Source organism: Catharus ustulatus, chromosome 15 (genome assembly GCF_009819885.2).
Source record: "Catharus ustulatus isolate bCatUst1 chromosome 15, bCatUst1.pri.v2, whole genome shotgun sequence".
NCBI classification, from domain to species: Eukaryota; Metazoa; Chordata; class Aves; order Passeriformes; family Turdidae; genus Catharus; species Catharus ustulatus.
Window position 1 is genome coordinate 10,281,569 of NC_046235.1, and position 140,230 is coordinate 10,421,798.

General features: G+C 43.5%; 3 protein-coding genes across 5 annotated transcripts in view; 2 read left to right on the top strand and 1 right to left on the bottom strand.

The window, feature by feature from the left end:
- The window catches only part of TGFBI (transforming growth factor beta induced), a 22,433-nt gene extending 16,786 nt beyond the window's left edge, over positions 1 to 5,647 (top strand). The window contains exons 11-17 of the mRNA XM_033072808.1: positions 1 to 135; positions 621 to 751; positions 2,991 to 3,115; positions 3,999 to 4,101; positions 4,300 to 4,379; positions 4,742 to 4,766; positions 4,936 to 5,647. The exon at positions 1 to 135 is cut by the window's left edge and continues 2 nt beyond it. Of these exons, the coding sequence (XP_032928699.1) occupies positions 1 to 135; positions 621 to 751; positions 2,991 to 3,115; positions 3,999 to 4,101; positions 4,300 to 4,379; positions 4,742 to 4,766; positions 4,936 to 4,991 (655 nt within the window). The 3' untranslated portion in view covers positions 4,992 to 5,647. The remainder of the gene's footprint in view (positions 136 to 620; positions 752 to 2,990; positions 3,116 to 3,998; positions 4,102 to 4,299; positions 4,380 to 4,741; positions 4,767 to 4,935) is intronic.
- A 49,801-nt stretch (positions 5,648 to 55,448) lies between these two features.
- SMAD5 (SMAD family member 5) lies at positions 55,449 to 82,744 on the top strand. 3 transcript variants are annotated; one of them, XM_033073317.2, is made up of 7 exons: positions 55,449 to 55,558; positions 73,459 to 73,990; positions 75,209 to 75,460; positions 76,648 to 76,767; positions 77,401 to 77,622; positions 79,898 to 80,154; positions 81,087 to 82,744. In XM_033073317.2, exons 2-7 carry the CDS (start codon positions 73,588 to 73,590, stop codon positions 81,228 to 81,230), a joined length of 1,398 nt encoding a protein of 465 aa, XP_032929208.1. In that variant the 5' UTR covers positions 55,449 to 55,558; positions 73,459 to 73,587; the 3' UTR covers positions 81,231 to 82,744. The 3 variants fall into 3 exon arrangements, with proteins under 3 accessions (XP_032929208.1, XP_032929206.1, XP_032929207.1); XM_033073315.1 differs by lacking the exon at positions 55,449 to 55,558 and adding an exon at positions 63,698 to 63,801 and having other exon boundaries at positions 73,378 to 73,990; XM_033073316.2 differs by lacking the exon at positions 55,449 to 55,558 and adding an exon at positions 63,698 to 63,801.
- Positions 82,745 to 90,541: 7,797 nt separating this feature from the next.
- SMIM32 (small integral membrane protein 32) lies at positions 90,542 to 116,289 on the bottom strand. Its single transcript, XM_033073516.1, has 5 exons — positions 116,259 to 116,289; positions 100,663 to 100,728; positions 93,804 to 93,932; positions 93,046 to 93,146; positions 90,542 to 92,789 (listed from the first exon to the last, which is right to left on the bottom strand). The coding sequence occupies exons 1-5, from the start codon at positions 116,287 to 116,289 to the stop codon at positions 92,265 to 92,267; spliced, it is 852 nt and encodes a 283-aa protein (XP_032929407.1). The 3' UTR covers positions 90,542 to 92,264.
- Between the last annotated feature and the right edge of the window lie 23,941 nt (positions 116,290 to 140,230).

Consider the following 140,230-nt stretch of genomic DNA (forward strand, 5'->3'; position numbering starts at 1 on the left):
CCTTTGCATTGAAAATGCCTGCATTGCTGCCCATGACAAGAGGGGAAGGTTTGGGACACTCTTTAGTGTGGACAAAATGTTGACTCCACCGACTGGCTCAGTGATGGATGTTCTCAAGGCAGACCATCGCTTCAGGTGACCTTTCTGCTCTTCCCAACTGCAGTGAGAAGCTATTATGGGTCGTAGTCATGACAATGTATATGTTTTTTTTAGCATAGAAAGATTATTCAAAACCATGGTCTCTCTAAATTACAGGGAGTGAAACTTCAAATAACCCTCAATCAACTGTGAGCCAAGAGTAAGTGGTTCCCTTAATGCCATAAGAATCTGGCTCTAAAGTCATCTCTGCCCACCAGATCCACTGTAGCCAAACCTCTGTGACTCCCCATACCATCTGGTCCCCATGGAGTCAGCACTTCCAGGTTGCTTTACCATTTCTCAGATGTTCTGGTTGGACCTCACAGGCTCATTTCCTCCCTAATCACCATTTTGGTTATTTGATTTGCTGGATCTCAGCAGGATTTCACAATTATAACCTCCCAGTGCTCTCTTGAGCCCAGCACACAGTTGACCAAGGAGGTGGTTTGCAGTGAAGCATTTGATGTATGTTTCCTTTGCAGTACACTGGTGGCTGCAATCCAGTCTGCAGGTCTGACAGAGAACCTGAACAGGCCAGGAACCTTCACAGTGTTCGCTCCAACAAACGAAGCTTTCCGAGCCATGCCCCAGGGGGAGCTCAACAAACTGATGGGTGAGCATCTCCAGAACATTCAGGTGACGAGCTGCTGTGTGTGTGATACCAGGAGGAATGGCCAAGTTTCTCTGCTGTATCTCATTCTTTGGCTCTGTCTGTTGGAAGCATGAGCTTCCCACCCAACAGAGTTGTAGGAGCAGAAAGCTGAGGATGCACAGAGTGGCACTGAATCCACCAGTGGGGTTTATACTGCCTGTGTTCTTGGAGGACATGTTATAGTGTGTGTCACAAACTCACAGTGACTTTTAATTCAGCTGTGCTGGTGGTGTGAGATAACTCCCAGATATTTCTGAAAGAACCAAGGATGAAAGAAGTGAGAATGTGACTCTTGACAATACAGGATCAGGGTGTCTGCAGTAAGAGAAGACCTGATCCACATACAGCCTCAAGTTACCCTGTATGGAATTTAAGTAAGATAAGGCTGGGGCTGTTCCTCCTTCTCCATGTGCATGGACAAAGCAGGAGGTCCAGTCTAATCCTGGGAAGCCAACAATGTACCATTCTAGCTCAGAAGAAGACCAGTATCCTGAAAAGCCAAGGCATGCAGGCTGGATGTGGAAAAACACACGGGAATGTTTAATAACTCCCTTCTGGATAAGCAGCATGATCTTTTATTTTGTTCATGTTAAAAACTGGTTGTGGTTGGAAACAATGTCAGGTATTTGAATGTAATGTCTTCTTGTCATTAAAACCCGGCCAAACATTGACATTATAATTTGGGAAGCATTTGCCTATGGTAGCTGGTTATCCTTTTAAGTGCAGGGATGAAGAACCAGTAATAGGAGTCCAGTCTTACGCTTAATACATAAATATTTCAGAAGTGTTTTGCAACCATTGTAAATGGCTGCAGGAATGAAGATTCCCAGATGCAGACACTTCAGATGTTCTTTTCTCACACAAATATTTGGCTTATGTCTCTGATGAAGAAGTGGATTGTGCTGGTGAGGATGTGCAGAGTGAACTGTGGCCATGCTAGGAAAACCATAATGGAAAAAACTTGCATACAATCTTTGAAAGCATTGAAAGAAAAAGTCCCCTTTGCTGAGGGACCTGCTCTGTTGATGGAGGCCACCTTTGCACTAGCTGTCTGTGGGGCTTGTTAGTTGTCCTGTGTCCTCTGAAGGAGAAGATGGAGAAGATGCTACTGGCCTGTGCTGTCCACGTCACCACCTCTTCTGGAAAACAGTGTTGGGAAAGCACCTTATCTTCCTAAAATCTGTTTCAAACCACAACTGTATGAGTAGAGATTCAGTGAGGTGGTATCCGGGCATCAGTCCATGAGTATCACTTCTCCTGCACTTTTCCCCTTCCTACCCAGCTGTGAAAACTGTTGCCAAGTGACACTGGCCTTGGTGACATTTGAAAATGCCAGAATGCCCTATCTGCTTCCTTATTTCACATGGGTCTTTCCCCACCCCATCCCAGACTTCCTTGGGAAGTGAAAGCAGCAAGAGAAGCAGGTTCATTCCGAGAAGCAGGTTCTCACTTGGCACAGTGAGAGAATGAGGGATGAAAACCCAAGAAAGAGAGAATTCATATGTAGGACAGGCTTGGTAGGTACCAAGGTGGGACACTGGGAGAGCGTCCTTCAGGACTTGGGAACCTGACCTGCCCAGTCAGGAATGGCCTCAATGCCTTAACCAGGTCTTTCTGCCTGGTTTTCAGTTTTGGTTTGCTTTTTTTTATTTTACATTGTTTATTTGCACTTTCAGGAAATTACGGTGTTTTCCAAGTACAGTAATTTCACAACTATAAGGCGCACAGTATTATAAGGCGCACTTCTGGGTGTCGGCAAATTTCCGAACTTTTGCCGATATATAAGACGCACCGGACTGTAAGGCGCACTTTGTTTTTGCAGCGAGGATCCGCTGCCGGCTCTCCCCGCATGGTTGCTGGCTGAGGCTCCACTTCCACCTGGCAGCTGCGGGCCCGCCTGTACCTGGCAGCCACAGCACCATGGATCCCCGGGCCCCTGGGCCTGCCTGCACCCGGCAGCCGCGGCCCTGCCAGCTCCCCGCGCAGCTCGCGGCTCACACTTCTGGGTTGGCAAATTTCCGAACTTTGTCCATATATAAGGCGCACTGGACTATAAGGTGCACTTCCGGGTTCGGGCCAAAATTTTAGTCAAAAGAGTGCGCCTTATAGTCATGAAATTACTGTAATTCCATTCCAGCACGTGAAATACAGGAAGCAAGTGCTGACGCTGGTTTACAGATGTAAAGTTTTCTTCCCCCAGGTAATGCCAAGGAGCTTGCCAACATCCTCAAGTTCCACGTGGCTGACGAGATCCTGGTGAGCGGTGCGGTCAATGCCCTGGTGAGGCTGAAATCCATGCAGGGAGATAAACTGGAAGTCAGCATGGTGAGTCACCTCAGATGGGCTTCTGTGGTCAGTAGGGCTGTCCAGTGCTTGGCTGCCCATGCCATGGACCAAAGCATGTCTGTGCTCATTTGGATGGTGTGGAACATCTCCTGAATGTGTGCACCAATGTTTTCTGGGCTGTACTGGAGGGACTGTTGCCATGTGTTCAATTCAACAAGCTGGAAGAATTAAATGTGGCTTGCTTCAGCTTTCTCCCCAGAAGACCAGTTGTAAATGATTTTCAGGAGCTGCTATAAATGTAACTCTGAGTCATGGGGGGAAAAACATAAATAAATGAAATTAATAGCTTGTTCAGCTAGCATATTTTTTGTGTAATGCAAATGATCTCTGTATGGGCTCCCTTAGCACAGCAGAGTTTATTTAGAATATATAATTTCATTTCACAAACTCTACACTACATTAAGGGAATGTAGGATCCTCAGTTGAGGGGAAAAAAAATTCAGGAAATAAGCAATCATGGCCCACTCTATGCATAAGAAAACACAGGACAGAATGGAAGGGACAGTGTTTCCAGGTGCATTGAATTGGCCAACATGCATGCTGGACTCTTCCATGTCCAGTCCTGCTCTGCCCTCTCCTGATCCATCTCCACAGCCATACCCTTGGCAGGGATGTGCTCTGCTGCCATGGGATAGCACTCCCAGCCAGTTGCACCGAGGAAATCCCAGGCCTGCCAGCCATTCCAGAACAAACTGCTCAGGCTATAATTTGTCTTTATATTCTCCTTAATTTGCAAGAGGAATGAAAATGCCTTCAGCCATCCAGTAAATGAATGAATGCAAAGTGAGGGTCTTTTTAATAACATTGGAAGTGACAGAAGATTCTCATCTTCTACTCTTTCATTTTTTCTTTTACTGAACAGAAAAACAACGTAATACATATCAACAAGGAACCTGTTGCTGAAAGTGATATCATGGCCACAAATGGTGTCATTTATGCTGTGAATTCTGTCTTACAGCCACAGGGTAGGTCCATGGTGAGAAATGTCCAGAGCAAACTTATTACAGCACAACTGCTTTGGGAGGGATTGGGAACACAGGGCATTTGCTTCAGTATGGTGCGGGCTGATGAGTCAGTTGTGGGATTTTCAGCAGAAAATAGTGGAAGGAAGCAGCCTGCATGCTCTGATAAGTATTTCAATGCTCTCCATGTCCCATTCTTAGCTTCAAGACCACAAGAAAGAGGTGATGAGCCTGCAGATCCCGCATTAGAAATCTTCAAACAGGCATCTGCATTATCCAAGGTAAAAGGGAAAAATCTCCCACTGTAAAACTGCCAAAATCATATTTTGATAATGATGATTGGAAGATCATGTCACATTCATGGTTTGCAAGGAAAGTGAGTGTATGTGTTTGATGGAATGATCCAACCTCTCTTCTTGCATTATTTAATAATATAAGGAATAACAATACATTTTGCAACACAAAGCTTCACTTTGCAGCACACTGCCTGTAGCCTTGGCACGGTACAATTGTATATCAGCTTCCAATAACAGAGTCACTCATGCATAGTTTTTGGACACTAAGGAAAAACATATTGACACGTTCTTATGGCTGTTGGAGATTTGTTGCATTTATGCAAACCCTGTGTTTTCTTTCCATGCAGGTTTCTCAGAGGAATCCTCGACTAGGTAAAACAACTTCTCCAGCTCATTTCTAATTTCTATTGGGTCCCCCCGTCCCTTAAAGAGAGGGTTCTATTGTTTTCTTGCTCTAAGCAAGATGTAGCAGGACTGGGAGGAGAGGGGCAACGGGGATGGTTTGTGTCTGCCCCACCCAACTTGTTCTTCTCCTCGGCAGCACCCGTCTACTCGCGGATACTGGCGAGGATGAAGGAGAACTCGGGGGGATTCTGAGCCCATCGTGAGCAGCCACAAGTCAGTGCCTCCATCCCATCCACTCCAGCTGACAGCTGAAGAGAAGGACAGAACCGCTTTTAAAAACCAAATACCACCCTTAAATTTATTTTTGTTTGCAATGAAACTGATAGGAAAAATGAAAAGCCATATCTATGTATATATTTTAAGTTCATTTTTATCTGGTTTTGACTTTAAAATTCCCAGACCAAGGAAATGTTTTGAGGGTTTTTTTGTTTTGTTTAATTTTTTTTTGTTTCTTTTTAAAATAAAAGTTATTCACCAACTTCCAATTTTAAACATACCCTTGATAAGCACATCCAAGGGCCTTTTATTTTTTTAAACAAATATGTCCTTCCTTCTTCCCTTGGATTTTAAAAGTCTTCCATGAAATTCTGAATTGCAGGCTTTTAACAAAATTCTCTCTATTGACATAGAGAAAATTGCATAGTTATAAGCTATGGTTTGAAGTATTCTCTTTTTTTACCTGGGGTCTTTTTTTTTTTTTTTTTTATGCCTATGGGTTATAACTGTGCTGTATTTTGTTCATGAGATTTGAAAAGAGTTCTCCCTGGCTGAAGCCTTCCAGCAAATGTTTCATTTTAAATAATGGGGTTTTTTAATAAAAATTAAAAATAAAATGAAAAATATAAATAAGAAAAGTCATGACAGTGCTTGGTTGGGTTTGGGTTTGGTTTGAATTGCTTGGTGGCACCAGGTGGTCAAACCTGAGCACTGGGAAGGAGTGGAATCAGACTTTGCTGGATCAACATTAATAGGTCTAATAGTTACTGGAGTGGAATGACAAAGCATTTCTCCTCTCTGATCCTGGCCTGGCATAATTTTTTCCTGGTACTTTCATGAGCAGCCACTGTCACTCTCCAAGGCCATCCTGCTGGATGTTCAGCTGGCAGCTGGAGCTCAGTGCCACATTCCATGCTGCCAACAGCATTTACTCACCAGCATGGCTTTAGATTCACTCCATGGAGATTGTTACCTTGGTGAAACCCAGGATGAGGCAAGAAAGAGAAAGAGGATGTCAAGTGCAGATGACAAAAGACTCAGATTTGTTTTGGTTGCTGTGGCAGAGAAATACCCTGATAGTTCTCCTTCTATTACACTGAAATCCCACATGCTCAGGATCCTACAACCCGGGAAGCCATCACAGGTTCCTTTCCCACAGTCAGGATTTTGGTGTCTCCAGATTACAATTCATGGTGGAAACTCTTGAAAGTTCTTAATGCCCTCCCTTTCTCTGCTCCAAATTGATTCCTCACCCTCTGTGTTCAGGGAGGGATACACAGCTGGATTTGATCAGCAGCTGAGTTGTCTGAATTATCAGTAGGGACTGTATCCCTTGCTTTGATTCAGTGACACTGTGGGGATATTTTTCCCCATGGATTTGTCACTGTGCCTTATCCAGTAATGTGAGGGTGAGTGCTGCCAATTATTCCACCAAGGGGAGTGAGATGTTAATGCTTCAGCCTTCAAGGGGTGCCCAGGGATGAAACAAGAGGAGAGCAGCTGAAAGATGGGGAAACGAGGAGTGCTGAGACGATGGGAATAAAAACTTATCTGCCACTTTCTGAAGAATTATTTTTAATATTTTTTAAATATGATAAAAGGTGGAAGTGAAAGGAAGAAGGAAGTTGCTGGTGCTGAGGCAAAGCATAACTTCCCTGGGGAAGTGCTCCCATGGGCCCAGCTGGGTCTGGTAACCTGAGGGATGTCCCAGCCAAGGGCTGTGGTGTGATGGAGGAGTTGGAACCCCCCTGTGCACCTATCCCATGCCAGAGATGCAGGAGTCTTCAGAAAACAACACCCAGGGAAGGGAAGAAGCAAAGTCCAATCCAGAAACTGCTGAGAGAGGGTCAGGGCAGCCTTGGCACGAGCAGCATTTAGGATTAGCCTTCAGTGACAAACAGCACTGGGGTGTTCAGCACAGAGCCATATTGCACCAGGGGGTTTTGGTTTCTCAGAGTTGTCAGAGTGTTTCCACATGAAATGCAGTGTGTGGTTGAATGTCACCATTACGTTGAATCATGCCTGTGCTCCACAGGAACTCCCTTCAGAAATGAGGCAAAAAGAGTAAACTAAGACCAGATAAGAGTCTTTTGGAGGAGAATCTTGCTTCTCCCTCCTTAGGAGTCAAGAGTGTGTTGATATTGAAATTTTGTAGGGATGTGCAGCTGCCCTTGTTTATTTTTTAGAATAATGATTCCTTCATTTGCAGCAGTTCCAGTTAAGCAAAGTAATTAAATGCATGCAGAAATCCATTTAGGAAAAATACAGCTTTCAAGTGTGTACTCTATGTCCTGAAATGATGCCATCGTGGCTGGGCTGCTGCTAGTGGGTCGCTCTGTGCCAGCAGAGCCCCACAGTGCTCTCCAGGGTTGGAGCAGTGAACAGAAAGTGGTGCCTCTGAAGGGCTGGAAAAGCAAAGGCTGTGTTTTGGGAAGCTTCATGTTGTGGTTTTGCTCATTTACATCTTGAGATATGAACCAGAGATGCTTTTCTTCTAGAAAATTCTTTTACTCTCTGGTAGCCTTCTGCAAAGATGTTTAAGGTAAGAGGAAAATCAGCACTGAGCTTTGTCCCAGGGGAGATCTCACATGCAGGGCTGTAGTGGAAAACACATGTTCCTGCAGTGGGGATCTGGGAGCTCTGTGTGCTTGGCTAATGACGGAGGTTTGGAGCTGACCCACCCAAGGGCTGGGAGGGCTGTGGGGTGGGCGAAGGCAGCTCCCCGTGCCTCAGTGCAGGAGCAGTGCTAAGGCAAAAGCCTTTCCCTGTGTCAAAGGCCAGGCAGAGGTTGAGTGACGCCAAGGCAGCACAGCCAGATGTGCTGCAGGAGGATGACCCCTGGAAGGGGTCACTGGAAGACGGGGGAAGCCACCCACAGGCTGTCACTGGAAAACTGTACTCCTGCTTTTCTGCTGGAGGGAAATTCTTGCTGCTACATGTGATTTATTGGAAAGTTGTTGCGCTGTTAGCTGGTGTCCCAGGAGGAGCAAAGAGAAAAACCAGTGGTAATAGTGCTGGTGAAAGACAGGCTCAAAGGAGCAGTTGGGATCAGAGGCATCCTGCTGTAGCTCAGGCAACTCTTGCATTGTTTTGTTTTTCTTTGGAGTCCTTTTTGGAGACACATATGAGAGATTTTTCAGAAACCTGTAAATTCTCCAAAGAAAAATATTTAGAGGGACTTTCTTTCCAACAATGAATGATCCTTTACTTTTTTGCAAGATTTTTATGATCACTTTGCAAAAGCTCAGCACTTTTCCTAGGGGATGGAGCAGGAGCAGAGGGTAGCAGTGTCTGGTGAGCCATGCACTGTGCCTCGTGAAGGCATCTCCTACTAAGGGAGAATATTCTAAGGATTTGTTTTCACCTCCTGGAAAGAAAGGTGACAGAAAGAGTTGGTTTACTGGATGATGCCATTCATGATGATGAAAAGTTCTTCACAGAATTGCCATGGGTTGATCCATGTACATCTGTTCTGCTACACTTATCCTTTACTTTTCTGCAGATTTTCAGAGGTCTTAACTGCCTCTGGCTTTTGACCTGTCTGTTCTTTCTCTGTTCAGCATTTCCAAGGGGGCTTCATCTGACTTTGGAAGTCACACATTTCTTTCATATGCAGCTTGTGCATCAAGCTCTATTAGCTGGCAAATGCAAAACTCATTCTATTTTAATTGCTACTTCTGGGAGAAGAGTAAAGATTTCCTGTTTGGAAAATAGTTGAGCAGAAGCCGGAGGCCATCTCGGGGCATTTATTAAATTTTCAAGTGGCAGAAGGATAAATTCCTGGATTTCAAGATTTCTAGCAGAGCTGCTGTGTAGTCTTCTCGCTTTCTATCTTTGTTTTGAAATTTGCAATTGGGATAAATTACCTTTCTTAGGAACCTTTAGTGGAAATCCCAGATAATCCCCAAGTATTACAATACTATCTTTGCACATGTAGCACTTGGAGGTCACCAACCTCCGGGAGGGAAGAGCCAGAGGATTGCTCTGAAGGAAGACCAAGTATCATGATGACCATGACGGCACTCATGACTCTATAATTAAGGCTGGTTTTATAACAGTGACCTGAAGATACCTCAATTTGCTGTAAACTGTGGGCATCCTAATCTCATGCTCAGCACAGTGTATGTTCCACTACCAATGTGTTTGGGGCACCACACACACTCATGTGGTGATGTGGCTTCCAGCTTGGAGCTGGCATCTCAAAGTTCAGGATGTGTGACTGGACCAAGTCTGGCTACACCTGGTCCTACTCACAGCCAGGCAATGGATCTTCACCCCTCTTATCACCCAGAACACAAAGTTCTCAGACAGAAATATTGACAGACCTGTCCTCGGTCATGGTAGATCCATCGTGGGGGTGTCCTTGCCCATGGAAAGAGGTTTGGAACCACATGATCTTTAAAGGTTCTTTCCAACCCAAACCATTGTGTGATTCTGTGATTCCTGCCCTCGAGGCTGAAGGGACCAGATTTTGCAATCGTGGCTCACGAGAATGGCAGTGACACACCCCACAGTGCCCCGCAGACGTGCGCTGGCACCAGCGGGGGATTAAAGCAGCAAAAGTGGTTGGTTCCTTTCCATAGCTCATAACTAAAGAGCAGGAAAAAGTGGAATAAACAAAGCAAGCTGCAGAGTAGTCACGCAAGGCAAGGGGAACTGAGGAGCATCAGCAGAAAGGCCTCCAGGACAGCAGCAGCTGCAAGCACTCGAGGCTCAGGAAATGCTGCTCCTCCAGGAGTTCATGGTGCTGCTGCCTCGGACAGGAAACAGGCCAGGGTGAGGCTGTGCCACTCTGCCTTTTATTTGCTCAGCATATTTTGTCTCTTTTTACGCAAAACCGGCAAATGAGGAACTTAAAGTCACTTCTCCCATAAAACTTTTTTACTGCAGAATTATTTTATGAACTCTTTTCTTCTGGGCTGCCTCTACCTTACATTCCTGCTGGTGTTAACTCTGAAATAAACCAGGTAAACTGTAATAAAATGACCTGTCCTCTAAAGATTTCTGAAACTACAGAGGCTTTGACTTAAGGACCCAAAAGATGGGACACTGAGCAGGATCAACTGTGAGCCCCAGTTGGATGGTTTGGACCATTTTGTGTGCTGTAGAGCTCCTGGTGCAGATTTGGGACGTGCTCTCTACCAGGAGTGCAGACAAGGAAGGAATGATGCTCATTCACACCTGACTGCCTGGGCTTGCACATGGGAAACTCTGCTTGCTCTGAGGCTCCAGCTGCCCTTGGCCATATGACTGTGTCACTGGGGCACGGTGGAGAGGCCCTGGGGTGCCCTAGCTTTACACAATGTAGGTGTAGCATCAGGGAAGTAACAACCAGAGCAGAGGAGAAAGCAACTCATGGCCGTGTCCTCTCCAGCTGCCATTCCCCTGAGTAATCTCTCTCTTGCTCAGCACCTTTGCAGTAAAAAGGCAGCTGCTCTTTCAGGTTAGTGGTTTCTGAGGCAACACCACTGCCTGACTGTTTATTGGGTTTCCTGACTCCTCAGAGCAAGCTGGCTCACTGAGAAGCCACGTTCTCCTTCTCCTCTGCCCAGCACAGAGCACTGGGGCACCGAGGGTTGAAAGTGTGTCCATGCAGGATGATGTACATCAATTGCACAAAAATCTTTCTGAGTCCAAGGAGATGTTGAGATGTTTGAGGCTTTATTGTGTTAAGGACCAGATCAGTTCATATTGAAGGAGGTTTTAAAAAGATGAGAAGAAATTTGGCCTGGGAAGCCCTGAAGTGATGTGGTGGCTGCCTGAAGGGCAGTCACCTGCTTTTGGTTCTGCCAGAGGTGAATGCTTCAGAAAGCTGCGGACAGACCTGCCTGGGAAATCAAAGACTTGTTTTCACCTGGGCTCTTCCTTCTGCCCTTTATTTTGACTTGCTGATCTTTAGCTCATGTTAATGAAAATCGGGGTGAAGCTGAGTTTGGTGTACTCAGGGAGGGGATGACACGCTGGGATGTAAGGAGCTGGCAGGCTGGGAGGGTTGCTTTGCTTGGAGAAGTTTCTGCATTGCACAATCTGGGGATGCCTGGGGGCACCGGGGGGCGAGGGAAGCACAGTGAGCAATGCTCAGAGTAGGTGGTCCCAGGCCTGCTAACCAAATGTTCCTCCCGAGCTACTATATTTGGATACCACGGGCAAGTGATTGCACTTTCCTGTTTGAAAACAGACCCCCTGAAGCTGGGCTGCTGGCTGCTAACACTCTGCTTGCAGCACACACAGCTCGCCCAGCAGCAGCCCCTCTCCTCCCAGGGGTCACCTCCAGCCTGCCTGGGAGTGAGGGACTGCACAGCCCCATCACTCACTGCCTAATTGTAACCAGATTTCCCTAGAAATGTCTGCTGAAATATTTATAAATATTATAGCCAGCAGCTGCTGATGCCAAACAGGAAATTTTAAGCTGAACAGATTTTTCCATGTTTCTAAGTGGGGAAAGTAAACTGTAGCTAAGATCAGTATTAAAAAAAAAAAAAAAAAAAAAAAAAAAAAAAAAAAAGTCTAAATAGCAACAGGCTTCCACTGTTCCATATCCTGAGGGAAGTTCATGATTTCTTGAAGTCTTGGCTCTTTCAGCCAGGCCATTTTCTATCTGCATATAAGCAGTGTCTCTGCACAGTAAAATAAGAGGTGGCTTTAAAGAAGAAAACTAGGTTAGATCTCAACACAGACAGGGTTATTGTAATTTCAAGGGGAAAAAAAAGACTACATGACTTAAAAGAAAACCAATGGTCCAGGGATGAGACTGGTGGGGGCAGTGGCCACCTGAAGGAACAGAACCCTGTTTTATCTTGCACTTCTTGTTTTGGGCTTTTTTCTCTTTCCCCTGTCCCCCTCTCAAGTTCTTTTCTAGGATTTTCTTATTCCTGCTTATTCAGTACTTGGGATTGAAAAATATTTTTTAGCACTAAAACTCAGTGCGCATACAAAATCTGAAATCGTATTCTTTGAGCATCTTCAAAATGAGGTGCAGATCAAAAACCTTGAGTCTTTTGAAGAATAAATTATCAAAACAACTCAGTTGCTACCATCCCCACTATTACCTCCATATACAGATATTTTTCATTTCTTTTTTTCAATTAAATTCTGTTCACTATAGTACTTTAGTGGAAAGAGAAGTGGTCTCTGATGCTGAAAATTTGTTTGGTTTTAACTTCTGGCTGTTGGTAGCAAATCCTTATCCACTTTCTCTTTGTAAGTTAACTTCCTTTGAAGCAGGTCCGTGGTGCATGGTGAGCTGTAGAGTGCACAGACTGAATTGCACTGCACCCTCTGGGTGGGTTTTGATGAGCAGAATCCATCTTAAGAGGCAAAAATGTTGCTCAAGGAAATGCAGTTTTGAGAATTCTTGTAAATTTTAGAGACTAATAGTGGTAAGATTTCAGGAAGCCTTTATTACAGTTTAAAGTGTGTAGTTCACCAGCAAATTTATTCATAACTTTTCTACTTGAATGGATCTATTTTAATTCTGGGTGGGAAATTAAGCACTCTGGTAGTTGAGTAGTTGAGTTTATTGTGAAACTGTGATAAAGAGGGGCTCAGCCTGGGGTGGGATGAAGGTGAGCGTTGCTGACTGAGCAGCCAGAGACACTGAAGGTGCTCAGAGGTCCCTGCCAGCTTCCTTGAGAATGTGGTGTGCTACACTGCCAGCTCACTATCCAGAAATTCATGACATGGGAAAACGGCAGGAGTTTCATCTCTAAAATCCCACTTTCAGCTTTTAGTTTTGTTTTTTCTCACTTGGTACCAAGCACCCAGGGAGGATGCACATGGGGCCAAAGGAGAGGCTCAGTCTCCATCCTGCCAAGTGGTACTGCCAGGAATCCTGTCTGTTCCTTCCCCGTGCATGACAGAAAACATCCCATTGCCATTACATTTTTATGCTGTCACTCCAGATACTATGCAGAAAACAAAGTGGAATTTTTCATCAACTGGAAAAGTGGGGACCTTTGGATCTTGTCCCCATAAATGTTGTCAGTCACAAAGTTTTTTAACAGCATACCTTGCTGGTCCTTTGTCATCACAGAGTCAATCCTCAAGCTCCCTCCAATGCTGCTTCTCTCTCAGTGCACAGGTTTGCCCAGCTAGAGTCTGTCATGCCTGAGTGACTTTTCCCTCAGGAATTGTTCAGAAGAGTGTTTGTCCTGTTGTGGAATGTATCCATCTTAGACCTTAAATCACCTCCAGCAGGGGCTTGACTTCTGCTCTCAAATCCTGGCTGAGTACGCACACAATGTACAGATTCCTTAGCAGCCTCCTGGATCTGCAGCACCCTCCTGCCATACCCTTTAAAGGAGGGACCGGGCTCCCCAGGGCCAGGATAGGCATGACAGAGCATGAGTCATGAGTTCTCCATGTTTTGGCATTTGGAACAAGTTCCTGAGTCTAATTCAAACCAGACAGTGCAAAAGAAATGTGCCTTTGAGCCTCTGCAGATGTGTAGGCAGTCAGGAGGGGCATCTCTTAACAAAGGGAAATGTTTTGTCTCATTCCTAGTTAATATTTAACCAGGAGTTCAACAGGAGTTAACTGGGAGTTAAGCATTAGGAGCCCCCAAGAAACCAGGAGCCCCAAGTGTCACCAAGGGAAGCTGGAAAAAGCAGTAAAGCCCTTTCCCTGCCCTGAGCCCCTGGGCTCTTTGAGGCACTCCTACAGATCCAACAGTGTCAGTCTGGGCTACTCAGCTGGCTGCTCTTCCACATGTACCTTCCCTCCAGGTGTGGCTTTTCATAATCCTTCACAATGGCTTTACCCAAGGGTTGGTCAGAGCCTTGATGTGCATCTTGCATACCAAAATAAGGAGACACAGACCTGAGGTTGGCTCTGTGCCTTGTGCATCAGCATTGCTGGAACAGCCTCAGCTCTTCCCCATCTGCTGTCCTGTGATCCTGCTTAGATTCCCCATGGTCAATGTCTTCCTGTGACCACAGGGATTCAGCAGAGTCCCAAACATGCAGATGCAAGACAAAGCAACCAAACTGTGGTCAGATGCCATAGCTGTGACTAGGAGCTCTACTTACAATTCCAGTTTGGAAAGGTCAGCAATTAAATCCATTTTCTGCATAATTGATGAGAAAACTCTGGCTACCTACCACTAAGCTCTAAATAAGAACCTGTTTCAGAAAGAACTTTACTCTTCCCAGAACAGGGTGCTCTATGGCTTTGGGCTGTAGTTACTTCTCAGTCTGTGCCCATTAGCTTGGATGGGCATTACATGGGCATTACCTGATTCCTACCCTTTTTTTTGTAGTTCTATTTTAACATAAATAAGTATAAAGGTTCTATTCTGACATTCTTCTCCCAGACTCCATGGGATTCTTAGGGAATGGCAGGAACAGAGCAGTGCCAAGAGTCTCTTTTTTGGGGTTTCATGGAGAACACCACATGGGAGTAGAGTGCCATGTCCTGGAAGGCAAACTGACTCACTGCAGACCAAGGCAAACACTGAATCATGAGCATGTTGGTCTGCACCAGCCACAACCAAACACAGGATTACAGACAGCTCAGAGCAAGAGATCACCACAGCAGCTGGAACAGCAAGACAGGAAAAAGGAGCAAGTTACAAATCTAACTGCAGCCACCCACTGCAAATTGGGTTATTCAGGGTAAACTGGGAAGTCCCTGAAGAGCAAAAGGAAAACAGCTGGCCAAAGTACTGTGTGCCAGGTCACTGCTGAGGTGGCATCATTCCTCCTTGCCTTGGGCACTGGAGCTGCAGTACTTGAGGATCTGGTCTGGAATTTCTATTACATTTATGAGCAAATTAGATCTGGTTTAGGAATTTTTCGGGGAAATCTTCTTTGCTGGGAGTTGTTGATTCGCTGAATGTAAAACTTCAGCACGATGAAAGCTTTCTTGGTCTAACCTGGGTGGGACTTTCGGTAAGAGCACACAGAACCTGATGGGGATTTAGGAGGAAGTTCACATCTGTTCTTGGCTCCACAATGTAGAGAATTAACTTGTCAAGTTTAAGAAGGTTTTAACTCTTCCTGGCTGCAATAGTGGAATAGCTTGATTAAATCCATGCATTAAAATTTACCTTGCCTGTTTACAACTTGCTTCTGGTTCTTCATCACAAAAGAAATTACTATAACTTCAAAATTTCCATTAGACCCTTAAAACTGGATCTTCCAGAAGAACTGAGGCCCTGCTGTATTGGAAGCTGTGGTTGAACCTCCTTGCATGCAGCAGCACATAGCTCAGGCTGTAGCAAGATGGCAGCTCAGAGACAAGAGCACAGCGACCAGAAGCCTGGGCACCCATCTCTGAGCAATTCTGGGCTTGTTCACCCGTGCATTTCTCCATGGAATGGAGGCCACATGTCTTTCTGGGCTGACTTACCCCTTACAGTCCCACCCTCTGGTGACTTATATATGCCACTGATCCAAAAGCAAAGATTTGTGTTCTAAAAGAGCTTCACCCACCAGGGATCTATTCATAGATATACCCTTGAGTTATCTCCTTCAGCTCACACCTTACTGGAAACCTTCTGTTTCCCTCGCTATTTTCAACCCTGTTCAGAGTTGAAACGTGTGATGGTGCAGCACCAGCTCACAGCCCTTTCTGTGATGGCCCTGGACACCTGCCTGCCCTGTGTGGACGTGGGACAGCTCCTGGTTTGGCCCTTCTGGACTCCCATGGTGCTGGGAGGATCACAGAAGAGTTTGGATTGGGAGGGACCTTTGAAGATCACTAGTGCAAGGCCCATGCTGCTGCAGTTCAGCCCTAAAAGTGCTTTGGCTACTGCTGTCAGATCAGCAAATCACAGAACGGTTTGGGTTGGAAGTGATCTTAAAGATCACATGGTTGCAGCTCTCCTGGGCATCTTCCACTATAGCAGGCTGCTCACAGCCCTGTCCAACCTGCCCTTGAATGCCTCCAGGGATGGGGTGTCCACAGCTTCCCTGGGCAATGTGCTTCTCCACTCAAATACATTTTAATAGACATATAATCTATGTACTTCAGTGCACTTATAATGCAGTACAGTAATACCACTGCTACCTACAGCAGCTGCATCCTTGTGGAAAGTGTGTGTTCACTTTAGTGTGGCCTTTCAAAGCATGGCACAAGATCTATTTGGGAATGATTACCCATCCTTCTGTTACCATGTGCTGATGGGATGCAGACATCTATAAAGGCTTGTTCTCCAGTGGCTGCAATTGCTGCTAGCTCAATCTGGCAAAGACTCTGGAATTTGTTCTGTGTTTCATCCCTGGGATTTTAATGAGGCTTTTTTTCTCCATTACTCTATATTTTGCACAGACAGATGCTTTTCATTTTATGATCCTTATGTAGAAAACCTTCCACTAGTGTAAGGTTGTAGTGTAAAGATGTTTACAATAAACTCCATCCACATTCTTCTGGTTCTGGTAATTTGTTTCTGGAGAATAGATGTCCATGTCTCTGGCAGTCAGATATGTCCTAACTGTGTCACACCATTACTGTAGGAACAGAATTGCTGTCACTTGCAGCAAGCCTGTGTTTTTATTTGTTCATGGGTGACTATAATTGGAACCTCCTGCAGCCACTGAAGCCAGGAGCCTTTTGGCTTTAACACAGTTTGCTGAAAAGGCTAATGCAATTACTTACGTGAACTAATCTGTAAAGGATGTTTTTCTGTTGTCTATGCCTTAATTGTTTCCAGCTTATAGCATGAAAATGTTATTGGCCCTGGGAGGCCGAGGAGAAGGGAAAGAAGAAATGTCAGAAGCAAATGGAAGGTTTGGATGAATATAGGAGCCACTTGGAATTTTTCCTGCTACTCCTGAATTCATTAAATCATAGGAATAAAGGTAAAGCTAGTTAAGTAACACTTGTCAGAATAGGCTTTGGTTTGCCACAGGGTAGCTTACAACAGGTCATGCTGGCCTCCTGGTATCTCTTGCTGCTTAGGAGCAGGTCCTTAGCCTGCCTTCTGCTGCTGGTGTAAAGAATTGGCCCTAGTAAAGGTATTTGGGACTCCTCTCCCTCAAGACAGCCCACAAACAGGCTTGCCCAGGTGGCTCCTCTGGGATTCTGTGGATTCCCTCAAGTTGATCTGCTCTGCATCTCTGGGTGTTTTTCAGGAGAAGAAACCTATGGAGAAGATTTGTCCCTTTTCAGCACTTGTACTACTTGAGTAAGAAGGGTCTGCAAGTGGAGCCTGGAGCATCTGAGCTCCCTGTTTCTGAAGGGGATGTTGGAAACAGTGCCTGACTCTCCTGTCTCTGAAGACTTCAACCGTGCATGTCAGCGCTCAGATCTGAAGGCAGTGTGCTGAAGAAACGTTCCCAGATCAGAATGACTCATTAGCAGAGGCTGGGCTGAGGCCATAAGATTTTGAGTCAAGCTCCTCTGGTCTCTTCTCCAACAGCCAGGCTGTTCCAGAGGGTGTAAGGGCTGGACGACCTTTGCTCATCAACTATCACATGAACATCTCTTCCCAGCAGTAGCCTTCCACATGCTGAATTACTCACTTGACATCTAAATTATAATGGAAAATGTCTTTTTAATACTGAAAGCTATTCCCTTCTAGCATTCATGTCCAAACTGCAGCCTTTTGGACAATCTTCTGGCTGATTTCTCCAAAGAAACCACCTCCTTCAAAGGGTAAGCAGATACTGGAAAGAGAATGTTCTTTTGAAGCAAAAAATGAAAAAGAGGTCAGGAAGGTGCTGCACACAAAAGTAGAAATTTTAATGGCAGGTAAAGAAACTAGAATTTCTCATTGGAAATGCCTATTCCTTTGCACTGGCTGTTCTTTCCAGACATCGATGTTTCTCCTACGAAGCAGGGCAGGAGAGGTAGCTGTTGCAGAATGTTGCTTGTCAGGGGATTTTGCATATTTTTGTGTTGTTTTCCTGGGATGGTCTCTCATGCTACCTTTTCCTCTTTTCTGTTCCATTTTGAAAATGAAAACAACTTGCTGTGTCAATGCTCACAGCCCAATGCCATGAAAAATGGCAGTATTGCTAAAGAAAATATAAGCAAGTTATTTGCCTATTTACATAGGGTTCCTTCAAGCATGTCAAGTATTTCAGTTGTGGAAAGGGCACAGCAGTTTTAATATATTCACACTGTATACAGACAGCCTAGGGATTTCAGAAATAAATTCCTTTAATTTATTGCTGTTTCAAGCTTTCATTCTGTCTACAATATTTTGTGTCCAGGGTTTTCCTTTGCAGCCAACTCACCATCCACAAGGTTGTTTTAGAGATGCTACTATACTGTGATCCACTATAAGCAATTATTTGCCAGTGTTTCATAGTAAGTAGAAGTGCCTTTGCTTTGTCCTGTAGAATCAGGACTGATTTCATCGAGCCTCAACTCAAGAGCTGCCATTTCCTCCCTTCAGATGTGGCTGATTTTTAACTTTAAAAAATTAATTGATGGCACACTACTTGAATAGTAATTAATGGTCAAAACCAAAACCAGGATAGTGCCATTAGGTACCAAACCCATCAGGATTCCTGGCTATTGCTCTACCATGTGCCATTTTTTTTCTTGGTTGTAGTCAACATGCTAAATTCTAAGCATAACCCTAAGGTCTTGAAGAAAGCATTCAACTCTGATTTTATTCACAAAATATTTTGTTTCTATTGCAACCAAAAAGCTCAGTTCTTTGGCTAGGCCCTGTGGTTTTCTAAGACTGTGGCTCTCTGTGTGGTTGTTTTATTCCACTATGCAATCTGGAATGCTGATGCAGATGAAGAACCATGCACCCACCAGCTAGCTCCTGATTTAACATTTCTAGCAGTCACTGGTAGTGATTTAAGGCACACTGGAGCCTTAGTCTCTCTGGGACTGGACTGTTCTGGAGTTAGCATTGAGGGTCTCATCAAGAAATCCTTCAAAAATCAACTACAAATCTCAATTGTAGTTTCAATTTCTTTATCATCTGTTAAACATCAGCAAAAATATGTATCTGTTGCCATGTAATTAAGATTATTTCAATTTATTTAACAGTGTCAGGACTTGGTGGACTTTCTGTTACTTCACTGAAAAGTGGAACAACCTGGGTGTGGGCTAGCAAATGGAAAAAGTATTCTCTTAAATCCTTTAAATCCTTCCTCTGCCACCAGTTCACGTACATAAACTGTGGGGGGAAAATGGAGCTCCAGTGTGGACAGATGTAGGTCTCTGGACACCACCCTTTCTGCCTCTTCCTACAGAAAACAGCCCAAAGGTATGAGGCTCCTCAAGTTTTGGGGGTTTATTTTGGGCTTCTGTTTCTCCTCTGCACCCTTTCACATTTTTACAATGGGCTTTTAGCTAAAGGCTCTTTCTTGAGCTTTTCTGTCCTGCCTTTAGTGACCACAGACTGAAAGTGCCTCTGCTCTTGAAATGGTGAAAGACTTATTTCTGTGTTCTCCTCTATGTACTCAGTTTCTCCTATAACCTCTTGGGCTTTTTGCCCTGTAGATCCTCCAAATGACAATGTGTTTCAGGGTTAAAGAAAGAAGGACTCTTGATATTTGCTATTCCTTTACTGTACTCTTCAACATCGACTGAGGAACTGTCCCTTGGCACGAGCTGGACTTGTTGTCCCTAAAATTTCAAACAAGAGGCTGCAGCAGGAGAAAGTGAGGAGAGACAAATGAGGCTTCCTTAAAAATAAAAACAAAATTAACGGGATACTGAGAGGATGTAAAGATAAATGTCTAATCTCTCAGCACTCCTGGAATTCCTGGGACAGCACAAGGTGAATAGAGAATTAAAGATGAATTTAGACATTGGCCTCCAGGATGGATTTCTCTCTTGAAGGTTTTCTGGCCTCTTCCTTGGTTTAACAAACCTCCTTGCAAACCTGTTTCATACAGAAATAATCTCTCCAGCTAACAGTGATGCCAAAACCTTCTCTAAAAGCCAAAAGAGATGCAAAATAAGGTTATTTCTGCATACCTGTGCTGGTCCAAATTCTGCTGAAATTAAAAGTATTTTCAAATGTTTCAGTATTTTGTTTCTCTTTATTTCTATAGTTCTGTTCTCTACCTTGTGGGAGGAATTAGAACTGTTAAAATATCAAGGAACTGGGATCCTCCAGTCTTCTCCTCTAGTAAAATGATCCCACCTTTTATATGACATTTGAATTGTCCAGCCTTTTCCTATGATGTGAAAAACATGTTGACAATAATGAAATCTGCTTAGTTTCTGCAGGAATTATTGCTTTAGTGAGGTGCCACTGTAAATTCTGGCATGCTTTTACAAGAAAGATGTCTGGAGTTTCATTTATAGAAGAAAATTAACAAAAAGCATGTAAAACTGATAAGAAAAGCTCCACTTGCTTTTGAGCCAAGCAATTAAAAAATCAGAAGAATTGTAAATTAAAGGAAATCTCTCTAGGTATCTAGATTCCAATTTTGTTGCTACCAATTAATGTAATTTAATGGAATTTTTCAAAGCTGAAAATTACATTTAAGGTGGAAAAATGAACTGTCATTGAACTATTCTTTTAGAGGTAATATTACATTAATATTTATATTTTAATATGTTTTCCTTCCTCAGAGAAAATCTGAGCTCTCATTTTTCAAGGTGAAGACAATTTCACTTCTAACACCAAGAAATGAGGAGTGGAACAAAAGCACAGATCTGTGTAGGGAAGCTGATGCAGGAAGGTGACAGGAAGCAGCCATTACACACCCAGTTTCCATAGCTTGAAAAAATTTACTTTGACTATCTCTGACATTATTATTGAGCCCCTGGCTGTAGCCCATGGGGAGTTCAACACCCTCTAGGACTACACTTGGCCCATCATGCTGTTAAGTGGAATGGCAGAGTCACCATCCCTAGAAGTGTTCAAGAAACAAATGGACGTGGCACTTTGTGACATGGCTTAGCAGGCAGAGGGGAATTAGGTCAAAGATTGGACTTGATGATCTGGGAAGTCTTTTCCAACCTTAACAATTCCAGGATTCTAAGCCAAGTAGTGCAGGAATGCAATTTAGTCAGTGAAGATTGGGCAGGTCCAAATGGGCAGGGGATGTGTTTCAGGCACAGCAGGCAACACAAGCCAAGCAAACCTCTCCTGACTCCTGCAGGAAAAACACCCACTGGAGATGGAGCTTTTTCATTTCTTCTGTTTTCTGAATGTGATCCTGTCACACTGTCTAGAGGTGTCATTGGGCATTCCCTGACAACATCCCATTGTGCATTGGATCTTTGAGGTCATGGGTCCTCATGGAGAGAGAGATGTGGCTGGTAAAGCCTTGGCTTTGATGTGATGTGCTTGAGGTACAAGGCAGCAGTGCACAGGTTGGCAAACGAGATGGTTGTCTTTTCAGGGCACAGATTGTTTCCCCAGAAGTACCCCTCAAAGTGGGGTTGGCTGTGTCTTTTCAGAAAGCCCAGTTTCTGGCAGAAAATGTTGTTTTTAGAGGGTCTATTTGAGAATATGGAGTTGTGGCTCATCCTTGTCCTCAGGCTCGTCCTTTATTTGAATTGGATAATTCTTGGTCCTGGAAAGGTTTCCTTTGAGTAATTACAGCAGTCATTTCTTCCTCTGCCTCAAACACATGGTCTGAGGGAGCTCTTATCACTTCTCAAGGATTTCTCTCTCTCCTATATTACTTCTTCCTGCTAGTGTCATCAGCATTCCCCTCTCAAAACACATCAGGTGCTTTTAAATTCTTTCAAATTGACTTGAGTGGTAGTTTGGGGAAGCAGACAAAGATTTACCTTCTATGTTTGATTGTTTTTCTGGGTGTTCTTGGTCTCACTTTGCTTAAACCTTTTTAACAGATAAAGCTGTTTGTTTCTTTCAAACAGTTTGAAGCTCTCCAGCCACAGAATTTACTGGGTAATTTCTGGTGTCTGGATCTACAAAGCTGCAGGTGTAGCTCCTTCCCTGCTCCCTTGCTGCTCATCAGATTTCAGGTAACAGCTGAGTGCTGTTCTGACTTTGAAAGCCATTTCCCAGCATGATTTCCAGACATTTTTTTCCAGACCCCATGCTCTTATGCTGTTGGTTGTGACTTTCTCTTTGGTCCCTGGTGGTATTTACCAGGACCAGAGCGTGCTAATATCATTTAGCTATCTCTCAGAATGCTCACACTTAGCCAGCAGAGAAAGACCGGAGGCCTTACTTGACGAGTTCCACAAGAACCTTTATTTCATGCGAAGGGAGTCAGGCAGGATTCTCTCCGAACAAAGGGCAGGGGGGATTCAAACTACAGCCAATAAAAGTTTATACAAAGAACAGTATCCAATCTAAGTGAGAAGTTCTAAAGGCGAACTCAACAATTACACAGACTAATTTCTGACCAATTATCTTCCAAAGTGTTAGGAGAGTGACCAAATTCATAAGGAATTTGGCTCAACCCTGGTATCTAGGATACCTTATCTATTATACCAAGTTCCAGGGGCCAGGGGAAGATGGCTTTGGAGGAATTGTACCATCCACAGTTGGTTAGACAAAGTTATTAGTGAGGGAAGACGCAATAGCTAGCTGGGAACTACTGCAACTGGTACAACCACAGCACAGCTGGAGATGCCAGGGAGCCCCACTTCTCCTGAGTGTGCTTCCTGGGACCTGAGTCTGGGCCAGCACTTGTTTTGGTGCCATCTAACAAAACACCTTTACAAACCAGCATAGTCTTCTGAAACCCTCTTTCTTCTTCATGGCAACATGCTATCTCAAAATGGAGGGAACACATTTTTATTGTAGAAGGTGATAATCATAAGGAAATTACGACATCAGGGTGAACCCTATTGCTCTTTACAACTCACTGAAAGAAAGGTGTAGCCAGGTGGGAGTTGGTCTCTTCTTCCAGGTAACAAGTGACAGGATGAGAGGAAATTGTGTCAAGTTGTGCTAGGGCAGGATTAGATTGGATATGACGAAAAAAATTGGAACAGCCTGTCCAGGACAGTGGTGGAGTCACCATCCCTGCTGAGATTTAAAAGATATATGGCACTTGGGGACATGGTTCAGTGGTGAACTTGGCAGTCTTGCGTTGGACTTGATTAACTTAAATGTATTTTCCAACCAAAATAATTCTACAATTCTATGAAGGAAGAAATAAATTCATGTTCAAGCAGAAAGTTGGGAGGTGATGCTTCATGTTCTGCAGCCTGTGGTCACCACCCTGTGTGTGATGCCAAGTGTCTGATCATTAAAGCACTGAGGTGACAAGAAGGACAGACTCCTTACATAAACAGCAATGACAAGACAAAAGACCTAGTGGAGAAAGGAGCTAAATTTGGCTGTACATATAGATGACTCACACAGAAATACCATCCATTTATAGGCTGCCTCCTGGATAGTGACTGGCCCTGGAGCGAATTCATCCTGGAGTCAGTGGAAACACTTACAGGGAATTCAGTGGGAGTTCAACTTGGCCAAATGGAATATTTTCCCCTTTGTAGCTCTTTGGTTTTTGTTGAATTGTTTTTTTCAAACCTGTGGTGTTCTAATGGGCAGCTCTCAGTGTGATGAGGCAGACACATAATCCTTAGAGCATCGCTGCCTCAGCTACTGATGAGACATGACATTGTGCTGAAATCCCATCTGGGGCACTGAGGAAAGAGGGCTTGAAGCAGATGTTGGTGCAGTGCTGCCTGGAGATGGCTGCAGGGACACGTTGCTCAATCACCCATCAAAGCAGCATCTGCACATGTGGGCCATTGAGTGAAAGCTGTGGGACCTGGAGAGTGCCTAGGAGAAAAGGTAAAAGGCTGGAACAGGCAACAAGTGGTGGATCACAGAATCATGGAATGGTTGGGCTTGGAAGGGACCTAGTAAAAGTCATCTTGTCCAACTCCGAGCCTCAGGCAATCTTACTCTGAATGTTTCCAGGGATGGGACATCCACCACCTGTCTGGAGAACCCGTGCCAGTGTTTTACCACCCTCATTCTAAAAATATTTCTTACATCTAACCTAAATTGACCTTTTTTAGGACAAAATATAATGGCTTTAAACTATCAAAGGGCCAGGAAAAGATGGGATTTTTTAGGACACCAGGTGCTGTTGGTGATGAGACACTTCTTGCCCAAAAGGGAAACCTAAGACTAGACAGAACCTGAGCTTTTTAGTGGAACATTCAGGAGTTGTCATGGGGCTGCTGTTTTCACAGAGCAGCCATCAGAGATGTCCCTGTGTGGGCAGCAAACCAAAGGAGAGCTTGGGGGCTTTCCTCCTCTGCCAGGCAGCAGAGCGTGGCTGGAGCATCTCACTGCTGAGGTTTGGGAGATGACTCCCCTGACACCACACTGTGAAACTTGGGGAGCAGAGAGCTGGGAGCAGCCCCCCCACACCAAAAAAACCATCTCCATGGCCAGTACAGTGCAGCCCTGCCCAACTGCACAGGGATGGCTCCCTTCCAAGTTCAGCAGTTAAAGGAAATTATCATATCAGGAAAGGAAACCCCCTTAACATCAATACAAGAATTAATCTGTGCATAATGCAGAGCCCTGGTGATTATTGTTTGCAGTCATTATTTCTCACTCATAAAAAGGTTGCTTATTTTAGACCTTATCACTCAGGCAAGAAATCACAAGATGTTTGTGAAGGCTGGGGGCAATTTTGGGATTGGAGGTTTGCCATCTTACTATTAAACAGTACAAAGTTTATTATTAAACAGGTGGAGTTGTGCATATATGGGTGATCAGCACTTTTTTGAGGTACCATTTAGAACTACCATTCCTATCACCACTGAAAATTGTTCCACAACAAAATTATGCTTAAAAACCTAGATTTGATTTGTAATGCATTCAGAGCATGTTTGAACTGTGATGCCATCAGATAAGCAAAAAACTCCCAACAACTGGTAGATGTTTTAACAGCAGAAATAAAATTTGAAACTGCCAGCGATCTCTGGTGATGATGTGAGGCAGAAGGGGCTTTTAAAACCAAATTCTGTAAAATTTGGTTATATGGTTGGGACATGCAGCTTGGATGCAGACACCAGGTGGTGCTGGGAATGTGAGTCTGGAAGGAAACCTCTGTGCTTTGAGCATTTTTAGGGAAAGGTTTTAAAGTGGTATTCCAGATAGCACCACACATGCTGCAACAGAGGAATCCCAGAGCCATTCCAAGGAAGCCATCTGGAAACTGGGCCTAATCACAGACTTCTACTCATAAATGATTTGTGTGTGTTTATTCACCCCTGAACCTGTTCTGCAGATACTGTCAGCAATTAAACCCCATCCCTTCCTCCCTGCTCTGAGGCTGCCTTTGCTAACCCAGGCTCTGGGGAAAGGGGAGGCAGGGGTTACTGTGGGCACTGCTGGGTCACACATTTCCTGCTCCATGACCTGCTGGGTGCTGTTTGTGAGGCTGGTTGGGGTTTGCTGCAGGTGTGTGCTTGCACAAACTGCAGCTCCATATCCTCTGCTTGTTCTTGTGGCTCTCCTGGGGATCTGGGGAGGCAATCTAGCCTCTAATCCAATTGTTGTGGGAGCTTAGTTATACTCAGATTCATGCTAGAGAGAAAAGAAATCTCCCACCAGAGCAGCCAGGATCCAGGACTGCTTCCATGGGAGGCTCCTGCTGCCCCTGGGCACCCTGCCAGCTTGGAGTCCTGCTAGGAGAGGGAGGAGGAAATTGTGCAGCCTTAAACAGACACTCTGATAATGTCCCCTTGGACCATTCAGCCTCCAGACTACCCATGGAAGGGTTAATTGTATCTGGCTTCTTGGTTTGGGCATTAATGGGTGTTCCATCTCTCCTCCAAGGTGTGGATGGGAAGATCCCAAAAGAAAGTGGTTTTTAATGGGAGATGAGGAATCCATTAACTTAAACCCTTGTATGCAAATGTAGTGATTCAATTCCATTCTGCTTGGAAAATCTGAAAATTGTAATTAAATCCCTACACAAATGTTATGGTGGGGGATGAAATGTTCTCTCTCTTGTTGGATGTAAACTGCAAATACAAGGCTCTGGTCTAAATGAGGTAGAGAAGGAATGTGAGTCCCAGTGAATGGTTATTGGATCTTGGTCTGTCTCATGGGCATATGCACTTTCAATGCTCACCAAGGTTTGATATGCAGTGGCTGTACAAGAGTAGAAGTTGCTGACATGTTTATGTCTGTGTGCTCTTGCAGTGTGTACATGGTGGCTCCTCAACAGCTTTGCCAAACTGTGAGGCCAGAAGCACCTTGTCACTCCTGCACCTCCTTCCTCACACACACTGGTGGCAGCTGATGCTGGAACACGGAGCGCATGTCTTCTCTTTGAAAATGAGAACAGGACTGTGATGGTCTCGTGCTGAGGGGCTCGGCCAAGGGAGGACTGCCCTCTTGCCCTGTGCCCCTGCTGCAGGAGATGAGATGCTGCCTGCATGAGCCTCCCACCCTACCCAGAAAATCCTGGCCTGTCCTCTGGAAGAGCTAAATCCAGGCGTTGGCCCAGGGAGAAGCAGGACAACACAGAGCTGCCTCCAGGCACCCGGCGTGGGGCACTGGGCACGGGCAGGATGCTGCCCAGGGGGATGCTGCCCATGGGGATCCTGCCCAGGGGGATACTGCCCAGGGGGATACTGCCCAGGGGAATGCTGCCTGGGGGAATGCTGCCCAGGGGGATCCTGCCCAGGGGGATCCTACCCAGGGGAATGCTGCCCAGGGGGATGCTACCCAGGGGGATGCTGCCCAGGGGGATGCTACCCAGGGGGATGCTGCCCAGGGGGATCCTGCCCAGGGGAATCCTGCCCAGGGGAATACTGCCCAGGGGAATGCTGCCCAGGGGAATGCTACCCAGGGGAACGCTGCCCAGCAGGATGCTGCCCAGGGGGTTGCTGTCCAGCGGGAGCAGCACGGGATCAGCTCCCAGCTCTGAGCAAGAGGTCCCTCTGGTGGGGATCTCCGCTCCACAACCGGCCCGGAGCGGCACCGGCCCCTCTGCGGCCCTGGGCTCCCCCACGGGCAGGGCTGACACAGTGGGTGTGTGCCCCGGACCCCACGGCAAGCGAGGGGAACCTCTGCTCCGGGAAGGATTCCCGATAGCTCTTCCTTGCCGGGTCCTTGAGCCGCTTGGCCCCAGCTGGGTGGCACATCGCGGGTCTGCTTCCACGAACGCTCGGGGATGTGCCCAAGAGCCCTGCCAGGCTCTGTCCAAGGGCGCTGGGGGTGGCAGCATCCCCTCCCTAGGCAGCATCCCCTCCCTTGGCAGCATCCCCTCCCTTGCAGCATCCCCTCCCTTGCAGCATCCCCCTCCCTTGGCAGCACCCCCTCCCTTGCAGCATCCCCTCCCTTGCAGCACAGGAGCAGGGCAGGGGCACTCGGCAGGGTGAGGCCAGCGGGGCGCGCCCCGCACCTCTCCAAATGCAGTTTCCTTAGCGGGACCAAACCCAGGACACCTGGCTTGTTTGCCAGGAAGAAAGTCACCAGGGAGAGGTTTGCTTGCACTGGAAGAAGCAGCTGTTGGTAGCACAGAAACAAACCCATGTCAAAGGTCAGCAGGGAAGTTTGTCCCTGTTTGCAGAAATCACCTCTCCCCGCCTTTGGACACGCTGCCGGTCGAGCTTTGAGCGCTGCGGCTTGCCTCGCTTTGTTTATGATTTCTGTGATGTCCCCACCCTCCTCCAAGGGCTCGGCAGGCCCGGGAGGGCAGGGAGCGCAGGAGCGGGGTGGGAATGCTCGGGACAATGCAGCACGGGCTGCGCAGTGCCTGCGCCGGGCCAAGGTCACCCATTGTTCCAGCGAGTATAAATAGCTGGGCTGTAACAACGCAAAACCCAGCCGGGAAATCAAAACTTGATATCTTCTTCAGCTCCGTAGTGAGGAAAGTGGAACAAGTCACCAGGAGAGAAAGGAATGCCTCCAAGAATGCCCTGTCCACAAAGCAGATCTATAAAACAGTGTTATAAAGTTATGCCCGAATTTCCTGTTTGTATCAGTAATAAGATTTCCCCCCATTTGCAAACTATAAGAGGTAAATCTGCTCTCAGCAGAGATGCAAAATTAGTATGTTTTCCCCCGTTATAAATTAATGTGATATTTGTATATCACAAATACAAATGACAATGTTACTTCAGGTTCAGAAAAAAAAAATCAAGTTTCTATTTGACAAGTTTTTAGATACAAGAATAGTGATTTAATTTTTTTTTTTTTCAATACTATGGATACACCGCAGCAAAATCCTCACTGTATTCATCCCTCAAGTGAAGTTACTGGTTGTTACAGGTAATGAAAGAATTAGGCTGAATTAAGAACTATTAAAGAAACAATTTTTATTTTGTGACCGAAATACGGTCCACACTGTGTGGTTACATTGATTACATGTCGGAATCGGCGCCTGTTTTGCATCTTTCTTCTGCATTTTGTGAACGAGTGTCTCTGACTGCCCATACTTAGATCTCGCCTGGAGGTCATAACATAACACACTGTTTTCCCATCCAATTCACACATCGCATATCGAGGGCCGTTAAAGGCACAATACCCATTTTCCTCACCATTGGTGCAGTCAGATGGGGCAGGGTATGCTGGAGCGTTCGCTTTCCTTTGTTCCTTTGGGACGATTAGTAAGCATTCTCCGCACTCATCACCGAGGCTCTGTTTTCCAGGGCTTGGTGAATTCTTTGGGTGCCTACTAATTGTTGGGCACACGACTAGGCTCAGGCTCATTAGGATTCCCCATAGGTATACTCCTCTGCCTTTGCCTACACCCACTGGGCTGCCACCAGCGGCGAGGTAAGCCATCTTCTTGGCAGCAAGGGTATTCTTCTGACGACCCATACCCGAGTTGCAAACCGCTTCCTAAAAGCACACCCCCACCTTGATAATTTGACTGCATCTGCTCCACAGGATACTCTATTTGATCTTCGGCACTTAATTGCTAAAATTTCAGCCTTGGAAGCTAGTTTTCCCCTTACCTCGTTCTCATACGAGAGATACCACTCCGGAGAGTCTAATTCAACTAGATTTAAGTTAAAGGCGAGTACTAAGACTCATCTTCAAAACACCTTGTGCACAGACCCCTAGGTCTATATCCCCTTCTACAGTGCAGGACCCAAACTTCTTGATAATATTCGCATCTGAAATGGATAAATGGATAACATTCACACCCAGATATCATACACCTTGCATCTCCTGTTTAGCCAATTCATAAATCCCTTTACACTGGAAAAATTTCAGAAATTGTTCTGCCAGAGCCTGGGCACCCCAGTGATTTTGCTGGTGTAGTCGCCTTAGAATTTTTCTGGTATAGTCTTTAGATATTAGTTCCCTCCCATCTGGTAATTTCTACTTACCTTCTTCTAATCTTCCCCCCATCTTTTTATATCCTTAAATTTCCTTTTGGGAGGGATATGGGGGGTATCCCTGAGTCTCGCCCTCTCCGACTTCTGGGGTACTTACCTTTAATAATGCTGCATTCTTAGCTTCTTTGTCTGCCAAATTGTTTCGTCGTGTCTCTGAAACTGTATTCCTGCTTGGTGTCCTTTCACATGTATGATTGAAATTGCCTCTGGGTCTCTGACAGCCTCTAAGATTTGTTTTTATTATTTCCCCATGAACTAGTCCTCGTCCTCGAGTATTAATCAACCCTCTCTCTTCCCAAATTTTCCCAAAGGTATGGGCTACCCCAAATGTATATTTTTAATCTGTAAAGATTGTTCTTCTTTTTCCTTTCAGTCTCTTTAATGCTCACAATACCGCATACAATTCACACACCTGAGCTGGCCAACTCGCACTTAGGGGTCCTGATTCCACTGCTTCCCCTGTCTTGCCATCCACAATCGCATATCCCAATTTTCTTTCTCCTTCTATCACTCTCGCTGACCCATCCACAAACCATTTTTCTCCTCCCTCTAATTCCTCTTCCTCCAAGTCTGTTCTTATTTTTGTCTGTAATTCCTCCACCTCAGCACACTCATGAACAGCTTCCCCAAAGCTTCCCCAAACAGGAATTGAGCTGGATTTAGTGCAGTGGTTGTTCGTAACTCCAAATCATGTGAGCGTATTAGTATGGCCTCATACTTCAAAAGCCTTGCATCTATGAGCCATTTGTCTGCTTTTTGTTGAAACATACTCCTCACGTTATGAGGGGTATATACTACCAACGAGGCCCCAAACGTTATTTTCTTTGCTTCTTCTACCAATAATGCTATTGCCACAATTGCTTGTAGGCAAGTGGGCCATCGCCTGCTCATGGGGTCCAAAAGCTTTGATACATACCTCATGGTTTCTTAGTTCCGGCTCAATCCTGTGTTAATACTCCATGGGCAGTGTGACCACTGACATCCACGAATAACTAGAAAGGCCTGTTTACATCAGGAAGACTCAATACTGGAGTGGTCATGAGTGTTTCCTCTATCTCTTTGAATCCTTCCTCATCTTTTTCTGCCCATTTAAATTTATCAGTAGTGAGTTTTTCATATAGGAATTTTACCTTCTCACTATATCCTTCAATCCACTGTCTGCAATTTCCCAAAAGTCCCTTTAGCTGCCTTATTTTCCTTTTGGTTCATGGGGAGGGTAGAGCAACAATCCCTGATACTCTTTCAGGGTCTAATTTCTTTTTCCCCTGTATTAGCCAATGTCCCAAACATTTAACATCAGGTTCAGTAACCTGTAGTTTTGATTTGGAAACCTTTAATCCTTTTTCCCCTAAGAAATTTAGCAATTCTATGGAACTTGTTCTTGGGTCCTCTTCTTTTGGACCTGCTACCAGTAGATCCTCCACACATTGTAATAACTTGGTCCCTTCTACTGGCACGAACTGACTTAACAATTGTTCAAGTGCCTGGCTGAACAGGTTTGGTGAGTCTACAAACCCCTGCGGCAAGGAAGTCCACCTGTATTGTTGCTTTCTATTTGTATCTGGGTCTTCCCATTGAAAGGCAAAGTAGTCCCTACTGTCTTTGGCTAGGGGGCAGGTTCAGGGTGCATCTTTCAAATTTGTCACACTATACCAGGTATCTTCAGGAGAAATATTATTTAATAAAGTGTATGGGTTTGAAACAGTAGGAAATAATGTTCTAGTTCTCCTGTTCCCAGCTCTCAGGTCTTGTACTAACCTGTAGCTACCATCAAATCTCTCCCTAGCAAATTATAATCAGCTTCCTTGACTAATAGTAGATTCCATAAACAAAACCTAGTTTCTGATTCTACTTCTGCATCTTTAATTACAGGAACCTTGAAAGGTTTCCCTTTTGCCCCAATAACCACCATTGTATCTTTGCTTCTAGTACATCCTGGGGGCAACTGCTGAACAGTACTTCGCTCAGCTCCTGCATCCACTAAGAATATTAATTCCAATTTTTGGGGTCCTATTCTCAGTTTTACCAGGGACTCTCTGGATGTTCTAGACCCTAAATGAAAAAGCCCCTGACATCCCTAATCCTCCCGGAAAATCTTCTCATCTCTCATCCTCTTGTTGCACTCTCTCTTGAGATGGCCTTTCTTCTTACACTAGAAGCACTCTGGCGCCTCCCTTTGACTGTCCATCTGCTTCTTCTGAGAGGGGCTTCGTTTCTTTTGAGGTTGATGGTTTGGCGTGGGCTTCACATTATCTTGGACCCGCTCCTGCCTTTGTGCTTCCCTCACATCTGCTACCAACACCTTTGCCTGTGCTTTCTGTTGCTTTTCTCTCCTCATATAAACCCACTGTGCTTCTCTAAGCAAGTCCTGCAACCCTTTCTCCTGCCATCCTTCTATATGAAAGATGGGCCAAACTAGATGTTCCCTTATTTCCTTATCTTCCCATACCTCTATGCAACAGTGAATTATTTTCTCCATAGACCTCCTTCTCCTGTCGGGACTCTCCTCCCAATGTTCGAACATCCATCCCAACGGTCTGTTCCTCGGGATTTCGGGTAACTTGCCCCCTCATGCCTTTACAGGTTTCTCTGGGGCTTTTCCCTAAATTTTACTCTTCCTCTGTCCCATCCTTCTAAAAAAATTACATCACACTACTCTTGTATGTTTCCTTACTGTAATTTCACGCTGGGATCCTCCAAAAGATCTTTTCTAAGTCTGAGTGGTACCATACTTGTGTCTGATTTTTGTTTGAATTTACCAGTCTACTCACCTCACAGCAAACTGATCTGTGGGTTTCCGAAAGACAGTGAGCTCTCTTTTCCCTTTCCTGGACTTACCTAGTCCTTGATCCAAAAGGTTTACCAATTCCCAATTGCTGGGGAACGTACCCTCATTTTGATCCTCCCTGTAACCAACCCCCAAAATTTCCCAAGTTTTAGGCTCTACACATGAGAAGGAGTTCTACCACGTTATGTTTGCTTCCCCCTTGACCAACCACATCCCTCGCGGGATGGTGGAACTGCGATCTTGGGGTCCGCACTCGCTTCATGATCAGATCATGTCTCACACACACGCTCGATCAACCTCACTCAACCACACCATACTTATGGTTCCTTTTCCTGCATGGGTTCTTTGTGCACGTAGAGTTTTATGAGTGAAAAATTTGTGCCGCGGCTATCTGAGAGCTCTGGGCCCGTCTTATCCCCTCTTTGATTGTGGCTGTGGCTTTTAGCTTGAGATTCTGATGGGTTCCAAGAAATTTCCCAATTCTGTCAGGCCGCTGAAATCAGCAAGGCACCTCCTGAGTGGAGCGGGGGCCTTCCCAGACCCCCAAATCAGAATCACGTGGAGGTCACTAAGATTGTTATAGGTAATGAAAGAATTAAGCCAAATTAAGAATGATTAAAGAAACAATTTCTATTTTGCGACCGAAATACGGTCCTCGATAGCCACAGTCAAAAAGGACAATGCCGAGCCTGGGGTTGGCGCTGGGTGAACACACACACTGATCCAAACTCTATCATTTTGGATACCCCTGTGTTCACAAATGTCGTCTCTGTCCTGGTTTTATACAGTTTTTCTAGCCTAGGGCAGAGGTCCTCCTTTCTTTTCCTGGTTTTGCATATTCCTGTAGCTCCTTTCTCTGAGTTGGACAAATGGGAAGTGATGAATTTCCATGAATGCAGATTTTGGCTTAAGGGAACCAGGTATTGAGATGCAGTTTTCCCTGACAACTCTGGTTTTCTTGATTGGCGATACTTATCAAGTGTTCATCGCTTGGGTGTTTCCTGGACTGTCTCTGTAAAGAGTCATCTCTGCTGGAGCCAGTTCTATTAACTTGCTAATCTCAGCTTTGTCAATAGTTGGAGCATTGGAATTCTTGTGAGGCAATCTTTCCTTCTCACTGTGGCTAGTGTTTTAAAGTTTCTTTATTATTTTCTTTATTTGTAGGAACATGATTTATTTTACATAAATCACAAATCAACACGAATTATTTTATAACATATATTACACTGGTTTTACTATTTTGGAGAAGGACTGGCTCTGCAGGGCAGCTGTCTTCACCAGTGCAGGTTCAAAGACATTAAAAGTGAAAACATTCTTGTTCAGTGGCTTCTGGTGCCCACTTGCAGCCTGTTCAATGAGATCTGTGGTTTCAATCCCATCCCCAATGATTTTGTGTAACAGGGTTAATCCCTCTCTAAAATTGTATGTGATACTGTCTGGCTCTGGATAATCCATGCTGCCCAACATGAGGGGTTGGCTTTGGGACACTGGCAGAGTAGGATATACCTTTTGATTAGTAGGGTTCTCCTTTCAGAAAACAGACCTGAAATCAGTTTAATTTAAACAAAAAAAGTTGTAAATCTAGTCATCCCCTACCACAACCCTTATTTCTTCATTTGGATTACTTGAAAATGAGTATACCCATCCTGGGACACTTGAAAATGAGTAAAACTCATCCATGTTTTGTAAATCATGTATGCATTGAAGGAAACAGGCACCACAGATAATTTTTCAGATAGGTATAGGGTAGACTGGATGTGCAGATCCTAAACTGGCTGAGAAAAAGGTGGTTTTAGAGAAACTGTGTAAAATTAGTGTCTGTTTTTGTGACAGTGTGAAGTACTTTCACAGGTCTCAGAGTTCTTACCCTCTTTCATTGTGCATTTTTCTTTCTTCTATTAAAGCATTTATTGTTTCTAGAAACTGACTGAAAGGCTGGACTTGCATTCACTCTTCTTGTGAACCAGAAGTTGTCACAGTTATTTAACTGTTTGTGCCTCTCTAACTGGATTGTGAAGTGATGAGATGAGATGGTCTGTGCCATTTAGCATTGATGCTGCTGGGATCACATGTGTGGCCAAACAGAAAACTGTGCACTTCAGTTTCAAAATTCTGTTTGCAACAAAACTGCTCTGAATTGTGCTCTGGAAGGCTTTGATTGTATTAATGACAGCATTACTGCATCTTATAGCTCCAGTGCATGTGTTAGTTTATATCTTGTCCTTGCTGCCTTGCAAGCACAGAACAGATATAATTACAGCACATCTTTCCTTTTTAAGTTTCCTGCTGGGATATTTTCTGCTTGAAATCAATGCCTGCCACTGTGCCTGTGAAATTTCCTGAGGAAGTAGTTTAAATGGTGCTGTGTAAAAACCAGGGCTGATTTAGTAAGCAGGAGCAATCCAACATTGTTTCCAGAAACCCATTGCACAGAGGGAAATAGAGGGCAGAGGGGCTGGGGAATTCGTGCCCATCAGCTGCTGGCTGCACTACTCTACAAATACCTGCATGGGAAGGAAAATAAGGGAAGAAAAAGGAATGTGGATATGGAGCAAAGCAGATGCAGGACATCAGGAAGGACTGTGCTCTTCAGAGCCACACAGGAAGATCTAATGAAACAAGGGAAACAGCATCATTGCTTCAAACTGCTCTACTTGCAGAAGGCGCCCTCATCTCTCATTAGCAAAACCTAGAGTTTTGTTGTGGGAAATAGCAGAATAATTCCCTTTTTCCCTCCTCCAGCTGTCTCCTGTCTCATGTTAGGATGCACCCAGCCCAGTAGCAATTGTTTGCAATCCTGATCTTTGCTGCCACACACTTGGCACCACCAGCAAGTGGGAGAGTGAGCACTGACCAGCTGGGAGAGGTCCCCAGCACTGCTGTCCCTAGAAAGCACAAAGTCAGGCAATAAAGATCTGTCTCTTCCTCTCCTGTCATTCTTCCCGTGCTGTCATGTTCCCACGAATAGAGGATGCTCCTTTGGCAAAATCTAGGGGCGGTACTGCTCTCTGCACACTCACCAACAGCATCTCTGATGGGGCCAGCACATCTGGGAGTGCTACCAGGCCTGGGGAGGAGTAGGTAGACATCACCTCACTTTAAACTCTCACACAGGTGCCAGGCTACTGCCCTGGGGATGTTGGACTGGAGTTGGTGGTCTGGAGGGTCCCTTCCACAGGTAGCTGTGGTTGGTACTTCCATGACATCCCTCTCCTAAGCACTTGAGCCTCTGTGCTAAGAGGTGTTTGAATAGCTGGGTGTGAGCATTGGCACCCTGCTGCGAGGCTGCCAAAGGAGCTGGTGTTTGGGGTGGAAGATCAGAGCAAAGGGCGTTTCTAGGGTTATGGATATGTTTTACATCAATTCACCATCAGATGGAGCAGTTTTGGAAGCAAAGACCAGAATTGTTCCACTTTGCCTGAGGCCAGAGTAAGCAGTGCTATAGCATCCCACTCTCAGATCAGTGAATCTTCAATTATTTGAGTGGCTCACAAGCCACTCAGTAGTGGCAGGGTCAATAGTCACTGTCTTGGAAAGCGCAAGAGCAGCTTTCAGTTTCTTCTTGCAAAAAAAACAAAACAAAACAAAACAAAACAAAAAAAACCCCCGGAATTCATCCTGGAACACTGAGTGCTGCAAAAGTGTGGGGCTGGCAGTGACTGCACCCCGTGAGGAGCTGGGTCTGCAGGAAGGAAAATGGGAAAGGCTGTGCTGGGTAAGGGAACTGCAACAGCTTGAGGCGAGTACAGAAACTGCATAGTGGTGTTTCAGGATAGGTATTAAAGCAGTTCCCCAGGTGGGTGAGCAGGACAGTAAGGGTTTTCTGTGCCTCAAACACAGATCTGTCCTGTCTCACCTGTGACATCACCCTGACTTTGCTACTGTGGACATTGGTTCACTTGAGCCAGGCTGTGCTGCTTTGCTCCAAGAGCAATAATCAGCTGCTTAGGGCAGATATTCAAACTTTGTTCCAGAAAATCACTTAGTATTTACTTTGACACTGCAAGAGTAGTACATAAATAAGTACCTCTATATTTAGGCATTGGTCCATCAGGGGAAGTTTGCTGGAATGGGGTATCTGAACTGTGTGCAGTGCACAGTGAAGTGGAGATAAATTCTAGCTGAAGCAGTGGAGAGGAATAAAAAGCCTGGACCTTGGGAGACTGAAAAAATCTCTTTGCCTCTGGAGACCTCTGGGGAGAAGAGAAAAAGTATTTTCCCTTCCAACTGTGTAACTCCAGCTGTAGCAAGGCTCAGGCTGTTGACTGCATGCTGTCTCCATTAGCATCTCGAGTGCTTCACAGAAATACACCTGCTGACTCCTCTGAATAAGAGGAATTCAATGAGGTACATTAAAGCCATGTTTCCTTGCCATGAATTTCCAGGAGTTCAATAATGCTGTTTTGGCAAGTTAATCTGGCAGTCCTTGTAGTGATGTCTTTAAAGGGTAATTAAAACCACTTGTTTTTTTCTAAATAACAGACTGAACCAAAGATTTTTGTGAATAATGACCTGAGTAAAAAGACTTGGTAAACCTGCTGTTGCATCAGGTGGTACCTCATCATCATTATGATGCTGAAACAAACATCCTGCTGATGCCTCAGTGTAGGACAGCACCTGATTGTCTGAAACTTCCTCAGGCATTCGCTGCCCTCAGCAGCTCTGCTGCCCAAGGTGTGCCCCATAACCACAGGCATGTCAGATTTGATATCGCTTGGTTACAGACAGTTGTAGGTGTTAGGGGTTAAATCTTACCCAGCTCTGAGCACTCATCAAGCCCTTTTTGAAGTGAGTTGGATTCCTCTCCCTCCTCCTTGCAAAGGCTGCTACAGCTGGGATGCAGACAGGGAAACATGAACCAGCCCAGCCAACACAAGGAGATGACAACCTCCCTCGCATCACCCAGCCCTGCCCCCTCTAAATCCACTCCGTTGTTTTTGGCCAGAAAATGAAAGCCAAGCTGAGGCCTTGATCCAAAACTTGGTCCCAGGCTGTGTGGGAGAGTTTGTATACCAACCTACAAAGGACAGACTGTTTTGTTTGCGAGGTTTTTTTGATGGCTGATTGATTCCCCTCCTTCCCCCCAGTCAATTCATTTTAGGATTCACAAACAATATTAAGCCAATAATGTCTGTGCCAACAAATGGTGATTCTAATCCTGCTTCCTGATACTTGCAATCCTGACTGTTTGTCTGGGTGAACAATTTGTGTCAGTTGGCTTCTTCCCTGCCTCCCAAATAACTCTCCCACTGTTGGGAAGCCCTCTGCCCAGGCAGGCTGGGAACGGCTCTTCTGCTCCAGCTGCCAGTGCCAGTGGTGCTCCAGCTCCTCTGTGGGATTAGCAGTCACCCTGCAGGGACACCCACCTCTGCCCTGTCTGCTGGGGAGAGGGGCTAAGGACATATTGACATGGATACTGGGATGGGAGTTTGAGTTTAGCATGAGGAGAAATAATGGGAAGGGCACTGCACATCACAACTGGTTAATTTTCAAGTGGCCTGTAGCTATTTTAGTTACAGTCTCTTTTAAGGAGATCAACACTGAGGGCAAATTCCTTCCCAGATAAATCATGCTCATTCCACATGCACGAGAAAGTGGGGAATTTTGTTTTTCAAGTGGCTGCTTTGCATGTTTTCCTGGCTGGCAGCTTGTGTGCCAGTGCTGGGTTCACTGAGAGTGAGGGCTGTTGCTCTGGGTGCAGAGGGGAGTTTCAGCCTCGTGATGCTCACGGGGCAACACTCCCTAAGATAACACTCTGAAAATGTAGAGGATTCTTTTAAAAAGCCTGTTAGAGAAGGTGCCACCCCTGTGACACCTTTTAGAGAAGGTGTGCTCTGAATAATCTTTTGGCCTTGGAATAAGTTGGTTTTTTGTTTAGAAAGGAAGGGGAAGAACAGCTTTAGGGCAGAAGCTGTTTTTCCTTTGCCCTGACAGGCTTGTTCACATCCTAAACCTTGGGCAGCTGTGGCTCCTGCCCTCCCTGCATGCCCTTTGGATGCCCCAGGCAGGGCAGGCAGCCAACACCAACACCGGTGCTGTGGCCGCCTCCCTGCACGGGACCCAGCTGTTTCCCAAGCCACTTCTGGTCTGAGCCTTGCTGTTCACCTGACCCTGCTCACAGGCACAGCAGTGGCTCCACAAGATCCCACAGGAGCTCCACGGAGGCTGGGAGTGCTGTGGTGGTGAGGACTGAGGATGGAGATGCCTGCACCTCCTTGCTGGGACTCTGAGCATCACCTCTTTGTGCCTGGTAATGACAGATAAGGAAAAGCTTTAGCCTCCTTAACGCTCCAAGATTTCACTGCAAGTACCTTGGTGTGGGAAAAGAAAGGAGGACCTGACCTTTCCTATTCCTACAGGCAGCTAGCTGACTGTGGAGGTATTTTTCTCTCCCATCTGTAAGCTGTGTGTACAGAAAACATTGAATTCCTAACTGCACACACAGAGGAAGCTCCATGCCTTCCACCAGGACCATTCATGGAGATAATTCCTCTGGAGATACTCATCAACACCATGAACATAAACACCACCAATATTTGTCTATTTTTTCTAGTGAGATTTATCTGTCTTTTTTTCACGGTTGAGCCATATCTTAGCTCTAACTCAGTTGTAAACATGGTTTAAATTTTCTGTGTCTGTTACTCTGAATGCAGAAGAATGAAGATGTTTTTGCAAACTCCCTTTAATCCTAAAAGAATTAACATGTTTTAGTTGTCAGAAACTATGCTGGTAACTTCCTTGTGGTCTGCACAGTTTTGTACTGTACAAGGAGGCCAAGCTTGCCTTTGGATGCTTCTAAAACTCTTTGCCTCTTGTATTTGATTTTTAAAATTATGGCAGGCACTGTGAAGGTGACTTCAGTAAATCACTTAGTCTGTTATACTGGTCCAAGGCTAACCTGAGTCTCTAGCCAAAGCAATGGATTTGGCACATATTAAAATCTAGAGGTTTTCCTACATTTGCATAAACAGCTCCAGATTTGAAGGTTAAACTGAATTTGTCTTTGGAGGAGTCAAAAACATGTGACTTGGGGGGGATTTACCCCCTCCCCATGTGTCTCAAGGACCCTTGTACTTTGTGTGAGTTTTTAATTTTACATGAACAAGCACCAGCTGAAATGTTCTGCTCCATGCTGTGGATAACAGCATCTCTAAGAGGAAATGCTGCAGAATTGTTCCTACATTTTTCAGTTGCTTCTGACCTGATCCAAGGTCTTGTTTCTGCATCTGACTCCTTTCTTACCAAGAAGTTGAACATAGGGGCAAACTCAACCAGACCAAGTGAACTTATGGCTCCTTGTCTGAATTCTGCCTCTTGACTCTGCCATTTGGTTCATGGATGCTTGCTGGAAATGCACTTTCCATGAGCTCTTCTGACTCTCATGAAAGGGCTCTGATTGCCTGATGTGTGTTGTGCATGTTAAACTCTGCAAGCAGATCCCACTCTGGGCAGCATCTGCTTTTCCCAGTCCCAGCCCTGCTGCAGCCCTGGTATTGTTTTACATGAATCTGAAGGCCATGTGTGTTTGTCCCTTCCACAGATAATGTCATTTAAGAACCATCATGTGCTTTTTGTTTTGATCCTTTTTCCATGTGCTTGGGATGTACTTGGGGTCATCTTCACGGCAGGATGAAGATCACATACAGGGCAGTGAATATTTATTTGCTGGATTTACAAGAAAGGTGTTGACTACAGTTGCAATGAGTAGTTATTAGTTTATGCCACTGGATTTGATCACAATTTTCTTTGCTAGCTCTTATTGCTGTGAATTTCCTTTGTCCAGAGCAATAGGATGTCCCGAGATAAATAGAGGGCTTCTGTTTCACTTAGCAAGTCTGAAAATTTTATTTCCACATGTTCATAGACTGGCCTTTTATTTTCTTTTGAGTTGGATTTTTTTTTGGTTTTGGTAGTTTTGGGTTTTATCCTCTTTGAGTTTCAGTCTGAACACTTCCCTTTACTCATGTTTCAAATACCTGCATGGATTTGAGACCTTGCATGGAATTGCCAATAATGCTCTTTTCCCATAGATATTTGCTCAAAAATAAGGATTTGGTACATATTCTTTTCCAATGGGCATAGATGGGGAGGCACAGACTAAACCTACTGAGAATATTGGAGTGGGCTGGTTATGGGGAACCACTTGTAGGGTAATTATGTTTCCCACATCCCACCCACACACATGATGTCTGTCAGTAAGGCTGCTTGAAAAATATTCCCAGTGACAGGTCACACATGACCAGAGATGTAACTGGTGTCAGCTAAGCTCTCTCAAGAGAAGCCAGAAATGCTGTGGTCTATCAGAAGTACAGAGATACTCAATGAAAATCTTCTTTATCTGTGTTTCTTACTGGAATTTCTGTGGTGCCCTTCTCTGAACAAATTGCTGCATGGGCCTGTGGCAGGCAAACCCAGTGTGACACTTTCAATATATGTTCCTGAAAATCTCCTTGGACCCCATCTGTTGCTATCAGTGCTTTTAAAACCCTTAAAAAATCAAATTCTAAAAAACCATCTCTTACTGTGGTCTGAACTTTTCCATGCTCTTGAAAACCTTCCTGTGTATCATGGTGCCAAATGTTCTGTTGAAGTGCAAGCCTGTTCAGAATTTAGTTCAAAGGGGCTAGAAGGAATTCCTGGTATTGCAAACAGGCAGTGCTGGAGGCCAATCACTGCCCCTCCATTGCTGCATGGGCCTGGCTGAGCCCAGGGGTGGCAAATTGGTGACTCAAAGTGTTGGGTTAGTCACAGCCTGATGGGGAATCCAGAAAGATGTCCTGGAGGATTGCACTAGATAGGATATTCTCCAAACATGGCAAGAAAAGAACAGCTAAAACAACAGAGAATTCAATGCATGCCTTGATTTAACCATGCCTTAGCAACCCTAGCTCTGTATTTTCATGACAACTCCATACATATTTAGAGAACAATCACTCCCAGCCACTAAGCTATCAACTATGTACTCAGTGTAACAAAATAATTCATAAACTGATGGACTAAGTGCCAGGAAAAGATGTGATCAAGCAGTCTCATGATACTCCAGAGAAATACTGTCTTGCTCCAATGTGCATTTGAGTTTATTTTTTGTTAAAAATAGATGGAGATGAACGTAAACTGAACACAGTGAATGTCTGAGATAACTTACAATGAAATGCTGGAGGGGTTGAAACTGCAGCACCAAAGGAAAAGCATCGTAAGATCTTACACTTTGATACTAAGTACAGCTTATGGGCTCAGCATTATTGTAGGATTTACTGTCTGTATTTCAGTGACCTTGGCCAAATGAGACCTTGGAGTTGTCCCACTGCCCCCACAGGAGCACTCTGCAGGGGTTTGATCTCTCAGGTGCAGCACTCTCATGATGTTTCTTCCTTAGAGGAATGAAATGAAGCAGCAATGCCTGGGGCTCCTTATGGTAAGACCTGAAAGTGAGAGGATGATTTGTCACTGGCTTCTGTGCCCAGAAACCCTGGGACCACCCAGTGAAGGCACACAGGTCTCTGTCATCCTGTGTCTTGGGCGTTTTCATGGTTAACAAGGATGAACATCACTTGATTTCTGAGAGATTTCCTAAATATTTCCTTGGTAGTCTTTACCCCAACTTAATTCCTACATTTTTCCTTAAAACTTAACTGCATTAACTTCTCCTTGCTCGTAGTTCCCTGGGAGTTTGGCTATGCAGAATGAGCTCCCTGTGTGCTCTGCATCCCCAAACAAAAGAAGCCTGGTGCAAATGGGGGGCACACTGGGGCACCCCGATGTCCCAGCAGCCACCAACGCCTGTGCCACGGTGGCCAGCCCAGCCCCACCTCCGTGGCCAGGCATTCCTGCCTGTAATCCAGGGTGAGACTAAGCACCAGATGTCTGACCTCCTCACCCTCCTGGCAACACTAAATGTCCTTTCCTGTAAAGTTCTGCAGGGTTTTATTTTCCTTTCTTTTCCCAGTCTCCAACTGCTGGTTATTATCATTATTAAGCATAAATGGCCTCTTTCACACTCCACAAGGCGAGTGCTCCTATGAATGAAGCCTAATGAGCGTGAAAGGGTTTGCATGGTGATACTGCACAGGATTCAGAGCGCGCCTTGTAACTAAATTAATAAGAGAAAGGAACATTATGAACACATCCCCTTTCATAAGTAGGGGATTTTCCCATAGGCTTGGATCAAGAATGTATCCCATATTTTTGCAAATGAAAAAAAAGACCAAAGTGAAGCCATTTCCTTAGGATAAGGAAGCTATCTGAAGTGCAGTTGGAAGAAGGTTTCAAAAATTGAGCAGTTGGAAAGTATAAGATAACACTCCAGCTCCCAGCCCAAATGAAGAGTTGCTTTCCAGTGGTGAGTGCAATTGCCTAAAAAGAAATCTGGCAAAAAGCATCCATCTACAGAACCCGACAAGGACAAAAAAACCTCATCTCTTTGCCATGGAACAGATGAGTATTGTCCTTGCACTGTGTTTTGAATTTATTATCCATCACATCTATGCACTAAGGGCAATCTGAATGCAAATGTTGCTTTTATTTGCTTGAAGGGCTGAAAATAGCTGGATGCAGGTTACAGTTACAGGCATGTAGATATCAAACCTCCCTATCCGCATCCTGTTACAATTAATGGGCTGTGTTTGTGCCACCCCATGCTGCAATGCCCTCAAATATCACAAACTAAGCAGAGTCAAGCGGGATCATTACAAGGAAAGAAGAGCTCTGAAGAATCCTCCTGTGTTGGCAGCACAGGTCACTCTGAGCTGGCGCTGCCCTGATTCCAAGCACAGCCCTGTGACAGGCTGCTGCACAGAAAAAACAGAAAATACACAACATGAAACTGAAATTCAGCAGTCTAAGATATTATACAGAGAGATTTTTCTCTGTTCCCTTAATTATGACTTGGTGCACAGTTCCTGCATTATGGTATTTCCCTGGTAAGTCCAGGTCGATTCATTTCTACACCAAAATCCTGGGGTTCATCCCTGAAAGAGCTGGTTAGCTCCTCTCTAGAGGGAGCTCATTCTAGGCTTACACACAACCACAGCTTCCCCCTGAACAGGGGGGTGAACTATGACCCCCTCAAGATGGGAGGAAGGAACACACATTTTTCCAAGAGGAATTGAGACTATAAGTACTGTTTTGGAAAAGGCATCCCATGGAAATATCAAATACAGCATTCCATGATCAGAGGTAGGTTCAAACCAACCTCACAGATCTTTAATGCCTACAAAATTCAGATCCAGAAAGCTCCCAGCCTAAGCTGCTGCACCTTGCAGAGTGCAGGGATTTCCCTGGGGCTGCCAAAATTCCCAGTTTCTGGGTGTGCTTCATCCACTGTTTCATTCTGCAGGGGTATCAGGACATGTCTAATCCTTGAAATAAAAAGTGGACATCGGGGTCATTTAGCGAGATTCCCCCCCTTTCCCTTTCCTTTGTTAGAGTAGAATGAGGCTGCACGGACTGTTGTTTACAGTCCCTTACAGTGGGCTCTTTTACTGCCAATGCCACAAATGATGTCATTTGTTTAGCGGGAGACTGACTATTAGAAATGCCAAATGTAATTAGGATCTTCCCTTTCAGTTGGGTTCCACAAACACTGATAGTGAGAAATGGCTCCTACCTTTTGAACTTTCAGACTAGCAGTAGGATCCTTGCTCTGAGGGCTCTTGGCTCGGGTGAGAAAGATTTCACACGGTATTTGCAATTCTCCTCTGAATTTGGAAAGTTTATAAGCTTTCAGCTGGGAGTGATGTCACTGGAAATAACTCCTCTCCTGGGTGAAAAAAAAACCCTCATTAACCCCTGGAGATTGCAGAGCCGAGGCTCTGCCTGCTTCAGGTCCTCCAAGTCTGGGAGAAATGGGGCTGAGCCTGGCCAGATGCTGCCAGCTGGTTTGGAGCCAGCTCCTGGGATCCTACTCCACCCATGACACTTAGAGAGAAACAAAGGGTGTAAAGGGTGTGTTAGGGACAGGAAGAGGCGTGATGCTTGTGACTGTACTCCAGCTATTCTCTACTGTCAGAAGCCCCCTGAGGGAGGAGGCCGGAGAGGAAGGCCAGGAGCAGATGGCATTAATTTAGCACAGCCCAAGGCTGCTGCACAATATGCAGGAGCCTGGTCCTTGTTTAGAACCACCCTAAAAACCTGCAGCCCTGTCCTTGCAGGCTGTCTTTTTACCCATCATGACAGGAGAGGAAATTGGACATCCGAGCCAGTCCCGAAATTCACCCAGCGAAGCTGCAGCTGACATCAGTCATGGTGTTGTGAGCATGCAGGGAAGCTTCAGGGGCCCATCAGAGCTTGCTGGCATCAATGGAAACCTTTCAGTGGGCTTCAACAGACTGTGGAGCAGGCCCCTGGTTTGTAATTATGGGCACACATAGTTCCTCTCCTTGCTTCTTCTGACCAGAGATGGTAAAAGTGTGTACAAGACATCTCCAACAGCTCTGGCTGTCCAAGCACCTTTCTTCCCCTGAGGAGAGGAGTGTGTGACCAGAGTAACACAACACAGACACTTCTAGACTTAGGGCATGTGCTTCATTGTAATTCAGTCCCAGCACACTCAGCATGAAGAATGCCACTCGCTACGGCAGCTGGCACTGCTGAGCTCTGTGCTGTCCAGTCCTGCCCTCTCCTCTCCCCTTCTTCAACAAGAGTCTGCTTCTCAACCTGATGTTGTGAATTAACTAAAATTTAAACCCAAGAAAACCTTAAAGGTCCATTTTTGTTATTAAGTCCTATCTGTTCTTCCGGGAAGATAAGAGCAGGTCACAGAGCAGAGAGCCCAGCCTGTGACTGGGCAGCTTTGTATTGATGTGAAGAAGTTTGACCAAAAGTGTTTTTGTTCCCTGTGATCCTACAGTGCTTGCTTCATGCTCTCCTCAGACTGTTTCCTTCATCTTCCAGAGTCCTCCCACCACATCTTCCAGGGATTTTTCTGCAGGTTATTTGAGGATAGGGGTACTTGAATGAAAATATGGTGATGAAGCACCTGTGTTTTGACGGTACACTATCTTTTCCTGCTGGTTTTAATGTTCTGTACATTCCCATGTGATTACTTTTTCTGCATTCTCTCTCTTTTATTGAGCTTGCAAATGCAAATCAGTTCTGGGTTTTGATTAATTTTCCTCCAATTGATAACATGTCTGTGAGGCAGCAGCGAGCCTGAAGTCTGGTCTGTGTCCTTTGAGCACACACTGCATGCAGCCAGTAATTTTATCCTGCTTTCACAGTTACATCCATGGATCAGAAAAGAAAAACTGATATTATTTTTAAAAAATGGAAAAAAGGCTTTATCTCAAAATTCTCAGAAAACTGAAAAAAAAGAAAAGGGATTTGTTATCAATATTGTGGAACTGAAAAAATCCCCAAGTTACTCTTACCTTCATCTGCTATATTTATTGAATAGCTTCTGCAAACCCCAGACACTATGTGGACTTCTTAAAAGAGCAACCTAGTTACATGGTGAAGAACTTCCCAACATTTCTCCTTATTTTACGTAAATTTGCCATTATATTTTAGGGACCTTGTTATTGCTTCCTTTAGATTTTGAGGCTAAAGCTTCCTTTCAGCTCTTCCCATTATAGTAAATCAATGGCAATGCAGTTTGAGGACAGAGTCAAAATGTTTTACTGCTTTTCTAAAGCTTTCTGGTATCCTTTTGGTGCTACCCTTTAGTTTGCACATCTGTGCCACTGAATCCACACAGCCATATATTTTAATCAGTTCTGAATCTTTTTCTACTGCGTCAATGGGATAATATTGTGTTACCGTTTTTAGGTTATATTCCTAGTCAAGGGTGAAAAAGAATTTTCCCAATTCAGGTTATAAGGGGAATGTTGTTAATGAACTTTGTCTTTAGGACTTGTAAATCAGCACAGAAGTAGAGAGATTTAGGAAGAGGGTTCTCAGTCTCCTGTTTCTGGGCAGGGTGCCTAAGTCCAGTTCACTGCCATATTTTCCAAAGAGAAAATGGATTGATTTAAAAACTACTATGTTGTCCTCCCAATTCCCCCCTAGTTTTTTGCTTTAGGAGCAGAAGATGAGAATGGAAAGCTTGTCATTGTAAGTGTAAGTCAGTACCTTGGGGCCCACTGTCCCAGCCAGACTGCAGTGCATCAGCTGGGAAGCAGAGCTCTGGGTTCCGTGTGGGGTTGATATGAGACCACTGATCTCTGGAGGTCCATCACAATGTCCCTGTGACTTTGGGCAAGGCAGAGCCAGCACAGTTTTAATCTCTGCATGCCATGACCTTGCTTTTCATGGCTGCTGGCTTCTGGAATCCTGGGCCTGGGGATGCTGAGTGAAATGAAGGAACTCCCACAGAGTGCTCAAACCGGGCCAGGTCTGGATGGTCAGAGCTCCATGCTCTTGATGCTCCTGATACTAACACCAGGGGTAGCACCAAAGTGAGCAGTCTCAGCAGGGCAGCTCTATCACTCCCCTGCATGTCACAGTAACTGATGGGGCTGTGTGTGCACTGAACTCCTTTTCTTTGCCAGAGGTTAGTTTGACATGCTGCCGTAGGGCCATGCTTTGTTCAAGTCAGAAAGTTGGTGCAGGACCCACTTTCTGGACACAAGGAGGAAGAAAACCCTAGGGAAGGAAGATGAACATCACTCTGAGTCATGACTTAACTCTCTGCCTGCCTCTGGACAGCACGTGTCATGCTCACCATGAGGGGGTTTAGGGCAAAGTGACAACAGATGTTTCAGGCTAAAGTATTGTGAAGATACTGCTCTTAGGTTTTTGACTTAGCATTCAGTAATTTATATCTAGACTGGCTTTAAAGGTGAACATCTGGAGGAACATAAAATGTTGTGGCTTAATTATGCAATGTTAACAGTAAGCACAGGTCAGTGCTTAAGGCAAGATAAAAAAGGCTGATCACGTTTGTCCTGGTTTGATGCACCATCAGAGTTGATGGCTTTGGCCAATCCCTGAGAAAAAGGGAGCTGGGTAAGCTGGGTAAGCCAGAAGGAAGCTATTAGATAGAGAAGACTTTGCAAACTTTTGTGACTTGACTTCAACTTGTGCATACACAAAACCCTTCCACTGTTGAGGTACTTGTCTTACAGAGGGGAGGAAGGGTCAGAAATACTCAGTAACTTCAGGCTTGAACTGAACTGCACTGTGAAAAACTTTGAGGGGAGGAAAATGCCCCTTCCTGTACTCCCTGATGACCCATTCCTGACCATGTCACAATCCCTTCCAGGCAGGGCCACCCACTAAGGCTAAACGACCTTCACACATTTGATATCCTAAAAGGACGTTGGGTATTTCACTCATCAGAGGTGTCCATTAATAAAAGGCTTGGTGCAGCTGTTTAGCTGGATGTGGTAATGGGATGAATTCTTGCAACAGAGTAAAAATGTCAAAGTTGACATTTTCTTGTGCTGGAAACAGAATTTTGTGACAAAAATTTGAAGATTTTCAGTAAAAGGCCACCCAATGGGGTTTTGACACTGGTTTGCCCATTGCTCCCTCCATCTAAATTCTGACACATTCAGCCTTCAAAGAAATTACAAAAGAGATAAAATTGTCACAGTTTGAGAAGAAATCAACACCCAGGTGAAAACAATGAAAATTTTTGAAAACAAGGGTAGCAAAACCTTGAACAAAGGTAAAAATTCTTTGCTAATGTTTCGCTCTCCAGCCTCAGATCTCTGCAAAAAGTTTGATAACTTAACAGAGAGATGTTCTTATTTATTGTTTCTCTCCAGTCTTTCAGGGTCATTTGAAAGTTAAAACAGATCCTCCTCCTCTGGACAGTCTAGTACAGTGAAAGCAGCTTTTTACAAAACATGGCCAGGAATGTTTAAATAAAAATATGTAGAATAAAGGAAGGAACTATTCATGATGCATCACTCCTCTGACAGGCTGTGAAGTTATTTCACCCTTCAACACAAGTGCTAAAACATAATGGAATCCCTACTGAGTGTTTTCATGCTTACCAGAACATTAAAAAAAAAAGCATAACAAAATGCCCAGTGTGCCCCTAACTATTAGCTTGGATGAGTAAGGAGGCCAAGGGAAAACAGTGACACTGTGGGAAATATTTGTGGCAAGGCAAGGAAACAATAACTGAAAGTGATAAAAATGGATGATTCCCGCAGAACCACACACTGGCCAGGCAGCTATTTGTGCCCCATGCAAGGAGGACAATCTGTAAGCACAACATCAATGTAGATTATGGGGTTTTTCTCTCTGCTACCATAAAGAATTTTAAAAGCCAGATTCAGATTTAGAAAAGGCCTCCAGTCAGGAAAGGAGGCCATTTTTTGGTTACATAAAAAGCCATTCAGCTTATGAGCAAGACCATGTGTGAGATACTTGTAATGCACCATTTCAATCTATTCTTTTTGGCTTTTAACTTAGCTGAGAACATGAAATGGGCACAGATGCAGCATTGCAGTGTGCAAAAGTGGGGCACTAAATGGTGCATTAACATAGAGTTGAATTCTGCTGTTGTTAATCAGGCCCTATTCAGAAAGAAACAGTGAAGCTTTTGCCTGCATAAAAACACATATGACTTGGCCTTTAATATACAATAATTCATTTAAATTTACTGAATCCACTGAACTTTATGAACTCAGAGTGGTTGCTCAGGTACACATTAATGGTTTAGAAAAGGCCTACAGTCAGGAAAGGAGGCCATTTTTCGGTTACATAAAAAGCCATTCAGCTTATGAGCAAGACTATGTGTGAGATAATTGTAATGCACCATTTCAATCTATTCTTTTTGTAAATGATGATTTGCTCCAAAGAAATTATTAACTCCTGCTTTCTTTTCCTCTGATTCGCAACACAGATTGTGAGTGCTTCCGAAGCCTGGCATGTCATTTGATGTTTAAATGCAAAGAACCCATGAAGAATTGTCCTGAATTATTTTCATTTACAACAAGGAAGTGAAGTTTTATGGATGTTCCAAAGCCCTTCTGTACTCAGAAGATGGGATGGTTTAACTTTGTTCTTCCTTTGCATTGATGTAGCTTCAAAACCACCCAACGGGAAGTGATGGTTATAGTGTTGCAAAACTGGTGGAAATAACAGGATTACTTTTGACTAACCACAGGGTTTTCCCTGTCAGGAATTTGAAAAGCCTGAAATCATTCTGTCCTCAGACTTTTTTACCTTTTAGAAGAAAGGACTAAACAATATTGTTAGGGCTTATATGCAGATTTTGCAAAGCCTGTGAAAGCAAGTAGTAAGGTAAAAGGCAGGCCATGGGGAGCAGTCAGCCAGAGGGACCTCTTCAAAACAAATCCAGTATTTCTTCCACTTAGAAAAAGGTGTTTATCAGTCAGATGAAGGGCAGGACTTGGGGAAGCCATCCTACTTAGCATTACACTGCGTAAATTTTTGAGCTACTAGCAGCACCAATATGCTGTAATTTGAGAGAAAACCCCTAAGTGCTCATGCAAACTTCTCAAAGTATCACTTCATTCTTACACATATGAACTTGCTGTAGCAATACTGGCCTGGAGGAGGGAAAACCCAATCTCCTTCCACCTCTTTGGGCTGGACCATCTCCCTGGGGTACATGATGGATATGCTCAAGTGTGTGTGTGTCTTGGCTTGCAAAGCAGGATGTAACCAAAAGTATGTATTCTATCACCATCTGTTGAAACCAGGTAGGGCAGTGATCTTTATCTTTTCCACAACCCATCACCCCTCCATGGAGATATCTTCTGTTAATGGGCCACTGAGTCCCACTGTGTGACTGATAAAATTACATCATCCCAATGCTAGATGTTCCACCCAGGAGGAGAAGCCAAGCATTTCCTCTACCCAGATATAATCTGAGATTTGGAACATCAGAGCAGCCTTTTTCCACTGGATTCCAAAGGAAAACCAGACCCTTCTACATCATTACTGGACCTCTGGAAGAAAACTGCACCCTTCTACAGGAGCACTGCTTCAACTGAACCACATCTGTCACTGCAAGGGGACTGCAGCCACCATGGAATGGGACTGCTACCAACACCCTGACTGACAGGGTGTCTGGTTGTATTCTGACTCTGTCAGTGTTTTGTTGTTTTGTATTACTGCCTTTTTTTTTAAATTTTATTTTCAGTTTTCCTAGTAAAGAACTGTTATTCCTATTCCCACATCTTTGCCTGAGAATGCCTTAATTTCAAAAATATAATAATTTGGAGGGAGGGGTGTTACATTTTCCATTTCAAAAGAGGCTCCTGCCTTTCTTAGCAGACACCTGTCTTTCAAACCAAGACGGTGTAGCAGCTCAGGTGCTGGTTGTACCCACAGCCACTTGCCAGTTCTTGCAGAGGTGGGCTAGTCTAAACTGACTGAGTCACTCAAAACTCTTGGTTTTGAAGGTACCAAATTTCCTGTCTGATGTTCTTCCAATACCCAGTCAGTACTGTTGGTCTTCAGCCAGGAATACATTTTCCTGTATGTGAAAATAATCACAGTAATGTTCACAATATAAAAATGGAAGTGTGCTACATTTGTTCAAGGTATTTTTTGATACTGAGTCTTTGCTAATGTTATTCATAGAAGTAATTGTACGAAAACCATAAATTCTAATTTTCCCGGGCTTGCTTTTGGTCTGGTTCCATAAATACTAACAGTGTTAGAAAATACTGAAAGTCTTTTATTTCACATTAATTGAAGCATCTATGACACCATAACAAAATTTATTTCCTTTAACATTGAATGGTGGTAAAATTGGCATTGTTTTAGGGCAGTTTACAATATGCATCAGAAATAGCCTTGCTGGTTCTGTAAGCTGGTTTATGCTCAAAATTTTCAATTATTCTTTTTCTTCTTTTTAAAATGGTTACTTCTCTGGTGAACAGATCAAGTGTTAATGACATTTGAAAGGGCTTTTTTTGAACCACATAAGGCTTAATAAAACTGCAATATTTCATTTTATTGCTTCAGTGGGGAAAAACTGTTAATTAGGAGTGCCATGGTAAAGAAAACTGCTTTTTGGCTCTGCTTACCAACTAGTTTATTCTGCTTGTAAACAACTGGTCCCACTTAATGACTAGACCATACTGTATTTACTAGCTACTGTCAAGCATTCCCAGACCTCATAGTTTTATGTCTGTGAAACACTTGCATATTATGATCTCATCTCATGATACAGAATCTCCCTATTCAAGTTTATACATGACGTGGAAAGTCTCTGAGATGTACTCTGAGGTGTAAAATTAGTGTAATTCCCCAGGAATGAAAGAGACATGCCAATTTGTATCAAGTGGAGCTATGGCCCACAATGTCTCAAAGACATTTGCTTTTGTCTAGAAAACAAGCAAACAAACATTCTTCATTTCAATGGAAAACAACACCTATGTCTCTCCTTGCTCAAGCACAGAAGGAGATCAAAGATGGCACAAAGCCTCCTTGTGAGGCAGTGTTTCACTTCCAGACAATTAATATGATAGTATCAGGGAAATGAAAATCTATTCCTTGCCTAGGTGTTTCCCCTCATGGACTGGAAAACGACTTGGTTTATCATTTTCTGTCTTTAGGCAAGAAGGCAACTCTTATTTGCATGTTTGTCAGTTTGTGTTGGAGAGTACAAAATTTACTTAAAAACAAGCTCAGCCAGCTAAATGAAATGCCAATGGTCTTATTATCCTGAGAGAGCAAAGCACTTAAGTCCATTATGACAATGAAGGTAATTGAATTTAAACGTGTGCTTAAAGTAAAGCACAGCCAGAAATACTTCACTGAATATATGGGAGATTATTCTTATGCTTAAATGTAAGCACTAATCAGTATTTTCCTAAAACAAATGTTTACAGCCTTCTATCAGCAGTTCCAATTATCCCACTAATAATACCTGGCACTAAAACCAGAAGTTTTCCAAGAAATCTGTTCAACAGCATGAAAATCAAGACGTCACTCATACAATGAATTAGAAGAGTGGGTTTGAAACAAGAACACAAATATTAAAATCTGGGTGTGATGAGTTATGTATAAGAAAGGCAGGAAAGAGCTTATTTCAAGCTGAATTGTGGGGCTTTCTCAGAAACAGCTCTTTGGCAATCTAGAATGGAAAAACCTCCTTGCTCTACAAAACCCCAAAAGTCAGTATTTAGGGGCAGTAGGAACTGCAGAGCAACTATGACTGCTCTGTGTTTATACACTCAAGATCCTCTGCATCAGAGCAGTCTTTGGAATCAAAATTGGGGCTTAAATCAAAAGCTTGGGCCCTGAAATTGCCACTGATGTATCTGACTTATTTTGGACATGCGGCATTTTCTAGTTGAGACTAACTTTCTTTGTATTTCCAATAGCAATGGAAATGCTTTCCTCTTAGAAAATGCAATAATAAAATATTCCTCAAGTATGTTGCCATCCTTTTGAGTTTGACCAAGAATCTCTGGCCTACATCTCTTCCACTGATCTATATAAATTTGTTACAATACCTCGTGAAATACATTGTATTTTACTGCTAGTTTAGAAAAGGGGGAGAATGGACAAAAGGAGAAGTTCAGCTGCAATCCCATTTCATCATTATCAAAACTCAAGTTCTGGAAGTTGCTTTTCCATTAGATGTTCCTCACTGGCACTACTGCTTCAAAACGACTTCTTTTCCACCAAACAGAACTTTTCAAATGCCAAATGATTGCTCTGTCTGCTACCATTTTCTCTTCAGAGAAAAAGCAAAAATACTTTTTTTCCCCCTTGTTTGGCATGAAGGGAACTTTCCCATTATTGCACAGCTCTGGTATCACTGGAAGAGATCAGATGCCCGTTTCAAAACATAACTGTCGTTGTTGTACATAGTGATATAAAAACGTGGATGAAAAGATGCCAACAGGATTCGTTCACTCAGAATCTGCACTGGTCTGGGAGCTCTCATAGTCATGCTCTACCAGTCATACTGAAGGTTCACTAATTTGAGGTTTCTATTTAAATGACCATTAATGCGGAATTCTTAAAAATATTTTCTTAATGTAGATTAAAATAATTGATGCACTTTTCAGTTGTAAACTCAAAACTCAGAGTGTAAACTAATTACTGGCTTTTTGGAATCTTTGCTTCTGAGCCTATTGAGAAAGCCAGAGTGCTACATAAATGAAAGCAATTTCATAGTTTTGAAATAGAGGACTTTTATTCTTATTAACAGATGTCTTTATATGTGTAATTTATGTAGATACAAAATATTTGTAGAATGGCGGAGAGGTAGAACCGGGGTATCACACAATTTAGAAAAATGAAGAGCAGAATTTGTGATATTCTAGACAATAAAATATGACTGCAGTGAAAGATGAATTCCAGAATGAAAAACAGCTCTCCTGATAGTGTGTGAAGAACATGAGTACGACCCTTGCAGGTGGGATCAAAGGCCTGTGTAGCTCAGTATCCTGTCCAGCAGCCAAAACAGAGGTGCCCAGAGGAAGAATGCAAGTGCTGGAAAACAGTGATGGTATGGAATCCTCACCCACCAGTGTGCAACCACGGGACTTCCAGAGAACAGTGTCTTGTTTAATGTTTAATGACTTTAACAGGCTCTCCTTTTGTGAATTTGCTCTGTCACCAGTTTTGATTTTTGAATTCATGTAAATTCTTAGTGTCCACAATGTTTGGTGGCAGAAGTTTGAACTTTTTATTACATTTTGAATGAAGAACTACCTTTTTCTTCTCAAAAGCCTGTAGCTAAGCTTTCTTCCTCCAGAACTTGAATACAAAGGCTTTTCTTTCACCTTTTCAATTTGGGTTTTGTGCAGTTGCCTTTATATCCCTTTTCAGCTGCTTCTTTTCAAAGTGGAAGAGACTATTTAGGCATGCTCTGCATGGGAGACCCATCTGATCTTCAGATCACTCCTTTTAGCCTCTTCTGTGCCTCTACCAGATGTAGCATTCCTTCCCTGAGATGGAGAACTGGCCCTTTGGAACCTGTGATGCAGGTGCACCAGGAATTCCCAGCATGGAATCAATCTTTTCTTTGTTTACTATTGCTTTTGAAGCAATTCCTGATGTTCAGTGCACTCCTTGGTCATCAAAAATTCATCCAATACCTGCACTGAACTATTACAAAACATAGCTAGTGGGTGATAATATGTTAGATCATGTAATCTTGGATGTTACTTCACCCCTGTGTGTGCTACTTTGCATTTATATCTAGACTGGATTTCATCTATGTTTTATTTCCCACTCGGTATGGGAAACTCATCCTTCAGCTCTTCACACCAGGTCCTCATCTGCACTTTCATACACGACTTTGTTATCCACAGTTCATCTAAGTGCCTTCTCCAGCTCAGCCAGTGACACACTGCGCAGCACCAATGGGCACTCATCCCTGCAAAATTCCACTTCCTTTGCTGTGAAAAGGAACTAGAAACTGCCACTCTTTGCTGCCTTTCTTTTAAGCAGGTTACACCTTTTAGGAGACCATTACCTCCTATTTCCTGGAAGATAATCTTCCCTAAGACAAGTGGGAGACGTGTCCAGGAGCCTTTTAGAAATCCAGGTTGAATATATCAAGAAGAATATTCTCTTCTTCACACTCTTGCGGAAGCCTTCAAAGAAAACCAGCAATCTGCAAAGTCTGATTTTGACAAGCCAACACCTCCCAGGGGGTCTTAACCTTCCTTTCCACTGCTGGCTCAAATCTTGTCAGAACATTGATGTTCTGGTCAAGGGAACTCAAGCTTGCAGTGTGTGACAAAGTTTCTCCCAAACTGGGGTCTGAGAGGGTTGAGCTGGTCATTCATGAACAGCTCTAGTCATCTTCACGAGGAGCAAGGGCTAATGATTAGCCATAGTCATAATAATTTCATTATTTTAATAATAAATGTTTTGATTCTGCAAGCACATAATTGCATAAATTTGGTTTTCTCCTTTAAATGGTTCTTCTAGGGGTGCACGTGGTTAAACTGGAACCTCTGTGAGCTCTACTGTTAACAAGACTAATCAGTTTTTATTGTGTTTAGCTCAGTAGATACACAGAGAACGACCTGTCTTTTGCAGACCTGAATTCTCATTTACAAATGTTACTCTCCATTTCTGCCATCTTGGTTAAACACACAGAGTAAGTAGTAAAATGCAAACACAGGCCTGGCATAAAAATAATTCATACTTCATAATTTCTACACGAAAAGCACCATAATCCTAATTAAACTTCCCAGTTTTGAGGTGTGTGTGTTGATGTGAGCATAGACATAGCATATGAATACCTTAAATATGTGTATATGTATGTATTTATAAGCATTACATATGCATATAGATATATCCAATAAAATCTCAGATTGTGCCTATTCTTTTTGTGCAGAGAGACTTAATGCAAAGAACCAGCACACCGTGACTGTAGCTCCCGTTTTGCAAACTAGATAAATTAATCACCAAAAGGGATCGGCTCGCTCTGGCAAAGCCAGGATTTACACCGGCAAAACGCAGGGATTGTAGGAAAGGCAGAGCACAAAAGATGGCTGCGTTGCCAGCGCCAAGGGCGATCTGACAGCGAGTTGTGCGGAGTTTGTGGAGCGGGGATGCGGATCCTCCGCCCGCAGCCCGGGCTGTGCCCGCCCCGCACGGACACGGGGAGCGGGGATCCCCTGCAAGGGAGACAGTGAAATACAGGGGGAGAAAATGGAGCTGCACGAATTGCTGCAAGGTATTATGTTCATTCCTTACTGCTGCTTTTTTTTTTCTTTTTTCTTTTTTTTTTTTTTTTCTTTTTTTACGCGAGCCTACCGGCCGCTGCTTTCGTTACGCTTTGAAGTGCGTTGTGCAGCAGGGAAGGAGATCCGCGGAGATGGCGTCACTTTATAAAAGTTTCCTGATTTTACCGATCTTCTCGGGTTTGTTTTGGGTTTTTTGTTTTGTTTTGTTTTGGTTTTTTTAGGAGAGGGGTTTGTACTATTCGTAATGCAAGTGGGCGATGTGGCCGAGATCTAAATATACCCCTGTGAAAACAGAACCCCCGAGATAGCGACACCGATAGCTGGAGGCTATTGTTAACTTCTGGGATTCCAATTAAATCCCGCAATGTTAAATATTTATTTAATTACTGTAGAGAGAGCAGGAATTCTCGTTGGCTCCACTAATGGAGTCAGAATAGTGCACTAGGCAAGAGTTTTTTCTCCTGCCCCCCCTAATCACTCCCACTTCAAATCTAAATAGTTGTGTACAAGCACAGGCTGAAATAAGAACACTAAGGGGAAAAAAAAGTTTCAGCTTTGTTTTAGGAGTTATATTTCAGTCGGGTAAGCAAAAAGCAAACTATATTTCATGTATTTTTCCATATCTTCAGCTCACTCCAAACATAACATTCCAAAGGATAAAATCTGTTATAAAATAAAACTGACTTTGTGACAGCTGAACTTCTACGCGGAGTCTAAAAATTATCCAAAAGCGCCTCGAGAATCCTAAATGTCATTCCCAAGATGTGGCGAATTGTAATTATGGTTGTGAACTATTTTAGTGGCAGTGCCTTACACGGGGCCCAGCTAAGCAGCTGGAGCATGTATTAATTTATTTTTTGCCCTTTACAGTGTTACATATGAAGGTATTTAGACAACAATACTACTAATTTGTTTCAGATTAGAAAAAATGTAACCAAACTGAAAATGTGTTGTTTGCTTTTGATTTTCCTTCCTGTACTTCCTTTTAAAACATGTCATAGGGCAGTGCTTAAAGAGTGCAAGAAGACTCATCAACAATAAGATAGTGAGTGAGAAATGACATTAGCATTACTATATTACTGTTTCATTATTTTCTCATCTGACTGTTTTTTCCAAAAACTTCTAGGTTTAGAAGATGATCCAGTTCCCTCTTCTCCTAACAAAAAAACAAAAACAAAAACAACAAAACAAAACAAAACAACCCACAACAAAACAAAACAAAACACAACACAACAAAACAAACAAACAAACAAAAAATTTTGGAAGTTTTGATAAGAGAAAGCAAATAGCTCGCAACACACTGTCCAAAACCTACAGTGTACTACACTATGGCCAAAAGCACTTTAATTTACAATAGACATTATTATGCTTGCAAATGCAGATCTTGATATGGTAGAGGAAATTATTAAACCCAACTATTTGGTCATGAGGCTGGAAAAAAAAAAATTGTGTCCCTAAGTCTGCCACAAAATTTAAATGCAAGGTTTAAAGGCTCAGCACCCTGTAACTTGGTGACTCCGTTGGAACTACACCCAGAAGGAGAAAGTCAGGTCCTGTCAGTTTGTACATGAGAAAGCCTGAGTGCTCTGCGCTGCCATCACTAATTGTTTTGTGTTGGGAAATCCTGAGGTGATAAAACGGCTCTTAGAAAGTTGGCTTGTGAGTAATTAAGAGTAGGTCTAGCTATTAAAACCTGATTTGTTACTCATAGGTTACACTCATCTGTGTCGCTTTCTCTCTCAAGATATAGATAAACTCAGTGTTCTTTTTACTGGTCTAGGCCAAAAGTGGCAGTGTAATGAATGGAGAGATGTCAGCTCTGGGTATGGTTAACACATACACAGTGGGAAGAATTACCTTTATCATAACAGATACAGTTACTGTAATAGAGAGCTTCTGTTTCAAACCGTGTCTTTCTCCTTTCATTTATTTCCAGGGGAAATGCTGGAGGATGCATATCCTTCTTCATTGAAAGTTTAAAATACTTATTTTGCTCATAAGCAAAACTTCACTTCTAAAAAAAAATTAATTTCTGTTTCAGAGTGTCTCTGTTTACTATACTCAAGCTTCTGCATAGAGTGGGTGTAACCAGGAGAAGAATTTGGCCCATGATGTGAGCTAAATTTTCAGTGCTTCCACTATTTAGAGGTCGGTTGTGCTAAAAATAGTTTTCCTGTGGTTTTGGCCATGGAGCCACAAATACAAGTTTTCAGTGCACAGGTTCCTTCTATTGCTGCAAGAAATGGATGACAGATCTCATGACTGTGTCAGCAGATGATTATGTTGAGTGTGAGGCCGCATGGCAGATCTCCTCACTGTCCTGAAGTGAGCATGTGTCCACCCAAATGCCAGAGACCACCAAAAGGGACCATGTTTGGAAGGCAGTGCTTGGGCTCGGCACTGAAAAACCTTAGGAAAAACTGGGACCATGCAGGAGATAACGTTGAAGAATTCACCCAGAAATCTTCATGTTTGGCCTAGTGGTATGTGATGTAAAACAAATTGAGGGAAGGGAGGAAACCTTTAGGAAAGGAAGATGAAATTTTGTTCATGGCTAATTTGACGACCAGTTTTCATCAAAGAAAAAAGCTCATAGTGATCACAGGGTTATGGTACATACAAGGAGTTCACTGTGATGTCAGATTCATCCTATTTCTGTACTACATATTCTATCTCAATTCCATGGTCTATAGGAAATTGGTCTGGTTGTTGCAAACAGCTTTGAGGATGCAAGGGCCAATTTTTTTCTGAGCTTAGTAGCGTGCGTCAGACTCCAGAAAGTATTCTTGTAATGCAAGGTCATATTCTGGAAGTAGCTGAAAATCACTGATTAAGAAGAATGAGACCACTGCATGTTTCTGTACTGCTGATGGGATGGTGAGGGCAAGCTGGATATGGTCCAGAAAAATAACACCACAGGAATATTCAAAGGAATCAAGCTGTTTAAAACTATCTTCTTTAAAATTTCCTCTCTGAGAGCACTGTAATACTTTGTGTTCATCAGCTGGGTCATTTTTTCCATTTTTCTGGGAAAGTTTTCACCCCATTCCAAGAAGATCTGATTTATGAGTACTCTGCCCTGACCAGACTATCCATAGGTGTCAACACATGGTGGTTCCCACTCTGATGAGGACTTCGTGACAGTTTTCAAGCAAATCTTCTTATTCATTCCTTCATACACATCTTAATCTTTCTGCAGTGTCCTTTTTTCCTTTCTTAGGATTTTGTCTTTTTAATATGTTTTTGCGTGAATTATGTGTTCAGTTTTGCATCCTAAGTGACTCTTAGATCTCCTGAACTGGGTATACCATCCCCAGTAAATTCCCCAGTAAAATTCACAATTTTATTCTGTGGAGTGGAGCTGAACTTAAAAAACTTTTACATAATTACGTCTTTGTTTCTAACATCCCTATAGATGTATCACACCATTATTCTGCTACATGTCTCAGCCCATTTCTTCTTCCAGTCTAGGAAGAAAAGTTTGCAGCTTTAAACTTGCTGGGAAGAATACTTTAGGCTTGCCTTCCCTCTCTCCCCTGGTCTACAATTTCATGTTAATGTCTTCAATCTGTAGCTTCAGGAAACAAGACTCATTCTTCTCTCCCTTTCTCCATGTAATTTATCATGCAAGGTACCCAGAAGTGTGGCTGTAACAATAACAGGGTACTTAATTTCTGAATTAGCTCTGGCGGTTGATTCAAAAGCCTGTGAGCCAGTGAGTGTAACTTCACAGGAGCCTACACCTCTGAAAGTGTAGATAAACACTTTAATATCTTTTCTCCAGACACTAAAGGTTATTTCCATTTTCTTACAGATGTGATGCAAGGTACACAGCATTTGTATTGTCTTCTTGGGAGGCAGCCTCTTACCACCTCCTGTGCCTGTTCTCAGCCTGCTGTCAATTGTGGGCTTATTTAAGAGAACCAAATGGCCAGAGAGAAGGTCACCTCTCTCTCCACTTGCTGAACTCTGCTTAAACACAACACTGTTTTTCTGCCTCAAAAATATACATAAAGGTATGTATAGTATGTTAGCCCCTCCTTAGCCTTTCCCACCCTGAAACTTTTCAAACAGGGATGGCATGTTCCTCACTTCACTGCCAAAAAAAAAAATAAATTCCTTTCTCAGTATTTCCCCCTTCCCCCATTTCTTCTCAGATGACAGCTGTGAGGGTGGAACTTTCTTGAGCTATCCTATCCATTTCCCCCAATTCTGTTTTTAAGCTAGATTTCATTTAAATATCTAAGCCATCTTTCACACTACAGGCTTTTTTTAACATAAAGTGACTTTGCAAATGCTTAGTGTGGGTAGAGACATGGCAACTGTTTACATATATTTATTTTTCTTTCTTAAACATTCCACCTTCTTCCGCTAGCAATTTAGAAAGTTGATAGAGAATTAAATCGAACAATACAGCCAGTTAAGAAGTTGGAAGGCCAAGGTTTTGTAATAAAGCAACTTTTTTTCAAGACTATTTCCTTATAATTCAAACAATCTACTTGATTTTCATACTAATTCACTTCTAACCAAATAAAAATCTAATTAAGAAATATAAGAATTGTATTCAATATCCTGAGAGTAAAATGAAAATAATGGAATTTAAGATAGTTCTTGAACTTCACACTTCTCAACCATGGAAGGCGTGATAGCTGTAGGTAGTTCTTCTGTTGGTAGTTTTGTACTTTGATCAGGCTTTGAGGTTATCTCTCATTCTGACCTAAACAACTACAGGAACTCAGCTTTATGGGAAGGTGTTTTTCCGCCCTCATTGCTATTAGCCCATGCACAAAGGAATCAGACAGGTACTTGTACTTCAGCTGACTTTACAAGGCAGGCCCCAAAATATAAACATGCACAGAATGTCTCTGCAGAACCTAACATAATCTAATAATTAAAACATTCAGGTAAGGGGGAGGTTAGCTAGTTGTTTTTTCCTTGGATTAACACAGCTACATGTCTGTGTGCTGGAAAATCTGGGTTTGACAGTGATAAAATATGGATCAATGGTTCCATGAGTTGTGAAATTCAGGAATTTGTGAAATCACATGATATCTGGAAAATGTGTTCAGGGTGCTTTGAGTCTCCTTGTTGTGCTTTTACTGAACTTGATACATTATTAAGAGTAGACCCACTGGAATGTGGCACTAGAGATCCAAATGAGAGACCATGTATGAATAGGCAGTGGTGACAGTGGTGTTAATTTTCCTGTGGCTCTAACAGCACACAGCCCTGAATCATCAGATAGCCAGTGTCACTTATTTTGAATTTTATCAGTCTCATTGATGACAAAGAGATAATGTGACTTCAGACATTTGGGGTTAGCCCATTCAACATTAGACTATGACAAAATGGCATGGGGGGAAAAAAAAAAGGAAATCTACTTTTTAGACTGATTATCATATTCCTTGCTACCACACTCCAAAACAGCCTCTGCATTGTGCTTAAAAATCAGTTTTCTGAAGAGGGTGTGCCACAAGCAGACATGTCTCAATTGCCTGTAGTTGTACACCGAGAATTTTTAGGAAAACTTAATTTTGGAAATCTTAGCATTTTCCTTGTCTTCCCATACTCTTGCATGCACACCTTCAGCTTTCCTCATTACTGGAACTCTGAAACCTCTGCAGCAGGAAGTGCATTGGAGCTCTGTGATGTAGATTCACCCAGCAGTATGCAGCTGTTTTGTAACTCCTCAATAGAGGAGAACATTTTGTTTTCTAGAGAGACATGATGGTTGGCACATGAACAACACCTAAAATGCCTGCTGCCAATTTGTTGTTTGTTACTTGGTTTATTAATTAAGTTACACAAAAGATTTGGAAAAAGGCCAGCAGTTATTGTTTTGGGGTTTTTGGTGGTTAGTTTTTTTGTTTTTTTTTAAATCCCATATTTTGGACTGCCTGGTCAAAGCAGAACAATTGCTGATGCAGAGATACAGTGGAGTCCCTAAAGGCTAGCTCTGGGACTAAATTACACCAAAGCCTTACTCCTTCACTGCTGCTGTGAACTTTAGTAGAGATATGCTGTTGAGATATTAATTGACTTCTTAAGAAGTTCTGTTTACATCCAAAATAATCAAGAGCCATGTAGTTTTGAACCAGATGAAAACTTCTTTAAAGTTTAAATATACTTGAAATTGAAATTTCAGATTGGCTTATTTGATATTTTTTCCTATTTCTATCAACTTTACATTGCTTTTCCTTGATTTTTTCTTTTTGGTAGGTGTTTTACTTTTAAGTTACACAAATAAAACATAGGGTTTCATGTGGCTTCTTTTAATCTTAATTATATATGTATTTTATATGCATATAGAATCCCTTTTCATTACATTTGTGTGCTTCTATTTTTTTTTCCAAAAGGAATCTGATAGCAAGATTCAGTTGGCATGCCAGATACAATTGGCATGCCAGATTTCTAACTGTAGTTGAAGAGACACAGAGACAGAAATTTATGTACAAATGATGGGTCTGCCCCACATCTGTTCCTACACAATCTTTTTGACCAGAGGAAGAAACTCTTCTGTAAGAGTTTCTGTACTTATCAGACTAGGATTTAGCTTAGTTCAGTAGTGTGTCTGAAGCTGGCCTCCTCTGAGGAAAACAGCCTTGGGGTTATGAAGTAATTGTCCTGTAGGAAAAGTTTCCTCTTAAAATCACTTTGTCAGTTGAAGTGTGAAATACTTTCCTCTAATTGTGGATGTTCCTGTTGCCCATATAAATTTTTCAAAGCCATCAGAGTTCAGACCTCAACAATAGTTTGTGGTGAGTGGTTCCACCTGGTCCTGAAGAGCAGAGTTGACTGTGGGTCAGCCTTGTACGCATTGCTCTACAGCACCTCATCTTTTGTAAGGCAAGCAAGACCCGGCCAGTCCTTCCTTGCCAAGAGAGGCTTCTGCATGGACAACTGATTTTTATAACTTATTTCAGTAGAAGAATGCACATTTTTTATCTTTAGTGGAAATGGAGGTGTTTGAAGTTCCAAAAGTCAGTTGTGTATTGAGAGCCATTTAACAAATGAAAACCTTCTGACATAAAGTCGTGGCATGGAATCAAATTTTTCTTTAATATACCCTCATATCTAAAAATTCACTCAGTTAAAAATGACAACACTTGTGCCTGCAGTACGTTTAACCAAGGGCAGACATTGCTTTGGCATGCTGGACATGTTTTTGCCCCAATACCTCTCTGAAATACTCTTCTGTGCAGTCCAAAAGTAGCTTGGAGGCAACTCTGCTCACTTCCATGTCACAGGATGAGGACAGTAAGAGTTTGTCCTGCAGTGGCATTATACATAGTAGGAAAATCTTCAGGTGTGCAACCTTCCTAGAGACATTCTTAACACTACTGACACATTTTCTTGAAGCTTTACTGGGTATTTTAGTAACTTCAGAGACACAGCCCCCTGAAGGGCCTCAAGTGCCCCAACACATCGTGGATAATACCCAGTCCCACATAGAGCCCATCACACTGTACAGCTCCCTGGCAGGACACTGTGGCCAGGCTGGAGCTGGGCCCTGCTCCCGGGCACTGACAGGACAAGAAGACACAGCCTTAAGCTGAACCAGGGGAGGGTCAGGTTGGGCATCAGGAGGAATTTCTTCACAGAAATAGTGCTCAGACATGGGAAGGGGCGGCCCAGGGAGGTGGCGGAGTCATTGTTCCTGGAAGTGTTGAAGGAAAGACTGAAGGTGTCCCTCAGTGCCATGGTCTGGTCGACCCGGTGGTGTTGGTCTAAGCTGGGCTCAATGATCTCCAGGTCTATTCCAAGCTGAGCGAGCCTGTGACCCTGTGAAAGCAGGCCCGTGCCCAGGGCCGGTGCCCAGCGCCGGCCCTCGGCCCTAGCACCGCCCGCCATCACAGCGGGACCTTTTCTGTGACTCCGTTATGTGGTACGTTACTTTCTAGACTGAGCCCTTATTCACTTATTCACTGATTTATTATTTGCATTTATTTCCCTCATTTTCACAGAGCGGGGCCAATTCCCCACAGGGCCCCTTCCGACACGGCACCCGGGCCCAGCCCGGCCCTTCCCGCTTCCCCCCGCCGCCGCCGCGGCGCGCGCGCGCGGCCCCGCCCCTCGCGCACATCCGGGTCCCGGCGCTGGCCCCGCCGGCCCCGCCGCTGCTCCCGTCCCGCCGCCTCCCCCGGCAAAGTTTCGCTGCAGCAGCAGCGGCGGCCGCGGCCCAGCCCGCGCCTCACGGATACCCGCCCCGGGGAGGCCGCCTGCTCCGCGCCGGGTGGGTCGGGGCGGCGGGATGGTGGGACGGGTTGCGGGCCGCGGGATCGCGGCGCTGCACTGCGAGTCGGGTTCCGGGCAGCGGCGGGGGTGCGGGGGGAGACGGGGCCGAGGCCTCGAGCGGGCCCGCGGTGACACGGGGGTCCCGGCGGGGCGGGACGGGCTGGGGATCGGCGTGTGGGGGAAGGAGCAGCCCCGGGAGGGAGCGGAGGGCGCGGGGCCGCCCGCGGAGCTGCTCGGACACGCGTGGTGCCGGTACAGGAGCGAGCACCGCTGTGCTCAGCCGAGGCTCCAGGGAGTTGTCTCTTAGGTTTTGTTGTTGGGATTTTTTGGTGGTTTTTTTTTTGTTTTGTGGGGTTTTTTTAAGACGAGGACTCTCTTAGCTGGAGTCAGGCCTGACGGGACGATGGGAGAGAAACAAACACGTTTGCAGCCGCTGGCAAAGAGGCGGGAGGCGATGCGAGGGCTCGCACACAGCTCTCACCAACACACAACTCTGACCAGCACACAGCTCTCACCAACAAGCACACAGCTCTCACCAACAAACACACAGCTCTCACCAACACACAGCTCTCACCACTCTCACCAACACACAGCTCTCACAAACTCACAGCTCTCACCAGCACACAGCTCTCACCAACACACAGCTCTCACAAACACACACTTGTTCACCTTGGCCTTTCTCGCGTGTGCCCAGCCCTGACAGCTGCCTGACAACAGATGCACAGCCTCGGTGATTTTGAATGGCAATTTTTGTCTTCTGCGGGTTGTAAATGTAATAGATGAAATATGCTCTTGCGGTTAAAAGCACAAGACTGGAAATCAAGTGATCTGTGCTCTGTTCCAGTTGTGGGGTTTCTAATGGGACCTTAGGGTAATTGAGTGATATTTCGCAGGAAAATGAGATATGGAAGAACTGATTCAATGGTAGTGTTGAGTGTATTATTGAATAAGTTCAGTAATAGTTATTGAGTCTCTTGGTAGAACAGGTAGGGGTTTAGAAATTCCATGCAGTGAATCACTTGGGCTTGCTGCTTTGACAAAACTTCCAAAGAATAACTGTCAGAATTTACATCAGCAGGGTTTTGTCTGTCATGGGAAATTAAACAAATTAGGTTGTCCAGTATATGATGGTTTTAGATGAAATCTCTTGCTGATTTTCATTCCTTCATTAATTTCAGATAATTAGTCTTCCATGGGTGGCTTTAAAATACTGAAAACTGAAATGAGTGCATTTCATTGTGTGTGCCAGTTACAGAAGTTCTACACAGAATATCCTCCTGGTATTCTAAGGAATCACAGTTTGGCTGGAGTAAAGAAAAAGGTGCAAACACTTGAAGTCATGTGCCTATGCTCATCAAAACCTGTAATGCTTTATGAAGTTGGCAGCTAGTGGTAGTGGAAGTTAATAGAAGCAGCAAATAACTTAATTGAAGATGTTTCATAATTAGTGTGTTGTAACTTTTGACAGTGCCCTGTCTGTGTTGGATTTAATGTCTTAATCCCTACCGTTTGATAGTGGTTTACTCTTACCTCTGATATTTAAATTTTGTTCACTTGGCCGTGAAATTAAGTACCTAATGCCACTTCTGCAGAATAAAACCCCAAAACCCATGTGCTTACTGGGATACCTACCTTTTCCAAACCTTTATTTTCCTTTCAAATGTGGTGGACATACATTTGAGATAGGGATTTTTTTCTTTTTCTGAAGAGGGCTTTCCTAGTGGAAGCATAGATGGACAATCATGATGGGGCTGAGAAATGGAAAAGAAGGAAGAGAGGCTTCATCTGCATTTCTTTCTCTTGATGACAAAAGATCACAACAGGGTGTGCTGCTGCTGTGTACAGCTGTGGTGGGTGGGGTCTTTTTTTTTTTTTTTTTTTTGAGGTTTGTAGTTTTAACCTCTGATGGAACTTGAAGGAACTGTAATTGTTGACCCTGTACTGTTTAGGAAATCAGATTTTTAATCTTGCACCTGGAGTAGGTGATCTGTGCAGAGTTTTTAAGATCACAGAATATTACTTGAATTGGAAAAAATGTCTCCCAAGATGGAGTGCTCATACTCAACTAAGGAACTCTTTGGGTTTGAGTGCTTTTTGCAAATTATGTTGTGATCTTTAATGCTTTGGAGGACAGAAAACTGTCCTCTATTTTCTTTATAGATGTCTAAGGGAAATGCTAGGAACTCTTTTATTGCTCTTGGCTGAATTACATACCTGCAGAAATATTCCTGTGGCAATTCTGTGCAAGTCCCTGTGTCTTCCCTTCCTTCCAGTTAAGGCCTTTTGTTTGTTTGGTTTTTTTTTTAATTAATGTACAAGTTTATTCAAATGTCTCTGTTAGATTTGGTGGAATTAATTTTATTTTAATCTGTTCATGTTTCTTTAAAGATTTTTACAGTTGTTTTTTTTTTTTAATACCAGGTAAGGAGCTCGTGTTCAGAATGAGAAGATTTGTTCTTGTGTGAGCTGAGTGCACTTGAGATATCTTCATGGCTAATGATAAACAGCTCATTAAAAGCAAGTTGAGCAGTAATTTAACACTTTTACCGTTATCATTAATCACAGTGCAAGTTCCTGCACTATTTTCTGGAAGCCTTTTTAGCCGTGTTCCTGTGACCACGTAGAAAAGTGTGGCTGGCACTGGAGCGCGCTTGACCAGTGTGGGTTGGCAAGGTGCAGGACGCTGCCTGCCAAGTCTGTATCCCTACTGACCTACCACCAAGGTTGAGCCTGCCAGCACTGTCATCCTTGACAGAGGATCTTTGTCAGAGTCCCTGCTACTGATACACCAACTATGAAGTAGTGTCTCTGAATTCTGGGTCAGTGGATGTCACAAACTGACAAATTTAGAATACTTTGCCATTCATTCATTCTGTGCAAGGGGAAAAAAAAGCTTGCTGAATTACTATTGTCAATGTTCCCTCCAATCCTGTAGCTTTTGTAAACTTGTCACAGGCTTAGTGCAATTCAGTTGGAATGAAGTGTACACGCACACACATATAAATCTTAATTTTTCTTCTTTTAAAGCTTATTGAGTGTCCCATTTTCCAGGTTATATTTTTTGTTGCTAACTCACAGTATTTAGAATCTTTGTCTTTAATAAAGGTCTTGCACATGAATGTCTAAATTTTTAGAAGGCTTTGTCTAGCTTGTTAATTTTTTTACCATACTTTAGGGTTTGTGAAAAGCACAAGATGCCCTTTATTTTCACACTTTTGTCTCCAAGTGTAGTACTGAGGTCATTCCTAATCACCCACTTGCTTGTCCATTTCCACCAACCTACCAATGGAGGCATAGGCCTTTGTTTTCACGTTTAGTTGAAATACAGCAGTTCTTTTCTCTGGAATTTTAATTAAGAAATGGATTCTAAGTTGTAGTTATCTGCTTTGGTTACAGTAGATCTTAAATAACCTTAAAAACAGGAGGCACTTTCAGGGCTTTCCTCTATTGAGGGTGGCATTTTCCAACATAATGCTTCTGCTGGAAAGTGCCAGTTACTGAAATAGAAGTGTGAGAAAATGTACGGTTCTGACGGAACACTTATGGGAGACAGGTTTTGGTTCTAAGATGGAATTTGTAGTTTTGAAAATTTCTACAAAAACTAATTAATTGCTCAGTAATTAGAGCAGCTGCAGAGACTGGGGCTATGAGAGCATTGGATTTTTTTGTTGTAAATGTGAATGTGCCAAGAAATAGGTAGTACTTTTTAGATATGGCAAGTTTTGGTGTTTTCTCCCTCCCTCTCCCTTTGCTTGTATCAGAGTTAAACTCAAGTTTTGCCATGATGCAGAACAAATTCAAAACTGCTTCTTGATTATAATTTTTCTTTTATTTCTATTTTCTTTTATTTCTATTTCTATTATTTCTTTTATTGCCATCAGATGGAAGTGAGGGTGCTTTGGAAATGCAGTGGAGCTCGCTTAGTGATTTCTTTGCGGTATTATTTGTGGTATAAATCATTATCATTATTTTTTAACAGTAGTTTTTGAGGAAACTTAAGAAGCAGAAACATCACTTTGCAGTCTGAGCTATATCTTCCATGTATATTGTATTACTTGCTGCTTGTGCTTAGCTTCAGAGTTTGTTAGGTTTCTTGTAAGGGAGTACTGGTTAAATACTTCTCATCTGACGGAGCTAAATGCTTCAACTGGTTTTTTTTGAAGCTGTGTTAGATGGTGTGCAGATGTGGAAATTAAAAGCAAAAGTATTGTGTGAGAAAGCCTTGTCAGCAATTGTCAGTAGATTTTTCTGTTTGGAGGGCAGTCACAGTTAGGAAAAGTTTTGAAGATACCAGACAGTTCTTTTCTGCTCTTGTTTACATATATTATCAGTTTGATTATATTGCCTTACAAGGCGTGTTTGAAGCAAGAAATCTAGTGCTAGGGTAAAAGCACTTACCCTAGATATTGGTCATCTGGATGTACATTTGTACTGCAAGCCCAGTTCTGATGAACATACCACAAGTTGCTTTTTGATATAATTTATAAAATCTCTTTTATCTTAAACTTATGTGGAGAACAGGAAAAAGAAGTTTTTTCATTGGTGGTGTTCTTTGTGGCTGAGATGTCTTACAGGGCAATTGAAGAAAGTTTTCCGTGGAGAGGCTGTGGCAATGGTTCGAAGGATGCAGGCCCTTCAAGTTTATTGAACAAGTTTTTTAACCACAGTGTCATCTTAGGATTTATTCTGTGCTTGATGTGTGTGGAGAAACTGTGGAGCTAACATTTTGCCTGTGTTTGTTCTCAAGAAAAGACTCTATTATGTGCCATTGCATGGGACTGTGTGCTGGGCTGCAATGTAAGCTGTAGACTTGGGAGAATTATAATAAAACCCGAGCACAATCCTGCACAGTTCCTGTCAGGAAATGTATAAAGAAAGAAGGATTTTAATAAAACCAGGTGGAATTGATGTGTGAGGTTGTATTAAGGAAAGTATTGATCTGTGTGTATAGCATAGCACACTAAAATACTGCATTTGAGTGTCTGAGCTTCTGTATGAATATGTACGTTAATGTGTTATGGACTCAAAATACTTGAGCATTTCTGAGTCTGAAGGGCAATAAAATTAAACACAAGAGCTGACTGCAGAACAGCTTTAACTGCAGATCTGCAGCAGCTCTAATGAACTCCCAGTTGTGCTGCTGGTTATAAGTGGTGCTTTGTTTATTGTATGAAGTTGAGTCTCAAAACAGTTTCTAATCATCAGCAGTGAAGTTCCTTGTTTCAGATTGGGTATGATGCTACAGGAGGCTTCCTGAATTTGCAAACAAGTAAATTAGTGGGAAGAGAACAGTCCTTGTACATTTGTATACTGGCTTAGTACTGGCAATAGGAAGAGATGAGGGTCATTGGCTTTACCCATTTTAAAATGGTTTTACCCATTTTCTTCTTGTGCTTGTGAAAGTATCATTCATTGCCCTGCTGCTTAGGATTATAGTTTGCTTGGTTAATGATATTTCAAACCTAGATTTTGCAGGTGGGAAATCAGTTTGGAATCAATGAGAGAACACGTTACATACAAAATGCAACTCATGAAAATAGGTACACCATATGTAATGTTACATTTTCTGTTCTGCAGTGACTCTTGCTCCAGTCCTTTTAGCCAGAAGGGAATTCCTTGGTATGACACCAAATGAATGTACTGAACTTGCCAGTTTAATGTAGTGGGCTAAGAAAATTTCAGAAGAATCTACTAAAGGGAAATCAAGTTGCTCAGTATTGGTGATGGCAGATGGAAGGTGGTAGGGTTTTCCCATCTGCATAAATGAAATGTAAGTTCTGTTGTTGGCCAACTTTGTATCTGACTGGCTGAAATACTAAGGAGGGGGTTCAAACGATAGACCTGTTCACCCAACTAGTTTGCTACCATTTGCTGTCATCATTAATGAGAACATTAAAAGTGTAAATAATGCATGCCCCAAAGTCTAATTTTGATACAGCGATTACTTCCTTTTTATATTTGCCCTTTAAAAGCTTCCTTATGCTACTCCATGAAGTTCATGACACTCATTCCTTAAAGAATGTTTGCAACTCTTTTTTTTTAATGTAATAGTGTGGTTTTCAGTTGATGTTCTCTTGTAGCTCAGCTGAAAAGTTACTTAATAAAAGAAGGTAATGCATAATAGACCCTCTGCCTCTTAAGGAAATTTAAGTAAGCTTTTTTCCCCACGAAAGTTGTTACCAGCTGTGTCTAGAGGTGCAGCAATAGGAGTAATTTGTGCACCACAGAATGAAAATGTGACTCTTTAAAGCATTTGTTTCTGTATTCAAAGCTCAGTGATGCTCTGTGGTACTGTAGTCACAGCTCATAACTTGTGCTTTTAAGCCTCAGAAGAAATTGATTGTAAGTACAGATGATCTGGGGAAGCTGTTCCTGGCAGATGTCAGGATTACTTAGAAACCTTTCACAAATTAGATGCTGAAATTACAGCAAATGCAGGCAAATGCTCTAAATGTGGTTTATGCCACACATTCAGAAATCTAAAAACCCTACATGAATTGCAGTTTTACATGGAAATGTTTGGTTTCTACATAAATACATGAACCTGCTGCTTTGTGGCCTTAAATAGCTCATGAAGCCAGCTCATGATTCATGAAGCTTTTTAGTTCTGCCTTGTTTTCTTAAGAAGAGGCGAAAGCTGTAAACCTTCAGTGTTTTGCCTTCCAAAATGAACTTCTGGAAGATGTGCAGTGGGATGAATTCAGTGTCATTTTGTACTCTCAAAGCATATTAGTATTTTGTTATATTTTCTTTCTTGCCCTTGATTTCCTTGAACATGTTAAAATACAATTCTACTGGAGTCTTGAAAGCCTCATAAGTGGCCAGAATGGAGTTAAAGTGAATGATATTAAGGTTTTAAATTTCAACAGTCTCATTTTTCAGTGGTTAGTTGCAAGCATGTATCTGGAAACTTTTTTTGAAGAAGTTGAAGCAGTTTTGATCAAGTCTGTCCTCATGCTTCTGAAATACTTGTTTTACCAGGCTTTGCTTTTGTTGCTGGACCCTCAGACAAATGTGAAGTTTTTAGAGTTAATTGTGTTACTTACTTCGAGCAGATTATTTCTAAAATGATAGTTTGTAGGACAGTCATTTATCATAATTCCCTTGACATTTGCCCTACAAATACTAGTTACTGCAAAATATCATCTTAGTAGAACTGTTCCAACTTCCTTTCCTTTTAGTGAGCTTGTTTATTCCATGAGCATACTTGTGGGTAAATGATGTTGAAATTATATAAAACCAATAAAATGTCTTTCCTAGTTGATGCATTTTGTTCAAAATACTAAAAAACAAAATAAAATTTTACATTATCGTAGCAAATGGTAGCTTTTTAAAGTTGGTTTCTTAATACAGATGGGGCTCTTGTAATGGGATAGATCAGGGGATGCTTAAGATCTCCTTTGAGCTCAGCTTAACTAGAGGAGTTTCCAGTGCATCCTCTGCCTTGATGATGCTTAAGGTTCTTTGAGAGCATAGCTGAAAGCAGAGTTAGAACATTTTAATTGTCTTCTGGTCTGAGATTCTAGGTGGGTTCATTTCCTTTTCTAGGGGTGTGAGCAGTTGCTGATCTTGCAGCTATTGAATGTATGCAAGGCTTGAAAGTAAGTTAGTTGCAACTATAAACAGCTTTTACTTTTTAAAGCAGTTAACTTTTATCCTCAGTAAAAGAAAAAAATTCAGTCTGAGTTCCTGGCCAAGTTTATCTCCCTTTATGTATTTCCTGTTACTTTGAAGGGTGCAAAGGTTCTCATATGTAATAGTCCAAGGAAACTAAATTAGTCTGAAAGTGCAGACATGGTGATATTTCTGAAGAAAGTAGGTGATATGTAAATAATTTGAATTTTTTCCTTTAGGTTTTTCCTCAATACCTTATTTTAGGGAGTTACTGAAGCAGTGGGCAACTTCTCTTCATTTCTTTTTTTCAGTTTCGTTTTTTTAATAAGACCTCCAGGAAGAGAGACCTTCAGGCAGTTTTTCTGTTTGTTTTGCTTTTCTGATATTTTTCCATATTACTGAAACAAAGCTGAATAATCAAAGAAGTACCAATGAGATTAAGCTACTACCTGAAATAAATGGATTTTTTTCCTGTAAAGGATCACCAAGCGTCCTTGGGTTTATTCCCTGCTTTTCTCACGCTCTAGCTCCATAATAGGAAATATAGGATGGTTACATGTGAGACATAAATGCCTTGCCTAGGGTTGTTTGCAGTAACTTTGGCTGATGGTGCTTAGTACACGGTTCTGTTATATAAAAGTATCTGTCCAAGTGCCTGAGTGAGCCTGTAAATGTGCCCAGACACTTAAAAAGCCTTATCCGATGACTGTTAGTTTATCAAAGATGGGAGGAAAAAAGATCTTCTTGATTAAAGGTAACAATCTAAGAGAATCAGCAAAGAACTATTTAATATTTTGCTTTCTCCTCCACTCCCTTTTTCTCTCATGTGCAGATCTGGTGTCTTGGACTAGGGTAGGTGCTCTAATTCATCGTGGTTTATCAAAAGTGGAGAGACAATGTTGTTTGGCAGTCTCTGTAGCAAGAGAGGAAGCATCTTTTGTTATTGACATCCTTTCTCTTAGCTCTGCTCTTGCTTTTTGCCAGCTGCTCATTGTCTATACTTGCATATTTAGTATTCACAAGGGATTTTACAAGTTCTTATCAGTTCGTTGCCACAGCACATCATTTCCTCTTGTCATCGGTACTCCTTAAATTGCTGGGGGGAGGATTTGCATTAGGGCTGGTGAGTGGTAAAACACCATTCATGAGCCAGTTGTTCTGCTCCTCTCCTTTCCTAGGCACTTTGTAGTAAAGGTCACATTTCTGGTGCTTACTCCACCATGTCTTTTCCCCCCTTCTTTTTTCTGGGGAGAAGAAAACAACTCTTTTTTTGCCAAAGCTAAAAATATCCAGGTCTTCAAATACTCTTCTTAAAAGATATAAGGAAGTGCAGCATAAAATTAGCTACAGCTAAAAAAAGGTTGACCACTTCTCTTGGTGACTGGAGAAGGTTTAGTTTGTGCTTTTTATTGGGTTTTTCTTTTAAGTGTGCTTTGTTTTCACCTACAGTTTCTTCCTAATTTCATTTAATACTTTCAAAAACATGGGGGTAACTAATTAGAGCTCAAGAAAAAGCAGATGGTTTAGGATTTTTTTTCCTTTTTGGAAATATAGATCCATTTGAGAAGCTGAGTATTTCTGTATAGTATTGGCCTTGGAACTGGTGTTCCACCCTGCCCCTTCCCTGTTTCTTCATAGCAAGTTTAGTCTTCTGATGTAGCACCGTGACATATTGTTAGTTTTAAAGCATATTTGTCAAGCCTATCTTCTGAGAGCAAGTAACCAGTTTAAGGAACATTGACAGGAACTGTGCTGTCTCTATCATCCCTTGATGGTCCCTTTTCCCACTAATCAGTAGTGCAGACTTTTGGGGTGGGATCATAGTACTTCTGGGATTTTGCTTTGAAACAAAATCAGGCACAGTGCTAGGATTGAAACAGGAAGTCTTCTCATATCTGCCTTTTTGTTTTACTGCAGCTTTTACTTGATTGCTAATTTTTTGTTAAATTATCTTTACTAGGACTAAATTGGTGGAATTGATCATCATTTTTATGTGAAGACTTCATCACTGACATCTCTATGTTCCTTTGTCATCCTTCAGGAAATAGTACGGCTCATCAGTTGCAATAACTGCTTTGGGTGTACACTGACATTCATTTGGAAAAAAACCAAATAAATAAACAAGAAACCCACAGACAAAACCCAACAAACTTTTGAAGACTTGAGTCAAATGACGTCAATGGCCAGTTTGTTCTCCTTTACTAGCCCAGCTGTAAAGCGTCTGTTGGGCTGGAAACAAGGAGATGAAGAGGAAAAATGGGCAGAAAAAGCTGTTGATGCTTTGGTAAAAAAGCTGAAAAAGAAAAAAGGTGCTATGGAAGAACTGGAGAAAGCCTTGAGCAGTCCAGGGCAGCCCAGCAAGTGTGTTACTATCCCGCGCTCTTTGGATGGACGGCTCCAGGTTTCTCACAGGAAAGGCCTTCCCCACGTGATTTACTGTCGTGTGTGGCGCTGGCCAGATCTACAAAGCCATCACGAGCTGAAGCCATTGGATATTTGTGAATTTCCTTTTGGATCCAAACAAAAGGAAGTCTGCATCAATCCATACCACTACAAGAGGGTGGAGAGCCCAGGTATGTTTGAAAGTTACTGTTCTAAAAACTGAACAGAATCTTTAGTAACCACTTAATTCTTCACTTCATCCTCCTCTGGTACTGTACAACCAGTTAGAGGTGGTGTATGAGGCAGTTTGGAAGAGGAATGTTCAAAATGTACATTACTGGTGGGGTTTGGGGGAGGTGTGTGGTCCATTCTGTACTAGCTGTTTTCTTTGGGATTAATCACCTTTTTCCCACAGACCTCTTAAGCCTGCTGCCCTTAAAGTTAGTAGCAAAGTTCTCCTTTGTTGTGAGATAGAAAGCAGTGATGTGTTCTTTCAGTTAATTTGAGAAACTTGTTTAAAAATCTCAGTCTTTGCAAGGAGGTTGATGACTGCCTTTCAGGAGCTTGCTATTTAAACAGTGTGTGATATGAACTGAGGAGGTGAAAAATAAAATTAGTAAAATTGTAGGGAGGTAGAGTTCCCCATGTGACTTCCAATTAGGAGATAACAGAGATGAATAGAGCCAAGACATAACGTGATCAGTTAGAGCAAGGTATGTGTCAGATGTGTGTCAGGTAAGGAGCCTGCTGTTAAAGTGTACTGCCATGGGAGAGGTGAGGAGAATTAGGATTGCAGTGGGAGAGATGAAGAATGTTGCTCTGGACAGAGTGGTGACAAGTTGCTGCCCTTGCTCCCCAAAGTCCTTGTAACTACTGTATTGACTGTAGTGCACAAGTGCACTGCTGCAGCACTGGAATGCCGGACTCCACCAGTCCTGAAGTTAAGATATATCGCAGTGTAGATTTTGTTTCTCTTCAGTGGAAAGGACAATACGTAGCTATAAAGTTTTCCTGTAGTAATAGGGACTGTATTTCCATTTTCTCTGATCTGCTGACATATGCAGACGTGAGTTTTGTGCTTCTGCGTTAGAATTTCGGTATGTGCAACATGTAGGCTGGTTTGGTTTATTATTTTTTTAAAAAAAGATCATCTTCAAGTTGTGTAAAATATGTATGTATTTTTGTGATTCTTGCAAGAGTAAAATTTAAATCTTCTATCAAGCATGGTATAAAAAAATACAGGAGAGAGGATGGGGTAAAGGCATGCCAGATTTATCCTCTGCTCGTCTTTCCACTCCAGCTAGAGCTGAAAATTTCACAATGAGCAGAATACACATTATTTGTATCTCTTACCTTTTATGTTTTAATCAAAATGTATCTGGATTTTGTTTGGTTTTTTTTTTTTGCAGTTCTACCTCCAGTGTTAGTGCCTAGACATAGCGAGTTCAACCCCCAGCACAGTCTGCTAGTTCAGTTCAGGAACCTCAGCCACAACGAGCCCCACATGCCACACAACGCGACATTTCCGGACTCCTTCCAGCAGCCCAACAGCACTCCGTTCTCCATCTCACCAAACAGCCCCTACCCCCCTTCTCCAGCCAGCAGCACTTACCCGAGCTCCCCAGCCAGCTCTGGGCCATCCAGTCCCTTTCAGCTGCCAGGTGAGTACAGCCTGAATGTCAGTTTAATACAGATCATTGACATATCACATGTTGTTGGGACTTCTGAACTCAGGAATTTCTGATATTTGCAATAAATGACTTTTTCCTTTGCGTTTTATGGGATTTTCTTCCTAGTTTTGTCACTGTTTGGAGTTCATTGTTCTAGTTTTATTTTTCCAACTGTTTTTTGTCATGGAGGTATGACAAAATCTCACTCAATACTGGTGAGTTATTTTGCACAGCTTCACTATAGAATAACTAATCCATACTTCAGAAGAATATTTAGCAATGAAAGGAATGCAATGCAAGATGCTGAACAGGAAGTTTACTGATGTCTTTCACTGAATAAAAACACTTGAAATATGGTGTTTAACTGGAAAAAAGTAACATTTTTGTTGTGAACAGATTGGATTAAACTGATTCTGTGTAACTGTAACAGAGTTGGAAAATACAGAAAAAACAATTGATAGAGACAAAGTAAATAACTGTTACTGATTCTGTCTGATTGTTATGTGGTTTATAAAGCCAGGAATTTAATAGAGTGAAGTTTTTATTTTTCCACTAGCTCAGTGGCCTAATCTTTCTTCTGTCTGCTTGCTCAGTGCCCAGTCAGTGGGTGTCTGTGTTGGCCAAGTGCTGGGATCGCTGGGGTGGATGCATTTATGGGGCATAGTGGGATGTTGCCACAGTGAATTCCATGCTGATGGAAGAAAACATCCACACTTTTGTAATGAATTCAGCTTGCAGGAGCAGCAAAAAACCCCAAACTGTTCTAGACCTGTGTTATACTAAGCAAACAATTATTTCTTCTGCTGCTTTATTTTTGAATATTGAGAAGAGGGTAGGCAAGAAAGTTCATGTTTGTGTGACAGAAGGGGGGAAGCAGAGTAATCTTGCACAAATGCAGGAGTGCAGGTGTTAAAGAAAAAAAAAAAAAAACACAAAGAAAAAAGTACATCTCTTACTTTTTTCATGTTTTCAGTCTTGTTATTGGTCCCATAGGTAGAATTTCAGCTATTGAAGAAGTTTACAGTAAAGACAGATGACTGTGTTCAGATTTCTTTGAAAATTAGACCAAATCTTTTAACATCTTGTTGGGGAATATTTTTGTGTGTTTACAACTGTAGAATGTATAAATAAATACTCTAAACTGTTGAAGTTTACTCTTATTTTTTTCATGTTTGCAGCTGATACTCCACCTCCTGCTTATATGCCCCCTGATGAGCAAATGGGGCAGGATAATTCACAGTCTATGGACACAAGCAATACGATGATCCCTCAAATAATGCCAAATATATCTACCAGAGGTAAGTTGTATAGTCTGCTGTAAAATCATATAGTTTGAATTCTTGCAACTCATGGCTAAACTGAATGAAAAACTTCAAATGGGCCAGTAAATCTTGCTGGTAGGTGGAAACAGTCCTCCTAGGCAAACTGGGGCTGTAAGAGACATAAATGAGAAATAAAACTTGCCTTGCTTATTTAATCTTTTCCTTTTAAAGCCTCAGGTGCATAATGTAGCTTAATGTGCGTTATATGTGAGTTTCTTTTCTGCTACCTTTGCCTGTTGCTGGAATAACATTTGCACAAAGGCTCTGAAAATTGAGTTCCAAAATACCAGTTATAACAGATTTTTTAAAAGTAGGCAGAACAGTTATGTTTTACCTCTTATCACATAGTCTTTTTGTGTGTGTGTGTGTGTAAGGTTGTTTTTGTTTAATATCAGGCTTAAAATTGGAAAATAATCATAAAACTGACAGGCCAAGCTAAAATGCACAAAGGTCATAATCCTTAAGATTATATTCAGGGCACTTCTTGCCCATCATAATTGTTTACTAAGATTTTACTTTGCTGTTGGTGTTTTGGAAGGTCTCCTTGACAGTTGTAGCTTTCATGTTTTAACACTTACATTTTAACTGTTCCTTCTGTTTGCTTTTCAGATGTTCAGCCTGTTGCCTATGAAGAACCCAAACACTGGTGTTCCATTGTGTATTATGAGTTAAATAACCGTGTTGGGGAGGCTTTCCATGCATCTTCCACAAGTGTCTTAGTAGATGGGTTTACAGATCCCTCCAATAACAAGAACAGGTTCTGCTTAGGTTTGCTCTCCAATGTTAATCGCAACTCAACGATCGAGAACACTCGACGGCACATTGGCAAAGGTAAAACTGAGTTGTTGTACTCATGAGTGAGAAACCAAGTCCTTGGTTTTATTTCAGCTTCTCTATACTGCAGCAGTGGTTATTCTCAGATGAGAATGCTAGAGGTAATCTGAGATGTGATACATTATCTACCTCTCCAGTATCAAAAAACAGCTTAGCTAGGCATGGTTTGATTCTAATTAGTCAGGAATTGCATGCATTTTTATTTGTCACTGATTAAAAAGACTAACTATTGCCCCTTCTTTACCAAACTAGATTGCCATTGAGGCTTGCTTGTTAGGTTAAATGATGTGTAGCGGTCTGTGTTTCAGCACCAAGAAATATTGCAGGATATACTGTGATACTCTACATTATATCTACTTCCTAAATCAAATTCTCCATATACCTTTACAGTATGTCAGAGTTTTTTTTGTTTTGTTTTGTTGTTGTAAGGTATTACCTGCTGTCTACAGTATGTTCAAATATCTTGGTGAGTTGGCAGCAGGACTTTGAAGTGCTAATGCAAAACTGCAAGGGCTCATTTGTCTGAGTGAATCCATGGGGCGTGGATGTGTGTGGGAGGGATTCCTGGAGACAGCAGGTTTTGCAAGATCTTCCAGTTTTCCTGTGCTGTTTTGGCTGATAGTACATAGAGATGCACAGTTTTCATCTTTGATGGAATGTGCCTGGATTATCTTAAATTGTAGAACACTTTTTCTGATTTTTTTTTTTTGTGATTAACTCAGACCTGAGAAGAGAACTCTGTTTCTCTTCCACATGTTTAGAAGCCTTTTTATCACCGTTGAGCATTTGGTAAAGTTGGTCTTGAGTTTTGATTGATGAAAATTCACCCTGTCCCATAACATTCCTTTAATTAGAAACTACTATAAATGTGACAAAATTTTGCAGATTATTTGGAGACCAGAAGTTCTATTTCTCTATGTTGGAAACTTGGCTCTGCAATACAGTTGTCCAAAAAAATTTATAAAGAAAATAACATTATAAAGTGATTTGTGGGGCGTGGTCAGGCGCTTTTGTTTTGGCTCACCCCTTTTGATGGTATTGGCAGAGAAATCTTGTGCATCTGCCTAAGGTCAGAAGTGTAACCAGGACCCATCATCATATTATAGAATAGTAATGAACTTTAAAATGTCTGCATTCTAATAGTGATTATTGACTTTAAACTTTGCTTTATCGTAACTGTTCTGACAACAATTAAGGTTGTTTAGGGATAAAATACTGTTTATTTATGGCTTTTGCTTGAAAGGTCTTGAGGTTTTGCCTCCTTAGAACCACCCAATCCTATCTTCTAAGGTTTTTTTACTGTAGTTGGCAGGTAATGGTCACTGTCTTTTTAAATAAATAGGATTGTGTTGTGAAAATGTGTTCTTGCCCACCCCAGATTCTCTGACAGCTGCTTGTAGTTGTTGTAGCCAACGGTTCCTCTGTAACCTCCATCCTACCTTAGTCCTAAGTGGGTGTAGCAATGTTCACAACAGTTGCTGCTGTCTGAAAGATTAACTTGTATATGTTGACTTGCTGCAGCCTCCCTCCTCTGGGATAGTCCATAGTGGATCTCAGGGTGTTGCAGGGATGACTTGAATGGAGCTATATCCCAACCATGTAAAACTGGGATAGGGGAAGGAAGGCAGGTGTCTCAGTGAAGCAGCAGTGAACATCTGAGTTTGGGTGCTGAAGGGATGGGCAGCTTTTGTATATTAATTTTTGGTCAGTGAAATATTGTATGGCCTTCAAAACGTGCATAGCTGAACACAGACAAATGTTATAAATCTAGGGGCTTTGTTGATGTTAAGGTTTGTAAAGCCTGTTGGTAATTAAGTGGAGCAATTAGTTGGACTTACTTGTCCTTTGGCTTGGTAAAACGTACTGAAAATCAGAGCAGACTGTGGATATGCTTTCTCATTCATGTCCATTCCTGATCCTTCTCCCAGGACACACCTATTTCTGTTCTACCTGGCATAAGCAGAAGCTGCCAGGTGCTGGAGTTTTAAAATTCAAATCAATTCTCTAGAAAAATAGCTTGAAATAACAGTTGAAATGTGGCAGTAATTTTTTCATTCTATTCTGTAATTGATCGGAGAAGGACATCTAGTGGCTGATACATCATAAACCTGAAGTGTTGAAGTGAGACAGTATGTAACAGTGCAAGCAAAAGCTTTTCTGAAAACCTCCTCAGGCAAAATTTTACTTTTTTCAATCAGATAGAATTTGCAATAACTTCCTCGAAATCAGAGACAACAAAGTAATTTGAAATGTTCTTATCTTTGTTTTCAAGGAGTTCATCTCTACTATGTTGGTGGAGAAGTCTATGCTGAGTGTTTAAGTGATAGCAGCATATTTGTACAGAGCAGGAACTGCAACTACCACCATGGCTTTCATCCAACAACTGTATGCAAGATTCCCAGTGGATGCAGTCTGAAAATTTTTAACAATCAGGAGTTCGCTCAGCTTTTAGCTCAGTCTGTCAACCATGGATTTGAAGCAGTGTATGAACTCACCAAAATGTGCACCATTCGAATGAGTTTTGTAAAGGTAAATTATTCTGAGGGTATTTAAGCTTATTGTGGGTTTGACTATTTAGCAGTAATTCCATTAGCACTGTAGCAAAGCTCTTCTGGCCTGATGTGGTTCTTTTCAATGATAAGTATATTTAAAATGATTAATTGGGAGAGAAGGGAATCAGAGCAAGAAAGGAAAAGCACAGATTGCTGTATTGAATGTTGACTGTGTATTCAGTTACTTCAGTATTCAGGACAGGAATTTATTCATTATGGTAATTTTGTAAAAGGAGATTTAAGTTAATGCTCTAAATTTCAAGGAGTCAAGTGAATAACAAATCCACTAAAAAAATGTGAGTAGGAAGGAACATAATTATTGAAGAAAATTTTCACCTTCTTCAAGTTGATTATTAGTTTAAAAAAATCCCTGGTTATGGAAAAAAGACCCCAAACTGCCCCAAACTCTAATGATTTGAGTTTCTGAAGTCAAGCTGTGCTGTTACTCTCACAGGAGTGTTTCCTGAGCATTGTTTAATCAAGGTACTGTCTGTCTCAGGTTTAGTGTGGAGTCCCAACTTGGGCTTTCCAGGCGTTTTGTTTGCATCTTGTCCCAAAGATGTCTCGTTGGTTTTGTCAGTTATGACAAATCCTGCTCAGTTTGAGAGTCTGGAGGAGAGGGAGCAGGAGGCTGAAGGAGAAGAGATGTGGCCATGGCCAGGAGTCATCCTCAAGTCAGCAGTGAGCTCCAAAGGAGGCTGTAGCGCACAATTGGTCCAGGCTTCCAGGCACAGCTTCCCTTCTGCTCCTTCCTAACCTTGGGTTTGTTTCTTTAGGTCAGTGTTACTGGGCTGTGAATTGCTTTCAGATGAGTATCTTGTGATCATGATTTTGTGCCTCTTGTTAGTAGTTATTTTAAAAGACAAGCACGTCCTCAAATTGATCAGTGCCGTTTTGTTCATTTTCCAGGGCTGGGGAGCTGAATATCACCGGCAGGATGTCACAAGCACCCCGTGCTGGATAGAAATTCATCTTCATGGGCCCCTCCAGTGGCTGGATAAAGTACTTACACAAATGGGTTCTCCTCTTAACCCCATCTCATCTGTTTCATAGTGCTGAAATTCTACCTTCAGCTGTATTTTTAGCGAACTTATTCTAATTCTAGAGAAACTTCCAGTGGATACTGTGAGCTACATGGAGAATGGATCTTATGATTTAACTTTTTTTTTTAGATCCCTTTGTGACCAATTCCACTGTGTATAGCTAATCAGTTTTACATTTCGAATTGTCCTTGTGATGCTTAAGTGACAGTTGAGCCCTAAGGGAAAAAATAGTCTATTGAAAAGTCAGAACACTTTTCCCCTTCTTCCCCTTAAAACTTAGACAAATGTCTTAACTGGAAAACCTTTTTGTCCTATAGGGACAAGAATTAATGAGGACTGACTTCAGAAAATAAATACATATCATAATTTGAAATTTTGTAATGTTTATGAAACTGTTTGAAAATGTGCAGCTCCAGCTCGCAAGCTGTATTTTTAGCATAGTGTTGTAACATCTTAAGGTTGACATCTGTCATAAGCAAAATTAGACTTTATTATGGCTAATTTGCCTCAGATTGAACAATGTGATTTTTTTTTTTAAGTGTACACATGAAATATACTTTTTACAAATATTGGAGTGGTGTAAAAACACTTGTATTTTCTATTGGAAAATGCTGTCATAAATACATTGTATGCTAATGCAGAATAGCAGTTCTTTGCCTTTTCCCACTTTGGTTTTGTAATATCTCTTTTAACCACCATTTAAAGTAGTAATTGATCCAAGGTAAACATCCTGCACATTTCTGGAGTAGTGATTCTTGTTTTGCTTTGATTTACACTCATGCCGTTTGGATTTGGTTGCCAAGGCTATTTCTTTTTAGGTACCTTTCTCTATTTTAACATAAACACTACTACTTGTAAATGGCAGTGCTTACTACTTTTTGGAAGGAATAAGTTTTTTGTTTTCTTTTTGGTGTTCTAGCTGTTTATTTTACCTGTCTGGAATTGATCTGTGTTAGGCCTTTTTAGTCTCTCAGTAGACATTTTGCAGTATTAGTGATTACACTGTATTTAATTCACTTTCAAGTATGAGTTTGAGTCTCTTTGAAGACTGTGAGTGACTTAGCAAATGAGTAACTGAATGCAGAAGCTTTTACTTCCAGATCATGTAATTTAATTCAAACCTGTTGGTAATGACCAAAAGTAATCACTTCTTTGTAGCCTGCATGAAACAGTGCTCTTGATCCTGTCCCTGATAGCAGGGGTTCAGTCAGAAGACTTGTAACTGTGGTTGCCATCTTTATGGGATTGAAGGACTGTGTTAATATGATTGTGGAATTTCTCTCTCACATCTAAAGAATCACAGAATGTTTAGAGTTGAAAGGGACCTTAAAGATCTTGCAGTCCCAACCCCCTTTCCATGTGCAGGGACACCAGAACAGGTTGCTCCAGGCCTTCTCCAACCTGGCTTTGAATACTATCAGGGCTGGGGCATCCACCCAGCCTCTCTAGGCAACCTGTGCCAGTGCCTTACCAGCCTCACAGTAAAGAATTTCTTCTGTATATCTAAGCTAAATTTACCCTCTTTCAGTTTGGACCTATTATTCCTTGTCCTGTCACTACAGTTCCAGACAGAGTCCTTCTCCAGCTTCCCTGTAGCCCTGTCAGATACTGGAAGGTTCCCATGAAGTCTCCACTCAACCTTCCTTCTCCAGGCTGAACAGCCTCAACTTTTTCAACCCCTCTTTGCAGGAGAGGTGCTCCCTGCAAAGTACTGTCCCCTTACCAGCATTGTGACATCTGGACTTGCTGCAGCAGTTCCATGTCCTTCTGCTGGGGGCCTTAGAACTGTGCTCAGCACTGCAGGTGGGGTCTCACAAGAGCAGAGCAAATGGGACAGTGCCCTCCCTTGCCCTGCTGCCCACATTCCTTGGGATGCAGCCCAGGATTCCATTGGCTTTCTGCACTGTGAGTGCTCAGTGCCAGGTCATGGTGAGTTTTCAATCTGCCATCACCCCCAAGTCTTTCTCTGCAGGGCTGCTCTCAGTCACTTCTCTGCCTGGCATGTAGGTGTGTCTGGGATTGTTGGGACTCAGGTGTAGGACCTTGCACTTGGCTTTGTTGGACTTCATGATGTTTGCATTTGGCAAACTTACGTAGAGAATTTAAACACTGTACTAAGCATTAAAATCAATATAGCATATGCATATTTCCCTCCTTTATATAATAAAAAAGAGGCTGAAAGAAACACGTTAAGAGAACTAGAAGTGAATTATATACAAAACTTTGCATGCAGAAAGTCCCTATTATATTTTTAACCTCACCTTGCTTTTTCTGTTTCCTGAGCACCTCTTCCAGAAAGGGTTCAGTGTTCGGGGGAGAGGCTAAAAACTAATATGCAAATATTTACTACAAGATGCATTTACTGCAATCCTGAGAAAACTATTTTTTAAACAAGTTTTTGTGTCTTCTGTTGAATGACAGTTTCTCCTCAAACATGGAAATCATGCATCATATGGTACCTAAGTAACAAATGATCTTAAAGGATTAAAATTGTTTATGTGTCATTAAAATGTTTTTTATTAATTGCCTTAAGGGAATAAACTGTAACACTTCTGCAGAACCCTAATGTTCTCTTGTACAGGAATTTCTGTATTACTGTTTTGGTTTTTTGTGTTTTGTTTTTTTTAAACAGTTTCTCAAGTATGTTTGAAAACAGATGAGTGCATCTTCAGAAGAAGGGGAGTAACATTATTTGCCACTTAGCTTTGGTTTCTTCCCTTTCATTTTTTGGAGCTGCAACCCACAGACAGTTCTTCTGATTGAATAAGATACCAAGTCAGTTGACCACAGGATCCAGCTTCTCTTTTCTTCTTGGGGGCTGACATTTGTCAGGTTGCTGAATGTGTATATTTGAGACTACAGAATATTGTATTTCTTGACTAGCTTATGTAATAAAGGACATGGCATATTGAATTAAGGAAAGACTGCAGTTGTAGGTACAAGATTTTACTTTATCCAAAATGTTTTTCACCTGCCTTCATCTCTCTTCACTTGTATGCTTATATGTGGCCAACTGTATGACTCAAGAATAGGTGTTGCAGTGGGTGTTGTGAGCCAGAGCTGGTGCTTAGTGCCAGTATTGTGGTTAGATTGGCTACCCATGGACTGAACCATAATTTCTGCAATAATACCCAGTTAACCCTTGTCTGATGCTGTCATTAAGTACTGAAGAGCTCTGGCATTTTTTTGCTTGTGTACATATTCTGAAACTGTAATAGCTGCAGTGCTGGAATATCCTTGTGACTGCTGGTTTTGGCAGGGCAGGCTTGCAGGAGCAAACCCAGTCAGATTTGTCTGCATTTCTCTGTTCCTCCCTGGTAGGGCTTTTTGAGAGCTTTCTGGTTAGCAGTTTTTGTGTGCTACTGGTTCACAGTGTTGCTAGTCTAGTTTTGTTCATCTGTCCTGCTAATAAAAAATTCAGATATGGTGCATGGATGGCAAGTTGTTTGGTGCCAACAATGTGTAAAGTGTAGTGAGAGCAGGCAGTGCTGCTCATGGTTCAGCACACTGTGCAGAAATCACCCCTTGGTCTAGATAGAGGGATGGAGAAATTGGCTCAGCCAGTGGTGTGGTAGTGGCAGATGGAGCCTTTCCAGTGTAGCCCAGCTTGGTTAGACTGAGTGTTACTCCTCAGTGAAAACTGATTTGGCTTTTCTACTGTATTTTCTTCTTTCTGGGCATCTTTCTGCTTTGCACTAACCCCAGCACTGACTGACAGCTTTGGCAATCCAATAGAGAGCCTGGAGCAGGCTTATCCTGTAGGCTTTCCTGGGAATGCTTTTATAGTCCCTGAGATAAGACAGCAGCTTGGCTGTTGCTCCTTAGACACCTGGGCCTTGCTGACAGTCAGGCAGTGCCTTGTGTATCACACTAATTAACTGCATTAGGCATGAAGTAGTTGTCCATGAAGGGCTGACACTGGGTTGTGGAATCTACAGGACCAAAATAAAACCTTCTAGCATGACTGACCAGAGTGACAAATCTGACAGAACAGTTCAACAGGCAAAAGAATGATAAAACAACCCAGCTGTTCTGATTCAGGATGGAATTATTTAAAATGTTGGAATTCTTTTAGTTTTGCTTGAAGCAATGATTTTTTTTTTTTCCCCCACAGTATTACAGTGTGAAAATTGTTGATTCTTGGGTGTAAGATTAACTTGGATTCTTGCAGTATAACTCTAGGGGACGTTACAATGTGTCAGGCTTCCTCACTAGTCTGAAATAATAACCTTTTCAGGATATTGTTTTACTTGCTCATAGTGTTGCTGGTGATTTTCTGGAAAAGGAAACAAAACCCAAAAATGAAATGAAACCATATTCTAAATGTTTTGCTTCAAATGACAAACATGTGACTAACTTTCTTCTGTAGTTGCAAAGTCTCTGTTGAGGAGGGTTTCCCATTCTGAATTCAAATCAATAGACCAAACCATCTGATTACAACATAATGTTGCTTTCTTGTGCTGCTCCATAAACCTGCTTCTGTGTTTGTTGCAAGCATAACCTTTATGCTTTTGTTTACATTGTAGGAAACACAGTTCTAGCAATGAGGTTTTTTTCATTTAACTCTAAACGTCTTTTTATTTTGTTAATTTTAAAATTACTAGGTTTTGCTATGTTATGTTTTTAAAGATATTTTTTGCATACTGCTGCTCATATTTCAATAAACAAAACAAAAACCCCACACATTCTTCTGTTTTCCTTTGTCTGTAACTCTGTGTCTCAAGTATTTGTTTACAAGGGTTAATTTATCACATGCAACTTGCTGCTGATGCCTCTCCATGTCCGTATTCCTCCTCACACAAGGATGATCCTGTCATTTAAAAAATACTTCTCTGTATCTTTTTGGTAATGTAAAAACTGCTGTGCTCTCAGAAGCTTCATTTTAAAGAGTTCTTTTTTTCATGAAGAATGCAGCCAAACAAAATTGATAGTGCTTACAGAAATACTTCAGTTGGTAGTACAAAAAATAGTTCATCTATAAGACCAGCAATCTGACGATTGTTGGGGGTGGTTGGGAGTTTTTTAACCATTGTGACCAATTATAACATTTTGAAACAACTCCTCATGTCTGAATGTGTTGAGCTTTGAACTGCTGATCAACAACCTGTCAGTGAATTGAGGCTACTCAGGTATCTCAGCGATAAAATGTACATTTAGAAGTTTAGTGAACTGTATATTAATTTATATTTAAAGATTGAGGGGAAGAAAACTTTTCCCTTGTTTACCAAGATCCTGCAGAAATAGAGGTTGAAAAGTATTAAATATATTAAATCCTTTTTTGGTGGGAGGAGTACAAAAGCATTGAGTCCCAATTCCACAATGACAAATTATTTCTTTAGTATGAAACTGAAATGAAAATAATTGATACGACTTTATCTTGTCTGGGCTTCCTGCTTTGGGATTTAATTTTACCAGCAGACTGCCACCTGCAGTAGTGTTCTGAAATTCTGTCATTTTCTCAGTAATAAGAACTTTTTTCCTCTGAATGAGAATTCAATCACTCAGTATTTTTTTTAATTAAACTCTTGATACTGTACTATTTTTTATGGGTTTGCTTCCAAAACAATCATTGTCATGAAAATCCCCAGAAGATGTACTATGAAAGTATTAAACAGATTTTATAGCCTAATTTGTAAGCAAGATCTCAGATGAAGTTTCAGTGGCTTATTGGCTTTCCAGAAGCTTTATGTGGATTTTATGAATAGTATTTTAAGTAAAAAGCAAGGAACAAAATACTTAGATTGCTAAAAGTTTTAAGTAATGTAGTCATGAAGAGGGTTTTCTTAATCTTACTGGTCTTTCTGGGGAATTTGGAGGTACAGTAACAATTCTGGGAGTAGGTAGCCAAAGTAACCTCTGAAATTCTTTATTCATGGGATTTTTTCAGATGAAAAAATGTTTTGGGTGAAACGCCCCTCTTCCACCCCCTCTCCAACCTACACTGTGTGTTAAATATGTCAGAGGCTGCTTCTGTTCACTGCTACATGAAAAGCAAATGCCTCACTGTCATTTAAAGTAATTCAACATTGGGTGTCTCATACCCTGTGACCAGAGAGATCTTTCTTGTCCTGGAGTACAGAGGTTTCTGCCAGGTCAGTCAGTTCCATATTTAATTGCGAACTCTGTTGCTGTTTGATTTGCCCATGTTCTTCTGGAGGGAGGAGCAGCAGGACAGAAGCAGTGGGCAGCACATGCAGAGTGTCATGGGCAGCTGTGTCACTGCCATCACCTGGAGCCCCCTGCCTCAGGCAGGATTGGTTTGGCTGTCACCAAAGGGATGCTCTCAGTTAGCAGAGACAGGTTTGCACAGACGGACGATACCACGGAAATGTTGCTGCTACAGATGATGTGGGACAGCAAGGGCAAGGTTAAAGCCTCACAAAGACAAAATGACAGTGATATGTATACACACCAATGGATTAATGTGAAATCAATTTTTTTTCAGACTTAGGTCTTGAAAACAAACTTCCAACTTGTGTTCAGAAATAAGTGTAGTTAGATAACATTTCCCCACCCAAAGACAAACACTATACACCTACATCTCCCATGGAGATGTGAGGTCAGGAGAAGGGTGACTTATGGGGGTTAGAAGCTGTTGGGTCATCTCCAGCCATTCTCTTTTCCAGCTTCTTGCAGAGCTTCTTTTTTTCCACAAGACATTGGAAGAAAAACCTCACACCTTTTAAATTAGCAGCTTTTCTGTTCTAAGGCAGTTCTATTTTGTTGTTCATAGTTTTTTTCCATTCTCTTTTTGAGAAATAACTTTGTCGTTTGCAATAACAGAATTTACTTCCAGGACTAAATTAGAAATGCTGTATAACCCAGTCACTCCTGCAAATCCTGATTTTCTGAAGTCTTTTAGAGAAACTGCTGATGGCAAACTCAGGAGTCACTTGAGAGAGCTTTGAGCTGTGTGTGTGATTTTGACTTCAGACGCAAAACAGATAAACTGGGCTCTGTTCTCTAATAGTCAAATGGAGACTATTTTTTCTGAGATTTCAGGTCTCTGGTGAGCAGTGTCATTAAGGATTTTAATAGAAGGAATTCTTAAGTTTCCTCTAAGAAATTAAGATAATTACAGTATATTAAACTTAAAAGTGCAAACTTAGGAGTGACCAGGTTGTCCATGAATAGAATTTACCAGTGATGCTCTGTGCAAATGCTTGGCTCTGCAGGGAAGAATTTGATACCAGGAAGGCTAAAAGGACGGCAAGAAGAGGGAAAAAAAAAATCTGAAAAGAGGTGACTGTATGCATTGTGCCTGGGAGACTTTCTGTATGAATTAATGGATTTAGAACAAACTTCTCTACTTATACATGTAACTTCTGGAAGAAAGAACCTTCTAAACACAAATGTGCTGTGAGCACGATCCAGGTCTCTCTTCCTTTCATCATCCCAGTTTGATATATCTACCATTGTTTAAAATGTTTCAAATATCAGGTAGGTAAAGCTCCTGGCTCTCAAAATGTGTAGGAGAGGAAGAAGCATGGGCAGAGCAGAGCTCAGGGGGGACAGTGCCTTGGCTGGGATCAGGTCTGGGCACACAGCTGTGTTGGAGTGGGGCAGCTGCTTGTCACCAGGAGGTCAGGGCTTGAATCTGCTAGAAGAAATCTCCTTAAAGCAAGTTACAAACTGCAGTGCTCCAGTGGTTTGATACAGGTTTGGAGAGTGTGTATCCCAGCCTTGCCATGCAGCACTGGGTTAGTTACCAGCTGACACCCCAGACAGACATGGAATATTTGACCCTTAGGATTTATTATTTGCCTATTGTCTTGCTGTGTAGTTTGACTGACTTGTGAGTCCTGCAGGCGAGCTCTTTCCAGGCAGAAGCTGTCATGGCCATGTGGCATGGGGTATATAAAACCCTCAGCTCCTGATTTTTGTTGGGGAAAAGGGAAGTGCAGGAGGACAAGTGCTCATGGGGAAACCCACCTACAGCAGGAAACATGAGAAGAAAGATGGGTCCTGCTGAGTCCCCAAAATGTTCAGTGTTCAGGCAGAGCAATGGGATGAGCGAGCTCCCAGTTATGGAAAGCTCTCACAGAGGAGCACAGAGCCGGGGGTTTCTCCTTGGTTACTCAGTACAGTGCTGTGGGGAGCTCCCTGTGGGCACTGCCTGTGCCAACAGCTTGGGCAGCTGCCTTCAAAACCATCTACAACTGAGAGGGTGAGGCCAACATTACGAAATGACATAATAATCATCCATTGAAAGGGTGGCATCAGCTACCAAGTGTCTCACTGCTTCCAGGTGGAAGTGATGAGTTGTTTCTCTGGCCCAGAGGGAGAGTTGGAACCTTCTTTAACATACAGCTCCTGATTCAGAACACTTAGGCATGGGTGTGAAGTGTATGGATGCTCCTCAAAGTGTTACAGGAGTTGCTCATCTTTTGAAAGCAAAGCCAATAATTAAGAATTTCTCTGAATGGGGACCACTCTTCTTACGGCCTCGTGCCCCACATTCCTGGTGTTTTACTCATCTGTTGCATTGTATTGACCTCCAGCCTGCCTTGATGAAAAGCCATCAGGAGGGGAGGTTGCCGCAGGGTTGTGTTCAGAGGCTCCTTTAAAAGGCACATTGAGAAAATAGGATTTGGTAAAAGATGCAGGAATGGTGTGTTTGTGAAAGGGAAAGAACTGTGACTGGCAGAGAGCAAGGGAATGGGATGGAGAATCCATGTGTCATACATCTAATAAAACAGTTCCAGCAAGTGAAGCAATGCCTGTCAGTCCCTCCCTGCTGTGCTTGAGGTTGGAAAGTGGATTTTTGGGTCAGCTTGAACTCTGAGCCTGGTGAAACAGAATGTTTTCTACACATATATTTTGTGCATTGGCTAAAATGGTGGTGGTGCCCCATGCTTGGAAATGTTCAAAGGCAAATGGGAGGGTGCTTGGAGCAACCTTGCATTGGAAAATGACCCTGCCTGTGGCAGTGGTGGTTGGCACTGGATGATCTTTAAGGTCCTTTCCAACCCAGACTGTTCTGGGATTTTACAATTGTGAATATCATTAATAAAATTTTCTTCTGCAATAGAAATGATCCTGGATATTGATGAGAGCAACACAGGGCATGGATAAAGGTGTTCCCAGAAAATCAGTTAACACTCTCAACATGACAGGTTCTTCTGTAGCATTACTCCAACCAAATGTGGAGAAAAATAGGATTATTCTGGAGCTATTCTTGAAGCTTTAAATAAAGAGTGCAAAGCAACATGTGCTCTGACAGGTTCTGAGGCTTTTGCCAGCAGAAATTCTTAGACTAAACTCTTTATGGCTGGTAGCTGAAAACAAGTTGTCATTACTTAAAAATAAATAAGGAATGTCTGATTTGATAAAACTTGATTTATTTAAAAAGGGCTGAGAGAAATACACTTGCATTTATTGTTGCTTTCTGCATTAGAGTAACTTGGAATTACACCTGCTAAATTTGGTTCAGAGGAAATATTGGCCACATATCAAGGAATAAAATACTGAAATCTGTTATGTAGTAGTTTAGCTTATTTGAGCAAAATAAAACATGGTAACAAAGACAGTGACATGGAAGTGTTAGCAACTGTGCCATTTATAGATTAAAAAAGAAAAGGCTGGCAAACAGACTTCCATATATACGCACTTTGTGTTCTTGAGTGCAAACCTGTATGCATGTGTAATTGCATTGTAAAATCTCCTCATTTGGATGAAATAAGTTATGTACACACATATACACACAGCTTCTCTGGTGTACTCTGCAGGTCAAGAACAGGATTAGAAGCAGCATCTGACACCACTTTGAACCCCATTTCAGATGATCCAATACTCAAAATTGCGGCTAAAATAAGGTTTACGACTGGGTGTTTCTGGATAGCTGCAATTCTCCTGCATATTGAGCCATTTGACTTAAAAAAACCAAAACAAACCAGCCCTTTGCCCACTATTTGTGGGAATTCTGGAATTATGGATACTCTTCTGGGGTTCATGCAGCTTGGTCTGGAATTGTGCTGTAACTGCATGTTTGCAAGAAATCAGCATCTACAAAATAGCTTGTCAACTACCAGTGTTAAGGAGAAGCTATTTTTGTTCTGATTGTAGAACAAAATCAGATAGTTAGTAATTTGAAGTGGTGGGGCTTACCAGTGACCAGTGCTGAACCAAGCTGTTGCCACATGGATAATTCATGCTTTTAATTGGGCTAGGTTTCGATGAAGAGCAAGGAGTGGGAATACTGTGCAGTAAAGCAACTATTCCTATAAAGTTGTGTTTTATGGCTTTCAGAACTTATCCACTTTGTGTCCCAAACTTGGAGCACTCTGCTCACCCCTTTCATTAGTTTGCATAACATTAAATCTATTCATTTTCTTTCCCCACTGTTCCCCATCCTGATTATTTTGGTTTCATGCCGTGGCAAATAATTTCCTTTGCAGCTTATGAAAGTTGAAAATAAATTCCTTACATAAAAAAATGTTTCACATAAGTAGTAACTTAAGACTTGATCGATGATGCATTCAAACATCAAAAACACAACAGAATGATAATCAAAAGCCTAAATAAACATTTTTTCATTTTCTCCTCCTGCCTGGCAGGCCTCCCACAACATCATCACACAACTACACAACTGCAGTTCCAGCAGCAGTTGGGGGAAACGGGTCTGGAAAGTAAACTCATCTCAGTGTGGAGCTGTTAGGTAAACACTCTGGCTTTTTACTTTTGATGCTTGGTTTCATAAACAGGGGAACAAGCTCCACCAGATGCCCAAATCAGAGATTGTTGTTAATACAAGTATCCTTGTATGGATACTGAATGGGTAGATGATGACATTTGCATACACACAGAGCTTAATCTGGAATCATGGGGCACTTTTTTTTGCAAAAAACCTGTATAAATTTGCTAAAGCATTCTTTTCATAACAGAGCTTTTTATTTACAGCTACTCAGATTGGCATACAGCATAATTTTCAGCAATCTCCTCCTGCTCATTCCTCTAAAGGGGGTCACATCCATGCACTGGCACATGGAACTAACTCCTTATTGCACAGGGTTTCTGGTGCCTGCTCCTGCTGGAATGAGAAGTGTCAGACAGCTTGTGTCCTCCACGGGTTCCTTGCCTCCCTGAGCGATCTGTCGTAAGGAAGAGTAGCAAAAAAAGAATTTTTCAGCTGGCAGTTTATGAAGAACACAATGAATGTCACAGTCAAGAACAGGAAAAAAAACAGAATTATGTAAGTCACTAGGTCTGGCTTATTTATTTCCCCTTCTTTTAACACCCTGGCTGTCGACATGTAAAGAGCGGAGGAGCTCACGGGTCTCGGGGTGCTGCTCAGGTACGGCGTGTTGGTCTGAATCATTAGGTGAGCTTCAGTGGCACTGGTTGAATTGAGAAATTCACTGTACATGTTCTTGCTTAAATTTCTTCCACAGCAGAAGTAAAGCAGGAGGGCAAACACAGTCAGTCTTTGGCACAGGAAAGAAATAATGTTCCTGCCTGTAAAAGGCTGCAACCCAGCCGCATGTTGTCTAAAACAAGTTAATTCGCTTGCGTGGCTTAGTGACTTTCTTTTAAATCTTCTTGGCTCATATTTACAGCATTTACCCACAAATATTAATCAAAAATAGTACAGGTACCTCGTGTCCTGGCCCTCGTTTGGGGAAATGCGCCGGCTCATCTGCTGGTCAGCAGGGATGTTCTGGGAGCTCTGGGATGTGCCGGGAGCTCTGGGATGTGCCGGGAGCTCTGGGATGTGCCGGCAGCTCTGGGATGCTCTGGGAGCTCTGGGATGTGCCGGAGCTCTGGGATGCCCTGGGAGCTCTGGGATGTGCCGGGAGCCCTGGGATGCGCTGGGAGCCCCGCTCCACCTGCACGGGCTGAGGAAAAGCCTCTTCAGCGCCGGGGCTGGCACCAGGCTTGGGCTGGCAGCGCTCACAGTCCGCGAAGGGCAGGCACGAAGGCTTTCCAGCTGCTTTTCACAAGTGGGATGCACATAAATCCGGGGTTAAGCGGCGTCTGCATGGAGAGACAACCGCTGCCTTGAGATGCTGCTGGATTTGCCGTCGCGGTTCTCTGCCTCGGGAGGCTCCGTGCTGCTCAAATCCTGCTGCTGGAAGCATTAGTTGACTTTCTTAATCCTCTGTGGAGCCAGTGTTAAGAGACAGCCTTCTGCTTGAGCTTTCCAGGCACTCCTTTCATTGCTTGGAGAAAAATAAATGTAAAGAATAATAATTAAAAAAAGAGCGATGTCCCTTTGTTCAAGGAAGAAACACCAGAAGAGCTCCCCGGGAGCGGGCGAGGGTCAGCCGGCTCTTTGGGAGCCTCCCCCGGGCTGGCTCTGCCGGGCTGGGCTCTGCCGGGCTGGGTTCAGCCGGGCTGGGTTCAGCCGGGCTGGGCTCAGCTGAGCTGGGCTCTACCGGGCTGGGCTCCCCCGGGCTGGGCTCTGCCGGGCTGGGTTCCCCCGGGCTGGGCTCCCCCGGGCTGGGCTCCTCCGGGCTGGGCTCAGCTGAGCTGGGCTCCCCCGGGCTGGGCTCCCCCGGGCTGGGCTCTGCTGAGCTGGGCTCCCCCGGGCTGGGCTCCCCCGGGCTGGGCTCTGCCGGGCTGGGCTCAGCTGAGGTGGGCTTACCCGGGCTGGGCTCTGCCGGCCCCGGCTCTGCCCCGCAGCCGCTCCGGGGCAGCGCCGCTCGCTCCGTGGGAAGGGCAGAGCTGGTGATGCTGCCGAGCAGCCCGTGCTGCGGCTGGCACTGACACGATGCTGAAAAGGAAGAGATCTTCGGATAAATCCCGCGAGTGCCTGAGGCTCTGGCTGGAGGTTTTGAGCTGGGGGAGGGTAGCAGAGAACGGGACAAAAAAGAAGAAAATTGCCTCAAAACCTTTCTTTCTTTCTTTGTTTCTTTCTTTCTTTCTTCCTCAGTTCTTTATGGTTTAAATTTAGAGTAATCAATTTTTTAAATTTTTTTTTTTTTTTTTTTTTTTTTACTTCCCTGTGATCCCCAGCACCCTCTCCAGCCTGACAATTAGCATGTTAATTCTTTTTTTTCCAGCAAATTGCTTTATGCTGCTATTAGCTCCTGGCTGCTTGCCAGCTTGCTCTGACAATCTCCCATGCATCAGATAAGTGCAGTTAATACTTTTATTTTAACACATTGCAACTTGAAAAATGGGCAGGGGACAGAGCTGGAGGCGAAAGAAGCGAGGAAGAGTAACTGGGCAGAGGAAAACATCTCCCATCTCCAGCCGAAGGGTGCTGATCCCAGCAAATGCTAAAGCTGCTTATGATGAGCTGTTGCAGCCAACGGTGCCAGTGGTTAAACATTTCACTTAGCATGATAAATGATTCTGCTGAGAGAGGGCAAATGAAGAGAAGAGAAATCTTCTGGTCAGTTAGATTTGAATAAAATCAAACCAACACCCTCTGAGGCCCTGGTCAGCCTGTTCTTTATCTCCTGCCAAGCTCCAGGTGCTCCAGTTAAACCCCTTGTGCCTCCAGCAGCTCTGCTGGGGTGGTAGAAAGCTGACACATCTCTGCCACATTCCTGTTCACATCCTCCTGCATCCATCCTCAGAAAACCCATTGTGTTTACTTACAAGTTTTTACTTACAAGGTTTTCTTGATTTTTGTTCCCTTCTCTCTCTCTCTTCCCCGCTTTCTCAGCCCAAGTGCTCTGACTGCCCCACGCTGCTCTCCAGGATGCTAGCAGAGACTTTTCCTGCCTGCCCCCGGTGCTCCTCCTGGGAACACATCTCCTGCCTGCAGAGCCACAGCAGTCATACCTATTTACTCTGCAGGTTCAAAGAACAGGACGCCGAGGCAGGCAGCCATGGGGGCTGGAAAAATCAACAGAGCCACAGAGTTTGAACTGTCGTGTTGCAATGTCTCCTTTCATGCCTCCTTCAAAGAAGGGAGTCTGTGAGCAGCAGCATGGCAAGGCTGAATGTCTTCCCAGCACCATCCCATCTTCAGCTCCCTCCTCTCTGAACTGTTTTTGAGTTTAACAAAGCTTTGTATCCTCTTTTATTTATTTCCTTTATTGTTTTTTATTAATATGCACGAAAAAAAAGAAGGCATCTGGGGCTGAATCCTACAAATAGTGTGCACAGTCTTAATATTTAACATACAGGTTTTCTGCAAATGTTTCCATCTCTGTAAGAGGGCAAAATGCTACAGAAGATGCATGGGGATGTCACGGTCATTGATGTGTTTCCTCCCTGCACAGAGGTGTGGTGCAGAAGAAAGAGCTCTGCCAAAGGCTCCTTGGCATCTTTCACCTCCATCCCTCCCTGGAGCCCGTGGGGAGCGTTCCCCCGAGCCAAGGGATGTGTCCCTGGCGGTGGATGGCTCAGTGCCGTGGCTGGGGTGGTTCCCTCGCTGCTGGGGCAGGGCAGAGGAGCTGTTTGCTGTGCCTGGTAAGTGCCAGACGGCCCCGTGGGCTGCATCCCTCCCTGCCCACACAGGGTGTCCCTCTGAGCAGCCTCATTCCCCCCTCTTCAAGTGTAGGCTGCATGTAGACACAGAACCAGAATCTTTATGTTTTTCCCTTTTGCTGCTATGAAATGTTCTCTCTCCTTGGAAGATTCCAGTGCTGGGGGCTGAGGATTGTTTCCAATGGTCACAGTGCATCTGCCCAGCATGGGGATAAATCCTCAGGGTGTTTTACAGGAGCTTTGTGTGCACTCAGGGAGTTCAGAACTCCGCTTGCTTTTTGACTGGCTGGCTGGTGCTCGTATAGAAACCGATGAGAAGCCTTGGGAGTAAATCAGATGTATTTTCTGTGGCACTGTATCCAGGCTTAATCTTAAAACAGCTAAATTGGCATAAATAACACCTTAATTGCAAAACTAAGAGCTGATCCTTTCCCTTTGTTCTCCTTAATTTGGAAGAGCATTTAAAGTCTTCAGTTCCTTGTAATTTTTCCTCATTAACTTATTCCTTATTTAGTAGTTTCACTGGGTTTGTTTCATTGGTTTGGGGGATTTCTAAAATTATTTCCCAAGTCTGCCAGTGGCTTATTTTGTTAGTTTTTATGTGCATTGGCAGTAGCACTGCAAGGACAAACACAGCTAGAATTTAATGATAACAAACCTTAGAGTGTTGCAACTTCCTGTCCCGTTTAGAAACTGGGTCAGCACTGCTGGCCCCGAGGACAATTCTGGGGCTGGAAAGGCTTCTGCCTCCTCCTGTGTCAACCCCATCTCTGGGTTTGCCAGCCCTCAGCTACATTCAAAAGCAAAAAATTTTGTTCAGATGTGCTGGAGCCCCAGCAGACCTCAAGGAATTGGTGGATGGTTGTGGTGACTCAGTGGCAGCTCTGGTCCAGCCTTGCCAAGGTGTGAAATACAAAATGACAGAAACTGTCCAGAGCTGAAAGGAGAGAGAACAGAGCCCGTGACCCTCAGCCCCATCCTCTGCCACTCTCCAGGCTGGCAGGACAATCCTATTTGCTTTTGCAATCCTTCAGCCAAGCTCCCACTAAACCCAGCACAAATCTAGCGGGTGGGAATTGCTGGGCGTTCACCCACGCTCCGAAAGGCTGGAGCCTTTCCCCAGCTCCAGCCTGGTAAATAATGCATGATCTCTCTCTCATATGCTTACGCAACCCCTACCACGATAAATACCAACCCAGGGAAATGAAAGTGGAAAGAAACATTATCTTTCTCCGTAATGCAACCATTTACAATCTGCATTACGATCCTTCTGCTCTGCAGAGTGAGCAGCAGTCAGGGGGATGTTTCTATTAGCAGACCAGAATGCAACAAATCACAGACTGTAACTTTCCAGTGCCGCATAAAAGCAGCTTAAAACCATATAAAGGAAAGAAAATAAAAATAATATACAGGGATTATTTCCTTTTTTGTTCACTCTAAAGGCACATACTTATTTCCAGGTGCCTGAGATTCAAATATTTAGGAATATATTTTCAACTGCAGGGCCATAAGACTTGGTACTAGACACCTAATGTGGGGATATCATCTTTGGTTCTTAAATATGGGGCAGGATGCCTGAAGAAATTGGCTCAAGTGCAGAGAAGCCTTGAAAATGTTTTGTTTCAGAAGAGATTGTGTGTATTTCAGACTAACTTCTACCATTAGGTTTCTCAGGTCATGTTTGCACCCTGTAAAGGAGGAGCATTTAGGAAGTTTCCAGGGAAGTCTGAGGCAGTGGGACTGGAACTGGATGATCTTCAGGTCCCTTCCAACCCAAACCATTCAGTGATTCTGCAAAAGGGGGGTTATGTGCATTTCATCAGTGCTGCACCCAGATCCTTTGTTCTCTAGGCTGGGAGGAGTGTAGTGATTGATCCAGGCATTGGATGGGCAATAAGCACCACACACACCCCCACCACCCAGCTTTGCCACTGCTCCAGTGGATGCAGGGAAAAGACTCCAGCTGTTACTGGAATGGTGGGAGCATCCCAGCCTCGAGCCTGCCTTCACTGCTCCAGCACAGGGGGCAGCTCCACGTGCCTTCTGGGGGTTCCACAGGGGTGAAGAGCTTCACCCTTGGGGAAAGGCTGTGTGTAGTCATGCATGGATTCCCTGGCTCCTGACAAAAATTGTAATTTTCTCTGTGCAGTCGCCTTCTTGGTGCATTCAGAAGGCAAAGCACAGCTTGATAGAGTTTCACACAGCCAGGAGATGTGGGTGGGCATCCAGTGACGCTCCTGGGGATGCAGCTCCCATACATCACACATGTACAACACGAGCAGGAGGGTGCTCTGGAAGAAAAAGCAACATGTTTAATTGTAGAGAAAGGTTGTCTTTGGTGCCTCCTTTACCCTTGAACTGATCTCGAGTCAAGCAGCGCTGGTTTGTCAGCTGGGCTGGGAACAAAAGGGGCAGTGGATGCTGTGCTGGGAAGGAGAAAACCTTCACCCAGGTCAGGGGGGTCAGCTCAGTCCTTGGATGGACACAGTGGTGCTGCTCTGCGGGCTGCCTGCATGTGTTGGCTCAGGACCAGGTCAGTCCTGTCCCTGCAGCACAAGGACTCTCCCTGGGGATGTTTCTGCCCCAGTCTGGTGCTCTCTTGGACAGGAAGGCATGCCCAAGGACAGGGGTGTGCAGTAACAAGGCTGTGTGCTGTTCACTGGGTCTGTATTCCCTGTGTTCAACCCCAGGAATTGGGGGTTGAATTTAACTAAGACAAGAAAGCACGAAGGGTTACAACTCACTACAAGGTTTCAGTTTTGAATACAGCTTGCTTCTGGTGTTAGCAGTCCCTCACCAACCTGCAATATGAATAAAAGGCAGTATCAGTCCCATCCTGAATAGATTCTCTGAGGATCAGAAGGGGATTTGGAGAGGCTGTGAAAAACTGTGCTTTTCAGCTCCCTCCTATTCATGTCTCTTCTCAAAAGGATTAAAAGGAGCCTTTCTCCAGGCTGCTGTATGAAACACATCCCACCCGTGTGTATAACCCTCCTCCTGCCCATTCCACTGGCATGCTGCAAAACTTCCTATTTAACTGTATTAAATTAATTGTAGGGAATTCAGATCAGGAGTGGCTGGGGGTCCCCATCATCTCTCAAAAAAGTGTTCAACTCTCAGGTAGAAATCCTCTGTCACTGTCCTCATTCACCCTACATTAATTTTACCAGTATCAGGTGTTTGGGAAAATCTAAGGATTGTTTGTGAAGCTTCACAGATCATCACAGATTTCTTTTATTACATAATCTGTCTTTATTTATGGCTTCTTGCTGGTACAACTCCCCTGTCTGGTGTCAGAGATTTTTTCTCCTCTCTTTCTGAGCCCTGGGCAGGGTCTGTCAGTGGTGGGCAGCTGTGGCTGTGTCTGTCAGGCTGCAGGTGACAGGCTGGGGAGATGGGGTTCCTCTTTCTTCTCTGGTTTTTGGTTTTTGCTCTGTTTCTCTTAGGGTTGGTATTAATTATAAATTCTGAGGGGAGTCAACACCAAGTAATAAGGTGAGTTATTAAACCTGGGTGATGCCCTAGACATACAGAAGGAAGTTATATTAAACCCATGGGTGTACCTGCCTCCCTGTATGCATGTCAAACTGTGTATCTCTGGTCATGTTCTGTGCAACTAGATACCTATTTTGCAAAATTTTAGTTTTCAAACTCCTTCTTAGTTTGAAAAACGGACTTGGTAATACTTCCTTACCCTGCAGGGATGCAGAGGATTATTCAGTAAAGGTGGTAAGGTGCTCTAATGCAGTTAAAAAATTAAAAAAAAAAAACCAAAAACTAAAGAACCATCTAAACCAGGGTGGAAGATGGAGCTGAACCCTGGGGGTGATGAAGCTGAAATCTTAATAAGCTATTGACACTCTCTGGAAAGTTAAACCATCATCCCACTGAAGTACCTGTCCCTCAGTGTGGCTGGCTACTGCTTTAAGACATATTTCCATCCATGATTGTGAAAAAATTAAAGGAAAATCGAACACAGCGTTCCACAGCAGGCCAGGGATTGGGGAGCTTAATTGCTTGTGTGCTGCTTGATAAAGAAAAACAGTTTTGTGATTTCTAATTTGTCATTCAGAACAATCTGACTCAAGAAATCACATAGCTTGTTTTTAACTCCAGGGTCTTTTTTGTGTTACAATAGAAACCTCCTCTGAAACACACAGAGCACCTCTGAAAACACAGCCTGCCACATCCCCATAGCAGGGGATGGTCTGTCCTCAGCATGGACAAGTTTCCATTAACTGAAATCTTGTTTGTGTCCCAGACTGAAGCAAATTATCTGTAGGATGGCAGAACAAAAGCTTTGTTTCAATTTCTTGCTATGAAATTCTTAACTGAGAAAAGCAACCTCTTCCCTATTTTTCTGCTCTCCAAAAACACCTGCAGATGTACAAGGGAAGGGTAGATTCATCATCTCCATTACTACAGAAGAGCTGATATGAAAGATTTGCGCTGTTCACTGAAAATATTCACCCAAAAAGGGAGGCAAAAGGCTCTTACACCTGTAAGTCAGGTTTCTGTATCTGTTTATTTCTTGTTCTGTGGTGGGGTCTGAATCCCAGAGAAGGATTTAATACAGATGCATTTTATTATAGAAGTGACAACGCATTGTCCCTGCCTAAGCAGACCCAGCCTTGAATCAGATGAAACTTTTCTACTGATCCAGATTTCTCAGTCCCTCCACAAACCTTGGTGCACCCTCTCCTTTCTGTGAGAGGTTGCAGGTCAGACCTTTTGGAGAGCCAGAAGAGAAGAAAGCCCAGCTGTCAGGAGAGATGGAAAAGGAGATCTGTGATGGAAAGCCCAGCTGTCAATGCCTGCAGGAATGAGTCCAGCCTTCCTCATCCCCGTGGCTGGCACAGCTTATCCTTGTGAGTCCTCTGCGTCCTCTTCTCCAGCTGTGACAGCTCCGTGCCTTTGGCTCTCGCTGCCTGAGCCTGTAATTAGCAGTAATCAAGGCAAGGTGCCTGCCCACGCTGTCAGAGGGGATGGCAGTGCAGCGTGCTGGAGCAGCCTGTGCTTGGGAAGCCTTGGGAAATGCTCCATGCCAGGGCCAGGCTCACCCATCAGCATGGGCTGGAAAATGCCCTTGGCAAAGCTGGCCTGCAGCTTGGGCTTATAGAATGTACCTGGAAGTAAAACATATCAGGGTGTATTAAAATGTGCATTTTAATAATCTAAAATCCTACTGCTTCTGGAACATCTGCTTCTTCATGGAGCAAGAAAACTGGTTTTAATTTCATTGCCATAATTTCATGGAAATAAATTTGAAAAACTCAAGCTCCACTATCAGTTAGAAAAACAATATTTTCTTTTTCCCATCTGTAACAGTGCTCATAAAACTACATGAAATATAAAGCAAATAGAAATATTTGAAACTGATTTCCCCCATTAGTAAAGTAAAAACTTCACCTGATTTTTAACTTTGCAGAGGAAAGCAGAGTTAGCAAAGAGATGGTTCTTTTGAGGTGATGGAAGACGTTGTTACTCAGTCATATTCCTTGCCTAGATAGAAGCAGATGCATTCCTGCTGTATTTTAATTAGTTCTAAACCTATGCAGGTGAGCAGTACAGTACAGTATTGTTATTAAAATTCATGCTTTATAATCAGAACAGTTAGTACAGTTTCTGAGAACAGCAAACTAAAGAGGTTTTAGCTTTGGTTAATAAAAGTGGAATTATCTAACTCCTGCTATCATTTAACCCATTGCTAAGTTTTTAAGTAGAGAGAAAGGTTGTGATCATAAAGCGAAATTGTTGCATTAAGATCATAAGGAGAAAAGCTGTGATCCTTCTCAAAGGCTACATCAGGCCATTAATTATGAATGCTCATTAATTATAATGGATTTTCTGCCACAAAATCTCTTTAACTGATCTCTTGAACAGAACTTCAGTAGGGCAGCTGTGACAAATGTAGGAGGATTGCCCCTTTTAAAAGGCTGGGGGTTTCTCTCTTGTGGCACCCATACTGAAACTGAAGCAAAATGACTAATGAAGAGAAGAACCTCATTCTTTGGAAGATCAAAGTCATAAAATTCTGTTAATTCCCTTTGAGACAAAACTATCAATTATAGCAAAGAGATTTTTCCCTGTAAATTTTGTTGTATTTTAAAACTCTCTAATTGTTCCCCAAGACCATCTCCCTTTCTACTTTGCTATAAACTAATTTACTGAAGTGTCAGGAATCTATAAATAAAATATCTTTGGACAAAACATCATATATTCTTCTTAATAACAGAAGTAGCACCCTATTCCTCTTTGGCAGAGCCCAGCACAGGCTGCTTGAGAGCTCTGCTGGCATTCAGCTACACAGGATCCATGTTCCTAGAAAAGAGGGACTAAATTTGATATTTTTGTTTAGTGTTTATACTTCTCATCTTCTCTATGACCTGCTTCCTTCTTCTCTTATTGGGGTTCAGGGATTCTTTGCTGAATTTTTGTTTGGGTAAATGTCAGCTGAACTTCTTCAAATCACCCCTCCCAAATGCATTTTTTGCATCCCCATTCTGTTTTGGTGAATCCTGGAAGGTAGGGAGGGACAGAGATGTTTAACTACATGGTCTCAACACAACTAAATTTGGCTGTAGCTTTTAATCTCCCTTTAACAGCAGTTTTTAACTCCTTCAGTTCCAGGTTGTTCCTAGAGCTGCTGCCATCATTTCCTACTGTCTAGTGTTGCAGAAATATCCCAGATCTGTGTGGTCCCCACTCTTGCCTGGGGGTGCTCATCTCTTCAGTTACAAGTTTCTACAGAAGTATTTTTTCCCTTTGATATTTTAGAAAAAAAATCGTAGGAAGAAAATGTTGCATCAATATTTTTAATGGTTATTTAGAGAATGAAGTGTTTGGATATGCTTGAAAGTACTGCTGGGCACCTATTTGCATGTGTAGGTGCCTAAATATCTGAGAAAAACAACCATCTGGTGTCTCTGGACTCAGATCCCCAGAAAATATGTAGTCTACTCAAACAAAGAGAATTTAGGCACATACATTTCTTTTGATGACTTGCTCAACTCTTAATATCTCCCTCTCTAATGTGCAGAGGAGGAGTACACAAAAGTCTTTGAAAGGTTCTGATGCCTTTGTACTGTCTAAATGTGTTTTACAGATAACATTATAGAAAACTAGCAGGAAAAACCATGTATTTTATTCAAGTATTCTGCTCTCCAATTTCAACATCCCTTAGCACTCTTACTTTATAAAATAAAGTACTACCTGGTGCCTAGATAGCATTGCCAATTATTTCAAAATCAATTAATTTCTGAAATAATTTTAAGCTACCTCAAATTACTTTTCCTCCTTAAAGACTAATTTTCTTCCATCCTGTTCAAGCAGAATTTCAGATTTCGTATTTTAATTTCTGTACAACTCCTGGGTTGTCTGTAAGAGAGAATTTGGCCTCAGCATGCCAAAATACAAAGAATTCAAACCATTCTGCTGCTAGGTATCAGCTTTGCTCTGTGCACACCTTACCTGGGACAGAAGACAGAAGCATTAGCACCTGAATGCAGAATATGTTCTGATTTATGCATGGTGTCACTGCTGGAAAGCAAGACAAAATCCTGTAATTCTGAGTAGAAGACCATATTTTGTCAGATTTGGTTGAAAGTTCTTGCTGACATCAAGGTAACCCCCAGTGGGTGATTGCTAGAAGAGTTTTGGGGTTTTTTTATGTTTGGCCACTAGATTAAATGGACACTGAGAAACACTGGTCACAAAACCCCCACTCCTAAACATAAGAATTATTTGAGCTTCTACAGGGCAAAGCCTAGGATGAGAAATTAGTAAAATTACATTAATTTCAATGCTGATTCTTCAAATGTAGGACAACGTCTTGATTCTGAACCTGTTACATGACTTTCTTCCCTCAGTGTTGACAGTATTTAATGCTAAAATTAATGAGATACTCATTGATGCTGGGCCAATTCCCTGACTTGCATATTGTCAATCAGGTAGAAATCCAAATGTTCACCCACTCTCTAAACCATTTTATGTCTCTGACTCCATCAGAAGCACATGACACATCTTGTGGATCATGTGGAATAAAATCAGATATTCTTTCCTTTTCACTCTGATGGAAAGCACCCCACGATTCTCAACTGTATAATCGTTTCCTATAAAATAAAATACTTTATCTGTCTTAATACTGTCACACTTCTGTTCTCCAGTGATCTACTTTTTCCATCTGTGTGCATAACTGCAATCTTCCCTACACCTACTCTATGTATGCTCAAGTGTCAAAATCCAGCTTCAATCATTCCTGTCATCAGTGTCTTGTTCCTGGTGGGGTAGCAGGTAAAATATCACTGCCCCTCAGACTTCTTTGGGACATTTCTGGGCTCACTTTGCAATTTACATGAGCTATCAGAAATACAGTGTGACTAGTTTTGCGTTGGTTTTTGTCACCTGAAATGTTCCACTTATGGAACAACATGGTATTTTCACTGTGTCTTGTTTCCATCATGACTGATGCTGCAGCGAAGCATAATTTCAGGAGATATCCACATTACCCAAATCCTATGAAAGTTGACTTGCTGTTTCTTATTGAGTAATTCTTTGTGACTCATCCTTTGTTCTCTGATACAATTTTTTTCACTCGTTTGCAGAATATTGTTCAGACAATTGAGCTTGCTTACTCAAATCACCATCTTTTCTGGTGAAGCAGTGCAATCACTTTCCCCTTTCACAAAGCCCTTACAAGAGAATGAGGTGACCCATAAATTACCACCATCTTATTTGCCTTAAAATACAGATTATACTTGACTAAACAAAACAACTGCAGGAAAAAAGAAACCCTCCTGGAAGCTGTGCATCTTCATAGTCTGATGTGACAACGTGCTTCTCCCGCTGAGCCATGACCTACTTTGCTCACAAAATGCTCTCATTACCTTCCCCCAAACATGAGGCTGTGGGAGCTTCAGGAATTTTGTACCTCGAGATCCAGTGTCAATCACTGACAGTCCTGCAATGTGGATTTCCTTGTGAATCCCTGTGTCAGGGGCCGTGCTGCTTTTTGTGTCTCATGTAAATAAAATAACCCCTCTTCTCTTGCAGCTGTTTATCATTTCCTGTCTCTGCTCCAGATTCCAGGCTGCCCTCAGCATCCACTCTTCAAATTCACAGCTGGATAAATTTTGCCATGTCATGAAAGATTCTGATACCTTTTTGGACTGATTTATTAATCAACCTAATTAAAATCTTTTAAAATCTTTTTTTCTACCCAGTCTACTGTGTGCATCAAAACTTGGTAGGATGCCTGCTCATGGAGAACAGGAGGCAAGAGTTTAAGCATCAACAGCTGTGGGAATGACCTACAATATGTGGGACATTTGGTAATTATCCAAGTTCTATTATGTAAGACATAATATCATGCAGTTCTGTTAAAACTTGAAAGTAGAGAGAAGGAAAATGATGGCTAATGACTGATGGCAAAGATAAAGATTCTTAACTGTACATTCATATTGTTTGGATCTTTTAAAAAAGCCTAAAATTTGCTTGTTGAATTCAAATTTGTTGCAGAGCAAATGCTTGGCTTTGAAGAATGTTTATTGATAAAAGAAGAGATGTTTGAATCATAAATATCCACAGCTGAGAATGATTTACAAATGTATGAGTGCAGGGACTGGCTGTGAAAGAAAGCCTGTGCTAGGATTTCTCCGCTCTAGTTGGAGTAGGGAAAATTTCTGATGCGTGTCAGAAGACAGAAGGGTGAGCTGTGGACTTTCAAAACCCTCCCACCCCCAGTGTGTGGTATTTGATGTCCAAATGAGGCAGGCATTTATACTTGCAGAGGGTGAAGTCATCAGAGCAGAACCAACTTAGAGCAGGGAGAGCTGTGAAGTTATGTGTTGAATAGATCTCAGTAATGAAAAATTAAGTCAGTCTGTCCTACGAGTTATGGATGTTGAATTGGACACTACAGGGAAAGAGTCTGTGTTGGAAAGACTATCCACTCCTGGGATTTCTACAAGGAATTTCTTACCCCAAAATTATTCATTGTTATTGGGCCTTGTTATTGGAAAACCAGCTCACATGCACAGTGTTTAGAGACCATTAATGAATTTACAAACTCTCTCTGGGAACTGGTTCAGTATGTCATTTCCTCCCTGATTCTGGAACTCTGAGTAACATTAAGGAGTCTCACTGCACATTTTTCAACTTGAAATTTGGATACCACTATACTGTTGGGAGGTAGAACTGTTTCATAATAATATATACCATAATTTTTGAAAATATGTCATTGTATTAAGATGTGTATGGAAGTGGCAGAGTGAAGGCCAAGGTAGAGATCCTTGGTTTGACACTACAGCCCAAATGAGTCCTGAAGAATTCTGTTCCAGTAAGGCATAATCTTCCACATTTTAAATGCTCAGAAGTTGCCATTTGCCATAGTTCTCAAACTCTTTGCTTAGTACTTACAAATTCATTTTGTATTGTAATTTGCCTACTTAGGGTATTGCTTTACTTGGATTTACAGAATTCACCCTTGCATGTAGAAAGAAGCTGTTTGTGCTGTATCTTGTAATCTGTGTACTTGAGTTAATACATCTTTTATCATTCACAGTTCCAGACATTCCCCTGGTGAAGCTCAGCAGCTGTATTTTCTGAAAGCAATGCCTGAATCAAGGATGAAAATTGTGCTCTGAGTTATGAGAAACACACACAGCCCAGCACTGCCCTTCCTCAAGAAACTCCCAGACAGCTGTTGGAGCATTGCTGTGCTGTCCCTGTACCACATGCCACACACTGTGTGAGAGAACTTTATAAGAAATAAGTGACATACAGTAAATAACTCTTCTCTGAGCTTGCAGGAGCCTTAGGATCTTCCATGGCAGCAGAGCCAAAAGGTGATGTCCTGTGCTGTTCTTTACCAGTTGGCTGAGGTAAAAGTCTACTAGGATATGCAGAAATAAAAAAGGAGAGGATTCTGGTTTATAGCTGAAATCAGAGTTTGCCACTGGAGGACATTTATTAGAAGTGGCTCAGACATGCTTGCCCTCCTTATTTTGAGTTTTCCCTTTCTCTGCAGTGGAGTTCCTTAATTTCATCAGGGCTGCTCATGTTCTTAAGTACAAACAGTTCTAAGTGAGGGTGAGAGAATTGTATCTTAATTCCTAGACTGTTTCAGACCTCTTTGTCCATCCCCTAAAATTTTTATGCCACCAGAGTAAAAAACTTCTTTGCATCAAAAATCTTCATCTTAGATAAAAGATTTGAGCTGCTGTTTAAAAAAAAATAAGTGACACTACCTCTCATAATGCTGCAGATTCACTTTGCAGATATGCAATTTTCATTCTATTGAATTTTTTGACATATGGTTATGTAAAATATCTAATAGCAAACTCTATCCATTTACACCTTCCAGAAGGCAGCGACTTCAGAAGTTAATGTGGGATTATTTTTAGCATGTATTCAAGTTTATTCATGCTGAAAGGTAGTACTTATCTTTTGTAATTTTAGAGTAGTTATTTGAATAAAAACATGAGTATAGCTCTATTTTAACTGTCATGTGACATCTGGGAACTGGCTCAAACCTCTCTCTTGGAGAGGTGGAAATCTTAGCAGTTTTTCTTTCCAGTATCTCAGTGGTACACACAATACCTGTGTATGTGTTGAGACCCATGTCTGTAAATAATGTAACAAAATATGAGTAATCTTCTATGTGCTGAGAGAACATTATACCAGAAACAATGAAAGCATCTATCGACCAGAGAAAGTGCAATTTTCACTGTTCTTTGTAGGAAAAGCTTGTTGAAGTTAAATTACCCCTTTGAGTACAAATTCCATCCTAAGCTGTTGCTAGAGATACTGTGGCTGAGTATTTTCCCTCAAGCTGGGTAAATATTTCTGTTAGCTAGCTGAGCCCTTTTTCAAGTGCAGAGATGATCTGTGCAGAGGTTGCAAGTTTCTCATGTTTTGAGGTCACTCTTTATGTAAGTCTTAGTTGTTCCTACTCTGTAATGGAATAGTGAAAAACAAGGGGTCTGCAAATTTAGTGTGTAATATTGGTGGGTGGAGTTGAACTGTTTGTCTGAGAGGACACACAGGGATTTGGCTGGGGCAGGTTAATGCAAAGGCAACAGCAGGAGATCAGCAAAATTTCATGGAATTTTATTTGTTCCAAGTTTGATTTACAGGAAGAGGAATATAAACCTCTTACTTTGAGATTATTGTGGATCTGACACTGGGAAAAGCTTTGCAGTATAAATAATAATTAAGTTACAGTGATAATGAGGCTGTAGTTACTCAATGCCAAGTGATCTTTTTGCCTTTGCAGGCGATGCACGATTGTACATTTTGATATTCTAGATAATCTGAGTTGCTCAAACCTTGGGGTCTGCTTTGATAGGTCTGTGCTGTATCATCCTACAGAAGAAAATATACCAATCTTTCACAGTCTCTTTCTCAAGCAAACATGCCATAAAAGTATTGGTGGTACTGTGTCCCTTAACAGTGATGTTTAGAGTCATTTTATGATGTATTTCTTCTGCTGGTCTACATTACTATTCAGTGCATTTTGAAAATATTTTCCAGCTCTGAGTCCCAGTGAACCAGCCCTGAATGTGCCAGTTCCCTCGATGAGAACTCTGAACCCTCAGGCAGTATTTGGCAGTTCTGCCACACAGCTCAGTCCATCACTGGAGAGCAGATTCATGGCAGTGCTTCATGACCTGACCAATGCACAGGAACGAGAGAGAGTGTGCTCAGCTCCCCCCTCACAGTAGCAGAGAAGTACAACAGAGCCATTCCTGCAGGATGCCACTGTTTCCTTGGACCATGAGCTGTGTGTGGGGTTGAGACAGGCACAGCAGAACTGTGCTCTGACAGGGGAGGCTGGACCTCAGCTCCTTCCCAGGGGTTGTACCCACTTCCTGCTGGGATCCCAGCCACTACACATGCCTTGAGATCTCAAATCTGGTCTGACCCCCAACAGATATGGGGCAGAGTGGGTGACTCCTTCAGCTCCCATAAAACTTGAAACAGCCTTTAATTTCAGCAGGTTGAACCCACTACTGGCTGCAGATTTGGTGTCAGGGTGGAGAGGAAATAATAATTTTGTTCTTATGAGCTGCTAATTTTCACACCAACTGTGTGTATCTTCTCCTAATCCTTTGCCTGAATGGAATATTTCCATCACTTGTTATTGGAACTAATTTCAGAAGACTGTAAAGAGATCCTGAGCTGAGTGATCTATTGTAATTCACTGAGAAAAGACTCAGCAACCTACATGGATACAAAAAGAACTGAAGTAAATCCTCTTTGTCTCAGTTACAGGTCTTTTCTCTTGAGTTTGGAATTTCTTAGTGAGAAGCTCCAAGAGATGTTCCCTCCCTCTTAGCATTGCTGCTGCAAAAGAAATAAACTTTGGTAAAAAATTATTTAAATGGAGGACCCGTTTTACATGGATCCTGTCAGCTTTGTTGCTGTTTCTGATCACATTGGTCTAGTGGGAGGTGTCCCTTCCCATGGCAGGGGGTTGAAACAGGATGGTCTGTAAGATTCCTTCCAACCCAAACCATTCTATAATTCTGTGTCCTTTAACACTCCTCTAACCCACGTCTCATTTGGAGAGTGGCCACTTGGGCAGGTTGCTCCTGGGAGTGTCAGGATCCAGCCCTCCAAGTTTTACAGAGGTGGGATTCACCAAGGAGCCTTGGGCAAACAGAAGAAACACCTCTGTGCCCAGCTGCCAAGTCAGGACAAGCACCCTGCTGGCTATGGAGAGAAACCAGACCTGTATCTCTCCACCAGCTTTGGGACACCCACTGGTGCAATAAGATGGTGGAGTCTCATAATTCTTTGATGTTACAAACAGTTGTTTTGTGTTGAATCTGTCTTTCTTGGGAAGGTGTCAGTGCCATCCCTCCTTCCTGCCCCTTCAGTGTCCAAAAATGCCCTTTCAATCTCAGACTGAAAGCACAGACAAAAAGGTCTGTCACTGGTCCACCCTTACCAAGAGCCAGAGATACCCCCCAGTTATCTGAAGAGCTGCATTTTTGATCCCTCCTTGAGAACATCTCTTCTCCTCTCCAGCCATCCCTCCCCATCACCCACCTGTGTGTGCCCTTGCTGAGAACCCAACACCCCTGCAAGAACCACTGTGGCTGCCACTTGATCCCAGCAGAGCTCAGCAACAGCCAGAACATTATTTCTTTACCTTAGGCCTTCCCCATTTTGTTAATCTGTTCATTGCATTAGTAATTGATAAACTGAGGCAATCTCCTTTCTTCTCTTCCCACCTGCATCCCTCGTTTCCCTCAAGGGCTATGTCACTGCTCCTGCATCACTACTCACAGAAATTGCTCTGCTCCTACTGTTGGTCTCTGCATTCAGTTTTTCTGCATTTCTGAAGCAGAGTTTTGGGTGGAATTGCCTGAATCTGGAGAAACACCCCCATGAATCAGACCCATTAGTTCCCAGAAGTTTTATTCTTTTGCTTGACTTCTCTTTATGTATGTTTGGTGGGAAGTGACATGGTGAGACACATCCAAAGAGCCAGTTCTGACATGTCCCCAGGGAAGCCCTGCTGCAGCCTGTGACTTACACACACACACTGGGCCCTGTCAATCCCTCCACTCCTTGTTGCTGACAATTTTAAGTTTGTCAGTAGTGAAAGCAAGGCAGGGGCTTGTCCCTGACTCTGTTACAAAAGTCTTAATACAAAAATTCATCCCAGGTGGGCTCCAAGCACACAGCAATTGGCAGGAGCTGGCAGCAGGTGGAAGGCAGCTCTGGGGCTTTGGAGACCTGTGTTACACATTGCTTTGGTTTTTAGCTTCAAGAAAACAAGAGAGCAGCCCAACATCTGCTTTTGCAGTGAAAATTATAGCAAGCTCCTGGCAGTGCCAGGGTGTTTCTAAATTGATTCTTACTCCCTCTGCATTCTTGTGTGAAATAAATTGGTATAATTAGTTTGTGAATTAACATAAGGTGGAGATACAAAGGGTCTTTGCCAGGTGTAATCCATTTACAGCTTGTGAGCAAATTGTTCAATTAGTGGAAAATATTCACTCTAAGTGCATATGAAAACTGCAGCCAGGATCTTATTCCAAACTCTGTGGCAGCCCTGGAGAGCCCAGAGTGAGTCCAAAATAAAGGTCCATGATGGGTCAGAACCTTCCTTGGACATTTTCACTCTAGACAAGATCTGGTGTGTGCTATGTCTGACATAGCCCCATATTTCAAAGGTCAGGGTGGAAAGTGATTTTTATCCATCTTCATGGCAGTGTCTGCACTGCTGTGCAGGAATGTGAGGCTGGGCTGAGGGCTGGGCTGCGTGTGCTGCCTCGTCTGAGGACAGGCAGAGCCCATCAAGGGATGGCCCTGGCCAGAAGGAACAGGGGCTCTGTGCTTGGACTGGCCTCAGTGGCTCCCAGCCTGGTTTCCCAGGGGCCCTCACAGCCTGGGACACACTAGGAGATGGAGGGGGTCGGTCCCAGTGCCCTGGGACACCCCAGCTCCATCCTCACCCCATCCCCTCTGGTCTCTTGGCTGCATCTGACACAGGACACAGTGGGATGTGGAAGGAAGGACCCCAGAGCAGCAGAGCAGATCTGCAGTGATCTTGCAGGTAGTGTCTTTTTTTACCTCTACAAGAGACCCAAACACCTGAGAAGTTTTAGGGAAAATAGAGCTGTTCTCTTTATTCACTTGCCTCTTTGGTAAAACAAGAAAAATAGGGAAAAAAAATGGATCTTGTTTTTTTAATCTCTGTATCTGGCTTTATTTATACAATCCATCAAGAAGTATCTCATCAACAACAAATTTTAAGCTGAAGTAGGAGACTCACTATTAGTCTTAAAAATTCGTAAAATAAACAGGTTTTGACATGTAATTTGTTGTAGCCAGTGAAAGAAAAATTACCGAGCAAACATTATGAAGAAAATATTTAAGCAACGTAGAAATCAGTGTTCTTTATATGGGAACTTAAACCAGAACCATATATTTTGTGTGTTCTGTTTATTTTTGTGTTGGGTAAGATGAAGTGTGCTGTTTGTATTGTTTGCTTAGGGAATAATTTAAGCATGGCTAAGAATGGAGCATTTGTCGAACAACTCTTTGGTCAGTAAACAGTGTAAGATATTTTTTATTAAACATAGCCCAGCCCTTCCCCTTTCCAGGGATGGATGAGAACAGTAGGCACATGAATTATCTCTAGCAGAAGGACCAGGCTGAACTGAGCAGGAAGAAATGGCTGCTTTGTTTCAGAGCTATGCAGGCATCAAAATGCATTTGCACTGTGAAGAAAAGAAATGAGGGGTAGAGCCAATGCATCTGGGCTCCAGAAAAAATAATGAATATCAAATAAGTGGATGCCTGAGGTACCATTCTCCAAAGGAAAGCAAAAGTAGAACTGGGCTGGTGGATAATAGATTTTCCATTCGTTTACCCAGGCTCATCATTTCACTGAGTTAATTTTGGTACAAAAAGAACAATCATGTCTCTTTTAGAGATCTGCTGTGCACCACTGCCTGCTGAAATCCTTGAATTGCCAATGCAGAGAGAGGCCATGCAGGCCAAGGTATTCCTCAGGGGGAATCACATAGGCAAAATTAAGGAACAGCTGGCTGTGGTATCAAAGGGCAGCTTGGGGCTCTTGGGACTTCTCCCTCTTCATCAGACAGTGCTTGCAACTGCCTGACTCCTGCCCTGACCATTGTGCAAGAAAACACCCTGGCCTGAGTATCCATGGTTAGTCAAACATTGTGGTTGTGATTTTAAAAGCATCTTCTTTAAAACTTATGAACTGTTGAGAAATTCTCTTATAAAAAACAGGTAAGACTGGTGGAAGTAAACACACTGCTCTGATTATTTACTTCTGTTTAAATTTCACAGTTTTTAAAAACATCATTAGTGAAAACCACACTCACAGAAGTGCTATTCAAAGGAACACATGGTACAAGCCATGGAATTTTGCCTATCTTTCCCTGTTTTGCTTTCCCATCCCTCCATTTATTCACCTGCATCTCTCATTGCTTCTCACCTGCAGAGATGAGCTCCCAGGGTGAGCTGGGGCTCCTGGCTTTGCTGCCCTGCAAATAATGAGAAGTCATAGTCCAAAGGTGTTTCTACACAGAGCAGAGCTGTCTTGTTTATGTCTAACAATGCATGTGAAACTTCCAAGTTCAGGTGCAAATGAATTGGTATGTTCTTCATTTTGTCTAATGGGAGCTGTGGTACAAACAAAAGAGATGAGGCTGTGACTGAGCAGCCTGAGCTGGGATCCCAATATGGAACAGCAGATGCTTGAGGTTGTGCTGGGAGATTGGATTCAGTTTGCTCTTCTGCACTGGGTGCTATACAATTGGGAGCTGGGTGAGCCAGACCAAAGCAAAGAGGTGCCAGATGGGATGAGGGCAAGATGATTAATAGAAATACACCAAGCAGCTCCAGCTGCATGTTCTGAAGTGTGTGATTGTCAGGATCAGCTCTGGTTTAGGGGCAAATCTGGTTCTCTGTGGCAGCAGTCCCACAGTGGCCTTCAGAAGCAGCTCACTGTCCACATTGATATCAAGTTGGGAAGTGAAACTGGAAAAGAAATGAAAAGAAAAAGAAAAGGATACACAGGAACAGTCTCCAATTCTCTGAAGCAGGCTGAGAAAGAAGGGCAGGAAAAGAGGAGCTGCAGCAGGAAAGCATTAAATAGAGACCCAGACAGGCATAATGATAGAGACAGACTTTTAGATCAGTAAGAAACTGTGAAGAAAAACCTGCTCAATAAAAAACTGCCATCAGTTAACCACAGGGACAGTATCCACTAAATGACATCATTTACCACTCTGCTTGTTGTCACTCACTATGCTGTAGATCCTATTATTGCTGCTTAATGTGAATCTGGCCCCTGCTGTGCCAGGCACAACACAAAAAGAGGGGGGAAAATAATTTCTTGCCCCAAGGAGTTCATGATGGAGAGTAAGGAGTATTTCTATGAAAGGTTGCATTATCAGTACAGTTCTGGAGGTTCTGGAAGACAGTGACAGGTGGACAATATATTTCTCAGAGTTCAGAGTGTTACAACAAAAGCAAATTATATATATGTAAAGTAGAAATTACAGTTGGCTGAGCACACTACAAGAAAACCTTGGAGGTATGGCAGCTTCATTTTGTTGAAAGGAAGTGATTCATTTTAGTGGCATAGGGAAGCTGGAGATTTCATTAGATTTTAGTAGGCTACAAATTTTCCCTGTTCTAACTCCTGTAGGATTTGGGCTTTCATTTGGAGCCTGACAACCCTTGGTAGACACTCTTGCTTTGATATGGTGGCTGCTTCTAATGAACAATCCAAAAATTCAGCAAGTGATAAGTTCCAGAAAAGAGAAGAATTCAGGCAAAGTCTTGGAATCAAAATTATCTCTTTTTAAATAGCTCCAGGAAGGCTTTATAACACCACTGCATTCTCAGGAGGCTATAGCCAGCCCAGCCCAGCAGTACCCATAGGTTGGCTGGATTTAGGATAAATGTCTTGACTTGTCCTTTGTGCAAGGGGGTTTGTTGTTGATTTTAAGTAAAAATTGTTTGGGCAGGTTGTTGGTGGGTTTTTAAAAATTTTTTTTCTTTTTTTTTCTTTTTTTTTTTCTTTTTTTTTTCTTTTTTTTTTTTCCCTGGTTGGGGGGGGGGGGGAATGGGGTGCGTGGTTTTTTGTTGTTGTTTTGTTTTTGTTTTGGTTTTTTGTTTGTTTGTTGTTTTTTGGGTTTTTTTTCAATAGGAGTTTCATTTCCAGTTAATAGTGATATATTTGATGATAACAGGGAAGTGAATTTGTGAAGGAATGATTGCCAGAAGATGGCTTGTAGCTACAGAAGGTTGCATCCCAAGTCTGAGGTGTCCTTAACTACTCAAATGACAAAATTAACCTGAAACCCAAGAGGGTGTTTCTTCTAAATTCATCTACTCTGGTAAGTGGGGTTGGCTGTTCTTTGCAATAATGGCAGGGTAAGAGACAAAGCTCAATTTCAGGGTACAAATTAACTCCACAAAGCCTTGTCAGGCTTCTCCATATGTAAATGTATGCTTAATTAATACAGTTAGCAGAACAAATTCAGGAATGTGTAACAACACAGGACTAGGTTGCCCTAGACTCTGCTACCAACTCCTGAAAGGAAATCCAAGCTTACCCTTTGCATATAAAATGTATTTTGGAGTCGACCACCAAATGGGTGCGAAAAAGGTGCAAATATTTCAAAGCAGAATATTTCAATGGGAAATTCACAGCAGGTCGTCCAGCCTGGTCAGAAGAAAATACCTGCTCAGGAGACAGAGGCTGAGGCCAGCCCAAGCCCCAGTGCTGAGTTTAGTCACAGGGACACTGCTCTGACTCAGTTTCCTCAATTTAGGGTTAATTTGATTTATTTTGAAGAATGCACCTTATTCCATAGAACTTAGCATATTCCATTTATTTCCACAAGTCCCCATCCGCTGCAGAAATTTCCTCCTTTGTTTCACTGCATTTGACAATAGAACAGAATTTTCCTCTCTCAACTGGCAGATTAACCATTATAGTTAGTGAAAAATACTGTCCAACAGGGTTGAGTCTTCCCACTCAGATGGCTTTGACTTTGCCATGCCTATTACTAATTTCCATTAAATTCAAAATATGTTTTATGCTGATAAAGCTTCTTAAAGCATTTTCTCTAAAGCTGTATTAAAGAAAGTGATGCTTACATAAGTTCTTTGGAATACCTAATGTACCGTGACATTTGCTATAAATATGTGCCAGTTCATTATTTTCACTAAAGTTCACAAGTGGGTAGGTATTGATTACTTTACAGTTAAAAGGGAAAAATCTTGGATACTTGCATATGGTCTGGATAAGCTTGCAAGGCAATCTACTGTTTTCAGTCTGGCCAAGTGGGTGATTATTTTCCTGGATTTCCTACCTTCTATTTCCTCCTGGATTTTCTTTTTTTTTTTTATGCTGGACAGTAATTTGCTGCCTGTAAAAGGTGCTTTACTGTCAGGATTCAGCTAGAAAACTCTCCCCCAAATCCAAATGGGTTTTTCACACCACGGAAGAACCTTAAAATATGTGAGGATGAGAAGAACTTCACAAAAAATGTGAAGATGGGGTGGGGAGGCAATATGAATCCTGGCAGGTGGCTGTGGGTAGAGCTGCCCCACAGCAAATCCCTCCTCTATGGGATGGACTGGATTTATTTGATCTATCTGCACAATGGAGCAGCATCTCACACAATTTCCCCAAATTTCTCTTTGTTTATCTCTGACTTCTCTCTTAAAGCTCGGGCAGCCTTGGGGTGATGGGCTGTTGGTCCAGCACCCACAGTGGGGCAAGGGTCACTTGGGGATGTTTGGCCACACTCTTGCATACAACTTATTAGCCTGTCTGCTAATTGATTGCCTGCTCCTCTCGCTAACAGCCCAATAAAGCAAGTGAAGGGCTGTCAGAGTGGTGTGGTTTAGGCACCTTGGAGCAAATGCAGTGTGCCTGGCTGCTAATGAAGCTGCTGTCAGCTGAAGGACATCGTGCATGCTGCTCTGGGGATGAGCCATCAGCTCTGGGGCACTTTGGTTTGCTGCTTTGCTTTTCCCTGTCATTTTCTCAAAGAGAAATAATTTCCAAGGTCTTGTGTTCTATTATAAAAGTCTATAAAATCATCTTTCTCTGACAAAAATGATTCAACACTGTCCACAGTCTTCTCACCTCTTGCATGGTTCAGGAGGTTCACCACCATGCTGGGTGTGACCCCCAGTTTGTCCTGAAATTTCAGAGAGTAATATGTCCTATATTTCTGAATATCAGAAAGGATTTTGCTAATTAGGAGGAAACACAGGTCTCTCACATGGGGAACATTTTAAAAAATCAGAAGTGTCATTTTTCTATGACAAATTACACTTTACAATGATAAAATAATATTTCATAGCAGCAGAGGTTATTTGCTGCTGATATTGCAGAAGCCTGGAACTTTGAAGGACTCTAAAAGAGGGAAAAGTAAAACATGATTTCTTACTTATAACAAGAGAGGAATAGGCAGTGAAGAAGACCCTCCTTATCCTCCAAAGGAAAAGATGTCCAAAGACCCACCTGGAATGTCTAAAGTGGCAGCAGAGCTGATACTGCCAAGTTGCAGCTTTTCACACTAATTTCCATCACCACATCTTCCCTCTGCTCTGAAATTACCTTGGGGTCACTGAGCCCAGTTCACTGTGGTAACTGGGTTAGGCTAAACGCTTGAGGCACTGATAATTCACATCCTGGTAGTTCACATCCTAGCTGCATTGGTTTCTCAGTGGAGGAAAGCCCTGGGGTTGTGACTTTGATTATTTGAATCAGGCAGCTCCAGATTACCTTGATGTGGTGCTGACTTCATCTGGAGTGCTCGTGCAGAAAGGGTGACTAACCCTGCAGTGAGCATGGCCGAAGGCAGCCCAGATCGGATCGGCTCCAGGTGCTTGGTGAAATGCTGGGAAATTGCTTAGTCTGGTTTGAAACTGCACCAGAGCAGACTGGAACAGCAGCATTTCCTCTTGATGGATGAGCCCTGATTTATTTCCACTGCAAGAGGCTTTGCTGACAAAGTTACACTATAAATAATGTTTAAATTGTAATTTTGTTAAATACCCACCTCCTGGTAAGGGAAAAAAAATTGTTGCCTTCTTTGATAGTCCAGGTATTCAGCAACCTATCCTCATGTCCAATGCTATCAGTTATTTATACAACGTGCCTGCATTTTTGTATAATGTATGAATCTATGTATATATGTATTTATGTGCATATATATATGTATATAGATATGTTTATCAGGAGAAAGATCATTCATGGAGCGATGTTTGATCCAGCTAAGATCTGCACAGGTCCATCAGAGCAATGGACAGCTCTCACAGCTGTGCCTGCTGCAAGGTGACATGTGGCACTGTCCCTGCGTGCCATCTTCAGGAATGTGTCATCACAGCTTTTGCTTCTAAGAGGATTTCCTCTGGCTTACAAGAAATGAAGAGATGTTTTCTTCCTGACCAGCCATGGACAAGAAGGGACTGAAATCAGACATCAGAGTCACCAGTGTGGGGAGGGGATGGCACAGCCTTGGGTGTGTGTCCCAGTTTCCAGGGCAGGGTGGAAGCTCAGTGGCTTCCAGCTGTGATCCTGTCTGAACCTTTTCCTAGAGAGCCTCACATATTGTTCTGGTTTGATGTGGAACAGAAGAAACATGGACAGATGACTTCCCATCCTTACTCCTGATTTATTCTGATTCTCTTCACTGATGCACGGGGCAAATTAAAATCCAGGGCTGCTGCTGACAGATCAGTGGCATGGGTAGAGCAGTGGGCACTGCCTCCCAGCAGTCTGGCACTTGAGTTCCCCCCCAGCTGACTGTCATTTGTGTTCTCCCGGTGCTGGTGCTGGGTATGGCTTCATTAATCAGGCACTGACCTTTTCCCAGCAGCTTGTCAGCAGCAGAGGTTTCAGCCTGACAGTTGCTGCCTCCCAAATGTTACCTGGTGCCTGGTGAGGGGAAAGGCAAGCTGCAAACCCAGCCTTGGAAATCCTCCTCCTTCCCTGGGGGGGGTGTGGTACAGTGGCTGCTGACTTTTCTCTGTTGATTCCTCAGAGTGATGGTTTCTCCAGCGTGTGGCTGGCCCTGACTGGTATTTGCTATGAATGTTTCATTTTTAATAGAAGTTTGTTGCTTGGTTTTGAGAGTAGCTCATTGTGGAAGAAACTGCCTATATGTTAAAATAGTTTTTTCTACTTAAGACTTTTGTTCCTCTCTTGTAGCCTCACTAGGGATGTGTCAGCCAGTAGAAGGCTGGCTGATGTCTCAGATCCAGGCTTTTTGTCTTAAAAAAGGAGAAATTTATAACATAAAATCGGGATGTAAAAAGTGTAATTTAAACAAACTTGGCACGGGTGGAGGGGGGAAGGATATTTGATTAAGTCTGTCTTCAACACTTTAATAGCCAGGTTAGAAAGTTTTCTGCCTGTGAGCAGGTTTGTTGCAGCATGATGTGAGCTTGCAGCACTCCTGCCACAAGCAGCATCGCCTGTTTTACCAGTGGGTGTATTGCAAACGCTGTCTGGAAAAGCTGTTTTGAGGGGGGGTGTTTCACCTGGGGCTGCACAGGGCAGGTTTAGTGACACAGCCCAGCTCCTTTCCTGGCCTTGTCCCAGCGATGGATGCAAGGAACAGCACAGCCCCTGCCTCCCGAGGGGCTGGCCCCATTGCCAGCGCTCACACAGCACCTCCCCAGCTCCCTGCTCTGCCAGGCTTGACGATAAATCTGCAGGGGTTGTCTCCCCTCGGGGATTTTGGCAGCTGCAGCACATGGTGCCTTGCAGTGAAGCAAGTCTGTCTGCTTTTCCCAGCTCAGGCTGTGTCTCCTCTTGGATCAGATTCAGTCAATGAATCCTGTTTCCCCATGCCCTCAGAGAAAACACGAAGGGCTGGATGGAGATTTCCTGAGGAACGCCAGGAACCGGCAGCAACAATTGCTCAGCACCTCCCCTAGAAGCCTGCTCGGAGGATATGGAGATGCACATGGCATGACAAAGGTCACCACAGGGAAGGTGACATGGGGATGGCAAAATGAGGCACTCTAGATACCAACCCACCTCTGGGAACTTACATTGGTGTGTTATCTAGGCAGAGGGGGTAGCAGTGTGCTGATATTAACAGCCATTAACTCAATTCTCAGTGTAAAATATTATTTACGTATTTACCTCACAAAAACCCCTTCCAAACAATCAAAAACCTTCATAGGGAAACCAAGGAATTTCTAAGGGCATGTAGTGATAGGACAAGGGTGAGTGGCTTCAAACATAAAGGGAGTAGCTTTAGACTAGGTATTAGGAAGAAATTCTTGCTTGTGAAGATGGTGAGACCCTGGCACAGCCTTCCCAGAGAAACTGTGGCTGCCCCACAGTGCAAGACCAGGTTGGATGGGGCTTGGAGTAACCTGGGATAGTAGAAGGTGTCCCTGCCCACAACAGGGGGACTCAAACAAGATGATCTTTTGGGTTCTTTCCAACCCAAATCACTCTGTGATTCTACAGTTCTATGAAGTACCAGTACTAAGAGAAGAAACTTGCAAAGGTTAAACAAGTGAGTTGTCCTGCCCTAGAGAGTCAAAGAAAATTCAGTTGGATCATAATTGATTTTTATCCATGGAAGAAGTCTGAGATAGACCCGAGACATTCTGTCTTCCCAGATATAAGGGAAGGACTTATTTCATTCTCAGGGATGTGACTGCACAGGACTCACAGGACTGAGGACTTGTGCTCCTTGATTCACTGCAGTTATCTAATGGGAAGACTAATGTGAAAGGTGGGAAGGGTTCTCAATTATCAGTTTATATGGCTAAAAAGTGCAGTCCTGCCTCTCTGGAGTGCTGCTGCAATGAGACACTCACTGAGGAGCAAAGTGCAGAAGTTTTGGTTCAGCAGGTCCCATCATTGCCTGGTTAGAATCCTGGAAAATCACAGGTTGCAGAAGCAGACTGCCTTAACCTTAACTACAGATGTGCTCTGTAATTACAATGCTGCTTATGTGCAGAGCCAAGTCTGCTGTGGGACACTTTTCTTGGCTGGAATTAATGAAAGAATCCAGCAGCCCCTTTGATTGAGCAAATCAGGAGTCAGTTAAGTGCATTCTGTCAGCAGAAGATGATTTTAATACTAGGCTGTGGTCTATCATTAATTAAAATAAACATCAATTATTTGGTTTTGAGATTCTTTCCGAAGAAAAATACAATTTGGAAAGGTTTTTGGAGCTGATTAGTTTGCACAGCCTGGACTGTGCTTGAGACAGGCGTGAAGAGGATCTGGGGAAGGAAGACAAGGATGAGGAGGAACAAAAGGGGTTGAAATCAATGTCAGAAATTAGAGAAAGAACAGGCAGGGAGGGAACAGAAAAAGAAGCAGAACAAAACCAAAGAAGACAGACAAAATGTGATTGATTGGGAAGGAGGGTGGCAAAAGGTGGCTGAGTGACTGGTGGGGGTGACAGCACAGATGTGAAGCTGGGGAGGTGGGTTTGGAGACACTGTCCCTGGGGTCTCTAAGGGAGTGTAGGGAATAACTTGCCTGGCATGATGTTGGTGTGGTCATTGCTCTCTGAGGTGGATGAGAGCACCCTGGAGGTGTCCTCCAGCTCTGGCTGTGCTCAGGCATCCCATGGCCCCCTGTGCTTGCCCTCCCCTCATCCAGAGGGACTGCAGGTGGAGATTTCACAGGTCAGATCTTCTCCTGGGTCTCTTGCCAGTTCACACAGGAGGCAGCCAGATGCAGGAAGGGCTTGGAGACTCCTGCCTGGCCAACATCATCTCCATCCTGAGCATGCACTCAGAGCCCAGGGCCAGCTGCAGCATGTGTTGCTCTTGTCCTGCTGTAGTTATCTGGCAGCAGATACCAGGAAAGCACATCTTTCTGCTGGGAGTGGAGTAGAAATTCCTGGCAGCTCCATAAAACATGTCCATAAAGCATCTGTGTGTGCAGGGGCTGTCAAGGGAGTGCTCCAACCCCAAACCCTCATCCCTCAGAGGCTTCCTTCACTGAGCAAATAAGCTTTTGTGGTGGCTGTTGTGGTTCTGCAGGGACCTTGTGTCCTTTCCTGTGGCTACAGGAGAGGCAAGCCTGTGCTCAGGCAGAGTTTCTGCTCTCTGTTTAGTTCCTAGTAGAATAAAGAGCTGTTCTTTTATGAGAGGCATAAGACAGATTTGAGGGCAAAAAGAGGAAAATGTAACAGAGTTTCTCACCATCTCTGTAGACAAAACCAAAACAAAACAAATGCAACTCCCTGAAATCACATGTTTTTTTACTACTTGATGCTGTACCTATAGAAATCAGCAGAGAGTCTGCCATTGAAACCAGATTAAATGCTGATACTGTAATTTTGGATTTTATGCTGACCATTAATCAAGAATAGGCCATATGTAGAGAGTGCAATGTCTGTAGGCAGATGGAACTTTTTAAATTGATCTGGTTCGCAAGAAAATTGTGAGGGCTTTTCACCATCCAAGTGCTTGCAAGTAGGAACAGCAGCCTACAAAATGAAATAGGAATAGAGAACAGTTGTTAAGAGCTTACCTGGGTGTGTGTCTCTTAGACCATGATGGGAGGGAAAGGAGCAGCTGCAGTACTGTGAGCAGTGAGAGCAACATCTCATCGGGGCTCCATGATTTGTGTGTTTTTCTGAAGGTGTCTCAGGCTCCTGTAACCTTTGTGCCTGCTGGCTGGGAGAGACAGGCAAAGAGAGAAACAGGAAATTCAGGCTTGACCTCAGCCACCTCTGGACGGTTGAGGAAACTCAGAGGGGAATATTCAAGTTAATGGGATGGGCATGGGATCATTCATTGCATGACTCAGGGGCACAGGCTGCTGCCTGGACAGCTGCCACCTGCCTGGAGCTGGGCACAGGATGTGCTGAGAGAGTGAAGGGCTTGCAGGTACTTGGAACACTGGAGATCCTGTAGCCAGTCACAGATTTCAATGACCCATAACCCCAGAATGGCAGGGTATTTCATGCCTTCCAACTTCCTCCTGCTCATTCTCATTCCTGAACCCCCAGGACCTTCAAGCCCAGGGAATCCCATGCTTTGCACGCATCCATGTCAGAACTGAACAAGTTTCCATCCTTTCCCACTGCTGCAGAAAAGCTCTCAGGGATGCCTTGAGATTCCCAGGTGAGTATAGACAGCCTGAGCTGTGAGGTTCACATGCCAATTGATAAATTCTTAGATACAGTCCTTAACAGTATTTATCTCCCATGGGGTTTCTAGTCTTCGATGTTGAAGCTAATGGGCAAGAGTAGCAAAGAGTCACCACAATATCAGATATGAGATCAGAGGAGTGGCATTGCTTATGTGCTCTAAACTAATGACTACTCTCAGAGAATTTGCTCAGATGTCCTGTTGATGGGGGAATGTTTTCCTTCCTTCCTCCTGTAGCTATTTCACACCATAGGGAAATCAAAATCTGCTTTCCAAACAGCTACAGACAGTGCCCATTTTCAAGAAGGTGTTTATGGAAAGATGCTCAGCACTTCCTATGTGGTTCTCTGCTCTCCTTGAGCAACAGCTCCATGCAGGATGAGGCCCTGTGTTGGCATCAATTTCTGAGTAAACTGCCTCTACAGAAATGGAGCATCTGTTTCTATTAGCAACAGCTGCTTCTGCATGTAAGAGTGTGTTAGTGCATTTAAACACCTCATTATTAAATTGAGTTTGTTTGTGGGTTTGGGCAGTTTGGGGTCTATACAGTGAGGAAGTGGCTGGTACAGGAGAGCAGGTTACTGTCAGTGGGAGAAACGGGAGGGCATGATTCCTACATTCACCTGTGCAAGAGTCAGGCATCTTCTGCAAGCCTCCAATAAACCCCCTGTAAAACAGGGCATTTTGTCAGCCAGGGGTGAGCCTGACAGCCAGAGAGGAGCAGAGGTGAGTGCAGCTGAGTGCTCAGGGCCCTGCTGTGTGTCCCAGTCCTGCCAGCCAGCCAGGACAGACAGACACTGTGGATAGCAAAGGGGTGAGGTAACCTGGGAAAGCACTTGTGGGGCAGATCTCGTTCACAACAACAGGATGCTGCCAGCGTGTTCCTGCAGCTATTCCCGTAGGTCCGGGGGGACGGAAACGCTTTCTGCCGTGATGACTAAAGCAGCACGAGAAGAGCTGCCAGCTTCACCTTCCCCTGTCACAAGTGCCTCAGCCTTGGCTGAGGGATGGGATGGGACTGAAGCCAAGCTGCTTGTTTGCCCAGCAGGCTGGGGGGTGAAGCCCAGCATCTGCCCTGCCTGCCCGGTATCCACAGCAGGACAATAAATACACACCAGGGAGGGGCTGGTGTGGGAGGGTGGGACTCACAGCAGGGCAGCTTCTACAAAGAGCAGCTCTTGCTCACAGTGCAACTGGCCCAGCTAAAGGAAAGGCTGGAGAGCAGCCACCCAGCAGCTGTGAAAGTTTTTTGCTGTGAAAGTTTTTTCCTATTTAGCTGCAGGAATTTTGTTGCAGGTCTCAAGGAGATTTTTTCATTTCCTTTGGAAAATAGGGTTCAATCACCCAGAGAAATGGCATGTGTCAAGATTTCGGCAGGAATCACCAGTGAGATGAGTATCCAAACGAGTTACAGGCTACAGGAGGCCGGCTCACTAAAGGTGTGAATATTTTGTTCTGTTGTGCTAAAGCATCTATTGAAGTATCAGTATTTTCTCATTGAAGAAAACAAACCCATAAAATTCAGAGAATGCACAAGGTGAAAACTACATTGAGGTTCCTCTCAGGCTCTGAACTTCTTTGCATACAAACTTTGTCCAAGCAGAACTTACCATTTTCTGCCATAGAAAGGTTAAATTCTCCTGACTCAGAAAGTTGTGCTGGAATGACTGAAACTAATTAGACAGAGTTGTTTGGTAGCTTATAGCAAACCTTAAAAGCTGGGCCAAGTTTATAGCAAATTCAGCTAAGTAGATTAACATGTATGAATCTTGCAAGCTGTCACTCCCTTGCACAGGATTTGTATCGGGCATTTCGGACACTCTTGGCGAGTCCCTCCCGGCTGACACTGCCTGCTCACTCCAGATTCACTGAACAGGCAAACTCTTCTGTTCTTCTTGGGCTTTTGTGCTTCAGCTAGTTTCCCTGAGGAGGGGGAAGGGAAACACATTTACGTATTGCCATGGCTGCAAAATCTGGCATTCCAAAGGCAAATCAGCTCCCTTTGTGTGTTATTGGGTCAGCTGTGATGAAATGAGGGGCAAAGAATGTGTCTGAGCCCTTCAGCTTTTGAATGTTCAATGAGAGAAGCATTTAAATGGCACCAGGAGGTCGGCTGTGATCTTGCTGAAGCAGCTGCAGAAAACATCTTCACTTGACACTCACAACTCCTCAGCTGGTAATAACCACTGTCACAGCCAAAGTTGACAAAAATTACATAAAGGCTACTGATTCTGCACAAAATCAACTGGTTTATTTCAACAACCTTCACTGGTACAATTAGTGACCAAACCCTGTGAGCTGAGCTAGGATGGAGTGCATGGGCTGGGGAAGGTGTGCACGCAGTGTCTGCATCTCCAGGTTACAGCACAGCCCCAGGCTTGGGGTGGAAGGAGGGCATTCATACAACTGTTTAAATTCCTCTAGGCAAGTCTCCTCTGGAGAAATCTGGTATAACACGGATGCTTTTAAAGTGCTTTAGTCGTCTTTTACAAACAGTAAATGCCTGAAGAGAGCAGCACCTCTGCTGTTTGGGAAGTAGGTGGCAGCTGTCTCCTGTGTGTTCCCTGTGTCTCTCAGGTTTGCTCAGCAGGCAGCTTAGGGAATGCTTTCTGGTAGGGTTCCTGAAAGATCTTGCTTTTGCAGCAAGTTAAAAAAAAGAGAAAAATTGCACCTCTCATGTACTCTGGCCTTTTTGCTGTTGAAAACTGAATATTTGCTGGTTTTCTCTTCCAGCGCTAATCCTGTGCCTTACTGCTGATTTTTATTGACAGCCCCTTTGATGGATGCTGTTGATACTCTGCCCAGCACAGCAAATGGCAGACTGGAAAACACACTCCTGTGAGACCCTGCTCCAGAAAAATCCATCTCGGGGCTGTATGAGCTCCCAGGATCCACAGTGGAGGTGCTGCCCTCTCTGCTGGCTCTCCACAACCTTCACCGAGATTGGAAGACAGGGGTTCAGGCTGGGAGCACAGCTGGGATCATTTGTCCCAGGTATCCATCTCTATTCACCCTCACCTTCCACAGTGGGAAAGGACTAATGGTGATACTTATTTGCCTGGAAATGAGCTTTTCCTGAGCAGCCTAATGCTCAGCTTCTGGGTGAGATACTATAAATGTGTTTATAATTATTTACCTAATTGCAAGTACCTTCACAAACAATTTTGTTAGCACTTACTGGGACTAAAGTAACATCTGAGGTTATAGTAATGAAAATGTAATGTGACATGATAGCATGATAACACCACTAAAAGGACTGATCTGAGAGGGATTAACATCAAAGATCCCAATTATAGGTGCATAGTTAGGAGCTCTCAGTGCAAGGAACTGCTCTAAAGTGTAGACAGGCAAGGGACATGGGGAGAAGGGGGATGGTAGGGATGTAGACAAGAGAATGCAGGTCACCAGGAGACCAGGACCCTTTTGCAAAAACATTGTCAGGCTACAGGGGTTATGGGCACGGACAGAAAGAAACCATTATCTTAAAATGACTGAATAAGGCATCCTGGTTTTCCCTGTCGTTTTCTCCTAAAAAGACATGATAATTGCAGGGTAGTTATTGCTGAATAAAACCAGTTTCAGCCTAGATACAGAGCCCATAGCGGGGAGTTGTGTGGGGGAGGTACAGGGGAGCAGGTATTCAGCATCACTGGTGCAGGGCACAGCCCTTTGCAGCTGCCCCTGCCCAACAGGTAGGACTGGAGGTTTATCCTCTGTGGGACCGTGGAAGGTGCAGAGGTGACGTTAACCAGGCAATGAGGACATTTGGCCTCTGCCCGGGAGTGCTTTTGTTTATAAATCAGTATCCACTTCCCAGGAAAATATTTTTGATGTTGACTTCAGACATCCTCTCTGGGAGACGGCCCAGCCTCCTGGCTTGCCCAAGACACAATAGAAGGAAAACCAGCACAATAGGTGCATGTGCTAAACACTTTAATGAGCACTTCCACACCATTCTCCTGCATTTCCCCACATCCCCATAAGTCAATAAGCACCTCATGCAGCTTTCTAGATAGTGTGCAATAAACTGATACAGCCAGGGACCAGCCTGAACATCAGCTCTCATTCACTGAATAATTGATGGAGATGTGAACTGATTTTGTGCTGTGTGCATTGTCTCAGTGACTATTCCCACTAATCTCTGTGCCTGTGTAAACTCCCCACAAAGAGATTATGCTTAAAATATTTCAGATACAATTTTACCCACTTGTGCAAGAGGCACTTTGACATTTTTTTGCACATGCACAAATGCCCATTTGATTGATCTGCACCTGCAAACAGAAAAGGGCCCTTGAATTTGTTGCCCTGTGGCTCTGGTGGATGTGTGTCTCTTGTTTTCTCTGGTTCATTTTGAATAGTAAATTAATGATAGAGCACAAATCCCCAGTGATTATGCTCTGGTCTCCATTGTCACCCAACATAATGTCTTCTTGTGGCTCTTTGTGATGATGTTCTGTGATGCACAGAGCATTCAATAACAAGTGCTCTAAGTTCTGTATTAGAAAGTCAGCATTTATAGTAGTTACTTGGGACAATTTTATCTCCTGGAGACAGGGCTTTTACATTATGACTAATACACGGTATCTGGGAGTCTTTCATCTCCAGCTCTCTCTCAGATTTTAGCCCAGATATACTTACATTACTCCCAAACCACTCAGCCTTTCTCTTCCAATGCACACAAGAGAAATTTTTATGATTTATGTAAATGGAAAATTATCAGGCTTCAGAAAATTTATTTATTTTTTAATATTGTCTAGATATAACCAGTGACAGGATCTGGACTGAGGGATGTGGATAACAGAGTCTTTCTAAAAAGAAAAGATGTGAGCGGAGAGGACTTACAGTAAATTCACGAATACAAGCCGCACTGAGTATAAGCCACATGGCCGGGTGTTGGCAAACATTTTGGTTTTTGTCCATAAATAAGCCGCACCCGAGTATAAGCCGCTCTGTGTTTGCAGCGAGGACCCGCGTGCAACAAAGTTGCCAATTAGTAACAGAACCGTGGCAGGGCGAGGTTTACTGGCTCGGCTCGGGCCATGAGGGCTCGGGGCTGCCAACATGGGTGGGTGGCCCAGCTCGGCGCTGCCGCTCGGCGGGGATGCTCGGGGCCGGCCGCCGCCACCGCTGGGCTCGGTCACTCCAGCCCGGCGCTGCCCCGCGGCGGCAGGGGGGACACAGAGCCTGCCGGCACCCACGGCGGCGATGGGATGTAGCCTGCCTGCTCCTGCGGCGGCGGCACACGGGGACGGGAGCCCCCAAGCTGTGGGGCCAAGCGGAGAGAGCTGCCCCTGCCTCCCCCGAGCCGCGGGGCCAGCAGGAGGGAGCTGCCCCGCCTTCCCCACCCCCTGTGCTGCCTGCACAGAGCAGCTCCACCCGCCCCGCAACAGAGTATCAATTTGTAACAACCATGTAAATGCAGGGTTTTACTGGCAGGAGCTCGACTTTGCAGTTTGCACTGACTTGGTTTGCACTCCCAGGGTTGAAAATGTCAGAAAATTATTCACATATTGGCCGCACCTGAATATTAGCTGCTTTCACGGTATGAGAGCAAAATTTTGGTCAAAACAGTGTGGCTTGTATTCGTGAAATTACAGTAGTTTCACGAATACAAGCCGCACGGATTATAAGCCGCACCCCCGGTGCCTCGACAATGTTGCTGTCTTTGTCAATAGATAAGCCGCACCCCGAATATTAGCCGCACTTTCGTTCGTCGCGAGAATCCGTGCGCAGCTTTCACAAATTGGCCAATTAGTAAGAGGATCGCGGCATAGCGGGGTTTACTGGCTCGGGGCGGGGCCAGGCAGGCTCGGCCCGCTCATGGTTGCCGACGGGGCCGGGTGGCCCAGCTCAGCGCCACGGCTCGGCGGGGCTGGCCGGGTGGTGCTGCCGCCGCCGCCGGGCTCGCTGGCCCCCCTCTCCCGTCAGCACCGCCCCGCTGCCGCGTTCGCTCGCCCGGCTGGCAGGGCTGCCGCCGCCGGGCTCGCCGTCCGCCCCGCTGCCGCTTTCGCTCGCCCCGCGCCGCGCCTCGCGAGCGCCGCGCCCGCCCCGCGGCGCTTTCGCGGCTCGCGGCGGCTCGCGGCGGCGCTTTCGCGGCTCGCGGCGGCTCGCGGCGGCGCTTTCGCGGCCCGCGGCGGCTCGCGGCGGCGCTTTCGCGGCTCGCGGCGGCGCTTTCGCGAGCGCCGCTTTCGCTCGCCCCGCCGGCAGGGCTGCCGCCGCCGCCACCAGGCTCGCCGGCCGCCCCCTCCCGTCTGCACCGCCGCCGCGTTTCCTCACCCTGGCCGGCACTGCAGGCCCCCGCACCGCCGGGCTCCCCCACGCTGCTGGCCCCGATTATGCTGGGCTTCCCCCGCTGCCAGGCAGCCCCACCCGCCGGCCTTCCTGCTTCTGCTATGCTCCCCTGCACTGCTAGCCCCAGTTCTCCCGGGCTCACCCGCCCTGCTGGCTCAGGCTCTGCCGCCCGCCCCCCACACTGCTGGCCCCGCCTCTGCCAGGCTTTCCCACCTCTGCCGGGGCCGGCCGGGCTCCAGCTTGGCTTGGGGCTGCCGCGGGCTCTCACTTCCGTGTTGGCAGCTTTTAGAATTTTGTTAATAGATTAGCCGCCCCGGAATATTAGCCGCACTTCCGGGTTTCCACCAAAATTTTGGTCAAATTGGTGCGGCTTGTATTCGTGAAATTACTGTACTGTACTTCCCATTCATTTAGGCATTAATAAATATTAAATATGCTGTTTTGGGATGGAATTGTGCCTCCATGTTCACCAAGACCAGCTATTTAAATAAAGATGGTCTGACTCTAAGCTCTGTGTTGGTTGCACCAGCTCAGGATCTGTTATAATCATTCCTGCCTCTCTACTGACTCTCTCTGACAGTTTACCAACAGCTTTTCAACTACCTGAGACTGTGAAAAGCTCATATAACTATCTGATTTCATTTAGTGTTTTCCATCATGCTCTAGGTTATACTCAGTGCTCATTATCTTTGCATGCTTTGGAAGTGTGTGACTACAAATATAACCTAATGTAAGTATTCAGAACGAGAGGTTATTGGGAACTTTTCAGTGAAATAACTTTGCAGAAGAAAAAGAGCTCTCAAACTGGCAATGCAGCACTGAACCCAGCATTGTACTGGGAAAGGCGATTGCTCAGGGTATTGGAGAATGGGATACGTTTTTCAAACTGCCTGCAGTAAACACTCTAACTTGACCTTTGCACATCTGGGTTGGTATTTGAATCAGCTGAACCTATTGGAACAATTTTATTATTGAAACAGGGATTTTAGCCTTAATCTCTCAGACTATACCCATGCTAATATAATCAGCAATGCTTCCTTGCTCTGGCCACCCCACTCTAGCAATATCCTTTCTCCTTTCCTCTGGGTATTCTTGTAAAGGCAACCCAAGACTGAGGCAAGAGTTTTTTCTGCCCTCAGTGAGTTCTGTGATGCATCTGGTGCACTCTCAGCCATGTCCCACACTCTGCTGGCCTGGCCTTGTTTCTTCTGATGGAAGAACCTTCCATTAATTTCTGTTGGGGAAAAAGAAAAAAAAAATTAGGAATTTCTTAATTTCATCCCTCTGCCAAATCAGACCTTTCTGAGTGTTTTTGATGGTCAGAAGACTTTGACAGAATGAGGCTGTTCCTCACTGCCCTTTGTAGCTTTAATCACTATTTTCCCTGTTGTTCATATGATGAACTCCAAACCATAGCTTGGTTGGCAGCTTGGTATCTCTTTAAATCATTACTGGTTTCTCCTATGTCATTAATATTTTATTTATGTTGTATTAAATTTCACATCAGTCTCCATGCCAACAGTTCATGCCAGCAGCAAAGTCTGATAGAATAATTTAAATCCTCAGAGATATGAGCAATTCCTTTTTGAAAAGCATCACAAAGTTGGATTAATTTTGTCCTTGTTTTGCAGCGTCAAAGAGTCAGGCCTGGACACAGAATCAGAGTGATTTGTGTTGGAAGAGACCTTTAAGGTATCCTGTCTCAACCCCCCTGCCATGGGCAGGAACACCTTCCACTATCCCAGGTTGTTCCAAGCCCCTTCCAACCTGGCCTTGAACACTTCCAGGGATGGGGCAGCCACAGCTTCTCTGGGCAACCTGTGCCAGTGCCTCACCACCCTAACAGGGAGGAATTTCCTTGTAACATCCAATCTAAACCCGCTCTCCTTCAGTTTGAAGCCATTCCCCCTTGTCCTAGCACTACAAGCCCTACAAACAGCTGCTCTCCAGATTTCCTGTACCCCCTTCAGATACTCAAAGGCCACAAAAAGGCCATCCCAGAGCCTTCCCTCTCCACACTGAACAATCCCAAGTCTCTCAGCCTTACATGTTCCTCCTCTAGCCCTTGACTGTGGGGACATCATCAGGGGCATCTTTTCACACAGGGAGAGCTGAGGACTAGCACTCAACCTGGCATTAAATGTCACCCACAACTGGCACCAAATCCTTAGGGAAAGGCAGTCTTTTGCCAGACCAGATGATAATTCTGGGAAAAAAGAAGGTTTTGAACAGAAAGTCCCTTCCTCAGGACACTTACAAACTCTTGCTTGTAGAGTTGCATCATCCTGGCTACACCCCTGTTACTGTTCTCATTCCTGTATAAGTGCAATCCATGTAATTATTTTATTGTTGCCCTGTTTGTATCATTTATCTAAACTGTAGGCTCCTATCTGCTTGGCTGCTGTTAAGCAAATCTCTTTGACACTGGTCTGGATATAAAGCCACTGAGAGGGAAAGCCAGCAGCCAGCTTAACTCTGCCTTAACCATGTCCAGTATGGTCTAAATTTGGATTTATAAATTTATTGTCATTTCAGCCCTTGGTAGATCTGCAGTAAAGAGCAAGGAATGGTACTCAGTTCCAGAGGTTCAGCAAGAGCAGACAGCTCTGTTGGGACTGCTTGGCAGCCCTCCTATACTCTCTGGGATGTCACACCAGCACCAGAGAAAACCAATAATAAATCAGTGAAAAGTTGAGTAGAAATAAAAAAGAAGAGTAAACTATTCATGTTTAGTAAGAGAAGAATATGCAGGAGAGTACAGCCAAGAATGGATGGAGTCTCAAGGAAAAGAGCAGCAAAAAAACTTGAGTGTGTTTCTTCATCTTTAACAAAAAGTGTATTCAAGGGACTCCTAAAGAAACACAAATTGAAATGCAAAGTCTGGATAAAAATAATGTGTAAATGGGGATAATCTAATGCCACGCAGGTAATATTTGATACAATGCACTTCAGACTCCTGGGGCCTGACAAATTCAAATTTTGTCCCATCATATTCTCAAAATCCCAAATCCGCACGACTTGGGGAATGCCATTAATCACAGGTGTAGCCAAAGGCAGAGATCCAGGAATCACAACTGCCTTGATAATCCTCTGCACCAGAGGGGATTAGAGAGGAATGAGTTTACTTGAGGAACTGTGGAGATAGCACATATCATCCCAAGGAGCAATTTGTCATTATACAGCACATCTCTGAGAGTGGAGGGGAAGGAAAGAAGGACCAGGCAACAACTGCAGCTCATACACGTGGCTGTATTGATTTTCCATGCCAATTAATGCCAGCAAAGAATACATCCCTGGAGACCACACAGCATGAACTGTGGGCAAAATTGCCTCTCTTGAGACTGCAGCTGCCTTTGCAGCCTCATGGTATCAACCCTCCTTGTTTGCTTCTGCTTATTTTATTAAAAATCCACAGTGGGAAAGAGACTGGTGCATCTTCCTGCCCTTGAAATGTAGTTGAGTGAATATCCATCTGTTCAAACAAGCCAAATCTATCCTCTATCTTGTTATTTTTATGTTTTGTTTTGTTCTTTGTGAAATATAATGAATGGTCTTGCTTATTTCTCCCAACTAGCAATTACATTAGAGATCAAATCACAAGCAGCCCTATAACCTCCTGACAGGGCAGGATTATGAAAGACCAGCAGAAGTGTCCTGCAGACTCTGCTGTGAAATCTGACAATTTAAGAGGTTCCATCCTGGTCCAGATAGTGTTGATTTTTGATACCCTTTTAAAATATCCTTCCCTTTTTTTTCTGCTCTGACAGGTATTGGAGAAATAAATGAAATCTTCAATCCTTTCTGCAGATGGGAGGGCATTTGACAATTCACTAGCTTGGAGGGTGCTAAAAGCCATCCTTTACATGTCTTATCTGGGTTTAATAGGTAGTTGCAGCTGTAGGATCATTGCTATATTTCACAGTTCTGTTCTATTATTAGATATTGGAGGAATAGAGAACACGGCAGCGTTGTGTTAAACTACCGGTTCCTGTGTTTATTGGCACCACCTGGGAGACTAAAACAGCTGCTGTGACTCTGCAGAGTTATCTTCAAAGCAGGGGAGATATCATGAATATGTGATCAAAGCACCCTCACTTTGTCCCATTGTGCAGTAATTACAGATGGAAATGTTCTCTGAAAGGGCAGCTTTGGCTCTGGGGAAACAGCAGACAGAAGCTTTGCCCTGACCGTGGGAAAGCAAAGCCAGTCATGGAATCACAGAATATCCTGAACTGGGAGGGGCCCACAAGGATCATTGGGTCCAGCTCCTGGTCCTGCACAGAACAGCCCCAAAGACCTCACCCTGTCCCCAGGAGGGTTCTCCAGGCACTCACTGAGCTCTGTCAGGCTTGGTGCTGTGACCACTGCCCTGAGGAGCCTGTTAGCCCCAGCCATCCTCTGGGTGAGGACACCCAACCTAAATCTCCCCTGACACAGCATCATGCCAGCCCCTGACAGCTTCAGTGCTCCAAACATGGGAAATGGTCCGTGGATGTGGTGGCCTCCTGGAAGAGGAAACCACAGCAGGAGAGTCAGCTGTGTCCTCCAGGGCACGTGAATAGCTGGGGGTAGAAAGATGGCTCCTTATTCACCGTGACCAGAACCACACTCATGGAAAAACTCTTTCTGTCATCTTTTGGGATAATTTCAGCTCATTTTGCCACAGCTGCTGAGCAAGATGCTGCCTTTCCAGTGGTTGGTTGGGACTTTTTCACCCAAGGAGAACTCTGTACCCAAGGGAAAACATATTTACCTTGAAATACATGGTAATCTGTCTTTTGGAGGAGAATGGGAAGGAACTGCTGGAGCTAGGATGGGGTATGAAATCTGTGGCAGAGCCATTGACTCATGTTCCTTGCATGTATGGGCAAAAGGGACTCAATAAATAATGCAGCAAATGCACAATAAATAATTTAAGTGCCATGAGGCTTGGATGAAATACACAAGAACCACTCCTAAATTTAAAGTGCCTCTCCATTTTTGCATGGCAGAATGACATCAGCTTCTGCAACCTGTGTTGGTGGCATCCTGAACCTGCCACTGTCCCTCATGGCTCCAGTGCAGCAAGCAACACACACTGAAAGGCAGCAATGCCAGCAAAGACCTGAGTGAGCAGCTTGAATGTTAATTTGGATTTATGTAAAGTGCAGTTCTGTCACGTGGCTGCAGCCCAGTGCAAGGTGACACGTGCTAGAGGTGTGTGGGGTGGCTCTGGGTCAGTGAGTTTATGGTGGGTCACCTCTGAGGCTTACACGGTGTTGGGGTTCAAAGTCTGATGATAAGAGAGCGTTGTGGTTAATGATAAATGTGATCTTCCTCCTTCAAAAACTGTGGGAACTGCTGAAGAGAATGTGAAGCTGGAGGCCAGTGAGAGAGAAGCAAGACAGGGAGGAGCTGGATCCCTACAGCCACTGTGCTCTAACGGAGCCCTCGGAATAATTATGAATAAAGCACTGTTTCCCAAATCACTTTCTAAAATAAACCATCCAGATGGCTGTAAGGGAAGACCTAGTCATCAGTCTGAGTAATGCTTATTTTGAGTGCATCAGCCATGAAGTGTGTACAGTTGTGCTGGATTGTGCACAATGAGGCTCAAACAGATGAAGAAGCAGGGATATCACAAGTGAGACAGTGCAGGTCCACACTGTCATTCTGGGCTTGGTCTGTGGGACAATCCTGAGAGCTTCTTTCAGAATGTCTCATGTAATGTGTAGAGAGGAAGAATGTATTTTCTTTCCTATAGCTTTATAGACTCCTGGATCACTTAGAAATATGCATGAGGAGATAGTGCTAAGAAAAGGTGAATGTTCCTTCTGTCCCTTCTGGGAGAGGTGGACAGGATAGAGACATTTTCTGATCGTCTGTGTGAACAAGGTTATTTGGCTCTTCAGCCAGTGCTGGGATTCTTGCCCCTCCTTTACCCCAGAGTGTCCAATCCAAACTTGATAAAAATGAAATCTGAAAAGCAACACTCACACAGAATGGCAAAACTCTGGTGGTCTGCTCGGGCTGCCTGTGTCTGCTGTAGCACAATAGAGTGAACTATAAATTCACAGAGGTGTTTTCCAGCTGCTGTGCCCAAGCTAACACCTTGTTTAGCACTTGTACTGCAGTGCCTGGTACATCAGAGCTGTGCTTGGCTGCTTTTTATGGGTGCACTCAGCAGGAGGGCTTCCAGCAGTGTTTGTGCCTAGGTGGAGAGGAATTGTCACCAGGTCTGCTGGAATTGTCACTAGCCTGAGGAGCACTGGAAGGGTCTTGTTGGCTTCTGCCATTCCTCAAACCTTGAGTGAAAAGCTTTCCACAGGGAACACCCCCATCATGTTCAGGGTTGCTGGAAAAAGCCCCCCCAGTGCCAGGAGAGATGGAGGGGCTGTGCAGAGCCCCCACCCCACTGGGTCCCTTTCATGGAGCCCACCTGCACATGGCAGAGCTTCAGCTGAGAAAAACACCACCTGAAACTTAGTTTGGCCACTGCACACTAATTTGTATCATCAGACTTTGTGCTAAAATACAGCCTGAGTAATAGCAACTGCTTTATTTATTTAATTTTCCTGAATGCAATTTTCATTAGCTGCGAAATCAAGCCCTTTCTGCAAGTATGTGAGCAGCCTTCATGTATAGGAAGATTATAATGGTATAGCAGAAAAATCAAGCCATTGGACGCTCTTGAGGCATAAATTCAAACCCTCATTAATCTCTGTGGGCTGCATCTCAAATCTGAATTTTTACAGAACGTGGGTGGTGTTTTCAAAGTGAGTTGCTGGAATTGGTTGGCTGAGAGGATTGACTTAGATAACAATATGTTTCTGAACCACAGCCCTGTGCCTGAACAAGATGCAGGCTGTGGTTCAGGCTGAGCACGTCGCATTCAGGGGGTGCCTGTGCCATGGGGGTGGCTCCAGGTCCCTGCAGTTCAGGGCTGTGGGAAGCACTGGGAGCTGTGGGACTGACACATGGAGCTGTTGATAGACTCATTTTGATTTTTCTGATCTTCACTTATTCAATTACAACATGTTTTTATGTCTGCTTTATTCCTTTTTTCAAGAAACAGTTTAATTTCTTTATCTGGGCCAGCTCAGCTTTTTTACTGTGAATACCCAATTTAAATTGATGTGTGGTGGATGTGTCATCCCCATAATTCTGTATCACTCTTACCTTCCACCCCAGCCCCCAGGGGAGTCCCTTACTACTGACAGAGCATCTCAGGTATCACTGGAGACCTGAACACCAGGAATAAATTCATGCTGGCTTTGGAGAGCTGCACTTGGCTCCTGAGCTTTCCCTTCGGGGAGCACCAAGGTTGTTGGTTTAAGCTTTTGTAATACAAAGATTTCTGAGTCACTGCTGCAAGAAGACTAGCAGGAAATAAACTACTGCACTTCTGGAATTCAGATTGTGACTGAAGTGCTATCTCTAATCAAGGACAGGCTTTGTGCCTAGAAAGGGGTACAAGAAAGGGGCTTAAGGCTCAACTCCAACCCAAGAAGGATGAATGCTGGAGGGATTCCCTATCAGATTTTGGAAAAAACTCTCAGTCATTCTGCTATAATAAACATCTGGATACCTCAGATGTAAGAATTGTCCACCAAGAATGGATTAAGGAAACCCTGCATGTGAGATGATAGCAGAAATATGTTTTTATTTTCTAATTTAAATCAGTTTGGTGTTGATTTATGTAGGTCCAGACTGGAAGAGAACCTAACCTTTATATTTTTAAATAAGTTTAAATAGCAGAATCCCTACATTAGAGAAACAGCAGTTCTGGCCACAGTAGGTCCTACACTCAAAATTCAGCTGAAGAGGGAATTTTCTTTTGGAGCTCCACATCTATATTTTGTGCAGGTACAAATGAGAGATGCTGAAATATGTTGCCTCTGGGAACACCAGCAAACACTTATAAAAAAAGAGTAAGACAGTAAAAAGCAGAAAACTTCTCTAAGTGCATCAAAGTCAGATGAAGAAATATTGACATTCTAACAAGAAAGTATCAGTTCAACATTGCTTTGTTTTAAGAACAGAGTTTAATAAGTGCTAGATCCTTATGGCTTTATGGGCTATTAAAACATGTAGGCAGGCTGCTGTAATGAGCTGGAGAAAAGCCCTGCAGAAAGAGGAATTTCTTTTTTTTTCCTGTAGCTTTGCTTTTACTGCGGAGCATCCCAGAGGCAGAGCTGTGGATTTCTTGTTCATGAGCACAACCTGCTGGCTCCCACTGCAACCAGCAGCGAGAGACGAGTCCATCTCCCTTCTCCCCATCCAGAGCAGTTTGTGTTTGGGAGTGCCCTGAATTGTGTTTTCCCCTCGTGAATGCACATGTTCTCTGAAATCCCCACTAGATATCTACAGCTTATTCTAAAGCATGGAGAAAATACAGGGAAACTCCTCAGAGCTCTCTGCAGGTACAGGAGCTTTGAACTTTTACAGTTAAAAGCCAGGGAAAAACTCCTGAAAAAAACTATCAAACAAACAGCAAACTATTTCTCTCAGAGTACCAGGTACTTGGGGGTCTTAGGGGCTGAGGGCTTACTGCAGGCTGTGGCATCAACTGACATTACCAGGAATGATTGTTCCCATTGCCTTATGGTGTGGTCTCTGAGCCAAAGCCAGTGTCTGGGAGCAGGAGTGGCTTTGGGCAGACTCTCTAAGTGTACCCATGCTTTGTTTGTCCCCAGGGGTTAGCTCTGAGCCAGCACAGCTCCGGTGAAGGTGTTCACAGGCAGCAGTTTGTGCTGGTGGCTGTAACTCCAGTTGAGAAAGGGCTATTATTTTCTCTTAAGCCTGCTGACACTCATTTCTTCTCCTTTAATTATATTTTTAGTTGCACCTTTCCCTCATCATCATTTTCACTTTAGGATGGATGCAGAATATGAGCCCCACCCCTTCTCCCCACATTTTTCTAAATATTTGAAGAAACCCAGCAGTAAAACTCAAAGTGCATGGACTGCAATTCACCCTAAAGGGTAATGAGGCTCAGGCAGGTGACACACACCTCAGTCTCCATGCTACAGCTCACCTGCCCTGAGTGCAAACTGCCTCAATAATTTTCATTCTTCTCCTGCCTGCAGACACCTGCTCCCACCTTGTTCTGCTCTGAAAGCAAAACCTGCTGTAAGTTCAAGTGGTTCAAGTCTGTAATATCATCCCTTCCATCCTGCCCTGGAGGAAAGTGGCAGCAGTTTTAGCCCAAGACCTGTTGTTCTCTGCAGCTCCTGGGCTGCCTCTTCCCACAAGGATTCCTGGCACAGCAGGAGTGGTCACTCCAGGGCATCATGACAAATGTGGCTCTGGTGTGATGCCTAGATGGCAGCAGGGACCAAGCCAGGTGTTACCAGGTACACAATACACACTGAGGAGTGTTTAATAACCACAAACATCTCCCTTTAGCAGCACCTTTTCACTTTGCAATGAATGTTGCTTCGATTAGGTGTCTGTTACTCATTCCCTGTCACATTTTGATCTCACTAAGGCTTTGCCTGAAAGCTGGGGGCTGGAGTACTGCTGCTGGAGTACTGCTGCTGGAGTACTGCTCCTAGGTGTGCTTGGAGGCTGCCCCTCCAACAGCCTGCTGGCCTCTCATCACCTAAAGGCTTGCCTGACATCTGTGACAAAAATAAAAGTCCTTAAACTATGGGCTGACTTGGCTGGCTGCAAATGCAGAGTTGGGAATAGGAGTGTGGTTTTCTGATTATCTTGGTGAAGCCCTGTCTATCTGTCCTGGCAGGAATGACTGACAAGACCAGTCAGTGCTGCTTCTGAAAACAAGAGCCCAACAAGCTTCTTTTTAGGATGAGCTCCATTTTTTAATTGTGTTTGGGAGTCACGACAAAGATTTGGCCCAAAGCATATTACTGTACAGAGAGCATTTTTGCATCAAACCAGCTTTTTAATTTCATGGAAGCTTTCATCTTCAAATGAAAATCTTGGAGTGAGTTGCTGCAGTCCCTGCTCCAGTGTCCTTGCCATCAGAAGGGATGCTGGGTCCCAGCACAGTGAGGCTGGGAGCCCTGCTCCAAGGGGAGAGCATGGCACAGTGCAGGATGCTCTCAGCTGACAGGGCAGGTTTCTATCAGCCTGTTTTCAAAAGCAGCCTGCTGTGGTGTCTGTGTGCCACCCACTTGGAGGTACAAGGGAACAATCTTTGTCTCCTGCTGCCTTGGCACACGAGCATGCTGTGCTGCCAAAGCTGTGCCCACCACAGGGGCAGCTGCTGGGGAAGAGTCTGGAGTCAGGGCAGTGACTTCACACAGAAATCCATCTCCTCACCAGATCCCCCGTGCTCCTGCTGTGTAAGCCTAATTAAAACCTTGCAGCACAATAATTAATCATTAGTAAGGGAATTAAATATTATTCGGTATTATAGTAAACATTAGTTGTATATTAACAGGATCATTAGCTGTTCATTAACCGTTTAAGCTCTTCAAAATCCCCTTTGTCACACTTCAGGTTTGTGTTAAATGTCTGTTTAAAATGACCTGAAGTGAGTGTCCTTTTACTGCTGTAAAAAGCCTCACAAATTCCAGTACCAGTTTAGTTATTTTGCTCCTTTGGTTATTATTTCCCTTTCTATTTGACTTTATTTAAATTCAAAAATCCTGAAGACATATCATTGATATAGAGCCACTAAAATCTCCCAGGGATCAAAGGGAATGACTTTCCAAAATTATATATGATCACTGAAGCAATTATTCTTTTTTCTTTCCTGTTGCTCTTGTGCTGCTGGCATTAGGCATTGGCAGATCTCATTCCTCACTGAGGAATATATGCCCTACAAAGATGTAGAACAAGGACTAAGAGAGGGCAAAGTTAATGAGTATATTTTCATTCAAATAAGATTCACAACCACAACCCCATTTTTGGCCCCTTCCTTTCAGGTCATTAAGGCAAATCACTGAATTTCTCTGCATCTGTCTTCCTCACTGAAAGCTAAGGCTATTTGATTTCCCCTGTGCAATCTTCATCCTTTCTCAATAAAAAATACAAGTTCCTTAAGGCTGTAGTTTGTGCAGGCTGCTGTCCAGCACCAGCTGTGGTACATGCAGGGTTTACAGCCCAGTCACAGCCAAGGTGAAATGGGAGCAGTGAGACCTGCAGCCTGCAGCATCTAATGCTGGAGTGGTGAGAGATTTGTGGCCAAAGCAAGGGCAGAACTGTTTATCAGGTCAGGAGGAATGTATTTATAGTGTCTGGATAGAGGAAACACCCACTGTCCCCTGAGGGTGGGTGAGCACAGCCTGCCAGCCTTGGCTATGAAGTTGTGGCTTTCCTTTCCCTGATTGTTGGTTAGTCAGGGAAGCCAGCTGAGGAACGAAATGCCCTGTTTGTCATGCCCTGCTGGGGCCTGGCAGGCAGCAGAGGTGCTGTGTGGCAGGGAGCTGCTCACTGCTGCAGCACTGGTCCTGTCTCCTCCCTCCCCACCTGCAGCCCAGGGCTATAGCCCAGACCCGGCCGTGGTGCAGCAGAGATCTGCTCTCAGCTGGAGATGTGTTTGGAACCTGTCCATGCTGCTCAGCTCTTCTGCCTCGTGGTGATGGACTGTGTCCTGGCTTGTCCTTACTGAGTGATCATTCATTTCTTGTATCTTTTAATTAGGGCAATTTCTTTTGGCCTGCTGGAAATGCTTTCCTCATACAGATTAATTTAAAATAATGCCCAGCTCTGACTATTTAATATGAGCTC

Bases quoted from the DNA above. Each gene is read 5' to 3' on its own strand.
- SMAD5 (XM_033073317.2), top strand. From the start codon at position 73,588: ATGACGTCAATGGCCAGTTTGTTCTCCTTTACTAGCCCAGCTGTAAAG. The intron at 73,991-75,208 runs GTATGTTTGAAA...TTTTTTTTGCAG, and splicing joins CAAGAGGGTGGAGAGCCCAG to TTCTACCTCCAGTGTTAGTG. The intron at 75,461-76,647 runs GTGAGTACAGCC...TCATGTTTGCAG, and splicing joins CAGTCCCTTTCAGCTGCCAG to CTGATACTCCACCTCCTGCT.
- SMIM32 (XM_033073516.1), bottom strand. From the start codon at position 116,289: ATGGTGGTGAACCTCCTGAACCATGCAAGAG. The intron at 100,729-116,258 runs GTGAGAAGACTG...TTTTACTTCCAG, and splicing joins CCTCCTGAACCATGCAAGAG to GTACATTCTATAAGCCCAAG. The intron at 93,147-93,803 runs GTAAGCCCACCT...TGTGAAAAGCAG, and splicing joins GCCGGCAGAGCCCAGCCCGG to CTGGAAAGCCTTCGTGCCTG.